The following is a 144,179-nucleotide window of genomic DNA, read 5'->3' as shown; positions in this document are numbered from 1 at the left end:
GTCTCAGACCGCTCGAGTACCTGTGGTGTGTAAAAATTGCCAGCAACCGGGACATTACGCTAATAAATGTCCACGGCGGTCGGGAAAACGATCGCGTCTAGTGACCATTGGAGGAGGTTCACTGGACACAGCGGCATTTTCCTCCAAATTGTCCTTTAAAGGGACAATACTGTTAGGCACATCCACTCTTACAGTAGAGCTTTGTGTGGATTCAGGAGCAGAGGGAAATTTTATGTCTTCTGCTTTTGCTCTGCGCCACGCAATACCTCTGGTTATGCTTGCCAAACCAGTCACCGTTAGAGTGGTGAATGGGTCGACACTTCCGTTACAGATCACACATCAGACTGTCCCTTTCATGTTAGATGTGTCCCCATCCCACCAGGAGATTATTTCCCTTCTTGTCCTTCCCGAGGGAATGGATGAGATTCTGCTGGGAATACCCTGGCTCCGTTTCCACTCCCCACATATTGAGTGGACCTCTGGGAGGATATTGGGTTGGAGTGAATCCTGTAAGGGCAGATGTGTGAAAGAGTGCGTTCAGGTTTCCACCACTGAGATACCCGCAGATCTCTCTACTCTCCCCAAATACTATTGGTCCTATGCAGACGTCTTCTCCAAAAAGGCCGCGGAGACCCTTCCGCCTCACCGTCCCTATGACTGTCCTATAGATCTCTTGCCTGGAGCAGAACCTCCTCGGGGACGTGTGTATCCCCTCTCTCTCCCGGAAACGGAGGCTATGTCCCAATACATCCAGGAGAATTTGGCAAGAGGGTTTATTAGGAAGTCAGTGTCACCAGCAAGGGCAGGGTTCTTCTTCGTACAGAAGAAGAATGGAGAGTTGCGTCCGTGCATAGACTACAGGGGTCTTAACGCCATCACCGTTAAGAATAAGTACCCGCTGCCCCTGATTTCTGAGCTTTTTGATAGGCTACGGGGAGCTAAGGTATTTACCAAATTAGACCTGCGGGGAGCTTATAACCTGATTCGCATCCGTGAGGGGGACGAATGGAAGACGGCGTTTAACACCAGAGATGGGCACTATGAGTATCTGGTGATGCCCTTCGGGCTCTGTAATGCCCCAGCCGTTTTCCAAGACTTTGTCAACGACATCTTCCGGGATATGCTTTCCACCTCGGTCGTAGTCTATCTGGATGATATTCTCATCTTCTCTCCAGATATTGACTCTCACCGGAGAGATGTTGGCAGAGTCTTCGACCTCTTACGGGCAAACTCTCTTTACGCAAAGTTGGAGAAGTGTGTGTTTGAGCAGGAGTCTTTACCTTTCCTGGGCTATATCATCTCTGCCCAGGGATTGGCTATGGATCCTGCCAAACTACAGGCTGTGATGGACTGGAAAGAACCCCATTCACTTAAAGCGGTGCAGCGCTTTATGGGGTTCATTAATTATTACCCCCAGTTCATTCCCCATTTCTCAACTTTGGTAGCTCCCTTGGTAGCCCTCACCAAGAAGGGAGCAAATCCCAAAGTGTGGTCTGAAGAGGTCTCCAGGGCCTTTTCTTCTACTAAGTCTCATTTTGCTAGCGCTCCCATCCTACATCGTCCCGATGTCGACAAGCCGTTTATAATGGAGGTGGATGCTTCTTCCGTTGGTGCTGGAGCAGTCCTCTTCCAAAAGGATGCTCAAGGTCGGAAGCATCCGTGCTTCTTCTTCTCCAAGACCTTCACACCAGCGGAGAGGAATTATTCCATCGGGGACAGGGAGTTGCTAGCGATGAAATTGGCTTTCTCAGAGTGGAGACATCTCTTGGAGGGGGCTCGTTTTCCCTTTCAAGTTTTTACAGACCACAAAAATTTGCTATATTTGCAAACAGCCCAGCGGCTAAATTCTCGCCAGGCCAGATGGTCCTTATTCTTCTCCCGATTCCACTTCACCCTCCATTATCTCGCTGGGGAGAAGAACATTCGAGCTGATGCTCTTTCTCGCTCTGTTGTGTCATCTGAGGAGGAGGAAGGAGAGCCTCGGCTTATTGTTCCTTCTGAGAGCTTGAGAACCGTGGCTCCGGTGTCGCTTGAGTCTGTGCCTCCGGGCAAGACTTTTGTGCCCATAAATTTGCGACCGGAGGTTCTCTCTTGGGCTCATTCCTCCAGGGTGGGTGGACACTTTGGGACAAAAAGGACATCTGAGCTGCTGGCGAGGACGTACTGGTGGCCGCATATGCTCCGAGATGTCAGAGATTACGTTCTGGCGTGTGTCTCATGCGCCAAAAATAAGTCTCCTCGACAACGGCCGTCTGGGTTACTCTATCCCTCGCCGGTGGCAGACAGGCCCTGGGAGATGGTCGGGATGGACTTTGTAGTGGGTTTGCCCAAGTCTCGCGGCTGTACCGTCATTTGGGTTATTACCGATCATTTCTCGAAAATGGTGCATTTGGTGCCGCTCCCACGGTTACCTTCTGCACGGGCCTTGGCAGCGTTGCTCATAAGACACATCTTCCGCCTACATGGCATGCCAGACAAAATTGTCAGTGACCGGGGTCCCCAGTTTGCGTCTCGGTTCTGGAGAGAGCTTTGTCGTCTTCTCAGCATTGAGTTAAATCTCTCTTCCGCATATCATCCCGAGACGAATGGGTTGGTAGAGAGGGCCAATCAGACTCTGGTCACATATCTACGACATTTTGTTTCTGCCAGGCAGGATGACTGGGCATCTTTATTACCATGGGCAGAGTTCGCTCTTAATAACGCTGAAGCCGACTCCACCGGTCAGACTCCTTTCCTCCTTAATTACGGCCAGCATCCGCGGGTTCCTGTGCCTATGCCCGTGTCCTCTGCTGACTCCAGGGTGGCAGACTGGGCAGTGGAGGCACGGGACATTTGGGACCGCACTCAGGATGCCATTCGGGCCTCTAAGGAGAGAATGAGGTCCTCCGCCGACGCTCATCGGCGCCCCGCTCCGACTTTTGCTCCTAGCGACTTGGTGTGGCTCTCCGCCCGTAACATCAGGCTGCGAGTTGAGTCCACTAAGTTTGCTCCTCGCTACTTGGGTCCATTCAAAGTGCTCGAACAGGTTAATCCTGTGGTTTATCGCTTGGCTCTTCCGCCACACCTGGGTATCACCGACACCTTTCATGTGTCCCTCCTGAAACCCGTGTACATGTCCCGGTTTTCCGAGTCATCTGCTGGGACATCGGGTTCGTCTTCGGACGATTATGAGGTGAATGCTATTTTGGGGTGCAAGGTGGTACGTGGCAAAAAAATTTTTTGGGTGGACTGGAAGGGTTATGGTCCTGAGGACAGGTCCTGGGAGCCTGCTGAGCACATTCGGGCTCCGCAGCTCATTGCTGCCTTCGAGCGTAGTGAGGCCCAAGGAGGGCGGGGCCCTGGGGGGGGGTAATGTTAGGAGTCGAGTTTCCTCTGCTGCACAGGGGGAATCTCGATCCCTGTCTGCTGCGGTCTCCCATTCTGTACCGGCCGCAATGGGGCCTGCTCAGCGGAGGCGTCGCTCCCAGCGTCTTGCTGGGACTGATTCTGTGCAAAGGGTTACTGTTGCTTTTTCTGGCTCTCCTGTTGTACCTTGCACTGATCTGCGGCGAGCGGGCTTCTCTGGGACTAAGTCCTTATTTGCACACACTGAGCATGCCCAGGGCAAGATCTCCCGTTGGAGATCGAGGGTCACATGCTCAGGTACTGCAGCACATTCCATTGGTCCTCCAGGAAGGTCCTGAAAGGGCAAAACTTCAGTAGCAGCTTCCTGTGCTGCAACTATATAAACTGCGCATGACCGCACGGCCATGCGCTAGTATTGTCTTGATAATATGTGTGTGTGTTGTGTGTGAAAGTCGCTCTTTAAAATACCCTCCCTATTGGATGACTGTTCGCGGAAGGTGTATGTTTGCTATCTAGCGCCCGACTTATCCAACAGCACGTTACACACATAACAGCGTCTAGTTGCTGTGACCGCCTGTACGGCGCCGTGCGCTTCCTCTGCGCTTTCCTTACCCAAGCCTGGGTGGTTAATGGCGTTCGTCAGTGCGGCACTGCATGCACTCTCGTGCCTTCATATACTATTTTAATAGTTTCCTTACACACCCAGTTGCGGTGTTGTGCCAGCAAGTGGTCTAATCGGACTTCAATCCTGTGTTGGGGTTGTGTTCGCTGACTTCTTGTTCGCGCTCTATGTGCGGTACCGCGGTCCTGTGACTCAACAGGATCGCTTCCTTCACGCAGGGTGAAGTTAACCCGTGCGTGTATACTTTTAGTACCGCCATATAGTCCGTCTTACTAGCCGCAGGTTCTTCCTGCACGGTGGACCCCGGGCTGCGAACGCACCATTTATAATAAATATCTATTTCTACTCGGTGCGTTCCGCTAGCCCTAACAGTGTCTCCGCGGTGTTGGATGTTTTGGTCTCCCCAAGGCCAATCATCTGTGCCTTTATAGCCTTTTTACTAGGCACTGCTCCTAATAGCCAGATTCCTACTCCACACTGATGAGGGGCAAAAACCCCGAAACAGCTGTCTGTGGATGGATACCATGCTTGGCATAGGTGGCTTTCCTTCATAGGATGCTGCCCTTCCCGTGGTTGTTCCTTCCCGGGGAAAGGCCTAGCTATTCACTGCTTGCGTCGAGAAACACGTGATGGTGTCTCCGCAGCTTCTTTACATGCATCTGCATATTTCCCATAAGGGATGGGGGCAGTGTTCTGGAATCACTGCGTTGAGAAACACGTGATGGTGTCTCCGCGGTGTTGGATGTTTTGGTCTCCCCTAGGCCAGTCATCTGTGCCTTTATAGCCTTTTTACTAGGCACTGCTCCTAATAGCCAGATTCCTACTCCACACTGATGAGGGGCAAAAACCCCAAAACAGCTGTCTGTGGATGGATACCATGCTTGGCATAGGTGGCTTTCCTTCATAGGATGCTGCCCTTCCCGTGGTTGTTCCTTCCCGGGGAAAGGCCTGGCTATTCACTGCTTGCGTCGAGAAACACGTGATGGTGTCTCCGCAGCTTCTTTACATGCATCTGCATATTTCCCATAAGGGATGGGGGCAGTGTTCTGGAATCACTGCGTTGAGAAACACGTGATGGTGTCTCCGCGGTGTTGGATGTTTTGGTCTCCCCGAGGCCAATCATCTGTGCCTTTATAGCCTTTTTACTAGGCATTGCTCCTAATAGCCAGATTCCTACTCCACACTGATGAGGGGCAAAAACCCCGAAACAGCTGTCTGTGGATGGATACCATGCTTGGCATAGGTGGCTTTCCTTCATAGGATGCTGCCCTTCCCGTGGTTGTTCCTTCCCGGGGAAAGGCCTGGCTATTCACTGCTTGCGTCGAGAAACACGTGATGGTGTCTCCGCAGCTTCTTTACATGCATCTGCATATTTCCCATAAGGGATGGGGGCAGTGTTCTGGAATCACTGCGTTGAGAAACACGTGATGGTGTCTCCGCGGTGTTGGATGTTTTGGTCTCCCCGAGGCCAATCATCTGTGCCTTTATAGCCTTTTTACTAGGCACTGCTCCTAATAGCCAGATTCCTACTCCACACTGATGAGGGGCAAAAACCCCGAAACAGCTGTCTGTGGATGGATACCATGCTTGGCATAGGTGGCTTTCCTTCATAGGATGCTGCCCTTCCCGTGGTTGTTCCTTCCCGGGGAAAGGCCTGGCTATTCACTGCTTGCATCGAGAAACACGTGATGGTGTCTCCGCAGCTTCTTTACATGCATCTGCGACTAAGGTCTTCCTGGTTGGAACCAGAGACAAATTCAAAGAAGCATCACTAAATATCTTGGAGGGCTCAATTATGTGTTGAGGCTCTTCCTCCTGGTCAGAAGAAAGAAAGAACCTAGAAAGCGCATTTGCCTTGACGTTCTTGTCCCACCGTCCAGAATTGGAGAACAAAATAAAAGTGGGTAAAGAACAATGACCACCTGGCTCGACATGGATTTAGCCTCTGTGCAGACTGCAGGTAGGATAAGTTCTTGTGGTCAGAGTAAATAATTACTGGATGAACAGCTCATTCAAGTAGAAAGTGTCACTCCAAGAGAGCCAATTTAATTGTCAACAGTTCTCTGTTGCCAATAGAGTAGTTGTGTTCCAGAGTGGAGAAGACTTTGGAAAATAAACCACAGTTCACCATACGTCCAGTAGGAGATTCCGAGTAAAAACGACAATTGCCCTAGAGGAAGAAGAAACATCCACTTCCAAGAAGAATTGCTTATTACTATCAGGTTTGTGCGGCACTGGAGCTGAAGGGTAGGCCTGTTTTAGGGAGACAAAAGTGTTTTCAGCTTCCGGAGTCCATACCCTGGGATTAGTGCCCTTGCAAGGCAGAAAAGAAATTGGGGTGGCCCGAGAGGAGAAATTTAGTATGAACTAGTAGTACTAATTAGTAAATCTCAGAAACAGTTGGACTGCTTGCAGACCATCAAGATGAGGGCACTTCAAAACAGCAGACACCTTCTAGGGATCCATCCTCAGTACAGTATTTGAAATAATGTATCCCAGGAAGGTAAAGAGAGCTTTGCTTAAAGACGTACTCCTCGAACTTGGCATTCAGACAGTTCTTCAACCTCTGCAAGACCTGGCAAATGTCCCTCCTGTGTGAGGGCAGATCAAGAGAAAACACCAATGTATCGTGAAAGTAAATCACCAGACATGAGTAGAGTAGATTCTGGAAAATATTGTTCACCAGTTCTTTGAAGACTGTTGGGGCACTGGAGAGCCCAAACGGCAATGCCACATGCAGTGTGGGAAGGGTAAGTGTAACATGAGGGGCTGATGGGAAAGAAGCCTGAATGCCACGGAAAGGGGGAGTGGAAACCCCAATGCAGATCTAATGGCACCCTGCCTACTCTACCGCCCCTATATTGGCTCCACATCATCTCCGAGCAGGAAACTTAAGACCTGTATATCCCTAGAGCTAGGTCCTGAATAGGGAGGGGGATAGCACTGGTCAGTCCCCACTTTACACTAAAGACAAGAAGGTAGACAAACAATGGAGAAGAAACTTAGCTTGAGCAGACTCCAGAGAGGTAACACCAAACTTCCTTGACAAGCACCAGAGAGGAAGTAAGCCAACTGTTATAGCTCCAAGCCTTCACAAAGTAAAATGTGAATATCACCGGCAGCTCCCTGAAGCAGACTGAGAGTCTATAAACACCCAGGTCCAAGTGTGTCAATTAGAGCAGGAAGGAGGTGGCCACTGGTTCCAAAAGTCAGAAAGATTAAGAATGCGTCTGCAATGCCAAATGCAGAGACCTTCTGCAACCAGATGTGAAGCGACTGTTGCCTCTGATACGGACGTGACAGGCATTATATGATACTTATGATGGTCATCTGGGGTATTAAAAGAAGTCTCCCATTAGTCTCACTGGCATATTCAGATCAGGCTATATGACCATCCCACATAAAGCTTAGTAAGATACTGGAACCTCTGAGATGATCAAAAAAGTTGGAGATGAAGTGCAGAGGATATTTATTCTTGATCGTTATATGTTTGAGACCCCTATAGTCAATAAAGGGATGTGGCAAATTAGGCTAGGTTCACATTGCGCTAGGTGAGTCCGTCTAACGGACACGTTTTTAAGTAGTGAAAACGCAATATAACGGACATACTAACGCACCCATAGACTTGCATTGTCTGACGCATTGTGACGTATGCCAAAATTGGCATGCGTTTGTCACATAACATTTTTTGCTGACGAACCTTGGAACGCGGCTTGCAGCATTTTCGGGTCCGGCCAAGCTAACGCAAGACTAAAGGAAGCGTTAATTCTAACATAGAAATCTATTGCAAACGCAGCCAGACGCAAATCATGAAAAATTTCCAAATAGAACCATACGTTTTAATAGCGTTTAAGGGTGGTCCATGTGGTCATGTGACAGGAAATATGATTTCGGCCATTAAAGGAGGAGTGTCCCTACCACACATTTTTCCTGACGCCTGCAGCACCTTGTGAGAGAGTGTCTTGCAAGAGATCACAGGAAATGTAAGTACATTGCTATATATTATATATCTCTGTATACATCATGGGAGTCTGTATTGTCAGTCGGATGTGTGTGTACTAAAAATGTATTGCTTTGTTGCACGCAGATGTCGGATAGTGAGGGAAGCAGCAGCAGCGTGTCTGCGGTGTTTTCATCGTAATCGGTAGGCTTGCACTTTAAAAAAACCACAATAATGTTGCGCGAAATTCCAGATAAGCACGTGTATAATCATGTTTTTATTGCAAATAGGAGCCTTCGGAGCCCGAGGCTGCTAGGCCCCCCCCCCAAAAAAAAGGCAAAACCCACAAAGGTACATGGCACACATTTTTTGTTTTGCAGGCATAATTTTATTGATCCAAGAATTGTAATTTTTTTTTCTTTTAAATACACCATATGTTGTGGCACACGGAGGACACAAGAAAAAGAAGCATCCTTGCCGTCTGTCGTCGCCACAACTGCCAGTGGTAAATATAAAACTAGTACTTTTCCTTTTCGACACAAAGAAACTAAAAAAAAATGTCCCTTTTTTGGGGGGGATTTAACAATCTACTATTTTTTTGGTATAAAAAAAAGCTAATGAAATTGACAGAAATAAACAACACATTGCGACTATTTACCTACTATCCATCCGCTACCTTTCTACTAGCTATCCTATATTTATCTACAATGTATCTATCCATTTTCTATCTACTATATCTATAAACTATCTATCAACTATCTCTCTCTTTCTATCTATCTCTCTATCTATGTATCTATCTGTCTAGCCATCAAGTGAAATTGAACCTTTCAACATATGTTTTGTGTTTACATAGTCCAAGCCAGCCACCAAAAAAAAAATGATTGTGGTTGACGAAGAGCCATTGACCATTCACAACGAGACACTGATCAACCTTGTGGAAGCCAACCCCTCCATATGGGACCAAAGCGACAGCTCCCTCCATGACATCGTGAAGAACCGGAAGTTTTGGGATAAAATTATATGCCACTTTGATCCCCGATACATGGAGAAGTCGGCAACCTCTAAGAAAATAATTGGTAAATATTGGTGACGTTAAATTGCAAAATGTAAGGAATGCAAACAGTCAAACAGCTGTTTTTTTTTTAAATTAAAAATCTAATAAAAAACTATCAACAAAAATTTTTACTTTTTCTCTCCTATCTATCAATCTACTATCTATCTATAATCTATCTATCTATCTATCCACTTGTTGTTTACTATCTATCTCTCAACTATCTATCAACTATCTATACACTATTTCTCAACTATTTGTCTATCAACTATCTAATAACTACAATCTATCCACTATATATCAGCTATCAACTATCTATCTACTATCTATATGTCAACTATCTAACAACTAACTATCTATCCACAATTTATCAACTATCTATATATCTATCAACTATCTATCTACTATTTATATATCTTTTTTTTTTTTATTTAAAGCCGATGCTGTCCATACCCGTTGGAAATCGATAAGGAATCGCTTTGTCCATGACTTCCGCAACAGCCAAAATGCACCAAGTGGATCTGGTGGCAAACGGCTGACCCCGTATGTGCATTACGAGCAATTCCTCTTTCTGCAAAAAACAGTGTCTCAGCGCTCGTAAGTAAAAATAGGTATGTGTGCGAGACAAAATAGTTTAAATAAAAATAATTAATTTTATTTTTTGGGTTACAGCACGATATGCAGTACCGCTGCGCCTAGACAGGCAGAGGAACTGGAGCCATCTCCACTGGAACCAAGCCAGCAGATGGGCGCTGAAGATGTGTCTGGCATCAGCGAGCAACGATCTGTGGAGAGAAGCACTGTTGCTTCTGGTGTGAGTGCCCGGTTGCAAGCCCAGCGTGGACGAAAGCGAGCATCACAAAAAGATGAAGCTGATGCCATTATTGTTGATGGACTCCAACGGGTAGAGGACATGTGTCGCAGTGAACTCAGAGACCTGAGGCGGGAAATTACCGACTTGCAATCCTGCGAGTCTGTATATTCAGCAAATGAGTGGAAGCTCCTTTTTTTGTCCTATGTGCCTGTAGCTCAAAATATCCCGGCACACAGAAACCTTATGTTTAGGCAAAGACTGGATGACCTTCTTGAGGAATTTGTGGGCCCCCAGGAACCCACTTCCTCGAGAACAAGAAGCATGGACATGCCGGACTACAACCCTCAATACAGAGGCCGCGGTGAACCGAGCATGGAACATCAGAGGCAATGTAGCAGTCCATCATACAGTTGGGCAGACAATAGGCCCGCGCAATACCACAGTCTATAGTACTGTTCACTGTCCCCAGCCAGGTGCAATTACTGCGTTTACAGTTTTGCCGTTTAATTTTTTTTTGCACCCAATTTCGTGTGTATGTTTTTTGGGATATCATATGTTAAACATGTCTAGCGACAGTTAGTTCGGAGAAATTCCTAAACATTTATAGTAAACTGATTCTTGTATGACTTTAACTTTTAACACAACATAACATGAATGTAACTTTTTACACGACATAAGGTTATGGGAACTAAAACAAACAAAAAAAGCCCCACACATTTCAGCAAAATATCAGGCTACAACTTCAGACTTCAATAATTTTCACACGTGTATGTCTTGCCATGGAACATGGCCTTCATGTGTGAAGTAATTAGCAAATTGATCACGAATCCTCATAATTTGAGCTGTAGACCGAACAGCAGTCGATTCTATGCTGATGAGGTTCGAATCACAGTCATCGGGGTCATCACCTGGGGTTCATGTCTGGAAACAAAATTGTGCAGACAGATGCATGCCTTCACTACACGGTCCACATTTTCAGGTTGCAGTTGCATACAAGTTAGTAAAATTCGCCATTTTAACGTCAAAATACCAAAGGCACACTCCACATAACGTCTTGCCTGGCTCAAGCGATAATTAAAAATGCGCCTGTTGGAGTTTAGACTACGGCTTGAGTACGGCTTTAGGAGATTTTGTCCGAGTTGGAACGCCTCATCCCCAACTAAAACATAGGGCAAACTTGGGTCTTCGGTCCCCGGTAGAGGTCGTGATGAGGGTATGTTAAAGTTGTTGCTGTACAAACATCTACCCATGTTGGAGTCTCTGAAGACTCTGGAATCGTTAGTCCGGCCATATGCACCAATATCCACAGCAACAAAACGGTATCTTGCATCCGCAATAGCCATCAATACAATGGAAAAGTATTTTTTATAGTTGTAGTATAGTGACCCACTATGCGCTGGTTTCTGAATCCGAATGTGCTTGCCGTCCACGGCACCAATACAATTGGGGAAATTAGCCACATCCTCGAACTGTTGGGAAATCGCTAGCCACATTTATGATGTCGGTGTTGGTAGCACAAGTGGTTGCAAGTTGTTCCAAATGGCATCACAAGTTTCCCGAACCAGTTGGCAAATTGTTGACTTCCCAAGTCTAAATTGATAATGCAGTGACGCAAAAGATTCTCCGGTAGCCAGATATCTGTCGGCAATCAAAAAGGAAAAAAAAAAATTGTTTAGGATTTTAAAGGATAACTAACAAAAAGGCTAGTTATAATAGAATATACAATTGCCTAAATGAACATAATTATGCCCCACGATACCTAGATCTTGTCTTTGTCAATAGAATGATAAAAAAAATTATAATTATCTCACAGTCACTACTAAACGTTGCTCCGCACAGATGTTTTCACGGAAAGTGCTGCGCTGATGATGTATCTCATCCTTCACATGCGTGAGCAGGACATCAAAGGTCTCAATGGACATCCGTAGATAGCATTGGAATTTGAAGGGATGATCCTGAAGCTGAACATACAGGGTGTGAAAGGCACCATATGTATTCTGTAAAAAAAATCACTTCGTGGATCCAATATCTCCTTTGAGAACTACGCTTTCTCTGCCGACGTCGCAACTGCATCAAGCGAAATCTAACGAGCTCAGACACAAACATCTTGCTAGCAGAAGTTCACTCGATGCTTTCAAAATGGAGAATGTGTATGCACCCACACCCGATGCTGACAAAAGGAGAAAAAAAAAAAAGAAAAAAAACAACAACTTTATTGACAGTGACAAACGCAGACAAACGGATACTTCGTGAACGGACATCCAAATGACAAAAACGCAGTCACGTGCGTTAACGCAAGCGTTAACGTGAAGTAGATTTTTTGACAAATTTGGCTCTTTTTCTGTACATGCATTTAACGGATCCGTTTAATGCAATGTACTTCAGGCAATGTGAACCTAGCCTTAGCAGTCCTTCTTAACAAAGAACAATTGTGCTTTAGCCAGGGAAGACAACTTCCGAATTAATCCCTTAGTCAGATTCTCCTTTATATATTCAGACATGGCTCTAGTCTCTGCCTGGGACAGAAGATAGATATGGCCTCGAGGGGGGAGAGGTACCCGGGAGAAGATCTACAGGGCAGTCGTACGGCCTGTGTGATGGTAATGTCTGTGCCTCCTTCTTAGCGAAGGTGTCCGCAAAAGTCCAATAAGTGGTATGCAAGCCAGGTAATTTGATGGCATGACCAGAGTTCAAACGGGACGGATGGAGAAAAGACATTTCTTGTGACAGAACTGACCCCCAATGAAGTACTTCTCCAGATCTCCAATCCAAGACTGACTCATGCGCTCATAACTATGTCAAGCCCAGGAGCAGAGGATGGGACAAGCCTGGCAGCACATAAAATGAGATCTTCTCAGAGTGCAACATTCCTATCCGAAGTTCTCCTGGCTTGCAAATGAAAACAATGGCTTCGGATAGAGGACTCTCATTCACAAATGATACCATCAAAGGACTCTGAAGATGTTGGATGGGGATCTGAAACCGATTAACCATGACCTGCTGTATGAAATTTCCAGTGGAACCAGATAGGCCAATTCGATTAAATGGGTGTTACTACAAGAAGTGGACATTGACAAAGTCAGCAGGGTAGAGGAGTAGTTCTCACTCAGCGTACCCTCTCCTACTGACCCTAGGCTTTGAAGTTTCCTAGGTTCTCAGGACAGGAGCATATTAAATGTTTGAGGCTACTGACGTAGAATCACCTTCCCTCAGAATTAAGGACTTCCTGGCAATGCTTGGCTAGCTTCATGAAGTATACGCACCCCTTTTGAGGAAGATTGACTATCGAAACGCGCGTCAAGGGGTACACTTGTACATGTCTTCAGACAGGTTGTATTCTAATTACCTCTGATATTTTCACTTGCTGGTACTATGTTCCATATGAACATCTTAAGCCATGGTGTTCACATTGTTCTCTGTTTTCCCTCTGAAGGCTAGGAACTTTATTGACTTTATTATACTGTGAAAAAACTTCTACCTTTGGCATTCAGGTGAAAACAGATACATTTGGTATATAACTGGACACTATATAGAAATAGCTATTTATTATTTTTTCTATATAGCCTATTTGACTCTATTTGCACTATGCACTTTACCTAATTTTCACACTGTATTTCAGATTGGCCATATGACTATTACTATCAGTATAGATGGTACGGTATTTCATACCACTACATCTGAATCATTGAGGTATTCTTATTCCACTCTAGACTGTCTGTTGGATCAATATACGATGTTTGTTATCTTGCATAATCTGTATCATTGTATTTAATTTACAAAATTAATTGTCACGTGCAGTGATTGCGCTTTTTCTCTTAATTTTTGTGGGTAGGTTGCATTTCCAATTTTTAATGTTTTTTAATGTAATTTGTATACCTGAATAAAAAATTTTTTATTATGAGGATTGTTTCTAGAGGACTTTGTCTGCTCTCACATTCTCTTCAGCTTCATGAAGTTGACTTGCATAGATTCAGAGGGTAGTGTAGAAGCTGAGGTTTGCAGCAAAAGCAGCCTCTAGAAGGTAGGAGCCAGGCGCATAGGTCTTTTCTCTCAGATCACCTCCCTGGAGCTGTCCTGAAACCTAAGGTTTATCCGGGTAGCCTGGGATTCTGTTATCTAGAAAGGCAGGACAGCCAATTCATTCTTAATTCTCCCAGACAGGCCATCCCAGTACCTCATTATTCCAAGCGAACTTGGAGAACAATGTATGGAAATGGACGACATACTGGCTTACAGTGGGATTTCACTGTGCAGCCTGAGGAGAGAGGATGCTGTGGAAGAAATATGGCCCATCTCATCAAAAACCTTGGGAAGGGCCTCTAGGAAAGTCTGGTGATTGAAGATTAAGGGATCCCCTCTCTCACAATAGGTTGAGCCAAGTGAGAGCCTTGCCACTAAGATGGGACGTGATAAATGCCACTTTGGCCAGGTCTGAAGAAAATTGATGTCAATAGCTCAAAGTGCAGCATGCATTGATTGAGGAAACAAAGGCATTATGCAGGATCACCATCAAATTGTGGTGGAGAAGACAGATGGGGTCTGAAACTAGGGATATAACTGGCAGACTGAGGAGTCACAGTTGAGGTTGCCGCTGCTTGGACAGGAGTGGATGTGGACACTGTGGTCAGCATGACTTACCTTGTCTTGTTGATCTTTCTGGCAGGAGATCTCCTGGTACAGCTCAGAGAGTGGAGTAGATTGAGAACCAACGGGTTACATGGACTGAACAATCTATAATTCACGTGGTATTGGAACTAATGTACCACGGACCGAGGAAAGCCTGTGTGACTAGGCGAACACCTGTGTGGAAACACAAGGTCAGTGGGTGCTCTCGTCCGCTGGCCTGACTCTCTTTAGAAAGACCACATAGATCAGGGCTCATCCAACTGAATGCCCGATCTCTTTTCCGTGATCCGCCAGGCTGAGTAGTATCCCACCACTGCCACCAAATGTGGAGACATGGGGGGTCAGTGGGATCTCTCATCCGCTGGCCCTAGACAGCATGGACCAGGGATCATCTCACTGAATGCCTGCTCTCCTTTTATCGTGGTATGTAAGGTCGGCTCACTTATCTGATCCACCATGTGCGTATGCATGGTCCGGTTTGGTCTCTATGATATGGTCACATGACTGGCACGTATTTCCAGCATGTTTCACCATCGCTTCGCTGGTAAGCTACAAAGCTGTTTATTGTTGTTAATCTATTCTATCTATATAAATATATGGGGTACAGGAGAATGCAATCACCGGCCCCTGACAAGGCCACCTTGAGTGGCGATACACGTCGGGCATGTCTCCTGCCCTTTTGATGTGACTCTTTCCCAGACATTACCATCCAAGTCCGCCTTGATCTCAGAGAAGTATTATGGGATGCTGGGTATTTCTTCTCCTTTACTTAAGTGCAACTTATACATCCATACCTTGATTTGGGCTCTGGACTTTTTCATTATTTTTTCGTTGCCAGACAAGCATCCTAGGCTCTGTGCTATTACTTGCTGCTTATTCATGCACTTTAAATTGACACTTGCGTTATTTTGTTTTTGCATCTTTACATGGGATCTAATTGAACCTTGCATTTATTGAAGGGACTGCATGATACATGATTGTTCCACCATTTCAGGTTACCTTTTTCTGTTGCCATTTATGCGACAGCCTGGATCATTGCAGTCATATTATATGTTTGTACACATTACTTATGTGATTATTGCAGATTCCATATAACAGCAATGTCTTGTTCTTGTTTTTAGCCATTTTTTGGTGTGCTGATCATTTATATATTGGTGATTTATTGCCTTATAGGACATTAATTGAGTTTGTCATCTTTAGGGCTGGGCTCTATTATGAGCATTTTTGTACTTGTCATCTTATGACTTTTAAATGGTGTTTGTTTGTTTTTCTATTGTGCCCAATAAAGTATTGTTAAAATTTGGTAATTATTTGGGTGATCGTCGTTTATATGGTCTGTAGTTTTTCTTGTTCATGTTTCCTGATCCCCGAGGAAGACACAGGAACACTTTAGGTTAAAGTCTCTGGGTGGTTTATTACTTCATAAACCATAAAGTTCAAAATAGGAACAAAAACAGCACAAACTAAAATAAAAAGTCTATACAAAGTCCTTCCCAGTATGGCTCCTGACTTCTGGGACAAACGTATACGGCAGCTCTCACTGGAGCTTCAGCCCGGAGGCTTCCTTCCTCTAAAACCAACACAGAATGAAAAAAATCACTGTCTAGACATTTAACTGCCTCCAACCACACCCTTTAGGTGGAGATATGGTGAGTAGCCATCCCGCCCATCTCTGACTTACTCATCATGAAAGCCAAACCCTGGGAACGCATGATTTACTCAGCCCATATAATGCTGGAAGAAAACTTATGGCTTTCACATCACGCAGGATAATAACCTTTGCGACACATATCTCCCCTTACATATGGCACCAGTGACACTGTCACATATCCCCACCCCTCTGCCAAAAGCCAGGCGCTTTGTCACCTTCAGACACCAAACAAGGAATTCAGGAGAGGGCATCTGCGTTCCCATGTAACTTCCCGGGTCTATGTTCTACGTGGAACCTGAAATCCTGGAGGCCTAAGAACCACCTAGCCACCCGGGCATTCTTACCCTCCTTTTCCCTTAAACATCTCAAAGGGGCATGGTCTGTCACAAGTTTGAACCTCCAGTCTCGTAGATAATACTTCAGCGTATCCACGGCCCATTATGTAGCCAGAAAATCTTTCTCCACAATGGCATAGTTCTTCTTGCAAGACGAGAGCTTCCTGCTCAGATTCAGGAAGGAATGTTCTTCCCCATTACTTCCTGAGACAGCACTGCTCCCAACCCGACTTCTGATGCATTTGTCTAGACCACGAATTCTTTGCTGAAGTCTGGCGACACCAGAAATGGATGTTTACACAGAGCACGCTTCAGCTCTTGGAATTCCATCTCTGTGTCATCAGTCCATTTTAGTGCCTTTAAGAAGTTCCGTCAATGGTTGTTAGGATTCCTGGAGTGGAACCACTGGATCGCGGTGACGACCGTTCCCAGGCGAGCTGACCAGGTGGAACTGACCCCTATACAGGGACCGTTAGGGGCAAGCCTAGGAGGGAGATGAACCACGATAGCTTGTGCCAGAGGGGCGGCTCGAGGACAATGAGGAGAATCAGGGTACTTACCGAGGACCAGACAGGTGGAGCAGCCACAGAGAAAACCCAGAACTCAGGACATGGCAGGGTTCACGCAGATGATACCAGATCCTGGACAGAGCAGAGCTTGCACTGGAGGAGTATAGGGACGGAGCAGAGCAGAGCACGCACTGGAAGCCTACAGGGACTGAGCAGAACACGCATGCACTGGAAACGTGCAGGGACAGAGCAGAGTACGAACTGGAAGCATACAGGGACTGAGCAGAGCACGCACGCACTGGAAATATGCAGAAACAGAGCAGAGCAAGCACACACTGGAAGCGTACAGGGACAGAGCAGAACACGCACAACACTGGAAGCGTACAGGGACCTGACGTACAGAAACCTAAGTGGACCTGGAGGGAGCACGGTAAGGCACAATAACAATCAGCTGCTTCCTCTAGCAGAAAGTAACCTGATATGCCTGGAGGCCACTGCCCAGGCAGGACAGCGCTTCGGGGTCAGTACAACCTGGCATCATAAAGAAGCCAGGAGTGCGTGCGACCATGACCTAAGTGGCCTAGCACGCATGCTTGGGGAACGGGATCCCCAGCGCGGCTGAGGACCCGAAAGAGAAGGTGGAACGTTGCTAGGGACCTGGGAAGCAAGGTGAGTATGTGTGTGCGCCATAATAATGATGTGGCGATAATGGCAAACCTTAGAATGAATCACCAGTGATAACTCACAATTCCAAGAAACTCCCTCACCTGCTTTTTGGATAGAGGTGGTGGCCACTTCTTAATCGCCTCGATCTTGTTTAGTTGTGACTTGATTTCGTCCCTCCCGACGACATAGCCTAGGTACTTGGCCTCTTCCTTCCCTATGGCACATTTTTTTCGGATTTATGGTGTACTCTGCATTTTTTAAAGCATCCAGAACCGCCTGTACCTTTGGTCAGGGATGAAGACCACAAAGTCATCTAGGTAGGCTATGGCATACTTTTTATGCGGAGCTAGGATCCGATCCCTAGCCCTCTGGAAGGTTGCTGGGGCCCCTTGCAATACAAAGGGCATTCTGTTGTATTGGAAACACCCATCCAGTGACAAGAAGGCATCTTCTCCTTGGCACTCTGGAACATGGGGATCTGCCAATAGCCCTTCGTCAGGTTGAGGGTTGTAATGTACCTCCCGGGTCCAAATCTCTCAATGATTTCTTCCACACAAGGCATCGGGTATGCAACAAAACTTGAGACTTAATTCAGACTGTGGTAGTTGCTATAAAACTGCCACTCACCGTCGGGCTTCAGCATGAGGAAGATGAGACTCAACCATCCACTTTTCGACTCCTCTATCACCCCGAGGTCTAGCATCCTCTTCACCTCATTTAATATCACCTCTTAACGTGCTTCTGGAATTCTATAGGGCTTGAGGTTCATCCTTACATGCGGTTTGGTCATGCTCCACCACCTGTATATGCCCTGGTAACTCTGAGAACAGGTCACGGGTCCACTGTAACAGCTCCTGACACTGTTGCTTCTGGGCCAGCACCAGAGTCTCTGCAATTATGACATCATCCATTGTGGTTTTGGGACTGGCTCCCAGGCATGGGGTATCCAGTGATTCCTGGTCTCATCAGGGCTTGAACAAGTTCACATGATAGACTTGGTGTGGCTTCCTTCAACCTCGCTGGTATACCTTGTAATTCACCTTGCTCAGTTTTTCCACCACCTCGTATTGGCCTTGCCACGTGGCTTGGAACTTGCTCTCCACCATGGGGATAATCACTAGCATGCAATCCCTGGGCTGGAATTTCTTCAGCCTTGCTGATTGGTTATACACCCTTGCCTGTGCCTGGAGTGTTGTGAATTCTGTTGTCGGGCTCCCTCCTGTGGTCATGAATGGTACTTCGGCTGGTTCTATCCATGGAATTCCTCTGGTGGCTGTGGGTGTTTCTGAGTTTCCTTCCACAGGTGACGAGGTTAATTCGTTAGTTGGCTGCTCTATTTAACTCCACTTAGATCTTTGCTCCATGGCACCTGTCAATGTTCCAGTATTGGTCTTGTTCACTCCTGGATCGTTCTTGTGACCTGTCTTCCCAGTAGAAGCTAAGTCCTGCTTGTTTTTCTTTGGTTTGCTATTTTTCTGTCCCGCTTGCTATTTTGTTGTTGTCTTGCTTGCTGGAAGCTCTGGGACGCAGAGGGAGCGCCTCCGCACCGTGAGTCGGTGCAGAGGGTCTTTTTGCGCCCTCTGCGTGGTCTTTTTGTAGGTTTTTGTGCTGACCGCAAAGTTACCTTTCCTATCCTCGGTCTGTTCAGTAAGTCTGGCCTCACTTGGCTAAATCTATTTCATCTCTGTGTTTGTATTTTCATCTTCACTCACAGTCATTATATGTGGGGGGCTGCCTTTTCCTTTGGGGGATTTCTCTGAGGCAAGGTAGGCTTTATTTTTCTATCTTCAGGGCTAGCTAGTTTCTTAGGCTGTGCCGAGTTGCATAGGGAGCGTTAGGAGCAATCCATGGCTATTTCTAGTGTGTGTGATAGGATTAGGGATTGCGGTCAGCAGAGTTCCCACGTCCCAGAGCTCGTCCTTTATTATCAGTAACTACCAGGTCATTCTGTTTGCTCTTAACCACCAGGTCCATTATTGTCCTGACCACCAGGTCATAACAGTACAGGTGGCCACAAGTACTAATGCATCTCAATAGAGGGATAAGAGAAGTTCTGAGACCATTTTTTTTTCTTTGCAGTGTGTTTTGTCTCTCTTTTCCTCTTTACATCTGGGTGGTTCAGAACACAGGTGTAGACATGGACATTCAAGGTCTGTCCTCTTTGATGGATAATCTCACTATAAGTGTACAAAACATTCAAGATTTTGTGGTTCAGAATCCGATGTCAGAGCCTAGGATTCCAATTCCTGATTTGTTTTTTGGTGATAGATCTAAGTTCTTGAATTTCAAAAATAATTGTAAATTGTTTCTTGCCTTGAAACCTCGCTCCTCAGGTGACCCTGTTCAACAAGTAAAGATCATTATTTCTTTGTTACGTGGTGACCCTCAAGACTGGGCATTTTTCCTTGCGCCAGGGGATCCAGCATTGCGTGATGTTGATGCGTTTTTCCTGGCGCTTGGATTGCTTTATGACGAACCTAATTCAGTGGATCAGGCAGAGAAAATCTTGCTGGCTCTGTGTCAGGGTCAGGATGAAGCGGAGATATATTGTCAGAAGTTTAGAAAGTGGTCTGTGCTCACTCAGTGGAATGAATGTGCCCTGGCAGCGATCTTCAGAAAGGGTCTCTCTGAAGCCCTTAAGGATGTCATGGTGGGATTTCCCATGCCTGCTGGTCTGAATGAGTCTATGTCTTTGGCCATTCAGATCGATCGACGCTTGCGTGAGCGTAAAGCTGTGCACCATTTGGCAGTACTATCTGAGCATGGGCCTGAGCCTATGCAATGTGATAGGACTTTGACCAGAGCTGAACGGCAAGAACACAGACGTCGGAATGGGCTATGTTTTTACTGTGGTGATTCCACTCATGCTATCTCCGATTGTCCTAAGCGCACTAAGCGGTTCGCTAGGTCTGCCACCATTGGTACGGTACAGTCTAAATTTCTATTGTCCGTTACTCTGATTTGCTCTTTGTCATCCTATTCTGTTATGGCATTTGTGGATTCAGGCGCTGCCCTGAATTTGATGGACTTGGAGTATGCCAGGCGCTGTGGTTTTTTCTTGGAGCCCTTGCAGTATCCTATTCCATTGAGAGGAATTGATGCTACGCCTTTGGCCAAGAATAAGCCTCAGTACTGGACCCAATTGACCATGTGCATGGCTCCTGCACATCAGGAGGATATCCGCTTTCTGGTGTTGCATAATCTGCATGATGTGGTTGTTTTGGGGTTGCCATGGCTACAGGTCCATAATCCAGTATTGGACTGGAAATCTATGTCTGTGTCCAGCTGGGGTTGCCAGGGGGTACATGGTGATGTTCCATTTTTGTCTATTTCGTCTTCCACTCCTTCTGAAGTTCCAGAGTTTTTGTCGGATTATCGGGATGTATTTGATGAGCCCAAAGCCAGTGCCCTACCTCCTCATAGGGATTGCGATTGTGCAATTAATTTGATTCCTGGTAGTAAGTTTCCTAAGGGCCGATTGTTCAATTTATCTGTGCCAGAACACGCCGCTATGCGGAGTTATATAAAGGAATCCTTGGAGAAAGGCCATATTCGCCCGTCGTCATCACCGTTAGGAGCAGGGTTCTTTTTTGTGGCCAAGAAGGATGGTTCTTTGAGACCTTGTATTGATTACCGCCTTCTCAATAAAATTACAGTCAAATTTCAGTATCCTTTGCCGTTGCTGTCTGATTTGTTTGCTCATATTAAAGGGGCTAGTTGGTTCACCAAGATAGATCTTCGAGGGGCGTATAATCTTGTGCGTATTAAACAAGGCGATGAATGGAAAACAGCATTTAATACGCCCGAGGGCCATTTTGAGTACCTGGTTATGCCATTCGGGCTTTCCAATGCTCCATCAGTATTTCAGTCCTTTATGCATGACATCTTCCGAGAGTACCTGGATAAATTCCTGATTGTGTATTTGGATGATATTTTGGTCTTTTCGGATGATTGGGAGTCTCATGTGAAGCAGGTCAGAATGGTGTTCCAGGTCCTTCGTGCGAATTCCTTGTTTGTGAAGGGGTCAAAGTGTCTCTTTGGAGTTCAGAAGGTTTCATTTTTGGGGTTCATTTTTTCCCCTTCTACTATCGAGATGGACCCTGTTAAAGTCCAGGCCATTTACGATTGGACTCAGCCGACATCTGTGAAGAGCCTGCAAAAGTTCCTGGGCTTTGCTAACTTTTATCGGCGCTTCATCGCTAATTTTTCTAGTGTTGCTAAACCGTTGACTGATTTGACCAAGAAGGGTGCTGATGTGGTCAATTGGTCTTCTGCAGCTGTAGAGGCTTTTCAGGAGTTGAAGCGTCGTTTTTCTTCTGCCCCTGTGTTGTGCCAGCCAGATGTTTTGCTCCCGTTTCAGCTTGAGGTTGATGCTTCTGAGATTGGAGCTGGGGCTGTTTTGTCGCAAAGAAGTTCTGATGGCTCGGTGATGAAGCCATGTGCTTTCTTTTCTAGAAAGTTTTCGCCTGCTGAGCGCAATTATGATGTTGGTAATCGAGAGTTGTTGGCCATGAAGTGAGCATTCGAGGAGTGGCGTCATTGGCTTGAAGGAGCCAAGCATCGTGTGGTGGTCTTGACAGATCACAAGAATTTGACTTATCTTGAGTCTGCCAAACGGTTGAATCCGAGACAGGCTCGATGGTCATTATTTTTCTCCCGTTTTGATTTTGTGGTTTCGTACCTTCCGGGCTCTAAGAATGTGAAGGCTGATGCCCTGTCAAGGAGTTTTGTGCCTGACTCTCCGGGTGTTCCTGAGCCGGCGGGTGTTCTCAAAGAGGGGGTAATTTTGTCTGCCATCTCCCCTGATTTGCGGCGGGTGCTGCAAAAATTTCAGGCTGATAGACCTGACCGTTGCCCAGCGGAGAAACTGTTTGTCCCTGATAGATGGACTAGTAGAGTTATCTCTGAGATTTATTGTTCAGTGTTGGCTGGGCATCCTGGAATCTTTGGTACCAGAGATTTGGTGGCTTGATCCTTTTGGTGGCCATCTTTGTCACGGGATGTGCGTTCTTTTGTGCAGTCCTGTGGGACTTGTGCTCGGGCTAAGCCCTGCTGTTCTCGTGCCAGTGGGTTGCTTTTGCCCTTGCCGGTCCCGAAGAGGCCCTGGACGCATATTTCTATGGATTTTAATTCGGATCTCCCCGTCTCTCAAAAGATGTCGGTCATTTGGGTGGTTTGTGATCGCTTTTCTAAGATGGTCCATTTGGTACCTTTGTCTAAATTGCCTTCCTCCTCTGATTTGGTGCCATTGTTTTTCCAGCATGTGGTTCGTTTGCATGGTATCCCGGAGAACATCGTTTCTGACAGAGGTTCCCAGTTTGTTTCGAGGTTTTGGCGATCTTTTTGTGCTAGGACGGGCATTGATTTGTCTTTTTCCTCGGCTTTCCATCCTCAGACAAATGGTCAAACCGAACGAACTAATCAGACTTTGGAAACATATCTGAGATGCTTTGTTTCTGCTGATCAGGATGATTGGGTGTCCTTTTTGCCATTGGCTGAGTTCGCCCTTAATAATCGGGCCAGCTCGGCTACTTTGGTTTCGCCGTTTTTCTGCAATTCTGGTTTCCATCCGCGTTTCTCTTCAGGGCAGGTTGAGTCTTCGGACTGTCCTGGTGTAGATACTGTGGTGGATAGGTTGCAGCAGATTTGGACTCATGTGGTGGACAATTTGACATTGTCCCAGGAGAAGGCTCAACGTTTCGCCAACCGCCGGCACTGTGTGGGTCCCCGACTTCGTGTTGGGGACTTGGTTTGGTTGTCGTCTCGTTATGTTCCTATGAAGGTTTCCTCTCCTAAGTTTAAGCCTCGTTTCATTGGTCCGTATAAGATTTCTGAGATTATCAATCCTGTGTCATTTCGTTTGGCCCTTCCTGCTTCTTTTGCCATCCATAATGTGTTCCATAGGTCGTTATTGCGGAGATACGTGGCGCCTGTGGTTCCATGCGTTGATCCTCCTGCCCCGGTGTTGGTTGAGGGGGAGTTGGAGTATGTGGTGGAGAAGATTTTGGATTCTCGTATTTCGAGACGGAAACTCCAGTACCCGGTCAAGTGGAAGGGTTATGGTCAGGAAGATAATTCCTGGGTTTTTGCCTCTGATGTTCATGCTGCCGATCTGGTTCGTGCCTTTCATTTGGCTCATCCTGGTCGGCCTGGAGGCTCTGGTGAGGGTTCGGTGACCCCTCCTCAAGGGGGGGTACTGTTGTGAATTCTGTTGTCGGGCTTCCTCCTGTGGTCATGAATGGTACTTCGGCTGGTTCTATCCATGGAATTCCTCTGGTGGCTGTGGGTGTTTCTGAGTTTCCTTCCACAGGTGACGAGGTTAATTCGTTAGCTGGCTGCTCTATTTAACTCCACTTAGATCTTTGCTCCATGCCACCTGTCAATGTTCCAGTATTGGTCTTGTTCACTCCTGGATCGTTCATGTGACCTGTCTTCCCAGTAGAAGCTAAGTCCTGCTTGTTTTTCTTTGGTTTGCTATTTTTCTGTCCAGCTTGCTATTTTGTTGTTGTCTTGCTTGCTGGAAGCTCTGGGACGCAGAGGGAGCGCCTCCGCACTGTGAGTCGGTGCGGAGGGTCTTTTTGTGCCCTCTGCGTGGTCTTTTTGTAGGTTTTTGTGCTGACCGCAAAGTTACCTTTCCTATCCTCGGTCTGTTCAGTAAGTCGGGCCTCACTTTGCTAAATCTATTTCATCTCTGTGTTTGTATTTTCATCTTTACTCACAGTCATTATATGTGGGGGGCTGCCTTTTCCTTTGGGGAATTTCTCTGAGGCAAGGTAGGCTTTATTTTTCTATCTTCAGGGCTAGCTAGTTTCTTAGGCTGTGCCGAGTTGCATAGGGAGCGTTAGGAGCAATCCATGGCTATTTCTAGTGTGTGTGATAGGATTAGGGATTGCGGTCAGCAGAGTTCCCACGTCCCAGAGCTCGTCCTTTATTATCAGTAACTACCAGGTCATTCCGTGTGCTCTTAACCACCAGGTCCATTATTGTCCTGACCACCAGGTCATAACACTGGAGAAGATGTTTCTTCACAATAGGCATTACTTTCTCCATCCTCTCCTGCAGCAGGGTGACTTGCTTTATGATGTTCTGATGTGGCGTGACCTCGGCTTCCCAGGTTTCCTTAGCGATGTCCAGGAGCCCTCATGGATGTCGAACGTACAGGAGCTCGAACGTTGAGAAGCCATCAGAGGCTTGGGGAACTTCCCTGATGGAGGAGAGCAGAAATGGAAGCAGCTAGTCCCAGTCTTGCTTGTCCTTCTCAATGACCTTCTTGAGCATTGGTTTTAAGGTTTTATTGAAGCGCTCTAGTAGACCATCGGTCTGCAGAAGGTAAACTGAGGTTTGCAGCTGGGCAATCTGGAGGACACTACACAGATCTTTCATTACCGTGCTCATGAAGGGGGTTCCCTGGTCTGTTCAAGTTCCCGGGCGATACTCTTGGATGATGAGTTCCTTAGTGGTAATGCTTCAGGGGACCGGGTCACATAGTCCATGACTACTAGGATAAATTGGTGCCCTCATCTTAAATAGAGGACCTACTAGGTCCATGGCAATTCTCACAAATTGGATCTCTATTACAGGCAATAGGACTAGGGGACTTCGGAAGTGAGAAGAGAGAGCAGGTGGGGCAGGACCTACAATAATTTAAGATATCCTGGTATCATCCCGGCCAATAGAACCTCTGCATTATTGTCTCCTGCATTTTCTCTACCCCCAGATGTCCCCCAAAACATGTAAATGGGCAATGTCTAAAACCCTCCACCGGTAGGGCCCTAGAACCAACAGCTGCTCCACTTTCTCACCTCCCCTCAGTGTGGTCACTTGATACAAAAATTTGCCATTGGTTGCAAAGTGTGGGTATCTGGTGTCAGTCTCTGGCTCTTGAGCAACCCCATCAAACCCAGACACATTTTCCAATGCCCAATTTAGGGTAAAATCCTGCATTTGAGCAGTCCCCAAATTTTCACCAGTAACCCTCAGTTCAGGAACCTCAGCCTCACTGATCACCGTTTCGTCCTCATCACCAACTAGGACATACAAGGGCATCCCCACCTTTCCCCACAAGTTCCAGAACAGGCTGAATTTCTGCCCGATATATCGGGGCGTAGCAAGTTTCTGACTACCCCAACCTCATGGGACTCTGCATCCCGGCTTGTTTTTATCAGCACCCTGGCAATAGGGTAGTCCTTGGTGTCCCTGTAGATACAGCAGATCCCCATATAGTTCCCTGGGATCAACTGGTGGGGAAGTGTGGCCCTTATCAAGGTCACCAAACCCCCCAAGTCCAATAATCCTGACACCAGTACCCCATTTATGGACACAGGACATGACTGCGAAACATCTCCGGGCTGATGGTCCACACTGCAAGTGGGATAAGCATAATACGAGCAGCGCCTGCTAGGGCTGCAATCCATCTGCTCAGAAGACTCATAACAACGGACCACTATGTGCACAGGACCGTGACACCTCCAGCAGATCACATCTTTACCAGCAGTCTTTTGCAAGCCCTCAATGGCTCCTTGGAGCCTCAGACTTCCCCCAGAGGTGGCTCTGCTACCTCTTTTGAACTCAGGCTCCCGCTGGGTACCCAGTATGGAGATGTACCACCCACCAGCTTCCTTAGGGACCTCTCGACCACCTGATACCTTCCCACGAGGCCCACCAGGTCATCTGCATTCCATGGATCCCCCTAGACAACCCATGTCTGTACCGGCCTTGGTAGGGAGTAGATAAATCTGTCCATTACAACCCACTTCACCATCTGAAGAGTTATGAACCCTTTGTGCTCGGACAGACTTAGTCATCCGAGTGTGCCAGTATCTCAGTTTTAAATTTGGCATATTCTTGTAAGGCCAGGTCATAATAAGTCTTCTCGGACTCGCCGGTTAGAAAGGGGGCCAGCACCTCCACCCACTGGTCTGGTTGCAGTCTCTTTTGCTCCGCTACCCGCTCAAAAACAGTCAGAAATGCCTCTATATCACCCGGGGGAATTTTCTGCATTGCCCATCTTACCACTTTCTGGACGTGTGTGTCTCCACCTGTACTTGTGAAATGGGCTTCCGGTTTCCCATGAACTCTCTCGGCAAGCAACTCAATCTGCTGCTGTTGTCTGAACTGGTCCTGACACTGTTGCTGCTGCACATGCTGAATAAGCAACTTGCTCGTCTCCTGATGTGCCAGCTGTTGCTGCTGCGCGTTCACCAAATGCTTAATCAGGTTCTCCATTTAGTCTGTCGTCCCCCAGCTTATGGCTACCTTTACCGAGGACAAGTGGTTTGCTCACCGCTGCTACTTGTGTTCCCGGAACTATGCCCACATTCAAAACACCACTTGTGGTAGTTCAACTCACGTTGCAGTATATGGAGGAAGAAAAATCGGAACATTGTCTCTTTAAATCTTCAGTTGGTTCATTGTTATGGAGCATAAACCAACACAAAGGGAAAATAAACACAGCCTTTCTGGCAAAAACAGACAACAACAAAAAACAAAACACTGTGACACAGTCCATACTTATGTGGGTAGCATCACGCTCTGGAGCAATACTCTCTTCAGGACACAAAACTACTAGAGAATATTCTGTCCAGTCTTGTTGAACAAAGACTGCCTCTAGAGCCCAGTAATTTAAACTCCAGACCATGTGACTCCTCCATCATGTGACTGACCACATGATCTTGACATCACACAGGTCCTGTGAGGACACTGCAGGTGGAGATATGGTGGCCCTCCTCCCACCTGCTCTATGAAGGTTCACTAAAACCAGCCCATAGCATAACTTAACCTTCACACCATGTAGTGTGCTGGAGGAAAATACTCTGGTTTCCTATCACTGTTGCCATTAAGTACAGTCATACATATCTCCTATCTATTACATTACCAGTGACTTTGTCACAGGGGTTTCCAGCGTTTACTTTAATAGATTCTGTTGGATGGAATAAGGATCGGGTGATTATCTCTTTATTATTCCCCTGTTTGGATATACTTAATGAGGTTGAGTACCACCGCCATAGGGCACCTTTAATTACTCTCATGTGGCATATGGTCATTATCACTCTTGAAAGCACAAAACAGTGTTAGATTGCAATGGTGCTTTATTTGATGGCTATAACATTAAAAGCACTTGTCTAATATGGTGAAGGTCCCCCACAAAACAGATCTACTCCATTGAGCGTAATAGTTGTCATATGATTATTCCATTCTCACTCACTGCTGCTGATCTTCCCCAAAATTTGATTTTTTTCTACTTATGCAGCAAAACACTTGTAAAGGCAATACATTTTTTGATTGATAGCATTTTAATACTTAAAATATACTTTGAATGAAAACATTATTAAAACAGAAATCTTCTGTGTTCACTAAGTAAGTCCTTTCTACAGATACTTCAGATTCATGCTTCTACCACTGAGTTCAAATTAGACTGTCTTTTCTTTCACTGCAAGACGTATTACTTATTAAATCTATACACTTTTTTTTATAATAATGCAGTGGTATAAAAAAGAGTAGTAAAAAATACGTAAAATCAAGTGAATAAATGAATATGATAAAACACCCTCAGAAGACAAGGGGTCACTCCTTCTGTCTGGAGAACAAAAGGTCCAATCTCCAGAGGAGACAATGCTTCTTCATCATGAGAACTATCAATGATTTTCAAAAAAGGCCTAGGTGCTTAGATGCTTTTTAGAAGAAAATAACATAAATACTTATGTACATGTGTAAAATTCTTGTTTGGAATGTTGATTAAGTGAATCAACACTTGGGACCTGCTCTTTAGGGCAGATTGAATTATGCACTATGAAAGAACCTACAGCCCATTCCCTTTATCTTTTCCCATCCCTTGGTTTATCATGATTACTTGTCTTTTTTCCAACTGTACCATGTAACTATTGTACTTAACATGTTGTCAAGAGCTTTACCATAGTAGCTTCTATATCGTATTATCTTCTACACTTCACCTTCAAATCTTCAAGCATGGGAACAATATATCCATCAGCATCCTCTAATTCTGACTAAAGATGTCTAACGGGCAGGTGACATTGTTTTACTTTGTGTTTCTTACAGTCTTTTGAATGTACGCATTTGAGTATTCTTATGTTGTGCTGCACTGTAATACATATAGTTTATGATTGCAACATAAGAATTTTTGTCACTATCTTTGTGTTGTCTTTGCATTTAGCTTGATTGTCTGTAGCTCCAATACATTTTTCTCACCGGTCTTGATGCTGGAGACAGTCATTCCTGATTCAGTAAAAGACACACGTCTCTTAACGACTCTGGTGCGTCTGAAAAGTGGTGCACCTACTTGTGTGCCTTGGGACAAATTTTATTCCAGTCAGGGACTGGAGTAAGATTTGCGGTGTAAGGAACGACACTGCTATTCATGAATTTGATGAGCGGAAGTTGCCACGTCCCATGCCAGCTCTGTCCATTTGGTTGGAGATGGATGTAAGTGGCATAAGAATGCCAAAATTCCAGTGAAACCTCACCATGTGCCAATTTTTTGCAACTTTTCAAAGCTTTTTATGCTAGAATTCTGGCGGAAAAAAGCTTTGATAAATTGTGCCCATTGCATTGAACTTCTGTGCTGAAAATTAATATGCCACCATTAAAGATAACTTGTAAAAAATGTCATGCTGCCGCAGCCTAAAGCATGGGCATCCTGAAACATGGACAGGCTCCCTTGTTACATACAGCTATCTGTTACTTGGTAATACTGCAATGTTTCAGATAAAACATTGCTTAAAAAAGACCAGGGCACAGAAAGAAGTGTAAGAAGACAACTCCCTCCAGTTCTCCCTGCCTGGCACAGCCTGATTGATAGGTTTCTTCCTATTTATGTACTGAGACAGCCTGTCAATGCTTAGCTAGATGAGAAGCCAGTGGGGAAAAACTTTCCAAACTCCTTTTGCAGCTCCAGACTTCATCCGAGGCTGCATTAACACGTCCATGAGAAATATCTGTGTGCTGCCTGATTTCTTATGCGACAACACACAAACCTGAGTAAAATGGATCTGTTCAGATATCCATTAAAATGATGGATTCGAGAATTATATCCAAATAACTATGAGCATGTCCTATCCTGATCCGATTTTGAGGTTCAGAATCGGACATACCATGTGCGTCTGTGGGCTGTCTGCTTGAAAATTGGACAGCACACCAACACTTCACAAAGATATGTGAATGTAGCCTTAAACTACAGTAGGGTTTCTCTGAAATACCAAAAAATTCCAGAGTAAAACATAGCTGTTTGTAAGCCAGGATCTTATCCATGTTTCAAGCTACCCATAGTTCAGGCAGCATTAATCTTCTGAAAGCTTAGTTTAAACAGGATCTGTCATTAGATCTAACTCTGTAATATATATATATATATATATATATATATATATATATATATATATATATATATATCACAGCCCACACAGTATATAACATAGCCATGTAGTATATAGCACAGCCCACGTAGTATATAGCACAGCCACGTAGTATATAACACAGCCCACTTAGTGTATAGCATAGCCACATAGTATATTGCACAGCCACGTAGTATATAACACAGCCCACTTAGTGTATAGCATAGCCACATAGTATATTGCACAGCCACGTAGTATATAACACAGCCCACGCAGTATATAACACAGCCCATGCCGTATATAACACAGCCACGTAGTATACTGCACAGCCCATGTAGTATGTAACACAGGCACGTAGTATATAGCACAGCCTACGCAGTATATAACACAGGCACGTAGTATATAGCACAGCCCACGAAGTATATAACACAGCCCATGCAGTATATAACACAGCCCACGCAGTATATAACACAGGCCACGTAGTATATAGCAATGTGGGCACCATATCCCTGTTAAAAAATCAATTAAAATAAAAAATATTCATATACTCACCTTCCGTCGGGCCCCGGATCGAGCCGAGGCCTTTACCGATGCTCCTCGCGACGCTCCGTTCTAAGTAATGCCTAGCGGCAATAACCCGTGATCATGTAGCAGTCTCGCGATACTGCTACGTCATCTGGGGTCACTGCTGCAATGCATTCTTGGGACCAGAGCGCAAGGAGCGGAGAAGGCTGGGCCGGACTTCGGAAGGTGAGAATATAATGTTTTTTGTTACTATTTTTAACATTCTATGTTTTTACTATTGATGCTGCATAGACAGCATCAATAGTAAAAAGTGAAGCGGTGTTTAATCCCGCCCCAATATCGCTGATTGGTCGGCTGGCCGCGACCAGTCAGCGACCCAGGATTTCCATTACAGACAGACAGAAGTTAGAAACAGACAGAAGTACCCCTTAGGCTACGTTCACACTAGCGTTCGGCTAGTGTGCGTCGCGCTAGCGTCGGGCGACGCAGCGGCGACGCACGCGTCATGCGCCCCTATGTTTAACATGGGGGACGCATGCGTTTTTGCTTGTTGCGTTTTCCGACACGTGCGTCTTTTTTGACGCTAGCGTCGGACCAAGAAAACGCAACAAGTTGCATTTTTCTTGCGTCCGATTTTCGTCAAAAAACGACGCACGCGTCGAAAAACGCAGCGTTTTTGCGTGCGTTTGCACGCGTTTTTTGGTGCGTTGTGCGTCGCGTCGCCGACGCAGCGGCGCACAACGCTAGTGTGAACGTAGCCTTAGGTAAATATATATATATATATATATATATATATATATATATATATACAGTATATATCTACTATATAAAGCTGAATGTGTGTGTGTGTGTGTGTGTGTGTGTGTATGTGTGTATGTCCGGGATTGGCATCTGCACCGTCGCAGCTACAGCCACAAAATTTTGCACAGCCACACGTCTGGACCCCGAGAGCGTCATAGGCTATGTTGTGAGGTGAAATTTTAACCCCGCGCATTCCAATTCACCAAACAATTTTGCCCCTATCTACATAATGGGGAAAAAAGTGAAAGGAAAAGTGTTGGAAGCGTCGCAGCTACAGCAACAAAATTTTGCACAGTCACACGTCTGGACCCTGAGAGCGTCATAGGCTACGTTGTGAGGTGAAATTTTAACCCCGCGCTTTCCAATTCACCAAACAATTTTGCCCCTATCTACATAATGGGGAAAAAAGTGAAAGGAAAAGTGTTGGAGGCGTCGCAGGTACAGAAACAAAATTTTGCACAGTCACACGTCTGGACCCTGAGAGCGTCATAGGCTATGTTGTGAGGTGAAATTTTAACCCCGCGCTGTCCAATTCACCAAACTATTTTTCCCCTATCTACATAATGGGGAAAAGTGAAAGGAAAAGTGTTGGAGGCAAATTGACAGCTGCTAGATGTGAACAAGGGGGACTTAAAGAATGAGAGCGATGGCGCCAAAGAGTATATACCGTACAGTTGCTAAGGTGGGACCCCGACATGGGATACTCACCACACACGGGGATATGAACACACACACAAAATGCGCCACACACTACCACGAGCTTGAACACATATACCACCCTCAGCACACATTTCACCACACATACACCAACCTCGCCACATAAAAGTCGAAACACAAAAGTCGCCGCTCAAAACTCACCACGCGCAAAACTCGCCACATGCAAAAAATAGGCTCACGCAAAACTTGCCACAAGTGCAAAACTCACCTCATGGAAAAATCTCCACACGCAAAACTTGCACATGCGGAAAATTGCCACATGCACAAAATTTGCAACACATGCAAAAGTTGCCTCACACAAAACTTGCACATACTCAAAAGGCACCAGACATAAAACTCACCACGTGCAAAACTCGCCATGCGCAAAACTTGCTGCACACAACTTGCTACACTAACCTGTCACATGCAACTCGACACACAAAAAGTTGCTACACGCATGTTGCCACACAAAACTCATCTCCCAAAAGTCGCTACATGCATGTCGCCACACACAACTCAACACATACAACTTGACAAACGAAACTCGCCCTAAAACACACACAAGTCTGGCATTAGCCTTCAAAAATAAAATTCTGATTAATAAGCAGACAAACTACAAGAGCAACAAATGTACCATATAGGAAATACGGCAGCTGTCAGTCACGTGACCTGTCTATTATGTGTATGTGTGAGCTAATATATACTGCCAGGGGGGGGGGCTTCCTGTTGGCTGGGGATTTATCAGGCTGCCAATTTATCTTACAAATACTGAGGTAAAAATACTGAGCAAATAACGTGTTAACGAGGTCTAATACAGGAGATCACACAGGTATATACTATATACAGGGGAGATGACACACAGGTATATACTATATAAAGGAGGAGATGACATACAGGTACATACTATATACAGGAGGAGATGACATACAGGTATATACTATATACAGGAGGAGATGACACACAGGTATATACTATATACAGGAGCAGATTACCTACAGGTATATACTATATACAGGAGGAGATGACATACAGGTATATGCTATATATAGAAGATGACATACAGGTATATACTATATACAGAAGGAGATGACACACAGATATATACTATATACAGGGGAGATGACACACATGTATATACTATATACAGGAGGAGATGACATACAGGTATATACTATATATAGGAGGAGATGACATACAGGTATATACTATATATAGGAGGAGATGACATACAGGTATATACTATATATAGGAGGAGATGACATACAGGTATATACTATATACAGGGGAGATGACACACAGCAGGTATATACTATATACAGGGGAGATGACATACAGGTATATACTATATACAGGAGATGACATACAGGTGTATACTATATATAAGGGAGATGACAAACATGTATATACTGAGGTGAAAATGAGAGGTGTGAGGTGAAAATGAAAAGGTGTGAGTGCAAAATGAGAGGAGTGAGGGAAAATAGTGTAGTGATCGGAAAATGACAGATGTGAGGTCGAAATGACAAGTGTTAGGCGGGAATGAGAGGAGTGAGGGAGAAAATGAGAAGTGTGAGGGAGAAAATGAGAGATGTGAGGGGGAAAATTAAAGATGTGATTGGGAAAATGAGAGGCGTGATGGGAAAATAAGAGAAGTGACGTGCTATAACTAACCACAGATATTTACTATGCCCAGGCAACGCCGGGCTCTTCAGCTAGTATATATATATATATATTCTAGATGGTGGCCCGATTCTAACGCATCGGGTATTCTAGAATATGCATGTCCACGTAGTATATTGCACAGCTACGTAGTATATTGCCCAGTCACGTAGTATATTGCACAGTCACGTAGTATATTGCCCAGCCACGTAGTATATTGCCCAGTCATGTAGTGTATTGCCCAGTCACATAGTATATTGCCCAGTCACGTAGTATATTGCACAGTCACGTAGTATATTGCCCAGTCACGTAGTATATTGCACAGTCACGTAGTATATTGCCCAGCCACGTAGTATGTTGCCCAGCCACGTAGTATATTGCCCAGCCACGTAGTATATTGCCCAGTCACGTAGTATAATGCCCAGTCACGTAGTATATTGCCCAGCCACATAGTATATTGCCCAGCCACATAGTATAATGCCCAGTCACGTAGTATATTGCCCAGCCACGTAGTATATTGCCCAGCCACGTAGCATATTGCCCAGCTATGTAGTATATTGCCCAGTCACGTAGTATATTGCCCAGTTATGTAGTATTTTGCCCAGCCATGTAGTATATTGGTCAGTGACATAGTATATTGCCCAGTGATGTAGTATAATGCCCAAACACGTAGTATATTGCCCAGTGACGTAGTATATTGCCCAGTCACGTAGTATATTGCCCAGTCACGTAGTATATTGCAGTCACGTAGTATATTGCCCAGCCACTTAGTATATTGATTGCTCAGTCACGTAGTATATTGCCCAGTGACATAGTATATTGCCCAGTGACGAAGTATAATGTCCAAACACGTAGTATATTGCCCAGTGATGTAGTATATTGCCCAGTCACGTAGTATATTGCCCAGCCACATAGTATATTGCCCAGTCACGTAGTATATTGCCCAGTGATGTAGTATATTGCCCAGTGACGTAGTATATTGCCCAGCCATGTAGTACATTGCCCAGTCACATAGTATATTGCCCAGTTACGTAGTATATTGCCCAGTGCCGTAGTATATTGCCCAGTGATGTAGTATATTGCCCATCCACATAGTATATTACCCAGTGGCATAGTATATTGCCCAGTGACGTAGTATATTACCCAGCCACGTAGTATATTGCCCAGTGGCGTAGTATATTGCCCAGTGACGTAGTATATTGCCCAGTGATGTAGTATATTGCCCAGTCACGTAGTATATTGCCCAGCCACGTAGTATATTGCCCAGCCACGTAGTATATTGTCCAGTGTCGTAGCATATTGCCCAGTGACGTAGTATATTGCCCAGCCATGTAGTATATTGCCCAGTGACGTAGTATATTGTCCAGTCACGTAGTATATTGCCCAGCCACGTAGTATATTGCCCAGTCACGTAGTATATTGCCCAGTCACGTAGTATATTGCCCAGTGATGTAGTATATTGCCCAGCCACGTAGTACATTGCCCAGTCACATAGTATAATGCCCAGTTACAGTACGTAGTATATTGCGCAGTGCCGTAGTATATTGCCCAGTGCCGTAGTATATTGCCCAGCCTTGTAGTATATTACCCAGTGACATAGTATATTGCCCAGTGACGTAGTATATTGCCCAGCCACGTAGTATATTGCCCAGTGCCGTAGTATATTGCCCAGCCACGTAGTATATTACCCAGTGACATAGTATATTGCCCAGTGACGTAGTATATTGCCCAGCCACGTAGTATATTGCCCAGTGGCGTAGTATATTGCCCAGTGACGTAGTATATTGCCCAGTGATGTAGTATATTGCCCAGTCACGTAGTATATTGCCCAGCCATGTAGTATATTGCCCAGTCACGTAGTATATTGCCCAGCCATGTAGTATATTGCCCAGTGACGTAGTATATTGCCCAGCCACGTAGTATATTGCCCAGTGTCGTAGCATATTGCCCAGTGACGTAGTATATTGCCCAGCCATGTAGTATATTGCCCAGTGACGTAGTATATTGTCCAGTCACGTAGTATATTGCCCAGCCATGTAGTATATTGCCCAGTGACGTAGTATATTGCCCAGCCACGTAGTATATTGCCCAGTGGCATAGTATATTGCCCAGTGACGTAGTATATTGCCCAGTCACGTAGTATATTGCCCAGCCATGTAGTATATTGCCCAGTGACGTAGTATATTGCCCAGTCACGGAGTATATTGCCCAGTGACGTAGTATATTGCCCAGTGACGTAGTATATTGCCCAGCCACGTAGTATATTGCCCAGTAATGTAGTGTATTGCCCAGTGACGTAGTTTATTGCCCAGCCACGTAGTATATTGTCCAGCCACGTAGTATATTGCCCAGTTACGTAGTATATTGCCCATTGACGTAGTATACAGCACAGAGCCACGTAGTATATTGCACGGCGACGTAGTATGCAGCACAGAGCCACGTAGTATATTGCCCAGCCACCTATGTCACAGGTTAAAAAATAAAAAATAAACATATACTCACCTTCAAAGGGAGCCCTTGTAGTCATGTCGCCTGTGTGCGGTGCACTCGACAGCTTCCGGTCCCAGGGTTGGTAGCGCAGGACCCGTGATGACGTCGCGGTCACATGACCGTGACATCATGGCAGGTCCTTCTCGCGCAGGCCCGCAGGACCTGTGATGAGGTCGCGGTCACATGACCTGACGTCATGGCAGGTCCTTGTCGCATACCATCCTTGCCACCGGAACCTGCCGTTTGCATGGAGCGGTTACCGGAGCGTCGCGAGCAGCAGGAAAGGCGGCGGAAGGTGAGTATATAATGATTTTTTATTTTTTTTATTATTTTTAACATTAGATCCTTTTACTATTGACGCTGCATAGGCAGCATCAATAGTAAAAAGTTGGGGACACACAGGGTTAATAGCGGCGGTAACAGAGTGAGTTAGCCATGGCATAATGCGATCCGTTACCGCTGGCATTAACCCTCTGTGAGCGGTGACTGGGCAATATACTATGTGACTGGGCAATATACTACGTTGCTGGGCAATATACTACGTGGCTGGGCATTATACTACGTGGCTGGGCAATATACTATGTCACTGGGCAATATACTACGTGACTGGGCAATATACTACGTCACTGGGCAATATACTACGTCACTGGGCAATATACTACGTGACTGGGCAATATACTACGTAGCTGGGCAATATACTACGTGACTGGGCAATACACTACGTGGCTGGGCAATATACTACGTCACTGGGCAATATACTACGTGACTGGGCAATATACTACGTGACTGGGCAATATACTACGTGACTGGGCAATATACTATGTAGCTGGGCAATATACTACGTGACTGGGCAATACACTACGTGGCTGGGCAATATACTACGTGACTGGGCAATATACTACGTTGCTGGGCAATATACTACGTGGCTGGGCAATATACTACGTGGCTGGGCAATATACTACGTCACTGGGCAATATACTACGTGACTGGGCAATATACTATGTAGCTGAGCAATATACTACGTCACTGGGCAATATACTACGTGACTGGGCAATATACTACTTCACTGGGCAATATACTACGTGGCTGGGCAATATACCACGTGGCTGGGCAATATACTATGTCACTGGGCAATATACTACGTGACTGGGCAATATACTACGTTGCTGGGCAATATACTACGTCACTGGGCAATATACTACGTGGCTGGGCAATATACTATGTCATTGGGAAATATACTACGTGACTGGGCAATATACTACGTGACTGGGCAATATACTACGTGACTGGGCAATATACTACGTAACTGGGCAATATACTACGTGACTGGGCAATATACTACGTGACTGGGCAATATACTACGTGACTGGGCAATACACTACGTGGCTGGGCAATATACTACGTGACTGGGCAATATACTACGTGACTGGGCAATATACTACGTTGCTGGGCAATATACTACGTGGCTGGGCAATATACTATGTCACTGGGCAATATACTACGTAACTGGGCAATATACTACGTGACTGGGCAATATACTACGTGACTGGGCAATATACTCCGTGACTGGGCAATATACTACGTGACTGGGCAATATACTACGTAGCTGGGCAATATACTATGTGGTTGGGCAATATACTACATGGTTGGCAATATACTATGTGGGCTATGCAATATGCTACGTGGACATGCATATTCTAGAATACCTGATGCGTTAGAATCGGGCCACCATCTAGTATCTATATATATAGATATTGTATATCTATATATATATATATATATATATATATATATATATATATATATATATGCTCTGGCAAAAAGTGAGAGACCACTGCAAAATTTTCAGCTTGTCTGATCTTTCTCTTTATAGGTATATTTTTGAGTAAAATGTGAAATGTTCTTTTATTCTATAAACTACTGACAACATGCCTGCGAAGTTCCAAGCAATACATATTGTATTTATGTTCTGAAAATGAGAAATGGTCAAAATTATTTAGAAACAACAATACTAATGTTTTAACTCAGGAAGAGTTCAGAAATCAATATTTTGTGGAATAACCATGATTTTTATTCACAGCTTTTATGCGTTTTTATGCTTTTATGCGTAAAAATCAGACAAACTGAAATTTTTTGCCAGAGCTGTATAAATAAAGAAAACGAAAAGCAGCACAAGCAGATAGCTTTCCCTGGTGCTATGCCTCCAAGGCAATGACCAAACCTCCATATACAGACAAAAAAACAAAGGCAGTACACCAGTACAGTGTGAAAAATTGCAGCTATTTAATTGCCCATATATATATATCATGAAATAGATGATCTGACCTGAAAAGAATGGTGTCCTTACTGTACTTTGCAAATTCATCCCAGAGTAATAGCATTTTAGGAGTTGATTTATAGTCTGTCAACTGCAATCAGACTGTAAAGTATTTCCGCCCACTTAGCTTGATTGACAAGATCTATTCACTGTCTCCTCCTTGTTCAAGCTGCTGAAATCTTGCACATGCTCAATAGAAGCTACAGTCGGCATAGCACTACTATGAGATCCAGTCTGCCAGCAGCACTTTTCATTTGTGAGCAGTTTTTAACAACATTCGCTGCAAATCCCAAGTTTGCCAAGGCTTACTCTCCATATGTGTACATTATACCTATGGTGGCGCATGGTAGATTTGCCAAGATATCAGGAATGTCTTAGCTGTCTATCATAGTAAGATGAAACTGAATACTGATGTAGTACCAGCAGGCAGAACCACCCTTTAGGCTATGTGCACACGTTGCGGATTAGGCTTAGGCATTTCTGGTGCGGATTCTGCCTCTCCTGGCAGAAAACGCACCTGCAGATTTGCTGCGTTTTTTGTGCGGTTCCGCAGCGTTTTTTGTGCGTTTTTGCTGCGGTTTTCTTGCGGATTTGCTGCGTTTTTTACCCCTGCGGTTTTCTATAATGGAATGGGTACAAAAACGCTGCAGATTCACAAAAAAGAAGTGACATGCTACTTCTTTTAAACCGCAGCGTTTTCGCAGCGGATATTCCGCAAAGTGTGCACAGCATTTTTTTCCCTCATTGATTTAGACTGTACTGTAAATCAATTGTGGATCTGCAGCGTTTCTGCAGTGCAAAAAACGCTGCGGATCCGCAGAGAATCCGCAACGTGTGCACATACCATTAATGTGATTACATATTTTCTGGCAAAACGTGAGTTATTAAATGCTGAAGGGAGTCTAGGAACATTCCAACAAGCAATGCGAGAACAGTGTAATGAACCAGACACTGCTGACCTTAGATGGGCATTTGATTTCTGGTTACAAATCCGCTTTATGTTGATGTGTTGGTGAGCTACTACATGACAATGTGAATACATTATAACACACAATATGACATGACGCAGAGATGAGCGGAACGCTTTACGCATCCTTGGTCCATGGTCCAGATCAGTGCTCTCTGGATGTGGACAGGAGCAGTGCGAATTTACTTACACTCTTGGATTCCAGGCGCAGCTTATTATTACCCGGGCTGGCAAGTTGTCACGTGTGCCACACAAATTACGTCATGCCATGCAGGAGAATCAAATGTTGTGCTGGGGAAAACAGAAGCTCAACAAATTCAACCAGCTCATGTTCACGGCCAGAGAGCACTGAACTGGACCATGGATGTGCTCATCTCTAACAGTGAATCAAATTCTGCTATTTAGACTGAGAATACTCCACACTTACCACCTTATTGTTGGCTTTGTCGTAACTAATAGTACAATTTTTACATCTTTTCAAATACATTACATCTAGACTGGGCATTCCTGAAGATTTATTCTTTTGAATATTTGGAATTCTTCTTGGCCTCAACCAGAATAAGACTTAGTATATCTATCTTGGCAGATTCACCCAAGACACATTACCAGATAATGGCTCAAGCAGACGTCTGTGGATCTTGAACAGCAATGTACAGACTGGCGACAGCACACCTTAAGCTACTTTCACACTAGCATCGGTACGGGCCCGTCACAGTGCGTCGGGCCGACGTACCGACGCATACTGTGAAATAAAATCACAACGGGGCAGCGGATGCAGTTTTTCAACGTATCCATTGTAAGGTCCGGGGAGGAGGGGGCGGAGTTCCGGCCGCGCATGCGTGGTCGGAAAAAGCGGAACCGACGGACAAAAAAACGTTGCATGGAACGTTTTTTTGTTCCGACGGACTGCAAAAACACGACGCATCCGTCGCACGATGGATGCGACGTGTGGCAATCCGTCACAATGCGTCGCTAATGAGAGTCTATGGAGAAAAAACGCATCCTGCAGGCAACTTTGCAGGATGCGTTTTTTCTCCAAAATGACGCATTGCGACGGAGGCCAAACGACGCTAGTGTGAAAGTAGCCTAACCCGAGCGTGACAGCTTCATATATTTCTATGAGGCTGTCACGCTCACACCAAGAGAACCATGACCAGTCCGTTAATAGCAACCCAAAATTGGACTGAAATCCATGAATGTCGGCATGAACCCTAATTGTGATGATAATGTAGATGGAATTATCTTGACATCAGGTGTCCCCTATCTCTGTTCTAACTGGTGCCCGATCAGAGTGACAGGAGAAGGGGCAGTACTTGAGCTGGCTGTTTCCATTCACTGCTATGAGAGTTCCAAATACAACCTAGCAAGAGTTGGAATGGGGGATTCCCATGCTTGAGATAATTTTGTGTACCAGAGGTGGGGCCCGCATCTATTACACGTTTATGGCCTATCCTTTGGAAATGCTGTAAGGCTGGTTTCACATTTGCGTCTGTGTACGCAGAGTCTTGTCCGCAACCGCATGCAAAAACGCATGGTAACGCAGCGTATTTTATCTGCATCAGCTTACGCATGACGGCAAAAAACGCTGCGTTTACATGCGTTTTTGGCCTGTGTTTACACTTTTTATGCGCATGCGTTTGATATTTCAAGGAGGGCGTGTCTCAATCAGTTCCTGGACATGCGCAGTCCGAAGTACACAAGCGCATTGAACGCATGCGTTCCCATAGACAGTAATGTGTTTTTAATGCACTCATCCGCATGTGCATGTCTGTGCATATTTGACGAATTTTTGACACTTCCAAAAATGCATACAATAAACTTGGCACTCAAATCGGTTGTAAGGCGAAGTTAATTGACTTTATTGCACGTCCCAGATACAGTTTCAACAGTTAAACGTTTTCGGTCCCACTGGACCTTCTTCAGAACAATTTCCAATTTATCTGGTTAAGCTGGTTACAACATGTGGAAGGAAAAATCACCTTCTAACGAGAAACTGTGGAGCAATGCAGTAAATGGGAAAACGAAGGGGCTCTAGGCGAACTAAGCCGATAATGGAGTCTGTGGCCCATAATCAGGATGAGGAGCTCAGATCTGCGTGGCGCTGGATCGCCAGAGAGGGACACGATCCAGCGGCTTAGTTCGCCTAGAGCCCCTTCGTTTTCCCATTTACTGCATTGCTGTTGAAACTGTATCTGGGACGTGCAATAAAGTCAATTAACTTCACCTTACAACCGATTTGAGTGCCAAGTTTATTGTATACATTGATTGACGGGTTGGAGACCCTACTTGAGCACCATATCTCACCATCCAGCAGAGTGCCGTGTTTTGTACATTATTTGAACTTCCAAAAATGCAACATGTTGCGTTCGCCGGACCCCACCGTACATCGAGAAACGAGGCATGCGTACACATCCGCAGGCGAATGAATGCAAACGTATGTCCCTGCATACACCATGTTAAAGATATGTACGCAGGACGCATGCGGATCTATGCGGATGAAATGCTGCGTACACAGACGCAAATGTGAAACCAGCCTTACCCCTGTATCTCCACTGGTGTTGCTTTTGCTGACATAGCTTCAATAGCGACTTGATGGCGACAGCATGTGACCACTGCTATCAATCAATAGCCTCAGAGGTCTTGTCCCATTTGCATGAGAAATGAGCAATGCACACAGTGATTGTTTGCAGCGGTCATGAGCTTGAGACATTACAGCTGCAGCAATGTTAGCAAAAACTGTGGGCAGTAATATAAAAGCACCAATGTATCGGAAGGGCATAAATGAGACTAATCATATGTTTATAGCTAGTTGAGCAACAGTAGAGGCAGCATTGAACAAACATGATGTCAGGCCGATTTTGTACTTTTTATTTAAAGAGAGCTAGTATAATAAAAAAGTTAAACTGTATGACCCCTTTAAGAGTTACGCTATGTTAAGTTTTTGCATACACTAAATTACTAGAGATGATATAGGAATTTACTTTTATCTAAGGTGATGAATATTGCCTTTGGCTCGTGATAACTTTTGCATTTCTCTTAATCAATACATCAATATTGCAGAAAAACATTAGACATAGTTATTGTTTATTTTTTTAATTAAATTGGAAGACCAGAAAATTGGCAGCATTGGCGACTTTGTTGCAATCTGCATATTATTTTGTACATTGCTACTCAATATTGGTTATCTTTTATAACTTACATTCACTTCTCAGAATAAATGAATAACTTCCTATAGTCTTATTACACACTGGTCAAAATGTATCTCCTTATTAAAAATAAATTCTACTCAAAATCTACACATGCAGCTGTTCTCAAAGTCCCCCAACATACATATCCTGAAAGTTAGAGCTCCTCATATTCCAGACATGAAGGTCACAGTGGATCTTCTGATTTTCAGACAACTCAATGTCTAACATGGGTCACCTAATGTTCAAATAGCTCCTCATATTCCAGACATGCACGTCAAAGTGGATCTTCTGATTTTCAGACAACTCAATGTCTAACATGGGTCAACTAATGATCAAACATTCTAACACTCCTTATACTCCCATACCACCCAATATGGATCTCCTGCAAACCCTATAGCTTGTCATGTTCTCAACACATTGATCAAATTGTTTACAGATCATTTTATAGTTTGTCACAATACCCATACAAGGGCTAACAAGATCTCCTAGAAGGCAGAGAACTCTTTAGCTCCCTTGTCTAGACATGTAAGACATTTTGGATCTTCTGATACTCAAAAAACCTCAATGGTTTCTCAAAGTTCTGAAACACCAGACAGCATGCATCTCGTAGAAGATGACTCTACAAGCTCAAGCAATCAGACAAATGTGGATCTTATAATACTCAGAAAACTATAGTTCCTCATAATCCTGGCCAACAGTGATCTAGACACATACTGGTCAAAGTGGATTGTCTAATACACCAAGATCTAAAGATCTTCATAGTCCTCACACACTGGCAAGAACAAATCTCCTGGTAGAAAACTCTATAGCCCCTCAAACACCACATGTAGGTCAATATGGTTCTCTTAATACTCATAAAAGAGTTCTAACACATTGGACAACTTTGATCTCCTAATAGAAACCGCTTGAGCCCCTCAAAGTTTACACATTCAACCCAAGTTGCATCTTCTCATAGTTCAAAAAGTCAATAGTTCCTCATAGTCTATACGTGCAGGTTAATATGAATCTTATAATACTCAGAAAATTCTTAATTCTTCACTTACTGGCCAATTTCACTTGCTGACCATCGAAAAACTCTATTGCCCTCCATAATCTATACATTTAGGACTATGTGACTCTTCTGATTCGGAGCAATATGGATCTTTTGATAATCCAAAATTCTACATTTTCTCATAAACTGAAAAATGAGAAACTCCCAACAGTAAGCATTTTCCAAAGCTCCTTATGGTCTCAGTCTACAGACCAACATGGAACTCCTAACAGAGTGCTTTCTATTACGGGGCTGACATGGATCTTCTCAGCTCATCTTCATCATTTAATGGAGATCAACCATTTACGATTCATTGTCGTGTACCCTTTTCTTTATAATTAATACATTTTGACAATTTCTACTAGTGAGATATAGATCTCCATACATGGTTCAAACATTGATGGTTGTCCACCAGAAGTTGGACTATCCTGCCTCTGGGTGTATTAGCACACAAGACACAACCGTACTGAGATGTCTCCAGGAAGTCAAGAAACCTATCAGGTGTTTCCTAAAAATCTAGAATCCAACTGGTGCCTAGATCTCACTAAGTTGGGGGCTGTCTACTGCTAGTCCAGTGAAGCAACAGGGGGACCCCAGGATTTGGGGTGTTTGGTGCCACATATGAGGTCACTTTGCATGTGTTCAGTGCCATGAGCTTGGGCAAGTCATGTGCCAAGATGGCCAGCTGTTGGCTTGAGGTGGCCACAGAAGACTCCCCACCACTGAAGCCTGCTCCCCAGCGGAGGGAAGGTCGGTGCAGGAGGCGGGGGTGGGTGCGAGTTGGAAGGACAATGGGAGGGGGCAGGAGGAGGGGAGAAACAGCGACCTAGCGACTCCGACGAAGAGAGGAAGGAGGGAGGGGTGTAATAATGGAGGTGGGCGGTTCGGAGCTTGGTGCTGAAGGATACACTGAAGAAGAAGATCGTTGAGCTCGGACCGCGCTCGTACACCCGCCCTCCCCCTCCCGATCTGCGCTCGATTGTGGAGCCTGTGGCGAGCCGGGGAGCCCCGAGTGCACACACTGCCTCGTATACAACGGCTCGGTGTGCCCGTGTGAGTGTGAGGCGGCTGCGCAGCTCGTGTGCGCACACTACTAGCACACTGGCATTTCAGAGGAGGCCAGGCTCACACAACTGAGAGAAAGTACGGTGCTCAGCCCGGCGGCGGCTCTCAGACCCCCGGCCCCCACCAGCATGGCTTCCGAGGAACTCTATGAGGTACAGTAACCCGGGGAGCCCGGCCGGGGGCGGCGGGGAGGAGGGCGGGCAGACATTGACCCTTGCAGGCAGCTGTTCTTCCCTTTTTCTCCCTCCTCCCGTGTGACTGTCTCCCGGTAGTTGTGTGTGTGTGGAGTTACTCCCGTCCCTGCTTCCTCCCAGCTGCACCTTCATCTTCCTCCTCCTCTTCCTCGGCGCTCTCCGCACTCATCAGCAAGCAGTTTGCTGGACAGAAATCCTGAGGAGAGCCAAGTGGTGGCCCGGCCTTCTGTGAGGATGGGGATGAGGGCAGCTGCCATGTCTGAGGGGCGAACACTTCATAAAGTCCCGATATGGGCGCAGGAGCCGGGTGTGAGGAGGAGAAGTCATCTTTGTGAAAGTGCTGAGGCGGCACGTAGTGAGGGAGCAGGAGGCGGGCAGACACGTGTGATTGGGGCAAACTGTTGGGAAAGTCCTTACCTGATGGTGCTGGCACTTGTAGTGCCCCAGCAGGCAGGCCATAGGATGAGTCCTCCTGTCCAGGACTCTCCTCAGAGCTATAATGTTGGGGAAATGCCCAGATACCATGACATCACTTGGCAAGCGAATGGCCAACAAGTGAAGACTTGCTGATACAAAGTGTAGGAGTTTTTTCCTTTCTTTTGCTTTCCTTATGTGGTGATGACGATCCCGGATCGGATGTCCAGTGTTATGGAGGATTGCGAGGGGTTAAATCACTGATACTTTGTGTACTTAGCCAAGACATTGTTACAGAATCCACTCATATACTTTTGACCCTTCTTAAAAGTATATATGGAGCATCTAGATACGGAGAGATCCTTGTATGCCTTTATACATCATCCAGCCATAAACGCTGCTACAAAGTATTTTTCTTCAATGCTTCTTTATATAGAAAAGTTACAAGAGAAACACGTGGTGCAAAACAAGTCGTCGCCAGTTTCACCAGAGTGAAATCACGCCATTAAGACGGGGTGTTCACGGTTCCATTTCAGCCACGTTCTGCATTAGGGGCACACCATCCTCACCTGTTGTGACATTTCGGGGGACCTCCCATCAAGTACAGCATATAATCATTCATTGTATCACATGGAACAGGAATAGCTGAAATACGTATGTTGCCTTCATACCAAGCAAGCAGCCAAGCTTTTGGTGACCATGCAACAAGAACTTTCATAAAGGAATGCAAATTTGTCAAGAAATATTTAGCCCCATTGGCTACACTCCAGAGTTTGATGTTGTCTAACTGTGATCTTGGTACCAATCAGAGTGAGCCGTACTAATGTTCTACTAAAGGCATTCTTGAGAGGCCTTAAACACAAGATATTAGTCAACCGATCACTTCAGGAAGGGTGCAAAGATGAATCTAGAAGATTTCACCACTTGTAATTTCAAGTGACTCTCAGACCCTTGTTGCACTAGTTTCTTGCCCACCATAGAAATAATAGCAACATTTTTTGCTATCTGAACCATAGCAATCTTATGCTGATGGTAAACTATAAAGTCTGTTGCAGCCAATGGCGCATCACAGAAATAAAACGCAGGTAGTCCGTTTAATGTGCACATCACTATTTCTATATAGTATGAGGATCTATAAGTCACAGTACAGGCATGGATGAGGAAAGGTAAACTATCAGCTTTTGGCCACTTGTAGTCATCAGGGCTACAGTGGATCTGTTGGCAATCACAATTTAGATACTAGTAAGACCAGGTGGTCCTGAAAGCATAAAGATGAAGAATTCAATTTTACACTTGTCACTTGTTCGAAAGCAATAGCCATGGTTATTCAAAACTGGTAAATTTTCTTCTCAGTCTTGATAAGGGTTGTGGTGGAGTTGGACGGTCCTGATTTATGAAGAGGTGCACATCTCTTATGAATCTGGATGACACAGTAGCGTGCACCTCACTTCACCATGGCGGAAACCTTACCTCAGTAAGATTTCTGGTGTAGAGAACGGCACAGCTGGTCATGCATTAGATGAGCAGTGGCGTCACACTCCTGTTTCACCCTAGCTAAGCCCATTTTTGCACAGCTTGGAGAAGCTGGCATGAAAACGCTAAAAGCTACACAATTTTTAGGCAACTTGAAGTTGCATCATAACTTTACGACTTTTTAAAGCAATTTACGCAACAATTCTAACAAAATTTCTTTGTTGAATTGGGTCCATTAACTTTTGGTTGAATTAATTTCGGTAGGCAGTGCTCTATGTAATGTATTGACTCTTTGAAGAAATGATCCTGTAATTGCTGTTGCAATTAACATGATTCAACCTCCACTGCAAATCAGGTTTATTATCCAAATTTACAAACTTTCTCCTGTATAAAATAAACCGAACAAACAAGAATTTAAAGGGAACCTGTCACCCCCAAAATCGACGATGAGCTAAGCCCACCATAATCAGGGGCTTATCTACAGCAGTCTGGAATGCTGTAGATAAGTCCCCGATGTATCCTGAAAGATAAGAAAAAGAGGTTAGATTATACTCACCCAGGGGCGGACCCGCTGCGGTGGGCGTCCCGGTCCAGGGCCTCCCATCTTCTTACGATGACTTCCTCTTATCTTCACGCTGCGGCTCTGGTGTACTTTGTCTGCCCTGTTGAGGGCAGAGCAAAGTACTGCAGTGCGCAGGTGTCGGGCCTCTCTGACCTTTCCTGGCACCTGCGCATCGGACCGGACCGCAGCCGGAACGCCCCTGGGTGAGTATAATATAACCTCTTTTTCTCATCTTTCAGGATACATCGGGGGCTTATCTACAGCATTCCAGAATGCAGTAGATAAGCCCCTGATGTCGGTGGGCTAAGCTCATCGTCGATTTTGGGGGTGACAGGTTACCTTTAAGTAGCTGAACACAAGTGATACAACCAGTGTTTTTTTCCAAATCCAACGTTTAATGACTATTGCAGTTTCCGAATTATTCCACTTCTTCATTACAAGTGTTTTTAGTACTTAGTAGATCGCCCTCTGACTGTTACAACCTGCTGGAAACATAATGCTTTAAACAACAGCTTTTGGCAGCATTTCTTGGGAATCTTAGCCCATTCCTCATAGGCAATGGTTTCCAATTCACTAGTATCGTTGGGTCATCAAGAGAGTGGTCTAAAATGTTGAGATCATTGCCATGCACAAACAAGGAAGACAATACAAAAAGACTGAAAAGACATTGAATGTTTCTAGAGATGCAGTTGGAAGTACAGTTTGCAAGCTCAAAGTTAAAGCAACACTGGCTACACTACTGGCAGTCACCAGATTCCTGCGATAATAGGTGGTTGAAAACCCTTAAGTGACTGCAAAAGACCAGAAGCAAGACTTGATGGCAAGCACCAAGGTTTCAGTTTGAACAATAAAAGCCCCAATATTAGCTTATAGTAAGCTCAACCCACCTGTATTGAGGGGTTAGGCCGACCGATTTGTATAAGGACACTGGCTAACTGATGGTCAAGAGAGATCTTGATTGCTCTTGTCCAATTTCGGACTGCTGATTCCATTGTTCTTGAGATAAACTGCCTTCTGATGCATCAGCTGGCAGTTTCCTCATAGAGAAGCGCTTCTGTGTATGGACGTGTAGACCGAGATAGCTGTATGCTGAACCATCTGCATACACCCTCTATTGTGTATGGCCATCCTAAAGATTATTCTCAACTCCAAAAGTCTCAATGTCTGAACTCCAAAATGTACACCTTTTACTGCTTCAAAAGTACAAGAAAAATCAGGTTCAGTATGCTAAAAACTTTATAAATGAGCAATAAAAATTTGGAATTGTGTTTTACGGTGCAATAGAACATTGAACATTTTCAGCCCTATACATTGGTGGTATGTCTGGAGAAGAAAGAGAGAATGAAACTTGCTAACAAAAAAAAAGCCCATCCTGCCTAAAGTGAAGCATGGCGGTGTTTCTTTGAGTCCTCTGGCACTAGGAACCTGCAATATGTGGAAGGAACTATAAATTCAATCAAATATCTGGTAATCCAAAGAGAATATAATGTGTTTTACTGTGAGGTAGTTGAACCTTGGGTGTTATGTGACGCTGCAGCAAGATAATGATCACAAGCACACCTCAAAGTCTACCAAGGCTTGGTTTCCGAAGAAGACCTGGAAGATTCTAGGGTTGCCATCAGTCTCCTGACTTGAACCCTATACAAAATCTTTTGAGGAATTTCAAGAAGACACTTGCAGCTCACATATCCAATAATATTAGTGAACTGAGGCCATTACCAATGAGTTATGGGCTATGATTCCTCAGCAACATTGCCAGAAGCTGGCGTTTGGCCATGCATCACCTTTGCTGTAGGTCACAACAACCAAAGGAGGCTTTACCATGTACTGAAAATGCTTGTCATGAAGGGTGGAATAATTTTGTGACAGCAGTAGTCATTAAAGAGGCACTACCCATAAAGCGTTTATCCTTTTAAAATTTTGCAATCATTATATAGCCCTATGTACTTCCAATTGCTTATTTTGCCTTTCTACCCAGTTAATTCTTTTTTCTCTGCTCTATGTAGAAACAGGAACTTTCTTGTCCTTGCAGAAATCATTCTTCAATTCCATACCCAGCTGCTCCCATTGCCATTGACTTTTGCAGTGACTGACGAGTCATACAGTGAAAATTGACCTCCTGTTTCTACATAAACTATCAGAATACTTCTAGGCTTTTTCATCACGTGATGTCATAAACCTAATGCAAAAGAGAAGCATTAAGTGGGTAGAAAGGCAAAATAAGCAATTGTAAGTACACAGTGATATATGGGGATTCCAATATATTAAGAGGATAAAAATTTTGATTTTGAGTGCTTCCTTTTAAAGTGTGATGAATTTGGAGAAGACACTTGCTATGCTAATTGTTTTGAGTTATTTAACCCCTTCCTGAAATTTGCGGTATTTATATGTAATAGTTGGGTAGTACTTTCCAGCGAATGCATTGTATATATGTCATGGCGATTGCCCGCGCACAGGAAGCTGTGAGTGGGCGATCACCGGGTGTTCAGCTGATATGACAGATGACGCCTCACACGCACTGCTTTTACATTAAATGCTGCAATCAATATTGATCTCAGCATTTAGAAGGCAGACAGAGAGAGGGGACCCCCTTTACGTCATGAAGGGTAGATCATTGCCAAGGTGACTCCATGTCATGACAACATCCGGTTCACGAGAACTAGCAAACTTGTGACACCATTCTCAGAGCATGTGTATCAAGCTTGTATGTCAGTGCAGCACTGACAGTTTATAAAGCATAGCAGTGCTAGTGCATATCTATTCTCCATAGAGGGACAAAGTAAAGAGAAACATTGTAAAAATATAAAAAAAATAAACAAAATAAAAATACATTTTACCCATAAATAATTTTCTGAAAAAGAAAAAAAAGTACTCATTTGATATTTCTCTGTACAGAACGACCCAACCTATAAAACTGTCCCACTAGTTAACCACTAGATGAGATGGGGGGTTCTGCTGTTCTGGCACCTCTGGAACTCCAGTATGGCGCTCTTTCTCTTCTGAGCGTTGCACTCTGCCGAAAGTAGGTTTCGACCACATATGGGATATCTGTGTAATTAGGAGAAATTGAACAACAAATTTTGCTATCCTTGTGAATATGAAAACATTTGGGGTTAAAGCAACAATTTTTCTCATTTCACAAGATCAATGCTGTAAAATTCTGTGAAGCACCTGTGGGTTCAAGAAGCTCACACCACATCTAGATAAATTCTTTGAGGTGCAGTTTCCAAAAGGAGTGGTTTCCACTGTTTAGGCACATCAGGATCTCCAAATGCAACATGACATCTGCAGACCATTCCATCAAGGTCTGTGTTCCAAAACATCACTCCTTCCTTTTTGAGCCCTGCCGTGCACCCAAACAGTAGTTTTCCTCCATATTTGGGGTATCGGCGTACTCATGAGAAATTGCACAACAAATTTTGGGGTCTATTTTCTCCTGTTACCTTTGCGAGAATAAAAAAATATGATGTTAAAAGAATTTTTGTGGGAATTTTGTTTTCACGGCTCTGTGTTCTAAAATTATGTGAAGCACCTGGGGGTTCAAGGTGCTCACCTCACATCCTTGATAAGTTCCCTGAGGAGTCTAGTTTCCAAAATTGGGTCACTTGTCAGTGGTTTCCACTGTTTAGGCACATCAGGGGCTTTTCAAATATGACAGGTTGTCCTCTAATTTTCCAGCAAATTTTGCATACAAAAAGTCAACTGGCGCTCCTTTCCTTATGAGCCCTGCCATGCGCCAAAACATTTTTCTCCATATATTGCGTAGCGGCGTGCTCAGGAGAAATTGCACAACAAATTTTTTGGTTTCCCCTTGTGAAAATACAAAAAATGGGTCTAAAGTAACACTTTTGTAAAAAAAAAATACTTTAAATCTTAATTTGTTTTCCTTCCACATTCCAAAAATTCATGTGAATCACCTTAAGGGTTAATAAACTTCTTGAATGTGGTTTTGAGCACCTTAAGGGGTGCAGTTTTTAGAATGGTGTCACTATTGGATATTTTCTTTCATATAGACCCCTCAAAGTCACTTCAAATGTGATGTGCCCCCTATACAAACAAAAAAAAGTGATTTTGTAAATTTTGTTGTAAAAAGAAGAAATCGCTGGTCAACTTTCAAGCTTTCTACCTTGCTAACAAAGTTTTAAAAAAAAATGCTGATGTATACTAGACATGTGGGAAATGTTATATATTAACTATTTTGTGTGACATAGTTGAAACTAGACGTTTACATACACTATATAAAAAGATACATGCATGTTTTTCCTCAATATCTGACATGAAATCAGAATAAACCTTTCCCATTTTAGGTCAGTTAGGATTACCATTATCTATTATATAAAGCTGAATGTATGTGTGTATGTGTTTATGTCCGGGATTGGCATCTGCACTGTTGCAGCTACAGCCACAAAATTTTGCACAGTCACACGTCTGGACCCCGAGAGCGTCATAGGCTATGTTGTGAGGCGAAATTTTATCCCCATGCGTTCCAATTATATCACCCTCAGCACACATTTCACCACACACACCCCAACCTCGCCACATAAAAGTCGAAACACAAAAGTCGCTGCTCAAAAGTCGCCACGCGTAAAACTCGCCACATGCAAAACTAGGCTCACGCAAAACTCGCCACACGTGCAAAACTCACCTCATGGAAAACTCGCGACGTGCAAAATTTGCCACATGCAAACTCGGCTCACGCAAACTCGCCACACGTGCAAAACTCACCTCATGGAAAACTCGCCACACGCAAAACTTGCACACGCGGAAAAATTGCCACATGCACAAAAGTTGCAACACACGCAAAAGTTGCCTCACACAAAACTTGCACATACTCAAAACGCACCACACATAAAACTCGCCACGCGCAAAACTCGCCATGCACAAAACTTGCACACAACTTGCTACACTAACCTGTCACATGCAACTCGACACACAAAAACTTGCTACACGCATGTCGCCACACAAAACTCATCTCACAAAAGTCGCTACCTACATGTCGCCACATGCAACTCAACACACACAACTTGACACATGAAACTCGCCCTAAAACACACACAAGTCTGGTATTATCCTTCAAAAATAAAAATCTGATTAATAAGCAGACAAACTACAAGAGCAACAAATGTACCATATAGGAAATACGGCAGCTGTCAGTCACATGACCTGTCTATTATGTGTATGTGTGAGCTAATATATACTGCCGGGGGGGAGGGCTTCCTGTTGGCTGGGGATTTATCAGGCTGCCAATTTAGTTTGCAAATACTGAGGTAAAAATACTGACCAAATAACGTGTGAACGCGGTCTAATACAGGAGATGACATACAGATATATACTATATACAGGGGAGATGACACCCAGATATATACTATATACAGGAGAGATGACACACAGGTATATACTATATACAGGAGGAGATGACACACAGGTATATACTATATACAGGAGGCGATGACACACACATATATACTATATACAGGGGAGATGACACACAGGTATATACTATATACAGGAGGAGATGACACACTGGTACAGTTATATGAAAAAGTTTGGGCACCCCTATTAATCTTAAGCTTAATGTTTTATAAAAATTGTTTTTTTTTTTTCAACAGCTATTGTAACGCTAGTGTAACGCACTCCATTAACGCTGCTATTAACCCTGTGTGACCAACTTTTTTACTATTGACGCTGCCTATGCAGCCTCAATAGTAAAAAGATCTAATGTTAAAAATAATTAAAAAATAAAAAATCATCATATACTCACATTCTGGCGCCTTTCCCGCTCCTCCCGACGCTCCGGTGACCGCTCCATGCAAGCGGCAGGTTCCGGTGGCAAGGATGGTATGCGACAAGGACCTGCCATGACGTCACGGTCATGTGACCGCGACGTCATCACAGGTCTTGTGCCCATACCAACCCTGGGAACGGAAGCTGCCGCGTGCACTGCACACAGGGCCAGGACTTCAACGGAGGGTGAGTATATGTTTATTTTTTAAGTCTGTATACTACATGGCTGTTTGCTGTATACTCCGTCGCTGTGCAATATACTACGTGGCTGGGCAATATACTACGTGGACATGCATATTCTATAATACCCGATGCGTTAGAATCGGGCCACCATCTATTAGAAATATAAGATGATACATATAGTACATGGGCAATATGTTCACAAGGCCTGTAGATTATGAAGAAATGGCATAACATACAAAAAGATTATTGATAAGCAAGTGACCGTGCAAAAAAAAACACTTTAATAACACATGAAAAAGTATGATATCTCTTTACGTGCATGAGGTATAAGGAATGAAAAATGGATCATCCATATATCAGCTTATTCAAATATGATTGATAATGTATATCTCATGAGACAGAAGAGTAGTCACCGGATATATGGCTTGGAATTACATTCTATAATAGAAAAGACCAAAGTGAGTGCACAGTAAAGGAATATAATATACACTTCTCAGGCCATGAACAGATCAACATATTATAATGACATACTGTATATTGTTATTCCTTCAGTTTGGTATATGGTACACTTTCTACTGTAGATGCTTTTTAACCAAAATCAATGATACAACTTGTCACACAATTAAACTGTTAACAAAAAGGGACACAAGTTAAAAATACAGAGACCACATACCGTATTTTCCGGTGTATAAGATGACTTTTTAACCCCTGAAAATCTTCTCAAAAGTCAGGGGTCGTCTTATACGCTGGGTACGGCGTGTGCAGGGAGCGGTCCTGGATGGTTCCCAGGGTCTGGAGGAGAGGAGACTCTCCTTCAGGCCCTGGGATCCATATTCATGTAAAATAAAGAATAAAAATATAAAATATGGATATACTTGCCTTCCGATGGCCCCCGGCTCTCAGAGGTGCACGCGGCGGCTTCCGTTCCCAAGGATGCATTGCGCGAAGGACCGGAGATGATGTCGTGGTCACGCGACCGCAACCTAATCTCCGGTCCTTCACGCAGTGCATCCTTGGGAACGGAAGCTGCCGCATGCACCGCTGAGAGCCGGGAGAACTCCGGGGGGTGTCGGAAGATAAGTATATCCCTATTTTTTATTTTTATTCTCTTTTTTTTTTTCATGAATATGGATCCCAGGGCCTGAAGGAGAGTCTCCTCTCCTCCAGACCCTGGGAACCATCCGGACCGCACACGCCGTATAAGGCGACACCCGCCGTATAAGATGACCCCCGTCTTATACGGCGAGTATATCCCAAACTCTATATTTTATATGGAAAATTGGGGTCGTCTTATATGCCCAGTCGTCTTATATGCCGGAAAATACAGTCTTTTATAAAAAAAAAACAAACAAAAAAAACCAAAACACTCAATTGATCATGTAAACCCGCTGACATTATAGTGTCCAAAGTCGAGATCCATCGGCACTCCTTTTGTGCAAGAATACATTTTGTGTCGCCACCTTATCCCAATACGTATCTTATCAGTTCCCCAGATTATTAACTCATTGGGGTTACAGTTGTGGCATGACATAAACTGTCTCGGGATTGTTTTTAAGATAAGTCAACCACATCTCAAGCTGTCATAATGTCTCTGTTCACGTGTTCTTACACATATTCCCAGTACGTGAGCCTGATGTATATCAGTTTGCAGGTACATCTAGCATAGTATACCATGTGTTGTGCCACAAGTGGTGTAATCATTGATCTTAAATTCTCTGAGGCCGTCTGACGATGTGAATGATGTGGCCCTGATCAAATCCCCCTTCTTTGTCTCCCAGCATTGAAGCCATCTGAAGGCTTGGTCACATAATGTCTCTCTCTGGCTAAATGATCATAATGGCTAAATCTCTGCCGAAGGTTCACAGCCTGACTTTCGAATAATTCATCTGATGTACAGATTGCCTTGCACGGAGAAATTGACTCACCAGAATAGCTCTAATAGTTGAGCCCAGGTTTGTCGATGAGGTGTGTAATAGCACATTTACTGAGTTCTCTTTACGATACATGTCTGTATGTATCAAACCATTCCTTTCCACTCTGAGTTCAACATCCAGAAAGAATATTACCTGGTGAAGGTAATTATAGGCAAGTCTGATGTTGGAATCATTGCTATTCAATACCAACATAAAAGTGTGTAAATCACTGGCAGAGCCCCGCCATATAAAAAGGATATCGTCAATATAACTAAACCATCCAAGGATTTGGGGAACGGCGTGTGCATCATCAGGAAATATTTTCCTCTCCCAGTCTACAAAGAATAGATTAGCATAGGATGGTGCACATGCCGCCCCATTGATGTACCATGTTATTGTAGTAACAAGCTATCCTTGAATGTAAAGAAATTATGGGTCAATATGAATCACAACAACTCCAACACCAGCTCTCTTATGTCAGCATCCAAATTGCTTGACTCAAGAAAGAACTGTGAAGCTTCAAGACCATCTTCGTGGTGGATTCTATTATATCATGATTTGAGATCTGCCATAAGTAGAAACAGATCAGATTCTAGGAACAGGCCGTCGCAGGAGGTCCGTAGTGTCCCTGACATAGGAGGACAACGTTTCAACCTGTGTTCACAAATAATGTTTAATAAATTTGGATCCAAAGCCCTGGTGGGCAGGCTGGATCCATGTAGACCTTGGGGAGGAGATAGGTGGGAATAACTGTAAACTTAAAAGTCAACCCTTCAAGAGTTTAGTGATGATCCCCCTTCTCAAATGCCATCTCCAAGATATACATCAATTTCACTTTAGAGGTTAGAAGGGGATTTTGAGGCATCTGACCCCCATGGGTGACGGAAGCAGGACCGGTCAGTAATTGGTAGCAGGTTGGTACAGAACAAGGACAGGAACATGGGATGGCCACAATATGGAATCACAGTATGCAGATTCTGGGTAACAGAATGGCCACTGGGACAACTTCAGCCTCTGCAGTTTCCGGATAGCAGACAGGCCGGCCACTGGGACTAGTTCAGTCTGTGCAGTTTCTGGATAGTAGACAGGACGGGAATGACAGTGGAATGCAGGTTAAACAAAGCAGGGTCAGATAAGACACAGCAGATGAGGGGACCTAACAGCAGGCAGGCAAGTATAAACCAACTATGTTCAAATGTTGCTCAGACACCTCCCAGCAGGTGGAGGTGCCTTAAGTAGAAAGAGTCTATCATCTGTTGGCTGGGGACACTTTAGGAGGATGTCCATGCCCAAATTCACTGCCAGGAGATCTACCAGACGAGCACAGACCCTAGGGAGTGAAGAGAGGAGGCGCAGATGAGGGGCCAGGGCGGTGAGAAAGTCGTCATCCTTGCCAGGGGGAGGGAGCGAAGGCACGTAAGACCATCGGCGCTACAGTACTCACCTCCATCCCACTTTTCAATTCTGCAAAGAAGTTTTCCAGCAGTAGAGGTCATGAATATTCTTCTTGGGTTCCAGTGATCTCTTCATGGGATCAAACCCCTTCCAATCCACTAGAAAAAAAACATAGAAAAAAGGTTGTCCTTCTTAACCTCTTTGTGGCCCAGATGCTCTCTACCTTGAAGACATCCCCAGAGCAGACTGGTGCAGGAGTGGTACCCAGCCCTTAAGGGACGTAAGATGAGTGGCTTATCTCCTGGCTAAAAGGTTAGTGGATCCAGGCTTCTCTTGGTGGTGTGCCTTTTCATACATTCAGAGGGAAGTTGACTTGGGGTTTTGTTACGGGCACAGGAGGGACAGGCTGAAACAAACTTCACAATGTCACTTCGCATTGTTGACCACCGATAATCACACAAGTTAAATTGCAAAGTCTTTTTCTGCCCAGCATGACCAGCCAACATTGAAGAGTAACCCCACAACAGCACTTGCCTCCTATCATAATCCGGCACCAATGACTTCCCTGGTGGAATCAAAACCGCCAGAGCAATAGTGACCATCTTAAAAGGCTTGATAACAAATCGGAGCTCATCCCTTTGACTGGATGAAGGTAAGGACTTATAAAGCGCATCCAATCTCAACATTTTTGTCAGCTTGTAAGACTGGACTGGGAGAGACAAAACAGCCTTCACAGCAAAGACTGTCTCCAACGAAGCACCGTACCAGATTTCCAGTCTAGGACTGGCTCATGACTACAGAGTCACGCAATGCAAAGGAGAAGTGGATGTGAAAGACAAGGCAACACATAGAAGGTAGTCTTCTCCGTCTGCAGCCCTCCTACCTGAAGCTCCACCTGTATGAAAAAAACACTGCCTCGGACAAGGCACTTCATTGACAGACGACACAAACAAGGCACTCTGGAGGCGATGGATGGGAATCTGATAATAATCAACCACGACTTGTTGCAAGAAATTTACCGACAAACCGGAATAAAGACAGGCAACCTCAGTGAAGCGGGTAGTTACAAGAGACATGGGAACAACCAGAGCCAACGGTGAAGAAGAGTTCCCTCCCACCCAGAATAGCCTCCTGCAGAGACCCTAAGCCAGAGAGTCTGTCCGACTTTATGGGTCAAGTGTAGATTACATATTCTGGGCTACCACAATAATAGCACAATCCCTTGACACAACGATGTTCCTACCGTTTTTCAGCCAGCTTAACATGACCGACCCTTGTACATTCTGGAAGGTCAGCTGCCACAGGTGGCTGAGGAAAGAGCGACTGCTGAAAGGAAGGAGCCAGACACATCAGTTTCTTCTTTCGTACCATCTCCCTGGAGCATTCCTGAAACCTGAGATCAATCCAGATGACCAGGGAGATCAGGTCATCCAAGGAGACGAGTATGTCACAACCAGCTAGTTTTTCCCTAATTTGTCCGGATTAGAAGGCGGCTTCGTTGACAAAATCTAAGGAGGGAGAATGCAGTTGAAGTGAGATGACCCGGGTTGAATACTTTACGGAATGCCTCCAGAAAGGCCTGTACAGGAATCCCCTCCAACATGGGGTTGAGCCATGCTACGGCCTCTCACTCAAGATGAGACATTAGAAATGCCACTTTGGCCTGATCTAAGGGGAACTGATGAGCCAGCAGTTCTTATTACAGCATGTACTGGTTGATAAATCCACGGCACTGCTTAGGATCTTTGTTGAAGCATAGCGATGCAGACAGACAAGGACCAGCTCCTGGCTCGTGAGTTGCAGACCGAGTAGTTACTGCCGAGGTTGCAGCTACTTGGATTGGAGTGGATGAAGCAACCAACGTCTGGCCATCTAGACGAATGTTCACAGCCCGCAAGTGAGTCAGGATGGATTCCTGTTGGTCCAACAGGTGGATTATCTCCTGATAAAACTCAAGGGGTGGAGAAGTATGGGAGTCAGCGGATTCCATGGCCTGAGTAAACTATTATGTATGTGGTTGTGGAACCACTGTGCCATGGTCCGAGAAAAGCCTTTAGGTGTGTAGCTAAGTGTGCACCCGACTCTTCGCTAGAGCCCTGATGGTGGGGTTATACTTGGCTCCAGGTGCACATCAGATGAGACTCCAGGAGTATGCCATAGACTTTTTTTTTTTTTTTTTTTTTACAATTGGGTGGTGAATAACAATTTTAGTTTTTTTCCACAAATTTAGTTTTAACCCCAGATTTAAAATTTCCACAATGGGTAAAAATGGCACCATAATTTGTCCCACAATTTCTTCTGAATGTGGAAATACTCCATATGTTGCTTTACATTACTGCTTAGCCACATGGCGAGAATTGGAAAGGAAGAAGTGCTCTTTGACTCTTGGAGAACAAATTATTGTAGAATAGTTTGCGGGCTCCATATACAGAGCCCCCTAAGTGCCAGAAGAGCAGAATCCCACCTTAAGTGCCCCCATTTTGGAAATTACCGCTGTCTGGGAATTAATCTACAGGCGTAGTGATGATTTCCATGGATGTTTGCCAGAAACAAGCAGCAGTGAATGTTGCCGGCTGAAAATTGCAAACTGGCAACTGTAGTGCCCATACATCGTAGAGCCCATACATTGTGCCTAGCTCGTGCTTCTGGAGACATGCACCTGTAAATTAGATAGGCACTCATCGCTACAGAATACCAAACTTGAATGATAACTGCAGTTTAGTCATATTATGGGGCTCAGAAGGGAGTGGTTCACTTAGATTTGGGAGTGCAAAATTAGCTGGATTTCTTTTGTGTGTGTGTGTGGGGGGTGATTAGGAGCTATTTTGCTTTTTCAGAGCCTTTGTGCTACCAGTAACTTGGAAGCCCCCTATATTTCCATTGACAGGAGACGGACCTGAGTAGGAGTTTGCTTTTTTGTGGGTTGAGTTGAAGCTTTTATTGTGAATATTTGACAACAGTTGGGATCACATTCATCGGCGCTCTACACTGCGCAATTACATCAGTTTCCATCTAAATTTCCGAATGACGTAATTTACACGAAACCTCCGAGGGATGCATTCACCATGAGGCAGCAGTTTTTGTGGACTTAGACTAGTCTCTTTTTAGCGGTGTCCTTCTTTTCAGAAGTTCACAAAACTGTGATCGACTGCGCTTTTATGCACACTTAAAAACACGGGGCACCACTGGATCATATGACACAGTCCACAGTGTCACCATCTGCCTCATTATAGGAAATCTTCAGCTGGGGTTCTGTCTGAATTATGTATGTCATAGGTTTACATGGAAGCCCCAGTGTAAGCGCTCAGCGTAGAGCTAGAGCGCAGGCTAAATGTGAGCTGAGCCTTACTGCGATCTTTGGGAGACACCATAAACAAATCGACCTCAGATGAAGGATTGGTTTTATTTATTTTTCATGCCTTTCCTTGTGCGATATAAGTGATTAGACATTTCCCTGCCTGCTTTTAAACAATGTTTTACTTCAAAGAAATAATTATTTGCGATCCTGTGCTGTAATATCTGTAAAGCTGTATACTTTTTTACTTCATCCCCTGACCAAGAGCTATGGTATGAGCAGACCATGTTCCTGCAGGGTCAGTCACGGCCTTTACACAGTACACAGCAGGGGCACATTTATAAGATTATCCCAGCACAGGAACATTTTATTTAAACATCCAATTGTGGACGTTATTATTATTCCAAGATTCATTGATTTAAAATCAAATTTGTTTGTGTGAAAACCCCTTTACCCCCAAGGGTGGTTTGCATGTTCATGACCAGGTCAATTTTTACAATTCTGACCACTGTCCCTTTGAGGTTATAACTCTGGAACGCTTCAACAGATCCCGGTGATTCTGACATTATTTTCTTGTGACATATTGTACTTCATGATGGTGGTAAAATTTCTTTGATATGACTTGCGAAAATTGTGCAATTTTCCAAATTTGAATTTTCATGCCCTTAAATCACACAGATATGTCATACAAAATACTTAATAAATAACATTTCCCACATGTCTACTTTACATCAGCACAATTTTGCAACCAAATTTTTTTTTGTTAGGAAGTTATTAGGGTTAAAAGTTGACCAGCGAATTCTAATTTTTACGACACCGTTTTTTTTAGGAACCACATCACATTTGAAGTCACTTTGAGGGGTCTATATGATAGAAAATATCCAAAAGTGACACCATTCTAAAAACTGCACCCCACAAAGTTCTCAAAACTACATTCAAGAAATGTATTAACCCTTCAGGTGCCTCACAGAAATTTTTGGAATGTTCAAAAATAAATTGAACATTTAACTTTTTTTCACAAATTTTTTTTACTTCAGATCCAATTTGTTTTATTTTGCCAAGCGTAACAGGAGAAATTGGATCCCAAAAGTTGTGCAATTTGTCCTCAGATTGCTGATACCCCATATGTGGGGGGTAAACCACTGTTTGGGCACGTAGCAGAGCTCGGAAGCGAAGAAGCGCCGTTTGACTTTTAAATGCAAAATTGGCTGGAATTGAGATCAGGCGCCATATCACGTTTGAAGAGCCCCTGATGTGCCTAAACAGTGGAACCCCCCAAATTTAACTCCAACCCTAACCCCAGCACACCCCTAACCCTAATCCCAACTTTAACCACAAACCTAATACACCCCTAATCCCAATCGTAACCCTATCTTTTACCCTAACCCTAACTTTGGCCCCAACCCTAACCTCAACCCCAACCTAACACTAAAAGACGCTATTTATTGCAAAAAATAGTTTTTGCATCACCACATTTTGAGAGCTATAATTTTTCCATATTTTGGCCCACAGAGTCATGTGAGGTCTTGTTTTTTGCGGGACGAGTTGACGTTTTTATTTCTACCATTTTCGGGCACATGACATTTTTTGATCGCTTTTTATTCTGATTTTTGGGAGGCAGAATGTACAAAAATTGGCAATTCATTAATTTCTTTTGGGGGGGCATTTACACCGTTCCGCGTGTGGTAAAATTGATAAAGCAGTTTTATTATTCGGGTCAGTATGATAACAGCGATACCTCATTTATATAATTTTTTTATGTTTTGCTGCTTTTGTACAATAAAAACTATTTATATAAAAAATAATTATTTTTGCACCCCTTTATTCTAAGTGCTATAACTTTTTTATTTTTCCACTACGTTTTCAGCGGTACCACGATTATTTATATCTGTCTTTTTGATCGCGTGTTATTCTACTTTTTGTTCAGCGGTATGATGATAAAGCATTGTTTTTGGCTTTTTTAATGGTGTTCACTGGAGGGGTCAACTAGTGGGACAGTTTTATAGGTCAGGTCGTTACAGATGCGGCGATACCAAATACATGTACTTTTATTGTTTAGATTTTTTTAAATTCAAATATTCATTTAATGATAGAATAAATATGGATTTTTTAAAATAATTTTTTAATTTTAAAAATATTTTTACAAATACCGTATATACTCGAGTATAAGCCGACCCGAGTATAAGCCGACCCCCCACCCTAATTTTGCAACGAAAAACTGGGAAACTTATTGACTCCAGTATATAGGGTGGAAAATGCAGCAGCTACGGGTAAATGTTAAAAATAAAAATACTGTAGATACCAATAAAAGTAAAAGTAATTGAGACATCAGTAGGTTAAGTGTTTTTGAATATCCATATTGAATCAAGAGCCCCATATAATGCTCCATACAGTTCATTATGGCCCATAAGATGCTCCATATACAAATATGCCCCATATAATGCTCCATGCAGTTCTTTATGGCCCATAAGATGCTCCATATACAAATATGCCCCATATAATGCTCCATGCAGTTCTTTATGGCCCCATAAGATGCTCCATACAAAATAGGCCCCATATAATGCTCCATACAGTTCATTATGGCCCATAAGATGCTCTATATGCAAATATGCCCCATATAATGCTCCATGCAGTTCTTTATGGCCCCATAAGATGCTCCATGCAAAATAGGCCCCATATAATGCTCCATGCAGTTCATTATGGCCCCATAAGATGCTCCATATACAAATATGCCCCATATAATGCTCCATGCAGTTCTTTATGGCCCCATAAGATACTCCATGCAGTTCTTTATGGCCACATAAGATACCCCATATAATGCTCCATGCAGTTATGGCCCCATAGATGCCCAATGCAGTTATGGCCCCATAGATGCCCCATGCAGTTATGGCCCCATAGATGCCCCATATAATGCTCCATGCAGTTCTTTATGGCCCCATAGACGCTCCATATAGCATTGTGCCACATATAATGCTGCTGCTGCACTAAAAAAAAAAAAAAAAAGACATACTCCCCTCTCGTCGCTGCTCCTCAGCGTCCCTTCTTTCCGCACTGACTGTTCAGGCAGAGGGCGGCGCGCACACTAATACGTCATCGCGCCCTCTGACCTGAACAGTCACAGCAAGAGGACGGGAAGACAGGGCAGCAGTGGAACGCGGAAAGGTGAATATGACATACTCACCTGCTCCCAGCGCTCCTGACGCGGTCCCTGCTTGTCCCACTGTCTTCGGGAGCGGCTGCTTCCTGTAGTGAGCGGTCACGTGGTACCACCCATTACAGTAATGAATATGCGGCTCCACCCCTATGGTGGAGTATTTGACAGGCGTCGCTCCCCCTCACCCACCGACCCCCCCGCCTTCCATGACTCGAGTATTTTTTTTTGGCTCAAAATCTCGGCTTATACTCGAGTATATACGGTATTTAAACATTTTTTTTTTAAATTCTTATTTTACACTTTGTCTCACTATGGGGCACTCATTTTCTGCAGGCTGATTGCTTCTATAGCATGCAGATCTGCATGCTGCAGAAGCTGTCAGCGCTGCAGCTTCTGTACACTGACACTGAGAGACTTCCAGACATGCACTGTACATGACAGGAAGTCTCTCAGCTATGGAGACCCGGATGTCGTCATGACTACATCAGGTCTCCATGGCAACGATCGGGATCCTGCGGCGTGCTGGGGGGTCTCTGATCCGAAGGCAGAGAGGCTGTCAGAGCTGACAGCCCCCTCTGCCTTCTCCCGGAACGCTGTGATCATGTTTGATCGCAGTGTTTCGGGGGTTAAAGTGCCGGGAGCAGTCCGTGACAATCAGCTGACACGTGGCCCTGATCGGCCATACACCACCCGTGTGCGCTGTCGATCAGCTATGACGTACTATCCCGTCCATGATCAGACGGGCCCAGCCCACATGCACGGGATAGTATGTTGGATGTCAGAAAGGGGTTAAGCATTGTTTTGTTCACAAGTTAAAAACCAAGATCCAGGTTATACCATCTTCCAAACAAGATTGTGCATTATGTAATATTAATCATAAAAGAAGTGCTGTTCTTGTGGGGTTTTTTAGACTTGTATAGTCTTTAGTATCAGCCCAGGTTTCCCAACAAACCCTGATAGGTTATGTGCAACGTTAACCCCTTAATGACCGCCAATACGTCTTTTAACTGACCTGAGATATAAGAGAATAGCCTCCCCACACAGATGACAATCCAGCATCTGTTGGTTGTATACTATAGCTGACAACTTGCTGTATCAGCTACGATCAGTATTTGCACCTTCTAAATCTGTTTAACCCCTTAGATGCTGCTGTCAATAGTGACTACATCATTATAAATGGTTAACAGAGTGTGGGGGCTTCTTCTTTATCCCAATTGGTGCCCTCCGATCATGATTTTGTTGTCCTGATGTTTGCGATGGCAATTCATGACCAAATCGCGGCCTTAGAGTCTGATGGCTGTAGTAATCTGTTTAGAAGTTAGCAACATTTAGGTGGTAAAAATACACATTTTCATTTCTGTCATGCCACTTTGCATTAATTCCTGTAAAGCACCTGAAGGGTTAATAAACTACCTGACAGCAGTTTTCAATATGTTTAGGGGTGCTGTTTTTATAATGGTATCACGTTTGGGGGTTTCCCAATATATGGGACCCCTAAAGTCACTTCAAACATGGATAAGTCCCTAAAAAAATAAATGTGGTAAATTTCTTTGAAAAAATGAAAAATTGCTGCTACATTTTTAAACCTCCTAAAATGCTAACAAAATAAAATAACATTTTACAAATGGTGCTGATGTAAAGCCGACATGTGGGAAATGTTATTTATTAATGGTTTGCTGTTGTATGACTATCTGGATTAAAGGTATAATCATTCAAATTTAGAAAATTGCTAATTTTTTAACATTTTTCTCAAATTTTTTATATTTTTTATAAGTTAACACAAAAAATGTTGAACTAAATTTACCATTATCATAAAGTATAATGTGTCACGAAAAAACAGTCTCAAAATCACTGGGATTTGTTGAAGCGTTGCAGAGTTATTACCACATAAAGTGACACTGGTCAGATTTCAAAAATTTGGCTCGGTCACTAAGGGGTTAAATAAACTTGCCTACATACGGCTCGCTCATACTGGCTTATAATACAGAGGATTGCGATGCGAGAAAACATCGCATTGCACTCTGACCAATGTTATTCAATGAGCCGCGGGAAAGTTCCAGAATTTGCTCATCTAATGTGATGTGCCACTTCTGGTGCTGTTGCGGGCTGGTATTTTTAACCCCTTAGTGACAGAGCCAATTTGGTACTTAATGACCAGGCCAATTTTTGCAATTCTGACCACTGTCACTTTGAGGTTATAACTCTGGAACGCTTCAACGGATCCCGCTGATTCTGAGATTGTTTTTTCGTGAGTTATAAGGGTTAAAAGTTGACCAGCAATTTCTCATTTTTACAACACCATTTTTTTTTAGGGACCACATCACATTTGAAGTCCTTTTGAGGGGTCTATATGATAGAAAATAATGAAGTGTGACACCATTCTAAAAACTACACCCCTCAAGGTTCTCAAAACCACATTCAAGAAGTTTATTAACCCTTTACGTGCTTCACAGGAACTGAAACAATGTGGAAGGAAAAAATGAACATTTAACTTTTTTTTGCAAACATTTTAATTCAGAACCATTTTTTTTATTTTCACAAGTGTAAAAACAGAAATGTAACCATAAATTTTGTTATGCAATTTCTCCTGAATACGCCAATACCCCATATGTGGGGGTAAACCACTGTTAGGGCGCACCGCAGAACTTAGAAGTGAAGGAGCGCCGTTTGACTTTTTCAATGCAGAATTGGCTGGAATTGAGATCGGACACCATGTCACATTTAGAGAGCCCCTGATGTACCTAAACAGTGGAAACTCCCCACAAGTGACACCATTTTGGAAACTAAACCCCCCAAGGAACTTATCTAGATGTGTGGTGAGAACTTTGAATGCCCAAGTGCTTCACAGAAGTTTAGAATGCAGAGTCGTGAAAATAAAAAATATTTTTTTTTCCACAAAAAAGATATTGTAGCCCCCAAGTTTTTATTTTCACAAGGGTAACAGGAGAAATTGGACTGCAATAGTTGTTGTCCAATTTATCCCGAGTACGCTGATGCGCCATATGTGGGGGTAAACCACTGTTTGGGCGCACGGCAGAGCTCGGAAGGGAAGGAGCGCCTTTTTGGAATGCAGACTTTGATAGAATGGTCTGTGGGCATTATGTTGCGATTGCAGAGCCCCTGATGTACCTAAACTGTAGTAACCCCCCACAAGTGACCCCATTTTGGAAACTAGACCCCCCAAGGAACTTATCTAGATGTGTGGTGAGAACTTTGAATGCCCAAGTGCTTCACAGAAGTTTAGAATGCAGAGTCGTGAAAATAAAAAATATTATTTTTTTCACAAAAAAGATTTTGTAGCCCCCAAGTTTTTATTTTCACAAGGGTAACAAGAGAAATTGGACCCCAGAAGTTGTTGTCCAATTTATCCCGAGTACGCTGATGCCCCATATGTGGGGGTAACCCACTGTTTGGGCGCACGGCAGAGCTCAGAAGGGAGGGAGCACCATTTGACTTTTTGAGCGCAAAATTGGCTGTCGTATTTGGAGACCCCCTGATGTACCTAAACAGTGGAAACCCCCCAATTCTAGCTCCAACCCTAACCCCAACACACCCCTAACCCTAATCCCAACCTCATCCATAATCCTAATCACTAACCCTAACCATAATCACAACCCTTACCCCAAAACAACCCTAATGTCAACCCTAACCATAACCCTAATCAAAACCCTAAATCCAACACACCCCTAATCCTAATCTCAACCCTAACCTCAAACCTAACCCTAATCCCAATACACCCCTAATCACAACCCTAACCTTAACCCTAATCCCAAACCTAACCCTAATCCCAAGCGTAACCCTAATGCCAACCCTAACCCTAATACGAACCCTAATCCAAACCCTAACCCTAATCCCAGCTCTAACCCTAACTTTAGCCCCAACCCTAGCCCTAACTTTAGCCCCAACCCTAACCCTAGCCCTAGGGCTACTTTCACACTTGCGTCGTTTGGCATTCCGTCGCAATCCGTCGTTTTGGACAAGAAACGGATCCTGCAAATGTGCCCGCAGGATGCGTTTTTTGCCCATAGACTTGTATTGCCGACGGATCGTGACGGATGGCCACACGTCGCGTCCGTCGTGCACTGGATCAGTTGTGTTTTGGCGGAGCGTCGGCACAAAAAAAGTTCAATGAAACGTTTTTTTGTACGTCGCATCCGCCATTTCTGACCGCGCATGCGTGGCCGTAACTCCGCCCCCTCCTCCCCAGGACATAGATTGGGCAGCGGATGTGTTGAAAAACTACAGCTGCTGCCCACGTTGTGCACAATTTTCACAACGTGCGTCGGTATGTCGGGCCGACGCATTGCGACGGCCCCGTACCGACGTAAGTGTGAAAGAAGCCTAACCCTAAGTTTAGCCCCAACCCTAACCCTAAATTTAGCCCCAACCCTAACCCTAAATTTAGCCCCAACCCTAACCCTAAATTTAGCCCCAACCCTAGCCCTAACCCTAGCCCTACCCCTAACCTACCCCTAACCCTACCCCTAACCTAACCCTACCCCTAACCCTACCCCTAACCTAACCCTACCCCTAACCCTAACCTAACCCTACCCCTAACCTAACCCTACCCCTAACCTAACCCTACCCCTAACCTAACCCTACCCCTAACCTAACCCTACCCCTAACCTAACCCTACCCCTAACCCTACCCCTAACCTAACCCTAACCCTACCCCTAACCCTAATTTTAGCCCCAACTGCTGTTCTCCTGCCGGCCGGCAGATGGAGACAGATGGCGGGCGCACTGGGCATGCGTCCGCCATGTTCTGCTGCCGGCGGCCAGGAGGAGCAGCAAGAGGATCCAGGGACCTAGGTGAGTATGCTAGGGTCCCCGAATCCCCCTATTTCTCTGTCCTCTGATGTGCGATCACATCAGAGGACAGAGAATTACACTTTACTTTTTTTTTTTTTTTTTGCGGTCGCCGGTAAACAGTTTATTACCGGCGATCGCAAAACAGGGGTCGGTAATACCGACCCCGATCGTGCTCTTTGGGGTCTCGGCTACCCCCGGCAGCCGAGACCCCAAAGATTCTCCCGGTGGCGGGCGCACTGCGCATGCGCCCGCCATTTTGAAGATGGCGGCGCCCACCGGGACACACGAGGAGCATCGGGGGAGCTAGGTGAGTATTGGGGGGCCACCTGGGACCCCTTTTCTCTGTCCTCCGATGTGCGATCACATCGGAGGACAGAGAAATTAAAAAGAGATCGCTTTTTTTTTTTTTTTTGTGATCGCCGGTAAACGGTTAATTACCGGCGATCGCAAATGCGGGGTGGGTTAAAAACCCCCCGAATCATGTTCTCTGGGGTCTCGGCTACCCTCGGCAGCCGAGACCCCGGAGAAAATCGGCCTCTGGGGGGCGCTATGGACTTTTTCCACAGCGCCGTTAATTAACGGCGCTGTGGTTTAAGTACCCTTAGCGGCCGCCGTTAAAAGGCGTATCGGCGGTCGCTAAGGGGTTAATGAAGAGAAGGGCCCAATAACCATGGACCTTCACAGCCTGATGACATCAGCTCCCAGCTGTCTTCTTTATCTTTCCTGGTTATCAAAACATAAGAGGAACCCCACATCATTTTTTTATTATTTCTTAGGATAAACAAAGCTAAACACCCTTTAGAGCCACATAAACTTGCACCTTTTAGTATTTTTTATTATACGTAAGTGCCTTGTGAAATTATGTATCCACAAGACATATACCTATTCTGTCTTGAATATATATCTCATATCTATATCTGATATCTATATTACGGTATCTAATATCTTTCTATCATCTATTTAGCTTTATGTTAAATATCCTTGCTTTATTAGTTTTGAAAACTAGTTGTAAGTTACATAATATAATACTCTTTGTAAAAGCTGATGTTAAAAACACATTGCATACGCATGCCATATGGATGCTAAGTGAGAAAAATATTGCGCACTCGTATTACACTTGCATGGCATAAGGTAAACCATATGGATTCTACTCGTCCTACTTTTCTGGAGCAACATCAGAATTATTTTTTTTATATTTGAATGTGAGCGAGTCCTTAACCCCTTCCCGACCTTTGACGCACCGTATGCGTCATGAAAACCTGTGCCATTCCGACCTGTGACGCAGCATATGCGTCATGGCCGGATTGGGCTCCTGCAGGCCGGGTGAAAGGGTTAACTGTAATTTCACCTGGCCTGCAGGGACAGGAGGAGTTGTACTTTAGCCCAGGGGGGATGGCTTCACCCCCCCGTGGCTACGATCGCTCTGATTGGCTGTTGAAAGTGAAACTGCCAATCAGAGCGATTTGTAATATTTCACCTAAAAAACTGGTGAAATATTACAATCCAGCCATGGCCGATGCTGCAATATCATCGGCCATGGCTGGAAACACTGATGTGCCCCCACCTCACCGATCGCCCCCCAGCCCCCCGATCTGTGGTCCGCTCCCCTCCGTCCTGTGCTCCGCTCCCCCGTCCTCCTGTCCGCTCCCCCGTGCTCCAATCCCACCCCCGTGCTCCAATCCCACCCCCCCGCACTGCGATCCACCCCCCCGCACTGCGATCCACCCCCCGCACTGCGATCCATCCCCCAGCAATGCGATCCACCCCCCCGCACTGCGATCCACCCCCCCCCCATGCTCCGATCCACCCCCCGTGCTCCCCCCCCACCCCATCATACTTACCGAGCCTCCCGGGGTCCGTCCGTCTTCTTTCCTGGGCGCCGCCATCTTCCCAAATGGTCGGCGCAGTGCGCCCGCCGAATCTGCCGGCCGGCAGATTTGTTCCAATGTGAATTTTGATCACTGTGATAAAACCTCACAGTGATCAAAATAAAAAAAAACAGTAAATGACCCTCCCTTTGTCACCCCCATAGGTAGGGACAATAATAAAATAAAGAATTTTTTTTTTTTCCACTAAGGTTGGAGTTAGAACTAGGGTTAGAACTAGGGTTAGGGTTTCGGTATGTGCACACGTATTCTGGTCCTCTGCGGATTTTTCCGCAGCGGATTTTGATAAATCCGCAGTGCTAAACCGGATTTACCGTGGTTTTTCTGCGCATTTCACTCGAATCGACATGCTGCGAAATGTAAACCGCTGCGTTTCCGTGCAGTTTTTCTGCAGCATGTGCACAGCGATTTTTGTTTCCTATAGGTTTACATTGAACTTTAAACTCATGGGAAACTGCTGCGGATCCGCAGCGTTTTCCGCAGCGTGTGCACATACCTTTAGAATTAGGCTATGTGCACACGGTGCGGATTTGGCTGCGGATTCGCAGCAGTGTTCCATCAGGTTTACAGTACCATGTAAACACATGGAAAACCAAATCCGCTGTGCACATGGTGCGGAAAATACAGTGCGGAAACGCTGCGTTGTATTTTTCGCAGCATGTCAATTCTTTGTGCGGATTCCGCAGCGTTTTACACCTGTTCCTCAATAGGAATCCGCAGGTGAAATCCGCACAAAAAACACTGGCTATCCGTGGTAAATCTGCAGGTAAAACGCAGTGCCTTTACCCGCGGATTTTTCAAAAATGGTGCTGAAAAATCTCACATGAATCCGCAACGTGGGCACATAGCCTTAGGATTAGGGTTGTTGTTAGGGTTAGGGGTGTATTGAGGTTAGGGTTGTGGTTAGGGGTGTGTTGGGGTTAGGGTTGTAATTAGGGTTATGGCTACAGTTGGGATTAGGGTTAGGGGTGTGTTGGGGTTAGTGTTGGAGGTAGAATTTAGGGGTTTCCACTGTTTAGGCACATCAGGGGTCTCCAAACGCAACATGGCGCCACCATTGATTCCAGCCAATCTTGTATTCAAAAAGTCAAATGATGCTCCCTCACTTCCGAGCCCCGACGTGTGCCCAAACAGTGGTTTACCCCCACATATGGGGTACCAGCATACTCAGGACAAACTGCGCAACAATTATTGGGGTCCAATTTCTCCTGTTACCCTTGAAAAAATAAAAAATTGCTTCCTAAAACATCATTTTTGAGGAAAGAAAAATGATTTTTTATTTTCACGGCTCTGCGTTGTAAACGTCTGTGAAGCACTTGGGGGTTCAAAGTGCTCACCACATATCTAGATAAGTTCCTTGGGAGGTCTAGTTTACAAAATGGGGTCACTTTTGGGGGGTTTCTAAGTTCCTTGGGGCGTCTAGTTTCCAAAATGGTGTCACTTGTCGGGGAGCTCCAATTTTTAGGCACACGGGGGCTTTCCAAAACGCGACATGGTGTCCGCTAAAGAGTGCAGCCAATTTTTCATTCAAAAAGTCAATTGGCGCTCCTTCCCTTCCAAGCCCTGCCGTGCGCCCAAACAGTGGTTTACCCCCACATATGAGGGATCAGCGTACTCAGGACAAATTGGACAACAACTTTCGTGGTTCAGTTTCTCCTTTTACCATTGGGGAAATAAAAAAATTGTTGCTAAAAGATCATTTTTGTGACTAAAAAGTTAAATGTTCATTTTTTCCTTCCATGTTGCTTCTGCTGTTGTGAAGCACCTGAAGGGTTAATAAACTTCTTGAATGTGGTTTTGTGCACCTTGAGGGGTGCAGTTTTTAGAATGGTGTCACTTTTGGGTATTTTCAGCCATATAGACCCCTCAAACTGACTTCAAATGTGAGGTGGTCCCTAAAAAAAAAATGGTTTTGTAAATTTCGTTGTAAAAATGAGAAATCGCTGGTCAAATTTTAACCCTTATAGCTTCCTAGCAAAAAAAAAATTTTGTTTCCAAAATTGTGCTGATGTAAAGTACACATGTGGGAAATGCTATTTATTAACTATTTTGTGTCACATAACTCTCTGGTTTAACAGAATAAAAATTCAAAATGTGAAAATTGCGAAATTTTCAAAATTTTCACCAAATTTCCGTTTTTATCACAAATAAACACAGAATTTATTGACCTTAATTTACCACTAACATGAAGCCCAATATGTCACGAAAAAACAATCTCAGAACCGCTAGGATCCATTGAAGCGTTCCTGAGTTATTACCTCATAAAGGGACACTGGTCAGAATTGCAAAAAACGGCCAGGTCTTTAAGGTCAAAATAGGCTGGGTCATGAAGGGGTTAAGGTACGTTACATACAATATGCTATTACATTTTACAATATGAAATAAAACAGCACAAGAAAAGTTCAAATTAGGAGTCTCAAAGCTTCTTGATTCAAAAGTGCAATCTCCAACACCCTACATAAATAGATCTATTGAGCCTCTTTTCTTTATACTGTAGAAAGTTTGCAGTTTATCCACAATAATGTGCATTGTACATAGTATCTGTGTTGGGGATATATAGTGTTCTTTTAATGAACAAAATAAATAGATAAAACCAGGAAATACCAGCTTAGTAGTAATAATTACATTCTAAAACTTCCTGTTTTTTTAAAGTACTGTTCCATTTTTGCAACCTATCGGCTATCCCGAGGATAGGTAAAAAAAAATTTGTGATTGTTATGGGCCTGAATTCTGGGGTTGACCCCATTTATAGGAATGGTGTTACCGATGTCTCTTGCTTAATGAGCTAGTTGAGTCTGCTGAGGTCAGACAGCCAATTTAGGCTCTGTGCACACAATGCTTTTTTGCCACGTTTTAGTTTTGTTGCAGGAGACGTCGGTGGCGTCAGTGGATTAGGCCTTCTGTGAGTATGGTTTAATTAAGATTCATTAAAGGAATCTGTGTCATTATTTCAAATATAGGACTTTATTCTGGTTGTGTGTGTTTTATACAATATCACTATGGGGTTACTAATGGATAGGTGTGTTTTAGACGTCTCTTCATTAATAACCTGTGGGCTTGATGTCACCTGACAATACACAGGTGATAACAACCCCACAAATATGAACCCAGCAAGGCAAGTGGGAATAGAGAGGCTAAGCTCCAGATTTGGCACATCTTATAGATGTGGCGGTGGAGAGCTGATGTTTTTAGTCTGGGAGGGGCCAATATCCATGGCCCCTTCCTAGGCTATTAATATCAGCCTGCAGCTGTCTGCCTAGCCTTTGCTGGTTAGACTTTATAGGGAGACCCCATGTCATTTTTTTTTTCTGGGGTCCCCCTGTAAACTAGCCAGTAAAGGCTAAGCAAACAGCTATGAGCTGATATTAATAGTCTGGGAACCTTTATGGCTATTTGCTCCTTCCCAGAATATTAACATCAGCCATCAGCCTTCCCTCTGCTGGTTGCTTAAATTACGCGGGAACCCGCCAATTTTTTTTTCAATTTTTTTTCTTTAAAATTAACAGTTGCTGTTTGGTTACAGCCTGTGTACGTTCATTCTGTGTAAGCTCCTACATAGGTTTGTGACAGTGTTTGTGTAGGTTTTTTTGTGTGTTCTTGTTTACTTATCGGCTTAGTAATGAGGGTGTCGAGCTGACACCTTTTCATTACTAAAGGTACCGTTACACTAAGCGACGCTGCAGCGATATAGACAATGAGCTGATCGCTGTAGCGTCACTGTTTAGGTCGCTAGGAGACATCAAACACGGCAACAGCAGAACGATGCAGGAGCGATCCAGTGACGTACTTATCGTTCTCGCTGGTTGTTAGCTCCATGAAAAAACATTGCAGGCATCGTTGCTTTTGCTGTCAAACATGACGAATCACGCCGACCTGACGACCAAATAAAGTTCTGGACTTCTAGCTACGACCAGCGATGTCACAGCGGGATCCTGATCGCTGCTGCGTGTCAAACACAATGAGATCGCTATCCAGGACGCTGCAACGTCACGGATCGCTGTCGTTCTCGTTCTAAAGTTGCTCAGTGTGAAGGTACCACTAGTGCTTGGTGTCAATGACAGCTGCTGACACCAACCCCTAATCCCATTACCCGGATACTACTACATCAGCATGAAAAAGGTGGTGTTGAACCAAGAAATGACATCACAAAACTTTTATTTAAAATATCTTGCTAGACTGTACTTCCTTTAACCCCTTAGTGACCACCAGTATATGTATTTTAACTGACCTGAGATATAAGAGAATAGCATCCCCATACAGGTGACAATCCAGCAGCTGTTGGCCGTGCACTATAGCTGACAACTTTCTTCATCAGCCACGATCAGTGTGGGCACCGACCATGCTTCTGTCAAGTGACTACAGCATCTAATTGGTTAAGAGAGTGTGGGGGCTCGCTCTTTAACCCCATTGGCAACCTGAGATCTTGATTATGTGATCCTGATGTTTGCCATTGCAGTTCATGGCCAAATAACAGCCAGTCTGTTGGCTATAGCGGCCTCTTTAGAAGTTATACAAATTTGGATGATAGGAATAAACTTTTTCATTCCTATTATGCTACTTTTCATTAATTCTGAAAAGTACCTTAATGGTTAATGAACTACCTTAAAGTAGTTTTGTATACTTTGAGGGGTGCAGTTTTTAATGTGGTATCAGATTTGGTGGTTTCCTATATGTAGGACCTCCAAAGTCACTTCAAAACTGAACACGTCTCTATAAATAGAAGTTTATAAATTTCCTTGAAAAAAAATGAAAAATGACTGCATCATTTTTAAACCTTCTAGATTGCTAACAAAATAAAACAACATTTTACAAAAGCTGCTGATGTAGAGAAGACCTGAAGGAAATGTTATTTACGGTATTAATATTTTTGGTGTAATATGACTATCTGGATTAAAGGGATAATCATTCAAATTTTTGTCTTATTTCTGATATTTTTATAATTTAAAGCAAAACATATCACTCTGAATTCACCATTATCATAAAGAATAAAGAGTCACGAAAAAAAATCTCAAAAACAGTGGGATATGTTAAAGCATTCCAGAGTTATTGCTACATAAAGTGACAGATGTCATGTGTCAAGATTCTCGGAAACCACATTCTCATAACCATTTGGGATCCAAGCAGTTGGGTTTACCAGCAATCACAAATTTATCTTCTATTTTGTGGATGGAGGGAGTTTAAAATTTAAAACCATTGCTTTATTACCGTATATACTCGAGTATAAGCCGAGATTTTCAGCCCAAATTTTTGGGCTGAAAGTGCCCCCCTCGGCTTATACTCGAGTCACGGTAGCGGTGGGGTCGGCGGGTGAGGGGGTGAGGGCGCTGAGGTATACTTACCTAGTCCCAGCGATCCTCGCGCTGTCCCTGCCGTCCCACGGGCTTCGGCGCTGCAGCTTCTTCCTCTCTTCAGCGGTCACGTGGGACCGCTCATTACAGAAATGAATAAGCGGCTCCACCTCCCATAGGGGCGGAGCCGCTTATTCATTTCTCTAATCAGCGGTGCCGGTGACCGCTGATAGAGAAAGAAGCTGCAGCGCCGAAGACAGGAGGGGACAGCGCGAGGATCGCCAGGACTAGGTGAGTATGTTATATTCACCTGTCCTCGTTCCAGCCGCCGGGCGCCGATCCATCTTCCCGGCCGGCACCTCCATCTTCCCGGCGTCTCTGCTCTCTGACTGATCAGGCAGAGGGCGCGATGACGCATATAGTGTGCGCGGCGCCCTCTGCCTGATCAGTCAGAGCAGAGACGCCGGGAAGATGGAGGCGCCGGAACGAGACGCTGGGAGCTGCAATCAAGGGAGGTGAGTATGTGTTTTTTTTTCTTTATTGCGGCAGCGGCGGCAGCACAGATTTATGTGGAACATCTATGGGGCACAGTGAACGGTGCAGAGCACCGTATATGGCACAGCACAGCTATGGGGCACAGTGAACGGTGCAGAGCACCGTATATGGCACAGCACAGCTATGGGGCACAGTGAACGGTGCAGAGCACCGTATATGGCACAGCACAGCTATGGGGCACAGTGAACGGTGCAGAGCACCGTATATGGCACAGCACAGCTATGGGGCACAGTGAACGGTGCAGAGCACCGTATATGGCACAGCACAGCTATGGGGCACAGTGAACGGTGCAGAGCACCGTATATGGCACAGCACAGCTATGGGGCACAGTGAACGGTGCAGAGCACCGTATATGGCACAGCACAGCTATGGGGCACAGTGAACGGTGCAGAGCACCGTATATGGCACAGCTATGTATGGGGCACAGTGAACGGTGCAGAGCACCGTATATGGCACAGCACAGCTATGGGGCACAGTGAACGGTGCAGAGCACCGTATATGGCACAGCACAGCTATGGGGCACAGTGAACGGTGCAGAGCACCGTATATGGCACAGCACAGCTATGGGGCACAGTGAACGGTGCAGAGCACCGTATATGGCACAGCAATGGGGCACAGTGAACGGTGCAGAGCACCGTATATGGCACAGCAATGGGGCACAGTGAACGGTGCAGAGCACCGTATATGGCACAGCACAGCTATGGGGCACAGTGAACGGTGCAGAGCACCGTATATGGCACAGCTATGGGGCACAGTGAACGGTGCAGAGCACCGTATATGGCACAGCTATGGGGCACAGTGAACGGTGCAGAGCACCGTATATGGCACAGCAATGGGGCACAGTGAACGGTGCAGAGCACCGTATATGGCACAGCAATGGGGCACAGTGAACGGTGCAGAGCACCGTATATGGCACAGCAATGGGGCACAGTGAACGGTGCAGAGCACCGTATATGGCACAGCAATGGGGCACAATGAACGGTGCAGAGCACTATATGGGGCACACCTATGGGGAAATATGAACGGTGCAGAACACTATATGGCACAGCTATGGGGAAATAATGATCTATTTTTATTTTTGAAATTCACCGGTAAATGCTGCATTTCCACCCTAGGCTTATACTCGAGTCAATAAGTTTTCCCAGTTTTTTGTGGCAAAATTAGGGGGGTCGGCTTATACTCGGGTCGGCTTATACTCGAGTATATACGGTATATTGCATATTTCATGTCTTGCCCCTTATTCCCTTCTTTAATTTTTTTTTAATGTTAATCCTGTTTCAGATATCTTCAATACTACTGTTTTATTTTCCTCAGTCATTTCTTAGCAAGCCTGTCAGGTAGACGTACAGTTACAAGGCACCATATTGCATACAGTCTGCTTTTTCATGGTTAGATGTAATGCTACAAACAACTTGATTTACATTGTGACTTTAAATGCTTTTTTTCTTTTCTATGAAATATAATGTAAGGCTAGGTTCACATTGCGTTAGGGCAATCCGTTTAGCGCTGAGCGCTAGCGGATTGCGCTAACGCAATGTCTGTTTAGGGGTCGCGTTAAACGTCCCCGCTAGCACAGATCCCCGATCTGCGAGAGCGGGGAACGGACCGAGGTCCGAGGCGCGCCACAAAAGAACGGCACATCGCTAGCGAGCGCCGAAAATGGCACGCGCTAGCAATGCGCTTTAACATTGCTGGCAATGGGAGCGCTAACGGACGCGTTGAACGGCGTTAATTTCGCTGTGCAACGCTGTCCATTAGCGCTCACCCGAAAACGAAATGAGAACCTAGCCTAACCTTAACTTACTGTTATTGTCACAGTATTTCCCCACTTGTTCCTCTACAATAGATCGGATTTGGTTAAATATCTTCAACATTGTAAATCATGATGGCTAGAATGGCCTTTGGTTCTCTGGCTATTTTAGGACTTTTAGGAATAAACCATAAAGAAAAAAGCCTTAAAAAATTCCTTTATTCATTATTATATAAAAATTGAAAGATTCAAGAAAAAAAACATTTAATAATAATTCGATGACTTCAGGTGACCGGTCACCTGACCGCTCATGTGACCGCGACGTCATCGAAGGTCCTTCACTCACCGCATTCTCAGGAACGGAGGGAGACGCTAGCAGCGCTGTGAGCCAGGGTTCGTCCGAGGGTGAGTATATCCATGTTTTTTATTTTTATTCTTTATTTTTTACATGAATATGGATCCCAGGGCCTGAAGGAGAGGCTCCTCTCCTCCAGACCTTGGGAACCACACGCCGACATCCAGGATCGCTCCTTGCACAGACCGCACCCGGCGTATAAGACGACCCCCGACTTTTGGGACAATTTTTAGGGGTCAAAAAGTCGTCTTATACACCGGAAAATACGGTAACTGATTTTGAGATTGTTTTTTCGTGACACATTGTACTTTATGATAATGATAAATTGATGTTGATATTTTCTGCTTTTATTAATAACAATATCAGAAATGTTACAAACATTTCCAAAAAATAGCAATTCTCATACTTTGAATGATTATCCCTTTAATCCAGATAGTCGAACCACATAAAAACATTAATAATATTTCCCTCATGTCTGCTTTATTGACACCATTTGTAACCATTTACATTGGCACAATTAGTTGTTTTATTTTGTTCGCATTTTAGAAGGTATAAAAATGTAGCAGTAATTTTTCATTTTTTTTAAGGAAACTTGCAAAACTTTTTTTTTTTAGGGACCTATTAAGCTTTGAAGTGCTACATATTGGAACCCGCCAAAAGTGATATCATTTTAAAAACGGCACCCCTCAGCATATTCAAAATTGCTTTCAGGTAGTTCAACTGCTTTTCAGAAATTAATGCAAAGTGACATAACAGGAATGAAGAAATGTATTTTTACCATCTAAACGCTGATCACGTCTGAACAGGCTGCTATAGCTGGCAGACTTTAAGGCCATTATTTGTCCATGAATTGCCATGGCAAACAGCAAGACCACACAATCAAGATCTCAGGGTGGCAATGGGGTTGAAGAGGGAACTCCCACACTGTTAACCATCTAGATGCTGTAGTCATTATTGACAGCAGCATTTAAGGGGTTAAACAACTATTGTTGGTGCCAACACAAATCGTGGCTGATGCATCAAGTTGTCAGCTATATTGTACAGCTGATCGCTGCTGGATTGTCACCCGTTGGGGGATGCTAGTCTCTTATATCGAGGTCAGTAAAAAGACGTATTGGTGGTCACTAAGGGGTTAAATTAAGTTGCTTTGTTTTTGATGTTTTGTGGTATTTGATTTTGAAAAAACACGCTAAAAACTTATATGCATTTTTTTTTTTTTTTTTTAATCTGCGGATTTTTCATAATATTCTGTGATGAGAATCCACACATAAAATTCAGCATATTTGCAAGAAAAATTAAAATACTGTGGATGTAAAAAATGCGCAAAAAAGCACATTGGGCATGAGATTTCTATAAATCCCATCCTCTTTGCTGGAACTGTAAGATTCTCCGACTTTTCATTTTGGAAATTTAACCATAGTCTTTCCTTTATTGAAATCTTCTAAAATAAAATAAACTTGCTGTGAAAACGCAGCCTTCACTAATAAATTTGTTGTACAAACACGATCTTAACCCTCTCACTCCGAAGCCTGTTTTCACGTTTCTGGCCAGGCCACTTTTTTTCAATTCTGACCACTGTCACTTTATGAGGTGAAAGGAATTAAGGCACACCGGTATGTTTTTCTCACACAAACAGTCTATCCGGTTTATTTCCAGAGCATAAACCGCACCACAAACAGTTCATTATATACATCACGGAACATAATAACCACCGACAGACTGTTTCAATGGCAGATACTTCTCTGCCGTTATTATAACCCCCTTTCTGGAGTTACCTTCCTGGAGCTCCTGCTCCACACACTGACCTCCTGTCAGTCCTCTCTCTTGGGTAAGCTGTCTTACTGGGATCACCATCCTTGTGACCAGGGTACTCACGACAGTCCAGGCCTGCAGAAGGAACAGTAGCTTCCCCAAAGCAGTGCCGTCAGACTCTGCACATACAGCCTCTCCATGTGCTCTTCAGGAAGTCCACTCCTAGGACCTTCCAACACACAGGCCTGTCCTGTGTTGCAGGACCTTAGAACACAGACCATTCAGGTCCATACACTCTCCACCTGTGACCCAAAACATGGTCACATTATGTAGCTGTAACCATAGCCCACCCCCATAGGTGGGCTGTCTATGTGTGGTTAGTCAGAGCCGCCCAGCTCTCCGACTATCCCTGTAAGCCTCCCTTTAAGTAAACAAACAGAAGGCTCGTAGAATTACATGTTCCAGAGTAAGGACATTATGGGCTTACAGCGCAGAGGACATTCTCCGTCTCTGCGACACATACCTGCCATTCACAATGACACCAGTCACTGTCTCACCATCAGTTACGCCTGCGACTGACATGCATTCCCATGGCCTCAATACGCCTCCGTGCGTATTCTGAAGAGAACATACAGCGCCCCCTAGCTGTAACAGGGGTCACTGCCTCACAGAGGCAGAGGTAATAACTCTGGAACGCTTCAATTATCCCACTGATTCTGAGAATGTTTGTTTTTTCATGACATATTGTACTTTATGATAGTGCAACAACAAGGACCCGGGGTGAGGGGACGCCGAGCAGACCACTGTGGCCACCATTTACCGGTAGTGTAACTTTCATCATTCTAAGCATACCCATTTTTGGCACCTAGTATACAGTATTATTACGGCAATTATAGTGTTATTACTACATCTGGTCCCTGGGTTCAGTGAGATTGTGATTGATGTGGCCTGCTGTTACTTTATGTACCGGTCTCTCTCTGTGCAAACAAGTGAGGTGGTGTTTATATAGAGGTGTTATTGGTATTACATATTTCATAGGGGAGCCATCAGATGTGCTTTTACCCCCGTGGTCATCATTGTTTGCTATATTTCTTTGCAATATTTCACTTCATTTTCTGCTTGGTGTCCATTTATGGCATTCTGCTTTTTTATACTTTGTTTTTAATATTATATATTTGATAAAGTTTATTTTTAATTGTATTTGCGTTGGATCTCTTCATTTTCTCCAACATGTACCACATATGTCCTTGTTGTTGCATATTATTCTTGAAGTGCCTTCCTCATTTTTGGACGGTTTTTTATTTACTTTGATAAAATTTCTTCAATATATCTTGCGTTTTATTTGTGAAAAAATTTGAAATTTGGTGAAAATTTTGCAATTTTTGAACTTAGAATTAGTATGCCCTTAAATCAGACTGTTTGTCACACAAAATAGTTAATAAATAACATTTCCCACATGTCTACTTAACATCAGAACATTTTTGTAACCAATTTTTTTGTTGTTAGGAAGTTGTAAAGGTTAAAAGTTGACCAGCAATTTTTCATTTTTTCAACAAAATTTACAAAACCATTTTTTTAGGGACCACATGACATTTCAAATCCTTTTGAGGGGTATATGTAATAGAAATTACCCAAAAGTGACACATTCTAAAAACTGCACCCCTCAAGGTGCTCAAAACCACATTCAAGAAGTTTATTAAGCCTTCAAGTGCTTCACGGGAGCAAAGCAATTTGGAAGGAAAAATGAACATTTAACTTTTTAGTCACAAAATGATGTTTCAGCCCTGATTTATTTATTTATTTATTTTTTAATGTTCACAAGGGTAGCAGGAGAAAATGGACCACTAAAGTTGTTGTTAAATCTCTCTTAAGTATGCTGATACCCCATATGTGGGGGAAATCACTGTTTGGGCGCACGGCAGGGTTCGGAAGGTAAGGAGCACATTTTGACTTTTTGAATGCAAAATTGTCTGGAATTGTGCCCTAAAATTTCCTGGTAGACTGATGCTCTCGGACTTTGGTTTTGATAAAACACAGTGGACCTACACCAGCAGATCACATCTCTCCCCAAACCATCGCTGATTGTGGAAACTTCACACTAGATCTCAAGCAGCTTGGATTGTCTTTAGAAATACCCTGGTTTAGGGAAAGAGGGAAAAAAAAAGAGACAAGTGCGGCGCTTCCTCTGAGCGTAATACGTTTTTACCAACAGTTAAAAAAAAGTTCTTTTAATTGTGGTTATGCTCACCTTTTATCGGTAAGAAATGCATGTTGAGATTCTCAAGGAATCAATTCTTTAGACAACTCTTCTCCGTATGTTGTATAATCCAATAAGGTGTGTAGCTCACTTTGGAGAACTATGTGTTGATCCTGCTTCGGGTCCACATAGGTGGCGACTTCAAAGGGAAAATAAACTCCAAGCAAATGTGGCGCTAAGCACCTACGGATTTTTCGAATGCATCCACTTCAGTGAAAAATGTTAATAAAAATTCATTTATTTTCTCAAAATAAAAAACTAAAATATATTTGTAAAATATTTTTAAAATACAGTACAACGCGTTTCGGCTACTATTATTACAGTGCAGCCTTCATCAGGTAGCAAAAAAAACAACAAAAAGAACAGACATACAATAAGCACTATAAAGTGCTTATTGTATGTCTGTTCTTTTTTTTTCTGTTTTGCTTGTGCATAGGGTACTACAGCTCTGGAAAAAATTAAGAGACCACTGCAAAATGTTCAGTTTGTCTGAGTTTTCTCTTTATGGGTATAATTTTGAGTAAAATGTAAATTGTTCTTTTACTCTATAAACTTCTGACATGTCTCTGAATTTCCAAGCAATAAATTTAGTATTTTTTTTCTGACAAAGAAAAATGGTCAAAATTAAAAAAAAAAAAAAAAAACCTAGTGCTTTCAGACCTCAAATAATGCAAAGAAAACAAGCCCGTAAGCATTTAGAAACAACAATACTAATGCTTTAACTCAGGAATAGTTCAGAAATCAATCTTTTGTGGAATAACCATGATTTTTAATTACAGCTTTCATGCGTCTTGGCATGTTTTCCACCAGTCTTTCACACTGCTTCTGGAGCAAAAATGTAAGCAGTTCTTCTTTGTTTGATGGCTTGTGGCTATACATCATCCTGTTGATTACATTCATGAGGTTTTCAGTGGGATTCAGGTCCGGAGATTGGGCTGCCGATGACAGGGTTTTGATGTGGTGGTCTCTTAATTTTTGCCAGAGCTGTATTTATTATGAAAAACAGAGAAAAAATTTAGAAGAAACACTTAGAAGAAGAAACTGAAAAGAAAAATCAGATGTAAAAAAAAAAGTGTATAAAAAAAGACGATCACTACACTAATGCCCTTCCTATAAATTTGCCTGATGCAAATAATTATTTTTTACAAAATAAAAGCAAACGTCACCAACAGTGTGACATACACTTTCCCCTAATGCACTTGCTAAAACTTTACTCGACACAAATAATAATAAAAAAAAAAAGAATAAAGAACGTCACCAACAATGTGATGTACGCTCCCCTAATGCAATCGAAATTACCTGGCAATAGCAGTTTTCTGTTTTGTTTTTTTTTTGTGCAAAATAAAAAAGACTCTACCTCCCTATTTATGAAACTCCTAACCCGATAGTGTAAAACTTTGGCTTCACTGAAAACAGATTTTAACCCAATATTGAGAAGTTTGAAAATGAATGATCAGTTTAGGAATAGAAAAAAGCAGATTTCCCTGGCAAAGGTACTTATTTAGTTGTGTACAATTTAATTTTTTTAAATAAAAACTAAAGCAACGCTTACTCTGTAATCTATGATTCATTTTAATTATTTTTGTTTTTCAGTAACTTTTAGGCGGTATTGTGAAAGGAACTGTTCACCATAACTCAAAATAGATAGGCACCAAATTTACATAGGATCACAAATAGTACCAAATTTAAAGCATAACCTTTAATATAGTATTGTGAAAATACCAAGAAATGAGTATTCACTATATTCCCATTACCCCATATACCGTATTTTTCGGACTAAAAGACGCACTTTTTCCCCCCCAAAAAAGGGGGGAAAATGGGGGGTGCGTCTAATAGTCGCAATGCAGGCTTACCTAGGTGGCAGAGGTCCGGTGGCAGAGGTGCGGTTGCGGGGGTGTGGCGGCAGAGGAGGCGCAGTAAGCGGGGTCCCTTTCCCCGGTATGGTGATGCAGCAGGCCCGGTATGCAGCAGAGCCGGGTGAATCCTCTTGTTATCGGTGGTGGCGGCCATTTTCCGGAGGCCGCGCGTGCGCAGATGGAGCGCTCTGCTTCCCGGGGCTTCAGGAAAATGGCCGCCGCGATCTCCATCTGCGCACGCGCGGCCTCCCGCGGCCATTTTCCTGAAGCCCCGGGAGCAGAGCGCTTCATCTGCACACGCGCGGCCTCAGGAAGATGGCCGCGCCCACCGATAACAAGAGGATTCACCCGGCTCTGCTGCATACCGGGCCTGCTGCATCACCATACCGGGAAAAGGGACCTCGCTTACTGCGCCTCCTCTGCCGCCACACCCCCGCCACCGCACCTCTGCCACCGCACCTCTGCCACCGGACCTCTACCACCGCACCTCTGCCACCTAGGTAAGCCTGCATGGTAAGCCAGGGACCCCTCTCACGCCATACCTCTCACTGCACCTCCTGATCCCAGCACCTCCTGATCCCAGCACCTCCTGATCCCAGCACCTCCTCATCCCAGCACCTCCTCATCCCAGCACCTCCTCATCCCAGCATCACCCCACCTCTGCCGACACCTTGCCTCCTGTGACCCTGCTCTGCCACCGCCATCCCTCAGGTAAGATACTGTAAATTCGGACAATAAGACGGACCCCCATCTTATAAAAAATCTTTTTTTCTGCAATTTTCACCCCAAATTTGGGGTGCGTCTTATCGTCCGGTGCGTCTTATAGTCCGAAAAATACGGTAATATGGGTCTGTACAAAAGTAGGTAGAAAACTTTTACAGGGAAAAATCACCCTAATAAATCACTATGGATTCCCTTCCTACCAGCTGAGGTTGGCACCCTTCAACCTGCTCATTGTCGCCCCCGCTCAGCAATGACTCTCCCTACCCTTCCCTATAAAGCCCTCTAAAGACAGAGTGCACAAAGAGAGATATCAGTATTGTACCAGTACCCTACTTCTGATATACCATATGGCACGTGCAATATATCAGAGAAGGAGGTACATTATAGTGAGCCCAACAACAGACACCGAAATCATATATACAAAGAGTTTTACAGAGGCAGATATAGATTGCACATATTCCCAGACACAAATAATATCAAATGAGGCAGAAAAGGGGGGGGGGGGGGGGGAGGTGCAGGGATAAATAATTTCTTGTTACCTGCACCATATACTATCATATATTGTATAGTGTTTAATTGAGTATCTGCACTACACAGGTAAAAACCATATCAGGTGTGGAAAAAAGGCACTGTGCATATTTTGAATAATCTCTTATTATATGCATCACGATAGTAAACCAAAACTATAAGGTATTAAATATCCCCATTTCACCTTTCCCCAATAGAAATCCAGGATTGTATGTAACCATAAAGGTACCAAAAAAATGACCAAAAAATGGGGTTAACAAATTATCCATTCAGGGCCATTACCCACAAGTCACTCATTTAGGAGATATATACCTCATACATATCAAAAGAAAGCCAGCATATTTACAGCTCATAGTTCATTCATTTGTGAAATATTTTCCCCATACATATTACATATCAAGAGAAAGCCAGCATGTATATTATTCAACATCGGTTTCCCCAATCGGTTGGTTCTTCAGGAGAACATACTGGTATATAACCCATAAAATAGGTAACTTATCTCAATAGAAGACATTGTTTGAATTATGCCCATCCGTCTCTGTCAGGGGGACCAATATCTACAGTGTCGGCAAAAAAAATCTTTACACTTGCGCAGCAAAAAAAAAACTTTACATATAAAATCCACATCATAATTTCACTTTTTAAAAGTGTACACAATGGGGGAGATAATAAAAAAACTGTCTAATATTAAAGCTGGCTTTGTTGCAAATATCAACCAATCAACGCTCTGTTTTCACTTCTCTAGTAAAGCGAAAGCTGCACTCTGATTGGTTATGTGCAGCTCAGCCAGTTTTGCTATTAGGCAGTCTTTTATTATCTCCCACAATGGGTCGAAAGAAGCTTAAAATGGAAGAGAAATCCCGTGCCTTGACTCTGCTCGAGAAGGGGGATTCCGTGATTGCTGTAGCTAGAGATCTGGAAGTGTCAAGAGAAGCAATTTATCAACTGAAGCTGGTCGGCGGCATCATTGCAGGTCCTTCTGCAGGCAGTGACGAATTGTCCTAGTTGCGATTTTCAATGGGGTTCAGGTCTGGAGATTGGGCTGCCCATGACAGGGTTTTGATGTGGTGGTCTCTTAATTTTTTCCAGAGCTGTATTTATTATAAAAACAGAGAAAAAATGTAGAGGAAACACTCAGAAGAAAAACTGAAAAGAAAAAACAGATATATATATAAAAAAAAAAATTGTATAAAAAAAGTTCACTACACTAATGCCCTTCCTATAAATGTATCTGATGCAAATAATTATTTTTTACAAAAGAAAAACAAACGTCGCCAACAATTTGACATACACTCTCCCCTAATGCACTCGCTAAAACTTTACTCGACACAAATAATTTTTTTTTTTACAAAAGAATAGCGAACGTCACCAACAATGTGACGTGTGCTCCCCTAATGCACTCAAAATAACTTGGCAACAGCAGTTTTTTTTTTTGCAAAATAATAAAGACACTACCCCCCTATTTATAAAATTCCTTCCCCGCTAGTGTAAAACTGCCTTCATTGAATACAGATTTTAACCCAGCATTGAGAAGTTTGAAAATGAATGATCAGTTTAGGAATGGAAAAAAGCAGATTTCCCTGGTAACATAAATGGCAAAGGTATTTATTTAGTTGTGTACAGTTGATTTTTTTTAAAAATAAAAACTAAAGCAACACTTACTCTGTAATCTATGATTCATCTTAATTATTTTTATGTTTTTCATGCGCTATTGTGAAAGGACAAAAAACATACCTTTTCTAAAAATGTGGAAGCCACTAGCAGCAGCCTCAAAACTGGCACGGTTGGCAGTAGCCTTTCCGGCAGTAGAAGCAGGGAGAAGTGACCACAGTTTTTATCTCCACCCTGAAATTGATCTTAAGCCGGGAGTGGGGTGGAATTGTGGTTATTCCATTTCATGGGAGTGAAAGAAGCTGTGGAGTGGCGCTGCAGTCACTTCTCTCTGGAGGGATAATGTGGTTGTATTTCTGGATCTCAAGGCCTTTCCCCTCACAAAAGCAAATGTCAGTGGAGTCTGACATGAACAAGACTTGGTAACAAGATGGGGTGCCAAGAGTATGATGTTGTCAGAGGAGGATGGTGTTGGGCTCGGTAATACACTGCAGAGGTGACATGTAGATAAAAGATCCTTAAGGGCAAAATCTGCTTGCTTCTGTGATTGTTCGGGAGCAGGTAATGCCTCATATGTTAAGGTACCTTCACACTGAGCAACTTTAGAACGATAACGATAGCGATCCGTGATGTTGCAGCGTCCTGGATAGCGATATCGTTGTGTTTGACACGTAGCAGCGATCAGGATCCTGCTGTGACATCGCTGGTCGGAGCTGAAAGTCTGGAACTTTAATTTCGTCGCTGGATCACCCGCTAACATCGCTGAATCGGCGTGTGTGACGCCGATCCAGCTATGTGTTCACTTGTAACCAGGGTAAACATCAGGTTACTAAGCGCAGGGCCGCGCTCAGTAACCCGATATTTACCCTGGTTACCATTGTAAATGTAAAAAAAAAAAAATACATACTTACATTCTGGTGTCTGTCGCGTCCCCGGCGTCAGCTTCCCTGCACTGTATCAGCGCCGGCCGGCCGTAAAGCAGAGCACAGCGGTGACGTCACTGCTCTGCTTTACGGACGGTGCTTATACAGTGCAGTGCTGATACGTGACAGACACCGGAATGTAAGTATGTAGTGTTTTTTTTTTTTTTACATTTACAATGGTAACCACGGTAAACATCGGGTTACTAAGCGCGGCCCTGCTCCGGCATCGTTGGTCGCTGGAGAGCTGTCTGTGTGACAGCTCTCCAGCGACCACACAACGACTAAACAGCGACGCTGCAGCGATCGGCATTGTTGTCTATATCGCTGCAGCGTCGCTTAATGTGACGGTACCTTTAGTGGAGGAGCCTCAATGCTCTAGTCCTGGTGGCAAGTCATACTCATGGGCTTCTCAGATGCAGATAGTTATTAAGATTGAAGGACGACTTTAAGTCCATCTAGTTCAACCTATAGCCTAACCTAACATGCCCTAACATGTTGATCCAGAGGAAGGCAAAAAAAAACCCATGTGGCAAATAGTAAGCTCCACTTTGGGGAAAAATTCCTTCCCAACTCCACATACGGCAATCAGACTCGTTCCCTGGTTCAACGACCTTTTAAGGAATCTAGTATATATACCCTGCAACATTATACTTTTCAAGAAGGGTATCCAATCCCCTCTTAAATTTAAGTAATGAATCACTCATTACAACATCATACGGCAGAGAGTTCTATAGTCTCACTGCTCTTACAGTAAAGAACCTGTGTCTGTTATTATGCCTAAACCTTCTTTCCTCCAGACGTAGAGGATGCCCCCTTGTCCCTGTCTCAGGTCTATGATTAAAAAGATCAGCAGAAAGGTCTTTGTACTGTTCCCTCATATATTTATACATTAAAATAAGATCACCCCTTAGTCTTCGTTTTTCCAAACTAAATAGCCCTAAGTGTAATAACCTATCTCGGTATTGCAGACCCCCCAGTCCTCTAATAACCTTGGTCGCTCTTCTCTGCACCCGCTCTAGTTCAGCTATGTCATTCTTATACACCGGAGACCAGAACTGTGCACAGTATTCTAAGTGTGGTCGAACTAGTGACTTGTATAGAGGTAAAATTATGTTCTCCTCATGAGCATCTATGCCTCTTTTAATGCATCCCATTATTTTATTTGCCTTTGTAGCAGCTGCCTGACACTGGCCACTGAACATGACTTTGTCATCCACCCATACACCCAGGTCTTTCTCATTGATGGTTTTGCCCAGAGTTTTAGAATTAAGCGCATAGTTATACATCTTATTTCTTCTACCCAAGTGCATGACCTTACATTTATCCCCATTAAAGCTCATTTGCCATTTATCAGCCCAAGCTTCTAGTTTACATAAATCATCCTGTAATATAAAATTGTCCTCCTCTGTATTGATTACCCTGCAGAGTTTAGTGTCATCTGCAAATATTGAAATTCTGCTCTGAATGCCCCCTACAAGGTCATTAATAAATATGTTAAAAAGAAGAGGACCCAATACTGACCCCTGTGGTACCCCACTGCTAACCCCGACCCAATCCGAGTGTGCTCCATTAATAACCACCCTTTGTTTCCTATCACTGAGCCAGCTCTTAACCCACTTACACATATTTTCCCCTACCCCCATTATTCTCATTTTATGTATCAACCTTTTGTGTGGCACTATATCAAAAGCTTTTGAAAAGTCCATATACACTACGTCCATTGGGTTCCCTTGATCCAGTCCGGAACTTACCTCTTCATAGAAGCTGATCACATTAGTCTGACCTGAACGGTCCCTTGTAAACCCGTGCTGATATTTGGTCATGAGGTTATTCCTCTTCAGATACTCCAGTATAGTATCCCTTAGAATGCCCTCCAGGATTTTACCCACAGTAAAGGTTAAGCTTACTGGCCTATAATTACCGAGTTCAGTTTTTGTCCCCTTTTTGAATATTGGCACCACATTTGCTATACGCCAGTCCTGTGGTACAAACCCTGTTATTATGGAGTCTTTAAAGATTAAAAATACTGGTCTATCAATGACTGTACTTAGTTCCTGCAGTACTCGGGGGCCCAGAGATTTGTCAATTTTAGTGATTTTTAGACGCCGACATACTTCCTGCTGGGTTAAGCAGGTGACACTTAATAGGGAATTTTTGTTATCACTGATCATATTATCTGCCATGGAATTTTCTTGTGTAAATACTGATGAAAAAAGTCATTTAGCATATTGGTTTTTTCCTCATCCTCATCCACCATTTCACCCAGACTAATTTTAAGGGGGCCAACACTATCATTTTTTAGTTTCTTACTATTTACGTAGTTAAAGAATATTTTGGGATTATTTTTACTCTCCCTGGCAATGAGTCTCTCTGTCTCAATCTTTGCTGCCTTGATTTGCTTTTTACAGAATTTATTTAATTTTTTGTATTTAATTAGGTTTCCTGTAGTTCTTCACCAAGCTTGCACACACTGCAGCAAGGATTTTGGCTCACACCTTCATACATTCTTCTCCAGATCTTTCAGGTTTCATGGCTGTTGCTGGACAACATTGAGTTTCAGATCCCTCCAAAGGTTTTTCTATTGGGTTCTTGTCTGGAGACTGGTTAGGCCGCTCCTGCACCTTGACATTTGTCTTACTGAGACCCTGCTTAGTTGCCCTGGCTGTGTGTTTCGGGTCATCGTCATGCTGGAAGACCCAGTCACGACACATTTTCAATGCTCTTACTGAGGGAAGAGGTTGTTGGCCAAAATCTTACGATGCATGACCCCATCCATTCTTCCTTCAATATGGTGCAGTTGTCCTGTCCCCCTTGCAGAAAAGCACCCCCAAAGTATGATGTTATCCTCACCATGCTTAATGGAATGGACGGTGTTGTTGGGGTTGTACTCATTCTTCTTCTTTCAAACACCGCGAGTAGAGTTGATACCAAAAACTTCAATTTTGGTCTCCTCTGACCACACAACTTTCTCCCATGCCTCCTCTTGATCATCCAGATGGTCATTGGTGAACTTCAAATGGGCCTGGACATGTGCTGTCGTGAGCAGCAGGATCTTGTGTGCCCTGCAGCGTTTAATCCATGACAGCAAAGTGTGTTACTAATGGTAATAGTTGAGACAGTGGTCCCAGCTCTCTTCATGCCATTGACCAGGTCCTCCCGTTTAGTTCTGGACTGATTCCTGAGCTTTGTCAGTATCATCCTTACCCCATGAGGCGAGTTCTTGCGTGGAGCCCCAGATCGAGAAAGATTGACAGTCATCTTGTGTTTCTTCCATTTTCTAATAATTGTGCCAACAGGTGTTGGCTTCTCACCAAGCAGCTTGCCTCTTGCATGTAGCCCATCCCAGCCTTGTGCAGGTCTACAATTTTGTCCCTGGTGTCCTTAGGCATCTCTTTGGTCTTGGCCATGGTGGCGAGGTTGGAGAGTGATTGTGTGGACACGTGACTTTATACAGGTAATGAGTTCAAACAGGTGCAATTAATGCAGGTAATGAGTGCAGAGTAAGGGGGCTTCTTAAAGAAAAACTAACAGGTCTGTAAGAGCCAGAATTCTTGCTGGATAGTAGGTGATCAAATACTTATTTCATGCAATAAAATGTAATTTAATTATGTAAAAATGATAGTGTGATTTTCTGGATTTTTTTTTTAGATTCTGTCTCTCAAAGTTTAAGTGCACCTACTATAAAAATTACAGACCTCTCCATTCTTTATAGGTGGGAAAACTTCCAAAATCAGCAGTGTATCAAATACTTAATTTCCCCACTGTACATATATAAAATTGAGGACAGCTGCAGTAAAAGCTGAAGTCACACTGTATGCTTATTTCATAGCTTATTCCGTCATCCCCCCTCCCTCCACGTGTGCATTCAACACTCTTGGGTTGGCTGAATTTGCATGTGTTTTCAGTACAGAAAGGTGAAAAAGCCACTATTGGGCACTGATTGTGGCCGCTAACTTCCATGAAACAAAAGATTGGTTGAGTTAAAATCCAGCACACCTTGGCCCTTCATTCCACTAACATCTGCTGCCATTGGACAGTCAAGACACCGACAAACATATTGGATGATCAGCTGATCCATCCAACATTGATCGGTTAGACAGAGGTTTGTCTAATGTTTATGGGCATTCTTGGCTACTTTAAAAAAAATCAGTACTATAGGAAAAAATACAACAGTCTTCTCTCCAACAGCATATATTTTTAATCTCATATTGTACGAAATGGCTTTTTCTGAAATTGATTTTGAAAAAGTTTTAAGTCAACTAGTATTTTTTTTTTTTTTTATAGAGGCCTTCAGATAAGCAACAAAAATTGCTAAGAGTTGACATTGAGTAGTCAGCAAAATGTAGAGAGTAGAGAGGAAGTATGGTAAAAAACCAAGCCAATGTCAATACAATTTAGAATTAGTATACAGCAAAAATACAAGTATTTTTACCATCAAATATGAAATTATTATTATTATTATTATTATTATTATTATTATTATCTGTGACAGAACCTTTGAACAGTCTCTTACGCAGGTGTGAACTAAGTCTTATTGGTTGTAAATGTTTGTTATAATGTTTAGTTTTGCTAGCTAGTTACCTAGGTTTCCTAAACTTGTGATACAAACCTTTTAGTCAACTTTGGAAATTTAAAGTTCAGAATCTAATTGGAAGGGTGACTATAACTTGCCTAGCTTATTGTGATTGCAAATGTATAACATTGTAATTGTTCAATTAATAATATAATTGATATGTAGTGGTTATATTTATCAAAATGTTTAATGCATCTTTCTGTTATATGTTGCTAGTACTCTGTAATCATGGCTGCATTATATCCCTTTTCTATATCAGGAGTAGATCGGTTTCAGCAAAGCATATACTCAAACCCTCCTATTTCTGTAACTTTTTATAGCATGCACTGCTGGTAGCATGTAGAACATTGTAGCATCCATAATCCAGCACTCAGGTTCTAGGAAAAAGTTAGAACAAAACATAGCTTTTTATTAAGTATGCATAAAAGCCGAGGATAAAACTACTGACACGTTTTGAATCAGATTACTAATTCTTACTCTGGCATAAAAGCAAGGTTTTTCCACTGGAACCTGAGTGCCGGATTATGGATGCTGTTAATTCCAATTCAATTCCAGTTCTTCTTTTCTCTGTTTTATTAATATTAGCTAGGTTTTTTTTGTTTGTAACATTATACTGACAACACTTGATATTTGTCATTTAATTCTATTAATACATTGCAGAAATTAGGAACTGCTGTTAAATTTGTCAAGTTTCTTGTGAGCCAAAATAGATTGACTTTGTAGTGTTGTGTTACTTATTTACGCCTTTGCGTTAAGTTTTTATGAATGAATTGATGTAAAGTGCACCTTTCAGGATACCGTAATTATCTTTGTTGTCACACCTCTCTGATCTGTCCATTTCATTTATTTACTCATTGTATTATTTATAACGTGAGGTATAGTAACTTGTTTGTATATCCTGAATGAATCGAATTGTATTGAATTTATTTTTAGGTGGAACGAATTGTTGACAAAAGGAAAAATAAAAAAGGTAAAGTTGAATATTTGGTGCACTGGAAAGGATATGACAGTGGTGATGATACCTGGGAACCAGAGCAACATCTAGTAAACTGTGAGGAATATATTCTTGAATTCAATAGAAGACACAGTGAAAAGCCAAAGGACAACAACACGATATCAAAATCAAATCGGACATCTCCTAATAATGCCAGAAAGCAAATCTCCAGGTCAACTCATAGTTCCTTATCAAGAGCGTCACCAAAATCTTTGACTCTTAATAAGGATGGTGACTCAAAAAATGCTCAACATTCTACCAGTCCAAAGTTACGCAAAAGTCCTTCTCAATTACTTCCAATAAGGAAAAATATGGACCTTTCTAGATCGGGTATCAAAATTCTTGTACCAAAAAGTCCAATGAAAAACAGGAATTCAGTAGATGGATTTCAAAATGTACCTGGAGAAAAGCTAAACCATATTGAACAAGAACAGGATTCAGTAGCACCAGAGGTAACTGCTGAGAAACCAGTTGGAGCTTTACTGGGACCGGGGGCAGAAAGGGCTCGAATGGGAAGCAGACCAAGACCACCATCACTAGTGCCACAAATTCAGTTGCCGTTGACTGTTACCACAGCATCAACATTAACTGTAAATGGAAAAGGTAAGAAATCATGCCTAACAAACTCATCAGAATAAATTCTTGTGTATGGCAATTTTTTTTCTTCTTATTTCGGGCTGGACATGTCATAATCAACACTTCTGCTTATCGATGATTAGTAATATTGTTTAATAATAATTCTTACTGACATAAGCTGTGCTTGACACTATAGATATGTTGACATGGACATCTATTGTCTGCACATTTGTTTGCAAGAGAATCTTATGCAGAAATCCAACATTGACCCTCAGATTTGTAGTTTGAACTGCCATGGTTCAGCATGCTAAATACCCCCATACCCCCATATAATGGAGCTATTATGTGTTTGGCTACCCACCACCATACTTTTTTCCACAATGTGGATTTTAAATTCACAATTGTATCTTTTTTTTTCTACAACCATTTAAATGGCAGTGTTGCTTTATCTTATTGTAAAGTATGTGAGATGGTTAGCTGTTGGATTTGACACATTTTGTGTACTGTGCACTATAATTTGCATGAAAATTATGCAGTATGAACCCTCCTTTTGGCAATTTCTCTGATTATTGTATCGCTGTCTTTTGTTCTTTTTTTACTAGTCCCCCTCTAGGCATAAGGCTAGTTTCACACGTCCTAGAGATATCAGTGCCATTGTGAGTAATACTTGTTGCATACGTGTGGCAACCGGGTGCCACCTGTGTGTCGTATGAGTACCACACGTACCGGCATCTGGGAAGCAGCTGTACAGATAGCGCTGTCATCATTCTCCCCTGCTCTGTCATTGATCCATGCGAGCAGTGGAGAATGTTAAGCGTTATATTCAAGGGATAACAATGAGAGCAGGCGGCAGATGGGAGTATTCATCGGCTCTCGCCTGCGCTATAAAAAAAAAAAAAAAATTGGCGTGGGTTCCCCTGAATTTTTGATAACTAGCCAGGCAAAACTGACAGCTGCAGACTGCAACCCTCAGCTGTCAGCATTAGCAAGGCTGGTTATAAAGAATAGAAGGGTCCCCACAGGTTTTTTTTTATATTTAAATAAATAATTTAATAAAAATCGAGTGGGTTCCCCTCCTTTTTTGACAAACAGCCTTGCTAAAGCATACAGCTGGGGACTGGTATTCTCAGGCTGGTAAGGGGCCATGGATATTGACCCCCTCAGCCTAAAAATAGCAGCCTGCAGCCACCCAGAAAAGGCACATCTATTAGATACTTCCCTCTTGCCCTGTAGTGGTGGCAAGTGGGGTAATATTTTTGGAGTTGATGTCACCTTTGTATAATCTGGTGACCTCAAACCCACGGATTAGTAATGGAAAGGCGTATATAAAAACCACCTATGGTTGTATGGTAAACACACATCAATTATACAGTCCTTTATTTTAACCCCTCTCTGACCGTAGACGTACTATCCCCTCGAGGTTATCTGGGCCTATCTGACCCTCGACGGGATAGTACATCATATGCGATCAGCCGCGCTCACTGAGGGAGCGCGGCCGATCGCTGCCGGGTGTCCTCTGATTATCACAGCTGACATCTGGCACTATGTGCCAGGAGGGGTCATGGACCGCTCCGGGCGCATTAACCCCCTGAACACTGCAATCAGACATGAGCGCAGCGTTCCAGCGGCATAGGGAAGCATCGCGCAGGGAGGAGGGTCCCTGCGTGCCTCCCTGAGACCCGCGGAGCAACGCGATGTGATCGCGTTGCTCTGAAGGTCTTCTACCTCCTCCTCCCTGCAGGCCCGGATCCAAAATGGCCACATGGGGCCTTCCGGGTCCTGCGGGGAGGTGGCTTCCATGTGACTGCTTAGAGCAGGTGCCGGGAAGCCTCCCTGCTGTGCCTGTCAGATCGCTGATCTGACACAGTGCATTGCAAAGTGTCAGATCCGCGATCTGTCACTATAATGTGATGTTCCCCCCGGGGCAATGTAAAGGAGTAAAAAAAAAAATATATTTACAAGTGTAAAAAAAAAATTGTTCCAAATAATACATTTCTTTGTCTAAAAAAAAAAAAAAAACTACACACATTTAGTATCGCCGCGTCCGTAACGACCCGACCTATAAAATTGTCCCACTAGTTAACCCCTACAGTTATCACCGTAAAAAAAAAAAAAAAGAGGCAAAAAGCAACGCTTTATTATCATACTGCCGAACAAAAAGTGGAATAGCACGCGATCAAAAAGATAGATATAAATAACCATGGTACCGCTGAAAACATCATCTTGTCCTGCAAAAAATGAACCGCCATACAGCATCATCAGCAAAAAAATAAAAAAGTTATAGTCCTCAGAATAAAGCGATGCAAAAATAATTTTTTTTTTATATAAAACCTATTTTATCGCATAAAAGCGCCAAAACATAAAAACATTATATAAATGAGGTATCGCTGTAATCGTACTGACCTGAAGAATAAAACTGCTTTATCAATTTTATCAAACATGGAACGGTATAAACACCCCCCCCCCCCAAAAGAAATTCACGAATTGTTGGTTTTTGTTCATTCTGCCTCACAAAAATCTGAATAAAAAGCGATTTAAAAAAGTCACGTGCCTGAAAATGGTACCAATAAAACCATCAAGTCGTCCCGCAAAAAGCAAGACCTCACATGACTCTGTGGACCAAAATATGGAAAAATTATAGCTCTCAAAATTTGGAGACACAAAAACTATTTTTTGCAATAAAAAGTGTCTTTTAGTGTGTGACAGCTGCCAATCATAAAGGGTTGGGGCTAAAATTAGGGTTGGGGCAACGGTTAGGGTTGGGGCAACGGTTAGGGTTGGGGCAACAGTTAGGGTTAGGGTTGGGACTACAGTTAGGGTTGGGGCTAAAGTTAGGGTTGGGGCTAAAGTTAGGTTTGGGATTAGGGTTAGTGTTGAGATTAGGGTTGGGGCTAAAGTTAGGGTTGGGGCTAAAGTTAGGTTTGGGATTAGGGTTAGTGTTGAGATTAGGGTTGGGGCTACAGTTAGGGTTGGGGCTAAAGTTAGGGTTGGGGCTAAAGTAAGGGTTAGGGTTGGGTCTACAGTTAGGGTTGGGGCTACAGTTAGGGTTGGGGTTAAAGTTAGGGTTAGGGTTTGGATTACATTTGCGGTTGGGGTTAGGGGTGTGTCAGGGTTAGGGGTGTGGTTAGGGTTATGGTTGGGATTAGGGTTAGGGGTGTGTTGGAGTTAGGGGTGTGGTTAGGGTTGGGATTAGGGTTAGGGGTGTGTTGGGGTTAGGGATGTGGTTGGGATTAGGGTTAGGGGCATGTTTGGGTTAGGGGTGTGGTTAGGGGTTTGGTTAAGGGTGTGTTTGGGTTAGGGTTTCAGTTAGAATTGGGGTTTTCCACTGTTTAGGCACAACAGGGGCTCTCCAAACGTGACATGGCATCCAATTCTGCGTTGAAAAAGTAAAACAGTGCTCCTTCCCTAACGAGCTCTTCTGTGTGCCAAAACAGGGGTTTACCCCAACATATGGGGTATCAGCGTACTCAGGACAAATTGGACAACAACTTTTGGGGTCCAATTTCTCTTGTTACCCTTGGGAAAATAAAAATTTGGGGGGCTAAATAATCATTTTTGTGGGAAAAAAATGATTTTTTATTTTCACGGCTCTGCATTATAAACTGTAGTAAAACACTTGGGGGTTCAAAGTTCTCACAACACATCTAGATAAGTTCCTTGGGAGATCTAGTTTCCAATATGGTGTCACTTGTGGGGGGGTTCTACTGTTCAGGTACATCAGGGGCTCCGCAAACTCAATGTGATGTCTGCAGACCATTCCATCTAAGTCTGCATTCCAAATGGCGCGCCTTCCCTTCCAAGCTCTGCCATGCGCCCAAACAGTAGTTTTCTCCCACATATGGGGTATCAGCGTACTCAGGACAAATTGGACAACTTTTGGGTCCAATTTCTCCTGTTACCCTTGGGAAAATACAAAACTGGGGGCTAAAAACTAATTTTTGTGGCTCTACATTATAAACTTCTGTGAAGTACTTGGTGGGTCAAAGTGCTTACCACACATCTAGATAAGTTCCTTAGGGGGTCTACTTTCCATAATGGTGTCACTTGTGGGAGGTTTCAATGCTTAGGCACATCAGGGGCTCTGCAAACGCTACATGGCGTCCCATCTCAATTCCAGTCAATTTTACATTGAAAAGTCAAACGGCGTTCCTTCCCTTCCGAGCTCTGCCATGCGCCCAAACAGTGGTTTACCCCTATATATGAGGTATCAGTGTACTCAGGACAAATTGAACAACAACTTTTGGGTTCCAATTTCTCCTGTTATCCTTGGTAAAATAAAACAAATTGGATCTAAAGTGAATTTTTTGTGAAAAAAAGTTAATGTTCATTTTTTTTTTTAATCATTCCAAAAATTCCTGTGAAACACCTGAAGGGTTAATAAGCTTCTTGAAAGTGGTTTTGAGCACCTTGAGGGGTGCAGTTTATAGAATGGTGTCACATTTGGGTATTTTCTATCATATAGACCCCTCAAAATGACTTCAAATGTGATGTAGTCCCTAAAAAAAAAAATGTTGTAAAAATGAGAAATTGCTGATCAACTTTTAACCCTTATACCTCCCTAACAAAAACAAATTTTGGTTCCAAAATTGTGCTGATGTAAAGTAGACATGTGGGAAATGTTACTTATTAAGTATTTTGTGTGACATATCTCTGTGAATTAAGGGCATAAAAATTGAAAGTTGGAAAATTGCGAAATTTTCAAAATGTTCGCCAAATCTCCATTTTTTTCACAAATAAACGCAGGTAATATCAAAGAAATTTTACCTCTAACATTAAGTACAATATGTCTCAAGAAAACAATGTCAAAATCACTGGGATACATTGAAGCGTTCCAGAGTTATAACCTCATAAAGGGACCGTGGGCAGAATTGTAAAAATTGGCCCGGTCCATAACGTGCAAACCACCCTTGGGGGTAAAGGGGTTAAATCAAAACAAAACACTTTTCCATTTTTATTTAAAAGTAAACAGTTATACTCGCCTAACACCCATTCCATTGAAGCCAACATCTCCTGTAATTGAAAAAACTAAAATAAAAAACAAGAATATCCCTCAGTTTTGGCACTTTGCACGACTCTTCCCACTTGCCCTGTAGAGGGACGTTTTGTGGCCCGGGCTGTTGTTAAGAAACTGACGTGTCAGGATATTTTGCTCATGGTCCATGGAAACACACTGACATGTGCACAGACCCATTTGAATGTGTCTGTGTGTGAAAATTGTCACCACACATACAGGACACTATTGTGTGAAAGAGGCATAACATAGTGTATCAGCCTTGCTTGTTGAAACCAACAAACCACCTTGTATGTAGCATTTTCCTTCATAAACAAGGCAGAATTATGTGCTCAGAGCCGCTAACATGGCACAAGCGTTCCTGTGGTTATGTGCCACTCTATGCTGCCTCCATGCAGGATTATAACAAGTTTTCTGATCTGGAAAACCTTTAATTTTCACCTTGCTTGTTTAATGAATTTGATCCGTTTCCATTCAACACAATTATGTCCTACCTATATAATTGAAAAGTGGTTACAAACATTACAACGCAAAGATCATTATTGCTTAACCCCTTTGCTCCCCTTCTTCCCATAGCCATAACTTTTTTATTTTTCCATCAATATGGCCATGTGAGAGCTTGCTTTTTGCGGGGCAAGTTGCAATTTTGAATGACACCATTGATTTTACTATATCATGTACTGGAAAACTGGAAAAAAATCCAAATGTGGTGAAATTGCAAAAACGTACAATTCCACAATTGTTTTTTGGATTGTTTTTTACCATGTACACTGAATGCTAAAAATGACCTGCCATTATGATTCTCCAGGTCATTACGAGTTCACAGACACCAAACATGTCTAGGTTTACCGATTGGATTAATTCTTTTTATATATTGATAGATCGGATGATTCTGAACTCAGCGATACCAAATATGTATATATATATTTTTTTATTCTTTTATTTTGAATGGGCGAAAGTGGGGTGATTTGAACTTTTTAAATATTTTTAAAGTTTTCTTTACTTTTTACTTGCTGCAATAGTCCCCATGGGAGACTAGAAGCTGCGATCATCCAATCGCTTTTGCTACATAGAGCAAGGCTGCAGCTCTGTTCTATGAAGCAGATATGCTCACTTTTGGCGCACATCTATACGGCTATGACGACCACAGGGGTCTCCTGCTGACCCTGGGGTTGTCATGCCAACTCATCGGCGGCTCGCGGTCATGTGACATGGTCTCCGATGGAGGTTATGACGCACTTCCTGCGTGTGCATGTTAAATGCCGCTGTCAAAATTTGACAGTGGCATTTAACATGTTAACAGCTAGATCCCACCCGTGGCTCATAGGGGCACATGTCAGCTGATCAGATCAGCTGTCATGTGCCGGAAAAGATATAGACTCATTGCCGGAGGGAATCCATTGACGGACTCTCCCCGTCATTGGACGTTAAGGGGTTAATCCATAGAAAACCAACATTAGAAAATAACATGCTCTAATTCCATTTCTTTGCAACAGTGGTAGATCCTTGAAATGCATACATTATATAAAAATGACTATTCTAATCCCTGGCCTCATTTATTGTAGTTTGCATTGCCAATGTTTTTTTTCATTTTAATTTTTTTTTAGTATATTTTACCTTTTATATCATAGAATTACTTTAATATCTCACTTTACAGTTTTCTACATAATGTCTAGTAAATTGTAAATGCTTTTCTAATGTTGGATTATTCAGTCCCAAGTAATGCTGCACGAAATATATTATCTGGATTCCAATCTAATTTCAGTACACTTGGATCTTCAGCCTTTGTACAGTCAACGTGCGTTGCTTTGTTGCGTTGTAGGAAGAGTTTTATACCAGGCTATGTGCATTAAACAGATGTTGAAAAACCTGTTGATCACAATACAAAGTGCATTGCTTATTAGGTTTCCACCCAGTTTGTGAAGCTGGACATACATTAGATCAGTGCTTTCAGACTCTGAGATGGGCGTCAATTCAGACACCCTCCAGTTGGAGAAAAAATGTACCGTCATTTATTGCATTTTTTTCACCCATTTTAAATGTTGCCTTATTTCCTAATCTGTAAGTATAACATTTTAATTTTGTTTTGTGGGTTAGTGCAATGACAGTGAGTTTTTATTTACCCTCTTCAATCTGGTTTCCGCTCTTTACACTCTACTGAAACTGCCCTCACTAAAGTCTCTAATGACCTACTAACAGCTAATGGTCACTACTCCATGCTAATTCTCTTGGATCTCTCTGCAGCATTTGATACTGTGGATCATCAGCTCCTCCTCACTATGCTCCGCTCCATCGGCCTCAAGGACACCGTTCTCTCCTGGTTCTCCTCCTATCTCTCTGACCGATCCTTCACTGTATGTTTCGCTGGTTCCTCCTCCTCTCACCTTCCCCTTACTGTTGGGGTTCCTCAAGGATCAGTCCTAGGCCCCCTCCTCTTCTCTTTGTATACTGCCCCTATTGGACAAACAATCAGTAGATTTGCCTTCCAGTACCATCTCTATGCTGACGACACCCAACTATACACTTCTTCTCCTGATCTCACGCCTGCCTTATTAGAAAACACCAGTGATTGTCTTACCGCTGTCTCTAGCATCATGTCCTCCCTCTATCTGAAACTAAACCTGTCAAAAACTGAACTCCTCGTGTTTTCTCCCTCTACTAACCTACCTTTGCCTGACATTGCCATCTCCGTTTGCGGTTCCACCATTACTCCAAAGCAACATGCCCGCTGCCTTGGGGTCATCCTTGATTCTGACCTTTCATTCACCCCCCACATCCGATCACTGGCTCGCTCTTCTTACCTGCATCTCAAAAACATTTCTAGAATTCGCCCTTTTCTTACTTTCGACTCTGCAAAAACTCTTACTGTTTCACTTATTCATTCTCGTCTGGACTATTGTAACTCTCTACTAATCGGCCTCCCTCTTACCAAACTCTCCCCGCTCCAATCTGTCCTGAATGCTGCTGCCAGGATCATATTCCTCACCAACCGTTACACCGATGCCTCTACCTTGTGCCAGTCATTACACTGGTTACCCATCCACTCAAGAATCCAGTACAAAACTACTACCCTCATCCACAAAGCACTCCATGGCTCAGCACCACCCTACATCTCCTCTCTGGTCTCAGTCTACCACCCTACCCGTGCCCTCCGCTCCGCTGATGACCTCAGGTTAGCATCCTCAATAATCAGAACCTCCCACTCCCGTCTCCAAGACTTTACACGTGCTGCGCCGATTCTTTGGAATGCACTACCTAGGATAATACGATTAATCCCCAATCCCCACAGTTTTAAGCGTGCCCTAAAAACTCATTTGTTCAGACTGGCCTACCGCCTCAATGCATTAACCTAACGATCCCTGTGTGGCCTATATTAAAAAAAAAAAAAAAAAAAAAAAAAAATTAATTACCTGGTTCATGCAGCTTTACATGAACACCCAAGCCTTACACTATGGCTGGTCCGAATAACTATAGCAATTGTTACCATCCACCTCTCGTGTCTCCCCTTTTCCTCATAGTTTGTAAGCTTACGAGCAGGGCCCTCACTCCTCTTGATATCTGTTTTGAACTGTATTTCTGTTATGCTGTAATGTCTATTGTATGTACAAGTCCCCTCTATAATTTGTAAAGCGCTGCGGAATATGTTGGCGCTATATAAATAAAAATTATTATTATTATATTATTATTACATTTTTTTTTCAAGTTTTACTACTTTTGCAGCATGGAAACCCTTTTTATTATGAAAATTATTTGGCTTTGTATCACAATACTCTAATTTTTATTATTTCTCATTGTTTTCTTATTCGTGGTATTTATCTAGCAGATTAAAAATATACTTTTATCATTAGAATTGTTACAGATATTGTGATGCCAATTATAGGTAGGCATCCTACCAGGCCATGTCTAACAGAGCATTGGTGTCAATGGGTCATCTTCACAGACAATCGAATGTGCCATGTGCCCAAGGCAAGGTCTGTTAGATTGTCTACCAATAAAACACAGGACCTGATACAATGTAATAAAGATCATAACACGACATTTGGACATTCAATTCAATTGAAGAAAAAAAATCTAATGTTTTCTTTAAAAATTAACAAATATTGGTAAAATGGAGAAATCAAAAGTATACATATGTTATTGCCAAATTCATAACCATGAGTAAAATCAAGTTACTGCTATTTTTTACATTTAACATATATACACCAAATGTTATTTCTATTACAGTGGTTTAATTACTGTTTTTACGAACAGTAGTTTGTGAAAACACACTCTTCACTGTGCTGTACATGCACAGCAGATGTCTGGAAAGGGTTACCGTATTTAGCTTTAATTTTTTTAGGGTACATGCACAACAGATGTCGGGAAAGGGTTATTTAGCTTTAATTTTTTTAAGGTTAATACCCTAAAAAATTAAAGCTAAATAACCCTTTCCCAACATCTGCGGTGCACGTACAGCACAGTGTAGAGTGCGTTTTCGCAAACTGCTGTTTGTGTACGACAATGATTTTGCTGGCTCTCAAAATCATCAGTGTATGTCCGCTATATATCATAGGTGACACCCTACTGTAAAAGGTTGCAGTAGGTGCTAGCACTGATCAGGGCCATGGAACCCCTGTGATGCCACTGTTAACGCTGACAGTGGCATTTCTCTGCTTATGTGAAGGAGGAGGATCCCTACTTGTCTCTATTGGCACCCTGCAATTGCGATCACACATTGTCGATGGCACCCTTGATGAGCTCGGGCTATCCGTAAACGGGACCTGACATGCTTCCTGTCAGTGTAAGGGTAATAGGTCTAATATTTTGCAATGCATAAGAATTGTAGAGTAGTAGACCAGCAATGAAACAACCAATAAAAAGTTATTTTTATTTATTTATTTATTTTTTCTTACAAAAATCTTGCCCTATCCCCAAATTTCTCAGTTTTACAAGAGGTAACATCAAAAAGTGGACCCCACAGTTTATTACCCACATTCTCACAAGTGTATATATTTTCTTTATTTTTTTCACATACACCGTGTTCCAAATTATTGTCCAAATTGGATTTTGGTGTCATAAAGATTTGTTTTGTTTTTCAAATAAACTCATGGATGGTATTGTGTCTCAGGGCTCAATGGATCACTGAAATCAATCTTAAACACGTGATAATTAGTTTTCCAGGTGATTCTAATGAAAGGAAAACTACTTAAAAATGATGTTCCACATTATTAAGCAGGCCAAAGGTTTTCAAGTAACATGGGAAAGAAAAAGGATCTACCGAAAAGCATCAAATAGTGCAATGCCTTGGTCAAAGGATGACAACATTAGATATTTCCCAAAAACTTAAGCGTGATCATCGTGCTGTTAAGAGATTTGTGGCTGAATCTGAGCACAGACATGTTCGTGCTGATAAGGCATAATGAGGAAGGTTTCTGCCAGGCTAGTTCATCAGATTAAGAGAGCAGCTGCTAAAAAGCCATTACAAACCAGCAAACAGATATTTGAAGCTGCTGGTGCCTCTGGAGTCCCTCAAAGCTCAAGGTGTAGGATCCTTCAAAGGCTTGCTTTGGTTCATAAACCTACTATTCGGCCACCCCTAAACAGTGTTCACAAGCAGAAACGGTTGAAGTGGCCCCAGTCATACATGAAGACTAATTTTCAAACAGTCTTGTTTACTGATGAGTGTCGAGCTACCCTGGATGGTCCAGATGGATGGTTGGTGGATGGCCACCATATCCCAACAAGCCTGCGACGTCAGCAAGGAGGTGGAGGAGTCATGTTTTGGGCCGGAATCATGGGGAAACAGCTGGTAGGGCCCTTTAAGGTTCCTGAAGGTGTGAAAATGACCTCTGCAAAGTATATAGAGTTTGACTCACAACTTTCTTCCATGGTATAAAAAGCAGAAACGTGCCTTCAGGAGCAAAATCATCTTCATGCATTACAATGCACCATCTCATGCTGCAAAGAATACCTCTGAGTCATTGGCTGCTATGGGCATAAAAGGAGATAAACTCATGGTGAGGCCACCATCTTCCCCTGACCTCAACCCTATAGAGAACTTTTGGAGTATCATCAAGCAAAAAATCTATGAGGGTGCGAAGCAGTTCACATCAAAACAGCAGCTCTGGGAGGCTATTCTGACTTCATGCAAAGAAATACAAGCAGAAACTCTCCAAAAACTCACAAGTTCAATGGATGCAAGAATTATGAAAATGATATCAAAGATGGGTTCCTATGTTAACATGTAACTTGGCCTCTTAGGATGTTTTGGAGTTAAATAGCTTTTTTGTTCAGTGAATGTGACCTCCTAATGCTGCAAATTCAACAAATGAGCATTTTCTGTTCTTTAAAACATATCAAATGTTTAGAAATTCTATTGTGCTTAATAATTTGGAACAGTGCATTTTGAGGTTTTATTCATTTTGGAGATTATACTGTTATCATTGGGAGGTTTCAATAAAATTTGATGTATACTATTGGGTAATGACTTTTATTAGACTGACTGTCATTTGCATCGACCATTTGGGAAAATCCGAGAAAAATATAATTTGCATAATAATTTGGAGCATGGTGTATACTGTATTTTTCGGACTATAAGATGCACTTTTTCCCCAAAAATTTTTTGTGAAAATGGGGGTGCGTCTTATGATCGCAGTATACTTACAAATCCTGTGGCTGCGGCTGTGGTTCCGATGCAGCCTCCCTTCCCAGGCTGGTGGGGCGGGGCTCTGCAGTGGTGGTGGCAGGTTGTGCTCCGGGGTAGTGTCAGCGGGTGTCTGTGTGCTCCGTGGGGGGCTCCTCCGGCATTTTGTCAAAGCTTGGATGCCCCAGCTCATCCATTAATGCTATGTTGCGGTTGCCTCTGGGAACATGGTCGCCGGGAAGACGGCCTCCGGGCCGGCGCATGCTCAGATTCAAATCTCAGCAATGAGATCTCGTCCCGAGATCTTGTTGCCGAGATCTGAATCTGAGCACGCGCTGCCCCCGGCCAGGCTGCCATCGGCCCGGCGGCCATGTTCCTGGAGGTCACCACAACATGGCATTAATGGATGAGCGGGGGCCTCCTGGCTTTGACTGGTATCCCTGTAATTACACTGACTCAAAGAACAAAGTCATCTAATCACTTATTCTGCATGATGAATGGCTTAGAAAAATGAAGCCAATTCTTCACCTGCTGTTGATTTTTTTTTTTTTTTTTTAATTCTCCCAAAGATCGCAAGCTCGACTTACATTTATCCTGCACTCTTCTGAACAGTTAAACTGGGGTAACCATGTAAGTCTCTGAAATATGTGATCCAGATGGAACTCCTGGCAGAAGATTCCCTATAATAAGGCAGATGGAGGCACTGCGATCCAGCGGTGACCGTCTTTTTAGGCGTGCATAAAAGTACAGTCCACCACAATTTTGTGCACTTCTGAAAAGAAGGGCATGACTGAACAGTGGCCAGATGGAGTCCTTACTAACTCTGCTGCCTCATTATAGTGAATGGATCCTTCGTGAGTTTCATTTAAATCCCATCACTTGGAAATTTAGATGTAAACCCTATTTAAGTGCTCAGCCTAGAGCGCCAGATAATTGTGATCTCAAATGGTATATAAAATGTTCCCAACAAAAGCTTCAACTCAATCCACAAAAAAAGCAAGTCCCCATTAAGGTCTATCTGTCAATGGAAATGTACGGACTTCCACATTACTGGTAGTACAAAGTCTCTCTAAAAGTGCTGTAGCTCCTCGCACCCACCTCCTAAAAGAAACTCTGCAATTTCTGTGCTCCCATATCCAAATGCCCCCCTTCCTTCTGAGCCCCACAGTGTGCCTAAACTTAAAGCACATTTAGTGTCCATATGTTTGGTATTTCTATAGCTATGAGAGTCCGCCTAGTTTAAAAGTGCTGGTCTCCAGAAGCATGAACTGGGCCCCACAACGTACTGTTGACTACAACGTACTGGGCACTGCAGTGGCAGTTTGCAATTTTTGCTCAGCAACATTATTATTTATTTATTATTATAGCGCCATTTATTCCATAGCGCTTTACATGTGAGGAGGGGTATACATAATGAAAGGCAAGTACAATAATCTTAATACAAGTCACGACTGGTACATAAGAAGAGAGGACCCTGCCCGCGAGGGCTCACAATCTACAAGGGATGGGTGAGAATACAGTAGGTGAGGATAGAGCTTGTTGTGCAGTGGTTTGGTCGATTGGTGGTTACTGCAGGTTGTAGGCTTGTCGAAAGAAGTAGGTCTTCGTGTTCTTTTTGAAGGTTTCCACGGTAGGTGTGAGTCTGATGTGTTGTGGTAGAGAGTTCCAGAGTATGGGGGATGCGAGAGGGAGAAATCTTGTATGCGATTGTGGGAAGAGGAGATAAGAGGAGAGTATAGAAGGAGATCTTGTGATCAGAGGTTACGTGCAGGTAAGTACCGGGAAACGAGGTCACAGATGTATGGAGGAGACAGGTTGTGGATGACTTTGTATGTCATGGCTAGGGTTTTGAACTGGAGTCGTTGGGTAATGGGGAGCCAGTGCAGGGATTGACAGAGGGGAGAGGCTAGGGAATAGCGAGGGGACAGGTGGATTAGTCGGGCAGCAGAGTTTAGAATAGATTGGAGGGGTGCGAGAGTGTTAGAGGGGAGGCCACAGAGCAGGAGGTTGCAGTAGTCAAGGCGGGAGATGAGTGCATGGATCCGGGAAATATTTTTGAGTTGGAGTCTGCAGGAAGTGGAAAGGGCTTGGCTATGTGGTTTGAAGGAGAGATCAGTGTCGAGGATTACCCCTAGGCAGCGAGCTTGTGGGACTGGGGAGAGTGGGCAGCCCTTTACTTTAATGGATAGGTCTGTTGGGGGAGTCAAGTGAGATGGGGGAATGAGGAATTCTGTTTTGTCCATATTAAGTTTTAGAAATCTAGCGGAGAAGAAGGATAAAATGGCAGTCAGACATTGTGGTATTCTGGTTAGTAGGGTGATGATATCTGGTCCAGAGATGTAGATCTGTGTCGTCGGCATAGAGATGATACTGAAAACCATGGGACTCCCAAAGGCCAAAGGTATAGATGGAGAAGAGTAGAGGCCCTAGGACTGAACCTTGCGGGACTCCGACAGACAGGGGGCTAGGTGAAGAGGTGGTGTGGGAGACGCTGAATGTCAGATCTGTTAGGTATGACAAAATCCTAGATAGGGCCAAGTCAGTGATGCCAAAACATGAGAGGGTCTGTAATAGTAGGCAATGGTCCCCTGTGTCAAAGGCAGAGGACAGGTCTAGGAGGTGGAGGACAGAGGAGTGCCGCTTAGCTTTGGCAGGTAATAGGTCATTGATGAGTTTAGGGCAGTTTCAGTGGAGTGATGTGGCCGGAAGCCAGATTGAAAGCAGTCAAAGAGGGAGCAGTAAGAGAGGTGGGAAGACAGTTCAAGATGGACATGTTGTTACAGTAGTATTGAGGCATGGGGGAGAAGTGATATGGGGCGATAACTAGATGCAGAGGATGAGTCAAGAGAGGGCTTTTTGAGGATAGGGTCAAGTGCACAGGTGGTGAGTTGTGATCTTGAGAGTAGAGTGGAGAGTCGATCTTCTGTAATGGTGGAGAAGTTTGTTTTGGAGGAGGAGGGCTGGGCAGTTAGGAGGAAGGGCTCCGGTGGTTGTGGGCCAAAATTGTCTCTGATGTTCTCAAGCTTCTGCTTGAAAAATGAGGCAAAGTCTTCCGCCGAGATGAGTGGAGAGGGAGGGAGTGCTGGGGGACGGAGGAGAGAATTGAAATTGTTGAATAATTGTTTAGGTTTGTGAGACAGGGAGGATATGAGAGATGAGAAGTAGGTTTGTTTTGTTGCAGGGAGTGTGGCCTTGAAAGTAGTGAGGAACATCCACTGCTGCTTGTTTCTGGAAAATATCCATGGAGTCAAAATCATCATTACACCTGTAGATAAACTCCTAAAGGGGTATACATTTTAAAATGGGATCCCTTAAGGGGGATTCTGCTCTTCCAGCACTAAGAGGCTCTGTATTTGATGTCTGTCAACTATTCTAGCAAAATCTGCACTCTAGGAGCCAAATAGCTCTCTGTCCCTCCCGAATCTAGCTGTGTGGCTAAGTAGTACTGTACAGCTACATATGGGGTATTTCCACATTTTTCAAAAATTGTATGACAAATTTTGGTGCCACTTCTTGTGTGAAAATGTAAAATCTGAGGCTAAAACTAAATTTTGGTGCTAAAAATGTAATTTATTTCCTCACTGCCCAATGGTATAATATTCTATGACACACCCATGGTGTCAATATGATCACTACACCCCTAGAGTAGTTCATTGAGAGGTGTAGTTTGTAAAATGGGGTCACTTATGGGGGATTCTGCTGTCCTGGCACCTCAAGGGCTCTACCAATGTGACATGACACCCTCAAACCAGTCCAGCAAAATCTTTCACATTACTGCTGACCTTTGCACTGTGCCTCACAAGTAGTTTTCGACCACATATGGGGTATTAGTGTACTCAGGAGAAATTACACTATTTTCTCCTGTTACCCTTGTGAAAATAAAAAAAAAATGAGGCTAAAAGAACAGTTTGATGGAAACAAATGTGAATTTTTATTTTTATTTTTAATGGCTCAACGTTATAAACTTCTGGGAAGCAACTGCGGGTTCAAGGTGCTCACTGGTCACCACACATCTAGATAAATTCCTTGAGGGGTCTTGTTTCCTAAGTGGGAGTTTTCCACTGTTTAAGCACATCAGGTGCTCTCCAAATTCAACATGACACTTGCAGAGCATTCCATCAAAATATGTATTCTAAAATGTAACTTCTTCCTATCTGAGCCCTGCCGTGCACCCAAACAGTAGTTTTTCCCAACATATGGGGTATCTGCATACTCAGGAGAAATTGCACAATACATTTTGGAGTCAATATTCTTATTTTAACCTTGTGAAAATAAAAAAAATTGGCTAAAAGAATTTTTTTTTGGGGGGGGGGGAGAATGTAATTTTTCTTACCATTTTAAAAATAAAAAAAAATTGAGTCTAAAGTTGCATTTTTGTAAAAAAAAAAAGTTAAATGTTAATTTTTTCATTCCACTTTCCATTAAATTCTGAAAAGCACCTGAAGGGTTAATAAACTTCTTGAATGTGGTTTTGAACACCTTTTTAGAATGGTGTCACTTTTGGTTATTTTCTATCTATAGTCCCCTCAAAGTCACTTCAAATGTGATGGGTTCCCTAAAAAAATTATTTTGTTGGAAAAATGAGAAGTCGCTGGTCAACTTTTAACCTTTATAACTTAATTTTAAAAAAAAATGTTTCAAAAATTGTGCTGATGTAGATATGTGGGAAATGTTATTTATTACCGTAACTATTTTGTGTGACATAGCTATAATTTAACCCCTTCAAGTCGCGGCCCTTTTTCGTTTTTGCGTTTTCATTTTTCACTTCCCTCCTTCCCAGAGCCATAACTTTTTTTATTTTTCTGTCAATATGGTCATGTGAGGGCTTATTTTTTGCGGGACGAGTTGTACTATTGAACGACACCTTTGGTTTTACCATGTCTTTTACTAGAAAACGGGAAAAAAATTCCAAGTGCGATGAAATTGCAAAAAAAAAGTACAATCCCACACTTATTTTTTGCTTGGCTTTTTTGCTAGGTTCATTAAATGCTAAAACTAACCTGCCATTGTGATTCTCTAGGTCATTACGAGTTCCTAGACATCTAACATGTCTAGGTTATTTTTTATCCAAGTGGTGAAAAAAAATTCAAAACTTTGCTTAAAAAAAAAAGTGCCATTTTCCGATACCTGGAGCGTCTCCATTTTTCGTGATCTGGGGTCGTGTGAGGGCTTATTTTTTGCGTGCCGAGCTGACGTTTTTAATTATACCATTTCGGTGCAGATACGTTCTTTTGATCGCCCATTATTGCATTTTAATGCAATATCACGGCGACCAAAAAAACGTAATTCTGGCGTTTCGGATTTTTTTCTCGCTACGCTGTTTAGCGATCAGGTTAATGCTTTTTTTATTGATAGATTGGGCGATTCTGAACGCGGCGATACCAAATACGTGTACTTTTTTTTATTGTTTTATTTAGGATGGGGAGAAAGGGGGGTGATTTAAACTTTTATATTTTTTATATTTTTTTCATATTTTTAAAAACATTTTTTTTTACTTGTGCCATGCTTCAATAGCCTCCATGGGAGGCTAGAACTTGGCATAGCCTGATCGGCTCTGCTACATAGCAGCGATCATCAGATCGCTGCTATGTAGCTGAAATGCAGGTGTGCTGTAAGCGCCGACCACAGGGGGGCGTTCACAGCAGGCCGGCATCAGTAACCATAGAGGTCTCAAGGACTTCTATGGTTACCTTCCTGATGCATCGCCGACCCCCGATCCTGTGACGGGGGTCGGCGATGACATCATTTCCGGCCGCCCGGCCGGAAGCGCCGGTTAAATGCCGCTGTCTGCGTTTGACAGCGGCATTTAACAGGTTAATAGCGGCGGGTGAATAGCGATTTCACCCGCCGCTATTGCGCGCACATGTCAGCTGTACAAAACAGCTGACATGTTGCGACTTTGATGTGGGCTCACCGCCGGAGCCCACATCAAAGGGGGTGACACGGCATGCGCCGTACTAGTACGGCGCATGTCATGAAGGGCTTAAGGGCATAAAAATTAAAAGTTTGAAAATTGCTAAACTTTCACCAAATTTCTGATATTTTCACAAATAAATGCAAATCATATCGAACAAAGTTTACTACTATCAAGAAGTAAAATATGTCAAAAGAAAACAATATCAGAATCAGTGGTATCCGTTGAAGCGTTCCATAGTTATTACCACACAAAGTGACACTGGTCAAAATTGTAAAATTTGGCCTGGTCAGGAAGGTGAAAACGTTCTTCGGGGTTAAGCTTAGTTAAAAACCTGAGATTGCAAATAGTTTACTTTGAAACTACCTAGAGCAAATAAGTAAGGGTATAGCAAGTAGCCAGGAACGGTTTAACCAGATGCTATTGTGACGTTAATATCCCCAGTTAAATCCCTCAACATAAAAGTCCTGCCTGGCTGCTGAGGTTGGCACCCTGTTAAACAACACTCGCAGAGAAAAAGAAATGTATATAAACTTGGGGGTATACTTGACAAAAAGTTCACAGAAAAAGCCCAATCTTGAATAATTAAAATCTTAACTTTTATTAATTAACTTTTTTTTAAAACCTCAAATAGTGCACTACAAAAACCATCACCACAACAACCGCAATCAATAGGAAAGGCCCGGGTGGTGCCTAACCCTGCACTGTACTACATGCACCCTACCTATCAGCGGAGGTTGGCACCCTACCTCCTGCGCAAATGGCGCCCCCGCCCACGTCGACTCACCCTGCTACCCCTATTAGGCCCTACCAGGGCGGGATAGATATTCATATATACACAACGTGCTATCTCTTTGTAATTTAGGGATTATCTTACAAGGACATAATGGCACTATTATTTTTCTCCTTCCTAAGTACAACAGATCAGTGGTGTCCAAATATGAATGATCAACCCATTAAACTGGGGAGAAAAAAGTAATATAAAAAGTGATTCTAAAAATCTTCATCTACTTGCATGTTAAAGTAGCAAGAACTAGTTTAGGTAGAAACTTTGATTTAAATCACTGATTTAAATCAAGCCTTACTGACTAGTGATTTAAATCGTGATTTAAATCAGTTAGATTTAAATCAAATCCACCCTGATACATGGGTTATCTTAGTGTACCAGTCATTCATAACTCATATACACAAAAAAAAAAGACAGAGTACCAATTTCATCCGGAAATCATGGACTGTCTGGCAGATGGCTAATAAACTTATTCAGAGTGGATAATACCAATATCTTTATCAAATATATATGTACCCACAACGACAACCCTAGGAACATCTCAGAATATTCCCTTAACAAAATTCACTAATAGGCATGTCCTTTAAACAACTCACTCGACGCGTTTCCCCTCCACAAGTATATGAGGTTCATCAGGAGTAAAAACATGTATATGCCACAGGACTACTTCGCTTATCCATAGATGACCGGTTTCACATAATCTAATCCTCAGCACTTCAGGGCCAATCCCCTCTCGGTATAATGCCTTGGAGTAAGTGCCCAAGTACACACGTTATATAGCCTAATCATTATCAACATTGCCAGATCACCTGCTTACTTGGCGTGCGTGTCAGCGCCCCATATCCGGTTTCCATCCTGCGTTCCACACGCCCAGTATTTTTCTGTGAGTAATACTTCCTTGTGCGCATATGTGGGTGACTGCACAAGCACAGACTCTCTTGCATCTCACCTATGCGTCTCAGCCATTGCGCCTGCGCCGCGTCTAAAGATTACACAAGCCTTGTGAATTGTACTTCCTGCCACCCTCGTATGCTTGCGCAGCTGTGCAGAGGTATGTTCCATTACATGCTGATATTCCAGAAGTAATACTTCCCACGGCTCCTATGCACATGCGTGAACGGCTGCAACGGCGCAAATTCTCTTGCGTCTCACTTATGTGTATCAGCCATTGCGCATGCGCTACGCACGGAGATTACACCAATTTTGTGAATTACACTTTCTCTTGCGCCATGTATACATGTATACAGGCATGGTTGGCTGCGCATGCGTGGAAACTCATGCAATATGATTACAGGTTTCTCTGCTGCGCCTGCGCCATTCGGATCGTTACCTAGTTTTACCTAGTTTTAACTATCGGCCTGATTAGTTGCACAAACATAAATTATATATCACCTTCATTGCACCTACGCTGCCGCCTGAAAATCATACAAGTGTACTAACATATGCGCAGGTATGGTGATCTGCGCTTGCGTGGATAATCCTGCAGACCAATTATGCCAAGCGGATAGTCATTCTATTCATCAAGACCAGCGCAATTGAACTACGTTTATGAAAATTGTGCATACCATCTATTACGCCTGTGTCAATAAAATCACAATCCTATTCACCAAATTGGTGCTGAAAAAATAGCGCCTTCATTATATTATCGATGGTCTAGGATATCATATATGATTTTTGACAACACATTAATTTGTATGATGACAACATCTTGATCGGCGCTCACAATAATAGTATAAATAGTGCAGCAAAGATTAATTTTAGGCTATATACGTATGTGATTGCCATGGTGACCCGATCCATCATGACGAAATCCGTGTAACCAGAGCTAGTAAAGTTGCTAGATCATGCTCAGAGCATGATTAGCAACTTTATCTGTCAGTGCAGAGCTGACAATTTGCATAGCATAGGGATGCTGCTGCATCTCCATGCTGTACAAGCAATCAGCCTGCAAAAAATGATATATTCCATAGTGGGACAACGTATACAAAAAACTTTTAAATTATTGTAAAAACAGTAAAAAAAAATACATAAAAAAAAATCTAAATATATTGTACCTCTAAATAAATACAGCTCTGGCAAAAATTTAAAAAACACCACATCAAAACCCTGTCATGTGCAGCCCAATCTCCAGACCTGAACCCCATTGAATACCTCTGGAATGTAATCAAGAGGATGATTGATAGTCACAAGCCATCAAACAAAGAAGAACTGCTTAAATTTTTGCACCAGATGCAGTGTGAAAGACTGGTGGGAAAGCATGCCAATATGCATGAAAGCTGTGATTAAAATTCATGGTTATTCCACAAAATATTGATTTCTTAACTCTTCCTGAGTTAAAACATTAGTATTGTTTGTTCTAAATAATTATAAACTTATTTTATATGCAGTTTTTTGAGGTCTGAAAGTCCTGTTTTTTTTTTATATATATATTTTAACCATTTTTCTTTGACAGAAAAAAAATACAAAATGTATTGCTTGGAAATTCAGAGACTTGTTGTCAGTTTATAGGCTAACAGAACAATTTAAATTTTGCTCAAAAATATACCTATAAAGAGAAAACTGAACATTTTGCAGTGGTCTCTTTAGGTTTTGCCAGAGCTGTATAAAAGTTCATTTCGAAGTAAGGAATTTTTCCGCAGGAGGCTCCCAAGAGAGTAAAATAGATGTGAAGAGGGAAACAAGAAAGGTAGAGGTTTTATCTTTGGGAGATCCTCTCATGATAGGAAAACCTCCTAGTGACGGTCCTTCCCAGATGGGGGGCAGACTATTCCTCTTTTTTCCGGCCTCGGGAAAAAATGCCCAGCAGTCCCTGGATACTAAGCCTAATCAAGTCAGGCCTAAGGGTAGACTTTCATTTGCATTACTGAACTTTGTAGTAACTCTTCTATGGTCCTCTACGGAGGAACAACAGGCCTTGGAAAACAAGGTGTTCCATCTAGTGGACAAAGCTGTGCTCTAGGAGGTCCCTCCTCGGGAAAGGACGGAAGGATTTTACTCCCCATTGTTTCTGGTGAATAATGTAAACTTGAAACAACTGAACAAGTATGTAAGGATTCAGACTTTCAAGATGGAGTCACTAAAATCAGCCATCAGAATATTGTTTCCCGATTGCTTTAGGACAGTCATGGACCTGAGAGATGCATATTATCACATCCCTATAGGGGGAGAAATAAAATTCTTTTAATACAAAGCCCTTCCATTTGGCTTGTTGGTGGCCCCTCATGTATTTACCAAGCTCGTGGCGGAAGCAGTGGCGCACCTGAGGGAACAGGACATCTTGATCATCCCTTATTTGGATGACTTGGTGATGGGCAACTCAGTCCAACATAGCGGAGTGCAACTTGAGAGAGTAATGACCTCTTTAGTGAACCTGAGTTGGCTATTGAATCTATAAAAATCAAAGATCGAGCCAAAGATGCTACAGGAGTTTTTGGGGCTTACCTTAGACTACCAGAAGCAAGAGTGTCTCCATCCAGAGGACAAAAGGGAAACGATTGCGGGTCAGGCATTGAGGGTATCACAACACCAATCCATGACTTTGAGAAAGGCCATGTCCCTGTTAGGTTCCCTAACCTCCTATTTGCCAGCAGTTCAGTGTGCCCAAATACACACCAGGGAGCTTCAGTGGGACATTTTAAAAAATCAGGTCTCCCTAAAAGGTCAATTAAAAGCTCGTATGGCAGTCTTCAAAACTATTAGTTCCCTGGATTGTTGGAAAGAAATGGGCAATCTGACCAAAGTGTTCCTTGGGTGACCACAGTGTCTCGAGTAGTCACCACAGTTGCAAGCCCCACGGGGTGGGGACCTCATCTGGACAACAGGGTTACTCAGGGGGTCTGGACGGGTCAGCAGATGTCTTTCCTCGAACCAGAAGAAGGAACTATTAGCAGTCAGTCATGCCCTGATAGAATTCTTAGATGAGCTTCAGGGTCAATATGTATGAGTATTTTTGGACAACCAGGTAGTGGTAGCCTATCCGAACCATCAAGGAGGAAACAGGTCACAAGCCTTGATGGACATAACCCAGATATTCCGGTTGGCGGAAAGCAATCTCCTCTCCCTGATAGCACTCCATATTCGGGGGATAGAAAACCACAAGGCAGATATTCTGAATCGCACTTAGTTGAAACAGGGTGATTGGGGTACTAGAAGAGTCCATTTTCAACCAGATTGTGGAAATATGGTGTCTCCTGGTCGTAGATCTCTTTGCCAGTATCAATAACAGGAAGGTAGACTCATTTTGCTCCATAAATCCCAGAGGGAACCCTCAGGTTCTAGATGCCTTTATGATTCCGTTGAATCAGAGCCTGGCCTATGCCTTCAACCTGGTTATCCTGAACCCAGCGGTTCTAAGGAAGGTCAGAGAAGACAGGGTAAGACTAATGATGATAGCCCCTTTCTGACCAAGAAGAATTTGGTTCTCCTGGCTGAGGATGATGTCCATCGCCTACCCTTGGGTACTACTAGAAGTTCCAGACCTTTTCTCACAATGACCAGTATATCATCCTAAGGCAGCAAATTTAAACTTAACAGTGTGGAACTTTAAAGGGTGCTTTTGATTGACAGGGTTTTCCCCAAACTTGGTATCCACCCTACTTCAGAGTAGGAAAATTGTCACTACCAAAGCCTACGGTAAAACTTTGAAAAAATTCCTATCTACCTTGGGGGTCAGAGGCAAGGATGAGGTTCCAATTATGGCCATCCTGGAGTTTTTACAAAAGGGGTTAGAGCAGGGCCTTGCTACTAGCATCTTAAAGGTTCAGATGGCTGCTTTGGGGGCACTGTATAATCATGATATAGCGGGCAGTCCTTGGACATCAAGATTAATTACAGCCTCTGCAAGATCTAATGCCATAAATTGCCACCATTGAATTTAAATATGGTCTTATCAACCCTAACGGGTCCCCCCTTTGAACTCTTAAATTCTGCCTCGCTCAAGATTCTTTCCATCAAAACGGTCCTTCTTAGTGGCTCTGACATCAGTCCATAGGGTGAGCAACATTCAGGCCCTATCTGCAGGCCCTCCCTTCACTAAAATCCTAGAGGACAAAGTTATTGTAAAACCCGACCCTGCTTACTTGCCCAAGGTAGCATCTCGGTTCTATATGTCCCAAGAGGTAGTCCTTCCTTCCTTTTGCTCCAACCACATATGCAAGAGAAGAGACTTTCCATTCATTAGACATAAAAAAGTATTTGGTTCAGTACCCAACGTCCACCCAGGGGTAACATACATAGTAACATAGTAACATAGTTAGTAAGGCCGAAAAAAGACATTTGTCCATCCAGTTCAGCCTATATTCCATCATAATAAATACCCAGATCTACGTCCTTCTACAGAACCTAATAATTGTATGATACAATATTGTTCTGCTCCAGGAAGACATCCAGGCCTCTCTTGAACCCCTCGACTGAGTTCGCCATCACCACCTCCTCAGGCAAGCAATTCCAGATTCTCACTGCCCTAACAGTAAAGAATCCTCTTCTATGTTGGTGGAAAAACCTTCTCTCCTCCAGACGCAAAGAATGCCCCCTTGTGCCCGTCACCTTCCTTGGTATAAACAGATCCTCAGCGAGATATTTGTATTGTCCCCTTATATACTTATACATGGTTATTAGATCGCCCCTCAGTCGTCTTTTTTCTAGACTAAATAATCCTAATTTCGCTAATCTATCTGGGTATTGTAGTTCTCCCATCCCCTTTATTTTGTTGCCCTCCTTTGTACTCTCTCTAGTTCCATTATATCCTTCCTGAGCACCGGTGCCCAAAACTGGACACAGTACTCCATGTGCGGTCTAACTAGGGATTTGTACAGAGGCAGTATAATGCTCTCATCATGTGTATCCAGACCTCTTTTAATGCACCCCATGATCCTGTTTGCCTTGGCAGCTGCTGCCTGGCACTGGCTGCTCCAGGTAAGTTTATCATTAACTAGGATCCCCAAGTCCTTCTCCCTGTCAGATTTACCCAGTGGTTTCCCGTTCAGTGTGTAATGGTGATATTGATTCCCTCTTCCCATGTGTATAACCTTACATTTATCATTGTTAAACCTCATCTGCCACCTTTCAGCCCAAGTTTCCAACTTATCCAGATCCATCTGTAGCAGAATACTATCTTCTCTTGTATTAACTGCTTTACATAGCTTTGTATCATCTGCAAATATCGATATTTTACTGTGTAAACCTTCTACCAGATCATTAATGAATATGTTGAAGAGAACAGGTCCCAATACTGACCCCTGCGGTACCCCACTGGTCACAGCGACCCAGTTAGAGACTATACCATTTATAACCACCCTCTGCTTTCTATCACTAAGCCAGTTACTAACCCATTTACACACATTTTCCCCCAGACCAAGCATTCTCATTTTGTGTACCAACCTCTTGTGCGGCACGGTATCAAACGCTTTGGAAAAATCGAGATATACCACGTCCAATGACTCACCGTGGTCCAGTCTATAGCTTACCTCTTCATAAAAACTGATTAGATTGGTTTGACAGGAGCGATTTCTCATAAACCCATGCTGATATGGAGTTAAACAGTTATTCTCATTGAGATAATCCAGAATAACATCCCTCAGAAACCCTTCAAATATTTTACCAACAATAGAGGTTAGACTTACTGGCCTATAATTTCCAGGTTCACTTTTAGAGCCCTTTTTGAATATTGGCACCACATTTGCTATGCGCCAGTCCTGCGGAACAGACCCTGTCGCTATAGAGTCACTAAAAATAAGAAATAATGGTTTATCTATTACATTACTTAGTTCTCTTAGTACTCGTGGGTGTATGCCATCCGGACCCGGAGATTTATCTATTTTAATCTTATTTAGCCGGTTTCGCACCTCTTCTTGGGTTAGATTGGTGACCCTTAATATAGGGTTTTCATTGTTTCTTGGGATTTCACCTAGCATTTCATTTTCCACCGTGAATACCGTGGAGAAGAAGGTGTTTAATATGTTAGCTTTTTCCTCGTCATCTACAACCATTCTTTCCTCACTATTTTTTAAGGGGCCTACATTTTCAGTTTTTATTCTTTTACTATTGATATAGTTGAAGAACAGTTTGGGATTAGTTTTACTCTCCTTAGCAATGTGCTTCTCTGTTTCCTTTTTGGCAGCTTTAATTAGTTTTTTAGATAAAGTATTTTTCTCCCTATAGTTTTTTAGAGCTTCAATGGTGCCATCCTGCTTTAGTAGTGCAAATGCTTTCTTTTTACTGTTAATTGCCTGTCTTACTTCTTTGTTTAGCCACATTGGGTTTTTCCTATTTCTAGTCCTTTTATTCCCACAAGGTATAAACCGCTTACACTGCCTATTTAGGATGTTCTTAAACATTTCCCATTTATTATCTGTATTCTCATTTCTGAGGATATTGTCCCAGTCTACCAGATTAAGGGCATCTCTAAGCTGGTCAAACTTTGCCTTCCTAAAGTTCAATGTTTTTGTGACTCCCTGACAAGTCCCCCTAGTGAAAGACAGGTGAAACTGCACAATATTGTGGTCGCTATTTCCTAAATGCCCAACCACCTGCAGATTTGTTATTCTGTCAGGTCTATTAGATAGTATTAGGTCTAAAAGTGCTGCTCCTCTGGTTGGATTCTGCACCAATTGTGAAAGATAATTTTTCTTGGTTATTAGCAGAAACCTGTTGCCTTTATGGGTTTCACAGGTTTCTGTTTCCCAGTTAATATCCGGGTAGTTAAAGTCCCCCATAACCAGGACCTCATTATGGGTTGCAGCTTCATCTATCTGCTTTAGAAGTAGACTTTCCATGCTTTCTGTTATATTTGGGGGTTTGTAACAGACCCCAATGAGAATTTTGTTACCATTTTTCCCTCCATGAATTTCAACCCATATGGACTCGACATCCTCATTCCCTTCGCTAATATCCTCCCTTAAAGTGGGTGTAGGAAGGATGGGTGTCTGTGCTTTCAGGAGCCTAGGAAGGGTCTCAAGGGCTCAAAAAGTACTTTGGCAAGATGGATAGGAGATGCAATCTCATTACCTTACTCATCTATTGGGAATGTCGCCTCGGAGGATTTGAGAGCTCATTCCACGAGATCAGTGGCAACCTCCTGCGGAAAGGTTGGATGTATCAATAGAGCAGATTTGTACGGCTGCCATTTGTTCATCACCTTCTACCTTTTATAATCACTATCGGCTGGACCTAGCCTGGTTCAACACGCTGTAGTCCCTCCCTAAGATACAATTCTCTGCAATTCTCTCCGTGGTGCTTTCATGGGCTCTGATAAACTCTGTTACCGGTAAGTAACTATGCCTTTCTCCTTCCCCCATGACAGCATAGTACTATTTTTTTTTTGACCCAGCATTGACAAGTCCCTATGAGAGGTTTGTTTACATGAAAAGGATCATTTAAGTAAAGATTAGTACTATAGGCAGAGTACTTACTACTGAATCATGTTTACCCCTATACTTTAACTGTTTGCCTTACAGCTAAGTATTTCTATTCCTAAAAGTGGGTCCTGGCAGCTAGCAACACAGATAAATTAACCATGAAGTTTAAAATAAAATTAAAAAAATCATATCATACCCCTCCCACACCCAACCTGTTGTCACGGATGTGGATTGTGGAACCAGTGTGCCAAGGACCGTGGATTGCCTGGAGTTGCGTGACTAAGCAAACACCTGACTGTTCACTAGAGCCTCTGATGGTGAGGTTAGACTTGGCTCCCGATGAATACCAGGTGCCATTGCAGGACAGACCAATGGACGCGCAGCAGCTGGACCCAGAGAACAGACTGGTTGGAGCAGCTGGCAGAGTTGGCATCAGAGTGCAGCTGACAGGATCTGCAGCAGAGTGCAGCAGGCAAGGTCTGTACTAGAGTGCAGCAAGCAGGGTCTGTATTAGAGTGCAGCAAGCAGGGTCTGCAGTTGAGTGCAGCGGGAACAGGTATGCAACCTTACACAACTTAGACTGCAAAACAGTAAGGTTGCTCAGGTACCTCCCCAGTGGGGAGGAAGCAATATATGCATAATGTCCCATAGCCATTGGCTGGGGAGGAAATGGCAAGTGCACGTGCTGGGCCTTTAAGAGAGCGGGAGCGCACGCGCGCATGCCCTAAGGACATGGCTAGAGGACCGTCTGGAAGCATGCTGAGCATGGTGAAAGGGAAGAACTGTCTGCAGCATGGGTGAGTGAAGAGACTCGCCGGCAACCCTGCCTGTCAGAGCAGGGATCTGATGTGGTGCTAACACATGTATATATTCTATCTGGCACCTTAGGCCAGGTGCACACGATCCGAAAGAAGCAGCAATTTGGATACAACGCATGTTCGCTGTGTCCAAAGCACTGCTGTCTATTGAACGCAGGTTAATCCGTATGTGTTCACTGAACTGTGCGGATTCACTACATCTAATACATTGAACGGGTGAAATTTATCTTATGGAGGCTCACATCTCGCAAGATAAATAGACATGCTACGGTCTGGAAAGACGTGCCACATGTCAGTCTCCGTGGGTGATCCGCGGGTGTCTGTGGACGCAGAGTGGGCATGGAATTTCTTGAAATGCCATCCACTATGCTGTAACATCGGACTGCTGCGGGTTTGATGCTGCATAAGTACGAAGCGTTAAACCCCCAGCAATTACTGATTGTGTGCACATACACTTATAATCATGGGCATCTTTATATAACTTTAAAGTGTAACATTTCTGTAAAAAGAATGCTGCTAAAAATGTCCACTATCTTCTAAATCATCAGCCACAATCATATACCATTATGTGTACATTGCTGTGAAAAATTAAGTTCTCTAATTGTTCTCTCAGATCATCTAACTAATTTTAATAGAAGATAAATATGAAATAACTAAACACAGATTGCTGTTTATTGAAGATGAAGATTTATTTAAAACCTATATGTGAAAAAGTAATTTCCCCCATAAACAGGTTGCGTGACATGGCAGGAACAACTGCAATTAAACACTTGAAATAACTTGGAATGTGTCTTTTACCTTATGGTAGATGCCCAATTTTGTTTGAAGAAATGTGTCCATTAAGTAAAGAGAGGTTTTCAAGCATGAACTCTCTGTGGTTTTGCCACAGAATTTTAAAGGGATTAAAGTCAGGACTTTGACTGGGCCACTTCAAAACTTTTTAATTTTGTTTGTTTTGAGCCATTCAGTGGTGGAGTTGCCTGAGTGCTTCTGATCATTATCTTGCTGCATAAACCAACTGCAAATAAGCTTAAGGTCATACACCAATGGGCGGACTTTCTCTTTTTCACATAGCTTGCAGAATTCAAAGTTCCAGCAATTATGACAAGTTATCCCGTTCCTGTAGAAGGAAAGCAACATCAGACTAGCACCACGATGTTTGACTGTACAATGAATTTTTGGGTGTAATTATGAGACATATGGTTGCCATAAAGTTCTACTTTTGGCTTATCAGTCCACAAAATATTATCCAAAAAGTCTTTGGGGGTCATTGAGATATTTTTGGCACATGTAAAACAAACATTTCTGCTCTTTTTGGTTAGCACTGCTTTGCTCCTTTCAACTCTCTTACGAATATTATTTCTGCCTCATGTCTTTTTCTTTTATTGTGAAATAGTGTTTTTTTGAGACCTGCTAATTAGTGATGAGCGAATATACTCGTTACTCGAGATTTCCCGAGCACACTCGGGTGTTCTCTGAGTATTTTTTAGTACTCTGAGATTTAGTTTTCATCGCCTCAGCTGAATGATTTACAGCTGTTATCCAGGCTAAGTACATGTGGGAAATCAGCCGCACTCTTATGGTATATCTTTGCAAAAATGTGATGTATTTATTCACATGTGTTGAGACAAAATTTTCATATATATACACACACAGCAGGGAGTATAAACGAAGTAGTAACGTTTCGACCCTGCCTCGGGTCTTTCTCAAACTGTAATCAAACACAAATTGGGTTTTTCCCAAGTACAGCCAGCACCAACCTAAGATAGCTGAGTGCGCTCCTTTTTTCTTAATATAAGTACATGTGGGGGTTGCCTGGTTGCTAGGGAATCCCCACATGTACTTATGCTGGCTAACAGATGTAAATCATCCAGCTGCGTCAAAGAAAACTAAATCTCCGAGCACTAAAAAATACTCGGAGGACACCCGAGCGTGCTCAGGAAATCTCGAGTAACGAGTATATTCCCTCATCACTACTGCTAATCAATTGTAGGCTACAAGTTCAAACCACTTTAAATGCAATGCGTAGGGCAGTGAATTGTACCTAGGTTGTGAGTCTGAGGTTGCTGTGTCTCCCGACCCAATGCGTGTTTCGACGATTCGTCTTCCCGGGGCATGATCAAATGAGGAGGCTCATAACTATATAAATGCCCGCGGACCAATCCAAGAGTGTCGGTGTGGACATGTGATGTCTGTGAGAAGGAATGCAGGTGTTAACGTTGGCGTCATCCTGTCCATGTTCGCCAGGTTCACTGGTGCAGGGAACCAACAGCGCATTCAGTCCTGGCATCACCATAGCAAGGGACCTCCCACTTCCCGCTTCAATGGAATGCATGCATTCCACCTGGCCAGAGCCGGGCAGAAGTCACCGCTACCATCGGGTGCCAGAGGCAAGACAGTCCAGCGTGACGCCAGTGGGGTAAGGACATAGTGAAAAAAGTACAATAAATACATGAAGGTGACATGATAATGAATGCATGCTGGTAATTGGGGACCAGGAAATGTGATGAAGGGGATGAATTCAGCCATTTAATGACCTCATGCTGGGTGAATGGTGCCAGTGCTGATAATTGGGAACTAAAAAAATGTTAGTGTAAGGTAGAACAGTAATAAAACTATATATAAGTGGATGGTTTTAATTGGGAACTAAGAAAATTGATAAGGGGATTGTGTAAGGTAGACTAATATTAAAACCATACATAAGTAGATGGTCAACACAAGATTAAACTACATATTGTGAAACATTGCACATTCAGTGCTACCAGATCAATATAGTATAAAAAGCAGGTGATCAATGAAAGTGGTAAAGGTGTTACCCTATGTAAGTGAAAATAAAGTAGATTGGTTACCTGGTGAGTGAATGGGTTAGTGTGGTGGGAGAGGGGAAGGGGTGTGTGTGTGTGTGTCAATGTGTGTGTGCACATGTGAGGAAGGGGAGAGGGGAGTAAAGTTACAGGTGACGGATTAGCTGGTATGACTTAGACGGGAACACTAGGCCTGTACAGGAGAAGACTAATCTGGTGTTATGTAGATCGGCACCAAGGACATATCCGATTTCAGAGGTTACATGCTGCAACTGCTACCATGATGTTTACTAATGTCAAAGCATGCTTCCAAAATAACAAGCCCAAACCATGTGGCCAAAATCTCTTTGTATAGCATGGAATTTCCTTTAAGATAAAGTAGTAGTCCCATCAGCCGACGCCAGTGCCTGGAGGTTAACTTTTTATCTGTGATCACAGCTGCGGGCTCACACTGTAATTTAACAGCGTGGGAACCGTGACTGTCTGACAGGCGGTAATGATTTCAGAGATAGTGTTTGCCGCGCTGCCATGCACATAACAGCATGGCAAACACTGAATGTTCGGCCCCCCATTTAAGTGAATGGGTCCATGTTCGGGTACAGTTACCTGAACTGAACTTTGTTTTAACTGTTTGTCCGAACTCTTCGGACTCCAACATCCAGGGGTTCGCCCATCTCTACATTTAACCCTACATTAGGGTCACTGTTCGGTTGTTTTGGGGAGACATTATCGTAGCCAGCTGTGTCATTTCTTCCTGTTTTCACTTGCAGCTTCCCACCCCCTTGCTTCTACAGATACAGAATAAGAACATAAAACTTCAAGTCGTGATACATTAGGGGTTGGCTGATATGCAAATCTTTTAAGAATTTTTTATTTGTAAAATTAATTTAACTTGCTATTGTGCTTTAAAAGGAACTTGTCATGTGAAAAAATGCTATTAACCTGCAGATAAGGGGTTAATCTGCAGATTGATGGCATTCTGAAGCCATACAGCCACACACTAAGGCCCGGCCACTGGTAAGAAATTAAGTTTATTCTTCCCTGCAGCCTTCAGGTTTCAGTCAGAGGTGCTTCTTCAGTCACCGACTGACAGCGGACTCATTGTATACTGTATTTTTATTTGTGACAATAAAACCCCTTTAAGTAGAGTATAATTTGGTATAATTTGGCTATGGTGGATTGAATGGTATGAAGATTGCAGGTGATGTTTTGTGATGGACTGCTGTCTTCCTGCCACTTCTTTATTTTTGGCCTTTACCTGGCTGCATGTCTTTAGGTTCGGTTCATTGGGAGAAGTATGTTGAGCAGGAAGATATCAAATTTTCTGTTGTGGCTGGAACCACACCTGAATGGATAGAGATGTGTAATGCTCCATCACATATACCACATTAAACAGTGGATTTCATAGCAATTGGAATCAAAAAGTGCCACAATTTCTAGGGCGACATCTCGAATATTTACAGAATGGTTTATGTATATAACAATCTTTAATATAACCAAGGCATAATACTTTTTTAACTATTTGTAGGGCCATCTACTTTTATGCAAGCATTGACTGCAAATGGTACCAACGCTTTGCAGACATCAGTGGCAGGAGTTACGGGAAAGCGGCGGTTTATTGATGAGCGAAGAGACCAGTCTTTTGATAAAAGGCTACGGTTCAGTGTAAGACAAACAGAAAGTGCTTACCGATACAGGGATATTGTTGTGCGGAAACAGGATGGATTCACACATATATTACTTTCCACAAAATCCTCGGAGAATAATTCACTGAATCCTGAGGTTAGTTTTAGCAGTAAATTATTCATATGCAAGTTTTACTTTAACATAATCATGTGATTTTTCTTTTAATCTTCATGTGCTGTTTGGTGTCTGCTTTGTGTGAAGTCCTGGCTGTTTAATTTGAGCTTCTTATTGCAAATATACCTTGGAAATATGCAATTTTTTATGATATAAATGGCATCTCAGACTGTCACATAATGATATTTCTGTTTCTTGACTCTTTCAAGAACTTTGGAAAAATACTTTATACGCTGTTAAAGGGAATCTTACAGATTGTTTTAACTCCTCCACTCCCCCCACACATACACACCAACTGTTTATGTGGTCATATTGCTCTCAGAAAGATAATGGTATCTTTGCATTTATTTTTGCAATCTTTTGCTCCCTGACTGAGAAATCGCTGTTCTAATAAATATTCAAATGAGGCTTAAGAGCTCTGGGAGTGTTAGGCCATGTTCACACAGTGCGTTTTTTTCTGCGGAACCGCAGCGTTTTTGCCGCTGCGGTTCCGCAGCTGTTTTCCATGCAGGGTACAGTACAATGTACCCTATGGAAAACAGGAACCACTGTGCACATGATGCGGGAATCGGGAAAAAAAGCCGCGCTGAATAGCCGCGGTAAAAAAAGAAGTACCATGTCACTTCTTTTTTCGGAGCCGCAGCGGTTCTGCACCCATAGACCTCCATTGTGAGGTCAAACCCGCAGTAAAACCCGCAGATCAAAAATATATCTGCGGGTTTTATTGCGGTTTGTGGTGCCGAACCGCTGCAGCAGGAAGTGCGGGGAAGCGGGCGGAAGTGCGTGGGCGGAGTGTGGCTGCCCCGATCCCACCCCCCCATGCTCCGATGCCCCTCCCCTGTGCTCCGATGCCCCCCCCCCGTGCTCCGATGCCCCCCCCCCCGTGCCCTGATGCCCCCCCCCCCCCGTGCCCTAATCTCCCCCCCTTATACTTACCCGGCCTCCCGGTGTCCGTCCGGCCGTCTTCTCCCTGGGCGCCGCCATCTTGCAAAACGGCGGGCGCATGCGCAGTGCGCCCGCCGAATCTGCCGGCCGGCAGATTCGTTCCAAAGTGCATTTTGATCACTGAGATAGGTTATATCTCAGTGATCAAAATAAAAAAAATAGTAAATGACACCCCCCCCCCCTTGTCACCCCCATAGGTAGGGACAATAAAAAAATTAAGATTTTTTTTTTTTTTCCACTAAGGTTAGAATAGGGTTAGGGGTAGGGTTAGGGGTAGGGGTAGGGTTAGGGTATTTTCAGCCATTTTAACCCTAAAAAACTTCCTAGAAAACACACAGACTCTGCATAGAAAACTGCATAAATAAACGCATCAAAAAACGCATCAAAAAAGCACCAAAAAAAGGACCTGCGTTTTCTGCAAAGAGCTGCGGTTTCAGTCCTGAAAAAAAGAGGGAAATCAGGAATGTGTGAACATACCCTTAAAGCATTTTCAAAGTCTCTGCCTGCCCATCTTTATATTCTGCTCAGCCCCACCTATCCCTACTTGACTGACAACAAACTGGCTTTACTACACAGCCAGTGAACTGTCCCATCAGATAGAGGAAGATGAGACTGGGCGGTGAATAGAGCCAGGGAAGCAGAGACTTTTCTAAGTTCTTTGGCACCCCTAGAGCACTTAAGCCTTGTTTAACTATTTATTAAATAACGATGTTTCAGTCAGGGAGCAACAGATTGCGTTTGTAAAAGTGTGGACAACATTATATTTCTGAGGGGGTGTGAATTGTGCTCACAGATTCCCTTCAATCCTCTGGAAGTTTTGTCTCTTAAAGTGGTTGGCAACTATTCAGACAAATTTTTCTCAATTATAATATTCCCCACGTTGAGTAAAAACACCTTACACTCCTGTCCGGTGCTGCTCCAGTGACTTCGGCTGAAGCAGAAAAGGTAAAGCATGGATCAGAATGGCATAAAAAATTGATCCCCATGAATATGCTGTGAAAGAAATGTGCTGTGTTAGAACATGGATTTAACTTCCTGTAACTGTACTTTTTCTGGTGTGTATACAGTTGTTTAGACACTTGATTGTTACAGCTGCACAACTTCATCATTTGCTAGCCTGCAATATCCTAATTGATTCAAGTTCACTTTACATTTTTTATCCTTCACATTACAGTCTTAAAAAATAAATGCTAGACAACCCAACTCCAAAACAAACTTTTCTGCAGCCATCGTTTCTTGCTAATAACCAGATTTAGCAGTTTCCCATTGCCTGGCCGAGAATAATCTATTTGTGTAAATTGAACATTCTCTCTGTGTTGCAGGTAATGAAGGAGGTCCAAGGTGCGCTGGCTACAGCAGCTGCAGATGACAGCAAACTTGTTCTCTTCAGTGCAGTTGGGAGCGTGTTTTGCTGTGGCCTGGATTTTATTTATTTTATAAGACGTTTGACAGATGATCGAAAAAAAGAAAGCACTAAAATGGCTGATGCAATTAGGTATGTATGTTTTCCATAAATTGGCTGCATTTTAGAACAATTATAAGCATTGGAAAATGGATTAACTCGTTAATGTGGGCCTGAAAAGGCATCAATTAATGACTTAACCAGATTTTTCCTCTTTGCATTTCAGTTTCTATAATGCATTAATATTATTATTATTTCTTACTAATATGGCTTTAATGCGACCTTGTTTTATGCTTGAAAAATTATCATTTTTGGGAACTCTGTTTGGAGATGCTTGCAAACTAATTTGTTATCAATTTATTGTAATCTACAGGATATAAATAATTTTTGCACAATGAATAAATGATTTGGGTGTTTTTCTGTTTGGTTCACTTTTCAGAGTAAATAACATTGAACTATTTGGTTTATTATGGGTGTGTGGTCTCCTAAAAAATGTAGGCCTTTTGATTTAATGTAATATTTGTGCAAGAAAATAAATGTATTTAGTAACTATAAGTTTGTAACTAGGGCATCCATCTCAGACTGGAGACAAATGACTGAAGCAGCTATAACCTGCTCCTATTGTCTTCTCAAGGCATGCGACATGTTCCTGCTAAACTGCAGGAGCTTCAACACCGCAATGTCAAGAGACTTCAATTAGTTGTTAATTAATAAAGGCAGTTAGTAAGGTGTTCATTGACACTGTAGATCAGTTACTGTTCAGCTCATATATATTTATACATTTTTTTTGTACACCGACAATCAATCTTGCAGAAATTTTGCAGCCAGTGACGTGACAGCTAGGTGTGCTTCTAAAGACGAGAAAGGGCCAATTCTACAGTCCCTTATGCTGTATATTTCTCATTTTTGATTGCTGTATGATAAAGCATACTTTCTAATGAAAGGGCAATATGAGGCAAGGTTAGGTTTGTTTGAATTATTTTGTCTGTGTGCCTTTTTTACACTTGAGGTTTCTTTTTACCAGTTTTATTCCATTTGATTCTTATAAAGTTTCCCAGTGAATGCAACAGTCAGTGTTGAAATCCCTCTCTGCCGACAGCTTAGGCTACGTTCACATTTGCGTTGTGCGATGTTGCGTCGGAGACGCAACGCACAACGCAAACAAAACGCACGCTAAAACGCAGCGTTTTGCGACGCATGCGTCCTTTTTTGCCGAATTTTGGACGCAAAAAAAATGCAACTTGCTGCGTCCTCTGCGCCCTACGCTTGCGGCAATAAAAACGCATGCGTCGCAAAACGCAGCACAACGCATGTCCATGCGCCCCCCCCATGTTAAATATAGGGGCGCATGACGCATGCGTCGCCGCGGTTGCACCCGACGCAACGCAAATGTGAACGTAGCCTTACATGTTGGTCATTTTGTAAATAAATGTCTCAAGACAGACCTCACATGCACTGGAATCATTGGATTACCAACTGTATGACAAATTCAGAATGGCTATTATACCTTTTTCCTTCCAAGATCTATTAATGTATTTTTTTATAATGACAGTTGATTATTTTATGTTGCAGAGTGTTTGTGAATACTTTTATACAATTTAAGAAGCCAATTATCGTTGCTGTAAATGGACCTGCAATTGGCCTTGGTGCATCCATATTACCTCTTTGTGATGTTATATGGGCTAATGAGAAAGCTTGGTTTCAAACGCCGTACACTACTTTTGGACAAAGCCCAGATGGTTGTTCGTCATTACTGTTTCCTAAAATAATGGGCATTGCTTCAGTAAGTATTGTTTCTATAGATTTTGAGTATTTCATATTTGAGATTCTCAGCTTCAATGAAGATATTGAAGCTCTACAGTAGTAGCATACTAGATGGTAATGGGGAAGACTTGTCAATATTTCTCAATACTGTATAATTCTTCGACAGCACAAATTTAGAAAGTCTTAAACTGCTCTAGTTTTTTCAAGTGGCTCATTGCTGTTTGAGAAGTCTATGATGTTCTAAAATGCTGATATCACTAGAAAGGTGCTCCACAATTCTGCGGCATTTTTTCCTACACTTTGTCACATGTTACACCATTCCTCTTTCTCAATAAGCCTCGCCAATTTCCAGCTAAACATCTATAATATAACGCAGGTCATGAAAGATAGTTTTGTTTTTTTGTGGGGCGCACATTTTGTCAGAATTCTGAAGTATTTGATTCAAACAAATTATTCAGAATGTTAAAAAAAAATTAAGATTTATAATGGTTTTTACAGTCCTCTAAGGTAGATATTGAAATTTGCAGGTAATAAACGCAACAAATATTCCTAAACTAAAAGCTTTCCACATAAAAAAGACACAAAAGAGGGGGGAAAGGGGTCATTAGAAGCCTACCAGAATATTATGCAATTTTTGAACTTCCAGATAGTTTATAGCTGGTAACAAATTCTGTATGTATATATATATATATATATACACATACATACATACATACATATATATATATATATATATATATATATATATATATATATATATATATATATATATATATATATATATATATATATATATATGTATATATATATATATATATATATATATATATATATATATGTGTGTATATATATATATATATATATATACATACACCACTCTGACTAAAATTAAGAGACCACTGCAAATTTTTCAGTTTGTCTGATTTTTCTCTTTATAGGTATATTTTTGAGTATAATGTAAATTGTTCTTTTATTCTATAAACTACTGACAACATGTCTCCGAAGTTCAAAGCAATACATTTGATATTTATTTTTGGAAAATGAGATGTGGTCAAAGTAACAAAAAAATTAATTGCTTGCAGACCTCAAATAATGCAAAAAAAAGTTCATAATCATGTAGAGGCAAAAATACTAATTTTTTAACTCCGGAAGAGTTCAGAAATCAATATTTTGTGGAATAACCATGATTTTTAATCACCACTTTCATGCATCTTGGCATGCTCTCCACCAGTCTTTCACACTTCTTTTGGGTGACCTTATGCCACTCCTGGTACAAAAATGTAAGCAGTTCTTTGTTTGATGGCTTGTGACTATCCATCTTCCTCTTGATTACATTACAGTGGTTTTCAATGGGGTTCAGGTCTGGAGATTGGGCTGGCCATGACAGGGATTTGATGTGGTGGTTCTTCATCCACACCTTGATTGACCTAGCTGTGTGGCATGGCGCATTCTCATACTGGAAAAACCAGTCGTCAGAGTTGGGGAACATTGCCTGAGCAGAAGGAATCAATAGTTTTTCCAGGATAACATTGTGTGCGGCTTGATTCATACGTCCTTCGCAAAGATTAACCTGCCCAATTCCAGCCTTGCTGAAGCATCCCCAGATCATCACTAATCCTACACCAAATTGTACAGTGGGTGTAAGACATTGTGGCTTGTACGCCTCTCCAGGTCTCCGTCTAACCATTAGATGACCAGGTGATGGGCAAAGCTGAAAATTAGACTCATCAGAGAAGATTACCTTACTCCAGGCCTCTATGGTCCAATCCTTATGGTCTTTGGCAAACTTCAGCCTGGCTCTCCTTTGCTTCTCTTTGATGAAAGGCTTTTTTTCTAGCTTTACATGAGTTGAGTCCTGCCTCTAGGAGCCTGTTACGAACTGTTCTTGCCGTGCACTTCACCCCAGCTGTCATTTCCTTTGGTAGGTCAGAATTGAGCCCTTCTTTTCCTCACACAAAACTTTTCTTTTCAACTCCTTTGGCATGGTTGAAAGATTTTTTTTTTTTTCATTCCGATTACTTTTGGGATATTACTAGCACTTGTTTTGCCATTCAGTTTGTCTAATTGCAAGAGGATTGTGAACACACCAGCAGTGTTTTTTATACTTTCCTTCGTTAAATAAAATTTGGTTCAGGTGATCATCTAATCAGAAGCACATTAAGTAGAATGAGGTGTACTCTGGTTGGAATTCAACTGACACTGGAATGCAATGGCTGTCCGACATGTAGAGAAGCTGATTTTTCTAAAACTGTGTAGTGGTCTCTTATTTTTTACCAGAGCTGTATATATATAATTTTCCACAACGGTAATTCTTCTCTCAGATCTGTAAAAATATATGGTTTACAAAATAACTAATATTACAAAAAAATGTAATTGCTTTTTAGCATTAGATGCATATTATATTTTTATATAGAATGGAAATGTTGACTGTAACAACCTGTATGTGTAAATGGTTTTATACACTAATGCACATGCTGTGACCATTTTTAATTCATTTTGTTTGTGTAATGATTTGCAGATGACTTGTGGAAATTGCAATCATATATCTTTAGAGGTCCTCAAAATTTTACTTGTCAGATAATTAAATTGTTGTTCAAATATAATTGCTCAGTGGTTTTACAATTAAAAACTGTGTTTTCATGCAAATACTTCTAATAGGGCACGTCATTTTTACTTTTACCTTGATGTGAACATGTGATAGTTAATTGGTATTGGTATCCAACGTACAGTTATACATATAGTAGAATTACTTAATACACTTTACTGAGTTGTGTACAACTACCATTTTTTTTAAATACTATTATGTCTTGAATCTTTTTTTTTATTGGACTGGAGTGAATGAAAGTGAATGAAAGGTGTTTTTTTTTTTAACATTCTTTCAAAATTGTTTAATAGTTATTGAAGACCTGTCTCCAGGTCAATAGTGGCCATTTTTTGTTCTTTCTTTTTTTGCCGCTGCTCCCCTGAGTATTCAGTTGTTTGTTTTTGCTTCTTCTTTTTTTTTTTTTTTTAAATCTGACATACGGTCCCAGAGTTATGAGCCTTTTTATATAGTGCTATTTTTATGGCCCTTTAAAATGGTTTGGTGCTTAACCCCTTACCGCCATCGGGCATAATAGTGTGCCGATGTCAGTATCCCCCACTTTGATGTGGCCTCTGGCGGTGAGCCCACATCTTTTCCGGGACATGTCAGCTGTTTTGAACAGCTGACATGTGCCCGCAATAGCCGCGGGTGGAATCGCGATCCACCAGCTAGTTAGATGCCGCTGTCAAACTCTGACAGCAGCCTTTAAATTGGTCTTCCGGCCATCGGGCCGGAAATACGCGCATCGGTCACCCCCGTCACATGATCGGGGGTCATCGCTTGTTGGCATGAGAGCCAGAGGTCTCCTTGAGACCTCTATGGTTGTCGGTGCCGGATTGCTATGAGCGCCACCCAGTGGTCGGCGCTCATAGCAAGTCAGCAATTTAGCTACATAGAGATGAACTGATCATCACCTCTATGTAGCTGAGCTGATCGAGACAATTGAAGCATGCCAAAAGTTAAAGAAAAATGTTTTTAATAATATAAAAATTTAAATCACCCTCTTTTTGCCCTATTCAAAATACAACAATAAAAAAATCAAACCTACACATATTTGGTATCGCTGCGTTCAGAATCGCCCGATCTATCAATAAAAAAAGTACCGTAGATAAACTTTTTTATTTTTGTTCTTGATCGGCCTTTGCAAATGTAATGCATTCCATTACTTTATTTTGCTTTCTGTTCTCCACCACCATGCTGAAGTTGCTGCACCAGTCCATGCCCGTTTATAAGCTGCTTTGAACTGATCTATCAAGAATCCATACTCTAAAATATGAACATGGTTGTTTAGAAAAAACCTTTTTTGTGGGAAGTAAGCGGATCAATGCATTCCTATGTCTGCGGAATCCCCGCAATTCCGCAGATTAATGAACATGATGCATTTTTTTTTTCCGGAATGCTTTTCCGCTCAGGAAAAAAACGCAGCATGTGCATACAAAATGCGGATTGCATTCTTTTAATAGGATGCCTAATGTAAGCGGTTTTATCGCGTTTTTATAGCGAAAAAACAAGAAAAATCCAGAAAGTGTGCACACTGCCTAAATGTTACTCTAAACAAGATTTTATATATTATGTTAACTGTTAGCATCATACTAGAACACGATGTTAAAATGATCTAAGATTGTATTTTGATGTAGATGTTTAGCAACATAGTATATTTTGGATTTTGATTTTTCTAGTTAGGTGAACAATTGCAAACATTTCATTTTCTTTCTTATTTAGGCTAATGAGATGTTACTTAGTGGAAGAAAATTGACTGCTCAAGAAGCATGTGCAAAAGGCCTTGTATCTCAGGTATTTTGGCCTGGGACATTCACTCAAGAAGTAATGGTCCGCATTAAGGAACTTGTGACCTGCAATCCCGTCGTAAGTGAATCTGATGTTATGACTATTGTAATTTTTGGTTGGTTATAGATGAGGTGGAAAATATTATATTTTTCCTTGTTTATCAGGTACTTGAAGAGTCCAAAGCTTTAGTTCGGAATGTCATGAGAGGAGATTTGGAACAAGCAAATGAAAGGGAGTGTGAACTGCTTAAGAAAGTTTGGGGATCTGCACAAGGAATGGACTCCATGTTGAAATACTTGCAAAGAAAGATTGATGAATTCTAAAAATCCATTGCTTTTTTATGAAGTAGCCTTGAAACACTTAAAGGGACATTTGCACCCATTGTGATACCTTAGCTTATTTAAAATTTTTGTTTTGGTTTTGTTTTTCTGTAAATTTTTATTTTTTTTACGTTTTGAACAAAAATCTGAAGCCTGCCATCAATTCTTCCCAGGCATAAGCAAGATGTGGAGTATACTTACATCTTGAATTCTTGAAACCTTGTACCGAAAGAAGATGTTGAAAAACCTGTGCGTAACGGCGTAACAAGGAAGTATGGAAAAATGCATATTTTTTTTTGTTCATAAGATATATATATATGAAATTATAAAAAATATATATTTAAAATGAAAAACGGGTAGCGGCAAGCCCTAACTTTTATTGCCCACTGAGGTTGGACTGTGGAAATACTTTTGTTCATAAGAATGTAAAATACCTCAGACTTGGACTTATTATTATTTTTTTTCTTTTTTAAAAAAAGAACATAATTCCCACAGGACACTATCTGTGTAAAGATGAATTTTAACACCCTCCCCCCCAAAAAAGTGTATGTGTACTCAGGACATATGCTAATAAAATGGAAAGGATCTTCATATACTGTCGGGAACATGTCTAGTTAATTTTACGTTAGCATGATGAAACCACTGTCAAGGTATTTTCCTTTGTGTGATGCAGTATTAACAGGTCACTGATTTACTGGTGTTTAAGGGTGAGGTTCATTTATTCTTGAGAGGCAATTTTATGTAGCTGTTTAGTTACAGAGTAAAATTTCCTAGCTGTATTACACCAAAAATAATTTTATGTTCATACATGTATAAATGTTAGGTCTCACTAGAATATATTTTATTTAATAAGTTAATTTTGGTACACTATTAAATTGCAAAATACCCTCCCCAAACTACCTTTTTTATTAGGAGTGTGCTATTCTATTGCCTTTTTAATCGATACACTATATAAATCCCAAATATATATTTTACTTTTCTGTATAGTTTAGGAGTGTCTTGTAAATATATGAAATGTGCCATCAATGCCCAGAGAGAATCACTGATTTGTGACTACAGATATATAATACTATGGATACTAAAATATCTGTGCTTGCAAAGTAGCTGAATGTATGGAGAAAAATACTCCACATTATTTTTGTACAGTTTTTACATTTTTACTTCAAACTTTACGATTTCCCATTCTTTTCAGAGAATTGCTCTGTGTAAATCTGCCTGTAGCTTGGGTTGGTACAGTATTTGCATTCATTGGACCTATGCTTCTGTTCTAAAGATTAAATATATATAAATATATATATAAAGTGTACAGTCTGTAAAGTTTTCTAAAATATACAGCTGTGAAATTGGCTAAAATAAAACTAATTTTTCTTAACTTAATTAATATTGTCCTGGTAGGCGTTCATGATTTATTGATCTGTTGCGTTAAAATAATAATGTTTGAAAGGACGTTACAACATTTCTTCCTGTTTTCCAAGTAGTATCATGGAGTAAAGATCGGATCTTTTAATGAAAACTCATATTGTTTGGTGTGGTGGTTCTTTTGAAGGGAATCTTGTCAGTAGGATCAACCCTCCTAAGACGTCTATATGAGTATGTAGGTCATAGAAAGTTGAATAAATTGATACCTTGATATCTGAGAGCCATGTCTTTTTTCAGAACAATCCACAGTTTTCTTAATATGTAAATAGTTATTAAGATCTATGGGCCGACATAGATCTCCCTGAGAATCTGCCTCTAAAGCTCATTTTAAATGATTGGAGGTGTTACCACTGTGAGACATTTAATAACTGACAGCCTGTTCTCATAGTCTAGATGTCTCACACTGGTAACTCCCCGAAGTCATTTAAAATAAGCTCTTGGGCAGATTCTCAGGGAGATCTGTGTCCTGCCCATAAGTCCCAAAGCAAACCTGTTTTCAGGAATGTGGATTTCACAGAAAAAAACACATCAAATTGCAGATATTACGGTATTATTTGATTCAACTTTCTATGACCTACATATCTATAAAAGGAATCTGATTATTACTCCCGCTATAGTATACACATTTGATACACCAAATATTATAAAGGTGAAATACAAACCGTTATTGTATCCAAGTCAGATAACATAAAGAACTGTGCTAAGCAAAATTCATATGAACATATAGACAAAAGCGTATTTCGAACAAAACTAGAAAAATCTTTATTAATACATTAAAACTTGTAACCATTTAAAAAGTAGCCAATAGTGATTAGAGTTGAGCCAAAAAGACTGAAGTGGCATCACCATAGGGCTGGCAATACTATCGCATCAATGTAACAATGATTATACAGTGCAATGTACCCTTGCATTTATGGTAAATCCAGAGACAAGAGGAGGGCACTATTAGTACATCATATTAAATTAAGTCGGTTAAGCCATATAGCATGCCCAAACCCCATAGCTCTGTATCACTGGGGTTTGGGCATGCAGGGGACAGGGAAGGCACTCTGCTGAAACACGCGTAGGGGCAGTGGCAACATCATTTGGTAAGGTATACTTATACTTAATTTGAGCTTTACTCTTTGTGCAAATGTTTATGTATTAGTATGGACCAGTGATATAGAGCTATGGGGTTTGGGCATGCTATATGGCTTAACCGACTTAATTTAATATGATGTACTAATAGTGCCCTCCTCTTGTCTCCGGATTTACCATAAATGCATGGGTACATTGCACTGTATAATCATTGTTACATTGATGTGATAGTATTGCCAGCCCTATGGTGATGCCACTTCAGTCTTTTTGGCTCAACTCTAAGCACTATTGGCTACTTATTAAATGGTTACAAGTTTTAATGGATTAATAAAGATTTTTCTAGTTTTGTTCAAAATACGCTTTTGTCCATATGTTCATATCTATATAAAAGCAGCACGGTGGTTGAGTGGTTAGAATTGTTGCTTTTCAGCGCTGGGGTCCTGGGTTCAAATCCCACCAAGGACAGCATCTCTAAGGAGTTTGCATGTTCTCCCTGTGTTTTCGTGGGTTTCCTCCGGGTTCTCTGGTTTCCTCCCACATTCCAAAGACATATTGATAGATTTTTTTAACTCTTTTTATTGAAACATTCTACAGAATAAGATAACAAACATATGACAATGTAGTATAAAGTCAAAATAATCAGTATAATCATTGTTCACATTGACATAGATATGACATCACACTTTAAATAATAAAGTAAACAAATGAAACATAGCATTCAGCACAATGCACTCTACCAGGCATTGCACCTCCATACCAACAGATTCTTTATAAAAGTTTTAAACTCGTACCAGGTCAAATTCTAATAGACACATATTATTAAGCCTACACAAATCATCACTTTCGTGGTCTAGAAGGAATATACATCAGGGACTGTATCGTGAGATCGAGGAGACCATAGCATTAGGAGCCAAGTGCATCAAGGGTGAGTTACACCACTTTTCCAAAATCTTATAGAACTTCTGGGGACATCCTCTGTTTCTATATAATATGTTTTCATAAGGAATTATATCATTCACTAGTTTCTTCCACTGATTAATCAAAGGAGATTTTCCCCCCCTTCCACCTCAACGCTACCGCTTTCCTAGGCATAAATAGAACTTCCCGAAGAAATATTATATGGTGGACCCACATCTCCTCATCCACGGCACCCAGGATGCACATCTCCGGACTACATTCAATCGGCATCCCAATATCTGCTCCAATGTATCTATGACATCACTACAATATCTCTGTATAATTCTACAGTTCCAAATAAGGTGCCAGAAATTTGCTCCAGATTCCTCACACCTATGACATTCATCAGTTGCTCCTCTACCAAACTGATAGAGAATTTAGATTGTGAGTTGTGAACCCCAGTTGGGACAGTGATATGAATGTCTGTAAAGCGCTGTGGAATTTAATGGCGCTATATAAGTGAAGTGAGTAAAATAAAATAGACGGTAAGTTCTATTGACAGATTGCCTTTAACCCCTTTCTGACATATGGCATACTATCCCGTCGAGGTGGTATGGGCCCGTATGACCACCGACGGGATAGTACGTCATCACCGATCAGCCGCGCTCACAGTGGGAGCACGGCCGATCGGGGCCGGGTGTCAGCTGACTATCGCAGCTGACATCCGGAACTGTGCCAGGAGCAGTCATGGACCGCTCCTGGCACATTAACCCCCGTCACACTGCGATTAAACATGATCGCAGCGTTCCGGCGGCATAGGGAAGCATCGAGCAGGGAGGAGGAACGCGATGTGACCGAGGGTCTCCTACCTCCTCCTCCCTGCAGGCCTCGGATCCAAAATTGCCTCAGGGGGCCTACCGGGAGGTGGCTTGCAAGCGCCTGAAGCCTCCCTGCAGTGCTTATCAGATCGCTGATCTGACACAGTGCACTGCAAAGTGTCAGATCAGCGATCTGACACTATAGTCATGTCCCCCCCTGGGACAAAGTAAACAAGTAAAAAAATATATATATTTACACGTATTGGGTGGTTTCCACTGTTTAGGCACATTAGGGGCTCTCTAAACGCGACATGGCATCTGATCTCAATTCCAGCCAATTTTCCATTGAAAAGTCAAACGGCTCTCCTTCCCTTCCGAGCTCTGGCATGCACCCAAACAGTGATTTACCCCCACATATGGGGTATCAGCGTACTCAGGACAAATTGCACATCAATTTTTGGGGTCCAATTTCTTCTGTTACCCTTGGGAAAATAAAAACTTGGGGGCAAAAATATAAATTTTGTGAAAAAATTTGATTTTTTTTAAATTTTTCCAGCTCTACATTATAAACTTCTGTGAAGCACTTGGTGCGTCAAAGTGCTCACCACACATCTAGATAAGTTCCTTAGGGCAGGGGTGTCAAACTGCATTCCTCGAGGGCTGCAAACAGGTCATGTTTTCAGGATTTCCTTGTACTGCACAGGTGATAATTTAATCACCAACTCATTATTAGTGTAGGTAATTAAATTATCACCTGTGCAGTACAAGGAAATCCTGAAAACATGACCTGTTTGCAGCCCTCGAGGAATGCAGTTTAGCACCCCTGCCTTAGGGAGTCTATTTTCCAAAATGGTGTCACTTGTGGGGGTTTCAATGTTTAGGCACATCAGGAGCCCTCAAAACGCGACATGGCATCCTGTCTTGCCTTGCGCAGGCGTGTACTATGGAGGACAGAGAATGAACTTCAATCCAATATTGCAGCCAGCGGGTATGGAAAGGGTGAATCAAACACCCGAAAACCCCGCCTCCATGGCTGAAGATTGTTCCCTCCAAATTCAGGTGACAGTGTCCCTTTAAGTTGATTCTAGCGCATGGCCGTGCGGCCATTCAAGCCTTTTATAGAGGAAACTCCAGGATCTTCCTAGTGGTAAAATAGGAACTGCTTCAGGACCTGAGCAAGTGACCCCGACTTCCAATGACAGATCGTCCCTTGGGCATGCCCAGTAGAGGAAAAGCAGGACTTAGTCCCTGGAGCATCTGCTCGCGGCAGAACAGTGCTGGTTACAATGGCAGAGTTTGGAAGATTAGCAGTAACCAAGCGCACAGTATCTGCCTGAGTCAGACGCTGGGACCGACGTCTCCGCTGAGCAGGCTCCACTGGCAGGAGAATGGGAGACCGCAGCAGAGGTGGTGTGAGATTCCCCCTGTGCAGTGGCGAGAACTCGACACCTAACACCCCCCTTCTAGGGCCTTGCTACATTCGAAGGCAGCAATAAGCTGCGGAGCCCGAATGTGTTCAGCAGGCTCCCAGGACCTGTCCTCTGGGCCATAACCGTTCCAATCCACGGGGCCACCGACTCTAGCGAAACCGGAGCCACGGTCTTCAGGCTCTCTGAAGGGACAATTAACCAAGGCTCCTCCTTCATTGATGATTCTACGGAGCAGGAGAGAGCGTCAGCACGGATGTTCTTCCCGGACAGATAATGGAGAGTGAAGTGAAAATGGGAGAAGAACAAGGATCATCTAGCCTAGCGAGAATTTAGCCGCTGGGCAGTCTGCAAGTAAACCAAACTTTTTGTGGTTGGTGTAGACTTGGAAAGGAAAACGAGCCCCCTCCAGGAGGTGTCTCCACTCCGAGAAGGCCAACTTCATAGTTAGCAACTCCCTGTCCCCGATGGAATAATTCCTTTCTGCCGGTGTGAGGGTCTTGGAGAAAAAGAAGCAAGGATGCTTCCGACCTTGAGCATCCTTTTGGGATAGGACTGCTCCAGCACCGACACATGAGGCATCCACCTCCGTTATGAAAGGTTTATCTACATCGAAGCGATGTAGAATGGGAGCAGCAGCAAAGTGGGACTTAATAGAGAGGAAGGCCTTGGAGACCTCCTCCGACCACAATTTGGGATTTGATCCCATTTTAGTGAGCGCAACTAAGGGAGCTACCAAAGTTAAGAAGTGGGGAATGAACTGGCGATAGTAATTAATGAACCATATAAAGCGCTGCACCGCTTTGAAAGAATGGGGTTCCTGCCAGTTCATCACAGCCTGTAGCTTGGCAGGATCCATAGCCAATCCCTGGGCAGGGATGATATAGCCAAGGAAAGGCAAGGACTCCTGCTCAAACACACACTTCTCCACCTTGGCGTAGAGGGAGTTTGCCCGTAGAAGGTCGAAGACTTTGCAAACATCTCTCTGGTGGGAGTCTATATCTGGAGAGTAGATGAGAATATCATCCAGATAGACTACAACCGAGGGGAAGAGCATATCCCGGAAGATATCATTCACAAAGTCTTGGAAAACAGCAGAAGAATTACAGAGCCCGAAGGGCATCACCAGGTATTCATAGTGCCCGTCCCTGGGGTGAAATGCCGTCTTTCATTCGTCCTCCTCACGGATGCGAATCAGGTTGTAAGCACCTCGCAGATCAAGTTTAGTAAATACCCTCGCTCCCCGCAACTTATCGAATAGCTCTGATATCAGAGGCAGAGGGTATTTGTTCTTAACGGTGATGGCGTTAAGACCACTGTAATCAATGCATGGACGTAGTTCTCCATTCTACTTCTGCACGAAGAAGAACCCTGCCCCCTGCAGGTGACGCTGATATCCTAATGAATCCTCTTGCCAGATTCTCCTGGATGTATTGGGACTAGTGTTGAGTAGTGTTGAGCATTCCGATACCGCAAGTATCGGGTATCGGCCGATATTTGCGGTATCGGAATTCCGATACCGAATTCCGATACTTCCCGCGTATCGGATACCGGAATCGGAAGTTCCCAGAATTCAAACAGAACGCAGCAGCCAATGAGGAATGATTGGAAGTGTGGGCACATCCTGTTTAGCATGGTGGGCATGTAAGTACTGGCAAGGCTGTGATTGGCTGCTGAAATGATGTCACTCTGCACTATAAAAAACGCTGCCGCCATTTTGCACTCACTCTGCTGTGATTTCAGTTAGGGACAGGACGCTGTGTTCTAACTGAGGGCCAGTTGAGCTAGCTAATTGCTTTATTTTCCTTTCCAAAGGCTAATTTAGCAAAACGCTGTGTGTTCTTCACTGTTCACCTTGCTCTTGCCTTGCAGCGCTGTTTTAACAGCGTTCTGCAAGGTCTCTGTGTGTGTGTGTGTGTGTGCAGCTCACTCTGTAGTCTGTGTGCAGCCATATACCCGGTTGTATTCAGCTCAGGGGGGGTTCACACTGCCTCACACAGTTGTCCTTTTTTGCTCATAGTGCAGCCTGCTGCACATTTTTTCTCAAATTTCCTATTAGTGTTTTTCCACCCGTCTCCAGCTAAATTGTGGAAAAACACTACATAGGATAACCTAGAGGGGGGTTTTTGGGCCTTGCAGCGCCGTTTACGGCTGTCTGCACGGTCTCCGTGTGAGCCCAGCTCGCCCTGTAGTCTGTGTGCAGCCATAGCCGGTTGGATTCAGCTCAGGGTTCGTTACTGGCTCATACCTTGAGAAAAATTTTCCTTTCTTTCAAATAGTGCAGCCTGTTTAAAAATTAAAAAAAAAATCCCTATTAGTGTTTTTCCACCCGTCTCCAGCTAAATAGTGGAAAAACACTACATAGGATAACCTAGAGGGGGGTTTTTGGGCCTTGCAGCGCCGTTTACGGCTGTCTGCACGGTCTCCGTGTGAGCCCAGCTCGCCCTGTAGTCTGTGTGCAGCCATAGCCGGTTGGATTCAGCTCAGGGTGCGTTACTGCCTCATACCTTGAAAAACAATTTCCTTTTTTTCAAATAGTGCAGCCTGTTTAAAATTTAAAAAAAAAAATTCCTATTAGTGTCTTTCCACCTGTCTCCAGCTAAATAGTGGAAAAACACTACATAGGATAACCTAGAGGAGGGTTTTTTGGCCTTGCAGCGCCGTTTACGGCTGTCTGCACGGTCTCTGTGTGAGCGCAGCTCGCCCTGTAGTCTGTGTGCAGCCATAGCCGGTTGGATTCAGCTCAGGGTGCGTTACTGCCTCATACCTTGAAAAACAATTTCCTTTTTTTCAAATAGTGCAGCCTGTTTAAAATTTTAAAAAAAAAATTCCTATTAGTGTCTTTCCACCCGTCTCCAGCTAAATAGTGGAAAAACACTACATAGGATAACCTAGAGGAGGGTTTTTTGGCCTTGCAGCGCCGTTTACGGCTGTCTGCACGGTCTCCGTGTGATTTAAACTAGCTCTGTAGCCCGATCTGCACAAAAAAAAAGTAAAGTTCACCAAACACAACTTAACACTTGTGTAGGCCACATTTGAAAAATAATAAAGTTTAGTCCACACTTTACAACATTAGTGTTTCTTACACCTGTTAGAAGGAGCATTTCAGGAATAAGCACGCTAAGGCCTTAGTACTTTTCTGCTTATCTTTATCTGTCAACCAAGATGAAGAGGGCAGGGAGTAAGGCACGTGGGTGTGGGCGCGGAGCAGGGAGAGGAGCAGGGAGAGGACGTGGTGATTCTGTGCCTGCTGCGGGCGCCGGTGACTCGTCGTCACTCAGTTTCAGCAGGGAACAGTCCTTCATGCGCAGCTTTGTCGGAGAGCGCCGTGCACCGCTGCTGCGTGAAGACCAAATTGAAGCCGTTGTCGGGTGGATGGCAGCTAACGCCTCGGCATCGACTTCAGTTAGTGCCACATCCTCTCAGGCACAGAGCACTGGAGAGCAGCCATCTGTCTCTTCACCACCTGCCAAATTGGCCAGGCAGTCAGAGAGCCCAGGACAGGAGCCATCTCTACTTCTGTTCTCTGAATCTCTTGGCTTGGAAACAGGGGGCCAGCCAAGCAGCATTGGAGAAATGGAAGAAGAGGCAGTGTGCAGTGATGCCCAACAGCTTTTTCTCTCTGACTCTGAAGAGGCAGGTGGGCCAGTGCCTCCGGTGACCACAGCGCAGTACGCATCTGATGATGAAACTCAGGTGCCGCTTTCTGATGCGTACTGTGCTGCCGAGACTACCCAGGAGGAGCAGTTGGTGGCAGAGGGTAGTGGAGATGATGAGGTCCTTGACCCATCGTGGCGTGAGGAACAGGAAGGTGGTGGGAGCAGCTCTGAGGAAGAGCTTCCCCTTACGGGCCAAAGAGGGAGAGGGAGGGGGAAGACTGCGGAGCCTGTAGCCTCCACTTTGGCACCCGTTAGGAGCCTGTCTCTTTCCAAAGCCAAAAAGGGCGCTCCCAAGACTTGCAGTGCCTGGTCCTTTTTTGACACAGTTGCAGATGACATTTGTTTTGTCAAATGCAAGCTGTGTCATCAGAAAGTAAAAAGAGGTAAAAGTGTCAGCAACCTCAATACCACAAATATGTGGAAACATGTGCGGACCAGGCACGCGGTGGAGTTACAGAAACACAGTGAAGACGTAGGCCAACCAACAGCGGCAGCTACCACCTCTTCATCTCGTGTTGCCTCTTCC

The 144,179-nt window shown here is 43.0% G+C and overlaps 1 protein-coding gene across 2 annotated transcripts; it reads left to right on the top strand.

Moving 5' to 3' along the window:
- Positions 1-44,404: 44,404 nt before the first annotated feature.
- Positions 44,405-135,733, top strand: CDYL (chromodomain Y like). Of its 2 annotated transcripts, XM_069730716.1 has the most exons (7): positions 44,405-44,790; positions 92,807-93,470; positions 125,282-125,535; positions 127,821-127,993; positions 129,473-129,683; positions 133,971-134,114; positions 134,201-135,733. In XM_069730716.1, the coding sequence occupies exons 1-7, from the start codon at positions 44,767-44,769 to the stop codon at positions 134,357-134,359; spliced, it is 1,629 nt and encodes a 542-aa protein (XP_069586817.1). In that variant the 5' UTR covers positions 44,405-44,766; the 3' UTR covers positions 134,360-135,733. The 2 variants fall into 2 exon arrangements, with proteins under 2 accessions (XP_069586817.1, XP_069586818.1); XM_069730717.1 differs by lacking the exon at positions 92,807-93,470 and having other exon boundaries at positions 44,421-44,790.
- The last annotated feature ends 8,446 nt before the right edge of the window (positions 135,734-144,179 follow it).

The sequence above is a fragment of the Ranitomeya imitator genome, chromosome 6 (genome assembly GCF_032444005.1).
Source record: "Ranitomeya imitator isolate aRanImi1 chromosome 6, aRanImi1.pri, whole genome shotgun sequence".
NCBI lineage: Eukaryota > Metazoa > Chordata > Amphibia > Anura > Dendrobatidae > Ranitomeya > Ranitomeya imitator.
This window is presented reverse-complemented; position numbering and strand designations above follow the sequence as displayed.

Excerpts from the sequence above, each read along its gene's own strand:
- CDYL (XM_069730716.1), top strand. The coding sequence starts at position 44,767 with ATGGCTTCCGAGGAACTCTATGAG. Across the intron at positions 127,994-129,472 it reads AAAATGGCTGATGCAATTAG|AGTGTTTGTGAATACTTTTA; the intron begins GTATGTATGTTT and ends TTTATGTTGCAG. Across the intron at positions 134,115-134,200 it reads TTGTGACCTGCAATCCCGTC|GTACTTGAAGAGTCCAAAGC; the intron begins GTAAGTGAATCT and ends CTTGTTTATCAG.